The 103,344-nt window shown below is 41.9% G+C and overlaps 2 protein-coding genes and 1 long non-coding RNA gene across 5 annotated transcripts; all 3 read left to right on the top strand.

The window, feature by feature from the left end:
* The first annotated feature begins 24,732 nt into the window (after positions 1–24,732).
* Positions 24,733–26,930, top strand: LOC116376454 (uncharacterized). The gene is made up of 4 exons (XR_004211813.1): positions 24,733–24,789; positions 24,994–25,082; positions 25,263–25,317; positions 26,788–26,930. It is a non-coding gene; the product is annotated as an uncharacterized LOC116376454 (long non-coding RNA).
* Positions 26,931–30,491: 3,561 nt separating this feature from the next.
* On the top strand, positions 30,492–45,364 carry ankef1a (ankyrin repeat and EF-hand domain containing 1a). 2 transcript variants are annotated; one of them, XM_020495995.2, is made up of 10 exons: positions 30,492–31,031; positions 31,578–31,979; positions 34,254–34,453; positions 34,780–34,929; positions 35,844–35,967; positions 36,221–37,055; positions 37,303–37,529; positions 37,725–37,882; positions 42,281–42,421; positions 44,590–45,357. In XM_020495995.2, exons 2-10 carry the CDS (start codon positions 31,628–31,630, stop codon positions 44,743–44,745), a joined length of 2,343 nt encoding a protein of 780 aa, XP_020351584.1. In that variant the 5' UTR covers positions 30,492–31,031; positions 31,578–31,627; the 3' UTR covers positions 44,746–45,357. The 2 variants fall into 2 exon arrangements, with proteins under 2 accessions (XP_020351584.1, XP_031693334.1); XM_031837474.1 differs by lacking the exon at positions 30,492–31,031 and having other exon boundaries at positions 44,590–45,364.
* A 7,189-nt stretch (positions 45,365–52,553) lies between these two features.
* snap25a (synaptosome associated protein 25a) lies at positions 52,554–95,017 on the top strand. Of its 2 annotated transcripts, none has more exons than XM_031837473.1 (8): positions 52,554–52,962; positions 77,730–77,874; positions 79,776–79,817; positions 81,530–81,578; positions 83,616–83,733; positions 90,666–90,785; positions 91,741–91,885; positions 92,586–95,017. In XM_031837473.1, the coding sequence occupies exons 2-8, from the start codon at positions 77,803–77,805 to the stop codon at positions 92,652–92,654; spliced, it is 615 nt and encodes a 204-aa protein (XP_031693333.1). In that variant the 5' UTR covers positions 52,554–52,962; positions 77,730–77,802; the 3' UTR covers positions 92,655–95,017. The 2 variants fall into 2 exon arrangements, with proteins under 2 accessions (XP_031693333.1, XP_031693332.1); XM_031837472.1 differs by lacking the exon at positions 83,616–83,733 and adding an exon at positions 83,989–84,106 and having other exon boundaries at positions 52,807–52,962.
* The last annotated feature ends 8,327 nt before the right edge of the window (positions 95,018–103,344 follow it).

Here is a 103,344-nt window from a genome sequence, read left to right as displayed (position 1 = left end):
TATAAAGCTAGTGCATTACACTGTCATTGGATGTCCAGTTGGCCCTTGGTAGGTTTGGTTGATTTGAAAGATATTGGTTACATATGCAGAAACACACATGAAATGTGATGTCAGGCAAAAAACAGGTAAAATATATAATTCTGCCTAAATATATCATCAAAGGTGTATCATCAAAAGTTGTACACAACAAATAGGCAAAACACCAAATCAATAGATATGCATATCAATGCTTTAGTGATGGAGAATGTCATTTGCCTAGTTTTGAGAGCTATTTGCCCAATGCAATTATGCAGTCTAAAATATCCACAGTGTGATTTCAATTGTTTTCTGATTATTGTCAAATATATTAATTATTATATTTTAAATTATGTAACAACATTCCAACCTTGTATGACTTAATCTAGTACAAACATATGACATGATTCCACTTTTTGTATTCGTTTGCATCACCTTCAATAAGGGACTTAATTTGAAGGTGAATCTCAAATTCCAATGATTTTGACTAATCATTATTGTGGCTCATTCTCACACAGGTAAATGAACCTATCCGAAACTGTCTGTCTGTCGATGGGGATGGGAGAGCTGGCCTCAGTTTCATGCTAAGCATCGCGCTAGCACTTTCTACTCCCTCAACGTTCCGTGCTGCATTTTGTATCGGTATTCACACATTCGTCAGTTAGTAGTCAGTATAATTCTCGATTATCAGAAGGTATAACGGTAATTGTTTTTTGGAAGCTGCAAAAAGTGTCGACTTTTCATGGTCTGATAAAACATTTCGAAGTGGACAATTCGTGTAGTCAGATAAAAATATGTTTTTAAAAAATTAGGTCTCGATGTTTGCCAAGGCTGCACTGCAGCATCTACTCACAGGTATTATCCAAATACTGGACAGCACGGGGGATTGACCTGCTTCGTTTCCGACCTGGGCCGGGTCACCCCTCCTAGACAACCTGGTGGTCCCGGGCTCCCCTGGAAACCAATCGATACCGAACTTAGCATGGACACCCGTTCAACATAGTGTGCTGCAGCCCAGAGCTCCTCAGCTCACTTGATCCACCAACCTCAGCCTCCCAGTGACTTGGATTACAGGAACATGCCACCGCACCCAGCGAGATATTCAGCTGCAGGTAAAGTGATAGAGGTAGAGTCTGTGACGTAATTACGAAGGATGGTTGTAGGCTAAAGGCCTTTGCATGGGAAAAACTAAGAAGTGCTGCTTCTATAAAGCTATTGCATACACTGTCATTGGATGTCCAGTTGGGCCCTTGGTAGGTTTAGGTTGATTTGAAGATATTGGTACATATGCAGAAACACACATGAAATGTGATGTCATGCAAAAACAGGTAAAATATATATAATCTGCCTAAATATATCATCAAAGGTGTATCATCAAAAGTTGTACACAACAAATAGGCAAAACACCAAATCAATAGATATGCATATCAAATGCCTTTAGTGATGGAGAATGTCATTTGCCTAGTTTGAGAGCTATTTGCCCAATGCAATTATGCAGTCTAAAATATCCACAGTGTGATTTCAATTGTTTTCTGATTATTGTCAAATATATTAATTATTATATTTTAAATTATGTAACAACATTCCAACCTTGTATGACTTAATCTAGTACAAACATATGACATGATTCCACTTTTTGTATTCGTTTGCATCACCTTCAATAAGGGACTTAATTTGAAGGTGAATCTCAAATTCCAATGATTTGACTAATCATTATTGTGGCTCATTTCACACAGGTAAATGAACCTATCCGAACTGTCTGTCTGTCGATGGTGATGGGAGAGCTGGCCTCAGTTTCATGCTAAGCAACGCGCTAGCACTTTCTACTCCCTCAACGTTCCGTGCTGCATTTTGTTATCGGTATTCACACATTTCGTCAGTAGTAGTCAGTATAATTCTCGATTATCAGAAGTTATAACGGTAATTGTTTTTGGAAAGCTGCAAAAAAGTGTAGACTTTTCATGGTCTGATAAACATTTCGAAGTGACAATTCGTGTAGCAGATAAAAATACGTTTTAAAAAAATTAAAAGATTAGGTCTCGATGTTTTGCCAAGGGTGCACTGCAGCATCTACTCACAGGTATTATCCAACTACTGGACAGCACGGGGGATTTGACCTGCTTCGTTTCCGACCTGGGCCGGTTCACCCCTCCTTAGACAACATGGTGGTCCAGGGCTCCCCCTGGAACACCATATTAATACCGAACTTAGCGTGGACACCCGTTCAACATAGTGTGCTGCAGCCCAGAGCTCCTCAGCTCACTTGATCCACCAACCTCAGCCTACCAGTGACTTGGATTACAGGCACATGCCACCGCACCCGGCGAGATATTCAGCTGCAGGTAAAGGTGATAGAGGTAGGAGTCTGTGACGTAATTACGAAGGATGGTTGTAGGCTAAAGGCCTTTGCATGGGAAAAACTAAGAAGTGCTGCTTCTATAAAGCTAGTGCATACACTGTCATTGGATGTCCAGTAGGGCCCTTGGTAGGTTTAGGTTGATTTGAAGATATTGGTACATATGCAGAAACACACATGAAATGTGATGTCATGCAAAAACAGGTAAAAATATATAATCTGCCTAAATATATCATCAAAGGTGTATCATCAAAAGTTGTACACAACAAATAGGCAAAACACCAAATCAATAGATATGCATATCAAATGCCTTTAGTGATGGAGAATGTCATTTGCCTAGTTTGAGAGCTATTTGCCCAATGCAATTATGCAGTCTAAAATATCCACAGTGTGATTTCAATTGTTTTCTGATTATTGTCAAATATATTAATTATTATATTTTAAATTATGTAACAACATTCCAACCTTGTATGACTTAATCTAGTACAAACATATGACATGATTCCACTTTTTGTATTCGTTTGCATCACCTTCAATAAGGGACTTAATTTGAAGGTGAATCTCAAATTCCAATGATTTGACTAATCATTATTGTGGCTCATTTCACACAGGTAAATGAACCTATCCGAACTGTGTGTCTGTCGATGGTGATGGGAGAGCTGGCCTCAGTTTCATGCTAAGCATCGCGCTAGCACTTTCTACTCCCTCAACGTTCCGTGCTGCATTTTGTTATCGGTATTCACACATTTCGTCAGTAGTAGTCAGTATAATTCTCGATTATCAGAAGTTATAACGGTAATTGTTTTTGGAAAGCTGCAAAAAAGTGTCGACTTTTCATAGTCTGATAAACATTTCGAAGTGACAATTCGTGTAGCAGATAAAATACGTTTTAAAAAAATTAAAAGATTAGGTCTCGATGTTTTGCCAAGGGTGCACTGCAGCATCTACTCACAGGTATTATCCAACTACTGGACAGCACGGGGGATTTGACCTGCTTCGTTTCCGACCTGGGCCGGTTTACCCCTCCTTAGACAACCTGGTGGTCCCGGGCTCCCCCGGGAACACCATATCGATAGCGAACTTAGCGTGGACACCCGTTCAACATAGTGTGCTGCAGCCCAGAGCTCCTCAGCTCACTTGATCCACCAACCTCAGCCTCCCAGTGACTTGGATTACAGGCACATGCCACCGCACCCGGCGAGATATTCAGCTGCAGGTAAAGGTGATAGAGGTAGGAGTCTGTGACGTAAATACGAAGGATGGTTGTAGGCTAAAGGCCTTTGCATGGGAAAAACTAAGAAGTGCTGCTTCTATAAAGCTAGTGCATACACTGTCATTGGATGTCCAGTTGGGCCCTTGGTAGGTTTAGGTTGATTTGAAGATATTGGTACATATGCAGAAACACACATGAAATGTGATGTCATGCAAAAACAGGTAAAAATATATAATCTGCCTAAATATATCATCAAAGGTGTATCATCAAAAGTTGTACACAACAAATAGGCAAAACACCAAATCAATAGATATGCATATCAAATGCCTTTAGTGATGGAGAATGTAATTTGCCTAGTTTGAGAGCTATTTACCCAATGCAATTATGCAGTCTAAAATATCCACAGTGTGATTTCAATTGTTTTCTGATTATTGTCAAATATATTAATTATTATATTTTAAATTATGTAACAACATTCCAACCTTGTATGACTTAATCTAGTACAAACATATGACATGATTCCACTTTTTGTATTCGTTTGCATCACCTTCAATAAGGGACTTAATTTGAAGGTGAATCTCAAATTCCAATGATTTGACTAATCATTATTGTGGCTCATTTCACACAGGTAAATGAACCTATCCGAACTGTCTGTCTGTCGATGGTGATGGGAGAGCTGGCCTCAGTTTCATGCTAAGCAACGCGCTAGCACTTTCTACTCCCTCAACGTTCCGTGCTGCATTTTGTTATCGGTATTCACACATTTCGTCAGTAGTAGTCAGTATAATTCTCGATTATCAGAAGGTATAACGGTAATTGTTTTTGGAAAGCTGCAAAAAAGTGTCGACTTTTCATGGTCTGATAAACATTTCGAAGTGACAATTCGTGTAGCAGATAAAAATAAGTTTTTAAAAAATTAGGTCTCGATGTTTTGCCAAGGCTGCACTGCAGCATCTACTCACAGGTATTATCCAACTACTGGACAGCACAGGGGATTTGACCTGCTTCGTTTCCGACCTGGACCGGTTCACCCCTCGTTAGACAACCTGGTGGTAGCGGACTCCCCTGGAACACCATATCGATAACGAACTTAGCGTGGACACACGTTCAACATAGTGTGCTGCAGCCCAGAGCTCCTCAGCTCACTTGATCCACCAACCTCAGCCTCCCAGTGACTTGGATTACAGGCACATGCCACCGCACCCGGCGAGATATTCAGCTGCAGGTAAAGGTGATAGAGGTAGGAGTCTGTGACGTAAATACGAAGGATGGTTGTAGGCTAAAGGCCTTTGCATGGGAAAAACTAAGAAGTGCTGCTTCTATAAAGCTAGTGCATACACTGTCATTGGATGTCCAGTTGGGCCCTTGGTAGGTTTAGGTTGATTTGAAGATATTGGTACATATGCAGAAACACACATGAAATGTGATGTCATGCAAAAACAGGTAAAAATATATAATCTGCCTAAATATATCATCAAAAGTTGTACACAACAAATAGGCAAAACACCAAATCAATAGATATGCATATCAAATGCCTTTAGTGATGGAGAATGTCATTTGCCTAGTTTGAGAGCTATTTGCCCAATGCAATTATGCAGTCTAAAATATCCACAGTGTGATTTCAATTGTTTTCTGATTATTGTCAAATATATTAATTATTATATTTTAAATTATGTAACAACATTCCAACCTTGTATGACTTAATCTAGTACAAACATATGACATGATTCCACTTTTTGTATTCGTTTGCATCACCTTCAATAAGGGACTTAATTTGAAGGTGAATCTCAAATTCCAATGATTTGACTAATCATTATTGTGGCTCATTTCACACAGGTAAATGAACCTATCCGAACTGTCTGTCTGTCGATGGTGATGGGAGAGCTGGCCTCAGTTTCATGCTAAGCAACGCGCTAGCACTTTCTACTCCCTCAACGTTCCGTGCTGCATTTTGTTATCGGTATTCACACATTTCGTCAGTAGTAGTCAGTATAATTCTCGATTATCAGAAGGTATAACGGTAATTGTTTTTGGAAAGCTGCAAAAAAGTGTCGACTTTTCATGGTCTGATAAACATTTCGAAGTGACAATTCGTGTAGCAGATAAAAATAAGTTTTTAAAAAATTAGGTCTCGATGTTTTGCCAAGGCTGCACTGCAGCATCTACTCACAGGTATTATCCAACTACTGGACAGCACAGGGGATTTGACCTGCTTCGTTTCCGACCTGGACCGGTTCACCCCTCGTTAGACAACCTGGTGGTAGCGGACTCCCCTGGAACACCATATCGATAACGAACTTAGCGTGGACACACGTTCAACATAGTGTGCTGCAGCCCAGAGCTCCTCAGCTCACTTGATCCACCAACCTCAGCCTCCCAGTGACTTGGATTACAGGCACATGCCACCGCACCCGTCGAGATATTCAGCTGCAGGTAAAGGTGATAGAGGTAGGAGTCTGTGACGTAAATACGAAGGATGGTTGTAGGCTAAAGGCCTTTGCATGGGAAAAACTAAGAAGTGCTGCTTCTATAAAGCTAGTGCATACACTGTCATTGGATGTCCAGTTGGGCCCTTGGTAGGTTTAGGTTGATTTGAAGATATTGGTACATATGCAGAAACACACATGAAATGTGATGTCATGCAAAAACAGGTAAAAATATATAATCTGCCTAAATATATCATCAAAAGTTGTACACAACAAATAGGCAAAACACCAAATCAATAGATATGCATATCAAATGCCTTTAGTGATGGAGAATGTCATTTGCCTAGTTTGAGAGCTATTTGCCCAATGCAATTATGCAGTCTAAAATATCCACAGTGTGATTTCAATTGTTTTCTGATTATTGTCAAATATATTAATTATTATATTTTAAATTATGTAACAACATTCCAACCTTGTATGACTTAATCTAGTACAAACATATGACATGATTCCACTTTTTGTATTCGTTTGCATCACCTTCAATAAGGGACTTAATTTGAAGGTGAATCTCAAATTCCAATGATTTGACTAATCATTATTGTGGCTCATTTCACACAGGTAAATGAACCTATCCGAACTGTCTGTCTGTCGATGGTGATGGGAGAGCTGGCCTCAGTTTCATGCTAAGCAACGCGCTAGCACTTTCTACTCCCTCAACGTTCCGTGCTGCATTTTGTTATCGGTATTCACACATTTCGTCAGTAGTAGTCAGTATAATTCTCGATTATCAGAAGGTATAACGGTAATTGTTTTTGGAAAGCTGCAAAAAAGTGTCGACTTTTCATGGTCTGATAAACATTTCGAAGTGACAATTCGTGTAGCAGATAAAAATACGTTTTTAAAAAATTAGGTCTCGATGTTTTGCCAAGGCTGCACTGCAGCATCTACTCACAGGTATTATCCAACTACTGGACAGCACGGGGGATTTGACCTGCTTCGTTTCCGACCTGGGCCGGTTCACCCCTCCTTAGACAACCTGGTGGTCCCGGGGTCCCCCTGGAACACCATATCGATACAGAACTTAGCGTGGACACCCGTTCAACATAGTGTGCTGCAGCCCAGAGCTCCTCAGCTCACTTGATCCACCAACCTCAGCCTCCCAGTGACTTGGATTACAGGCACATGCCACCGTACCCGGCGAGATATTCAGCTGCAGGTAAAGGTGATAGAGGTAGGAGTCTGTGACGTAATTACGAAGGATGGTTGTAGGCTAAAGGCCTTTGCATGGGAAAAACTAAGAAGTGCTGCTTCTATAAAGCTAGTGCATACACTGTCATTGGATGTCCAGTTGGGCCCTTGGTAGGTTTAGGTTGATTTGAAGATATTGGTACATATGCAGAAACACACATGAAATGTGATGTCATGCAAAAACAGGTAAAAATATATAATCTGCCTAAATATATCATCAAAGGTGTATCATCAAAAGTTGTACACAACAAATAGGCAAAACACCAAATCAATAGATATGCATATCAAATGCCTTTAGTGATGGAGAATGTCATTTGCCTAGTTTGAGAGCTATTTGCCCAATGCAATTATGCAGTCTAAAATATCCACAGTGTGATTTCAATTGTTTTCTGATTATTGTCAAATATATTAATTATTATATTTTAAATTATGTAACAACATTCCAACCTTGTATGACTTAATCTAGTACAAACATATGACATGATTCCACTTTTTGTATTCGTTTGCATCACCTTCAATAAGGGACTTAATTTGAAGGTGAATCTCAAATTCCAATGATTTGACTAATCATTATTGTGGCTCATTTCACACAGGTAAATGAACCTATCCGAACTGTCTGTCTGTCGATGGTGATGGGAGAGCTGGCCTCAGTTTCATGCTAAGCATCGCGCTAGCACTTTCTACTCCCTCAACGTTCCGTGCTGCATTTTGTTATCGGTATTCACACATTTCGTCAGTAGTAGTCAGTATAATTCTCGATTATCAGAAGGTATAACGGTAATTGTTTTTGGAAAGCTGCAAAAAAGTGTCGACTTTTCATGGTCTGATAAACATTTCGAAGTGACAATTCGTGTAGCAGATAAAATATGTTTTTAAAAAATTAGGTCTCGATGTTTTGCCAAGGCTGCACTGCAGCATCTACTCACAGGTATTATCCAAATACTGGACAGCACGGGGGATTTGACCTGCTTCGTTTCCGACCTGGGCCGGGTCACCCCTCCCTAGACAACCTGGTGGTCCCGGGCTCCCCCTGGAACACCATATCGATACCGAACTTAGCATGGACACCCGTTCAACATAGTGTGCTGCAGCCCAGAGCTCCTCAGCTCACTTGATCCACCAACCTCAGCCTCCCAGTGACTTGGATTACAGGAACATGCCACCGCACCCAGCGAGATATTCAGCTGCAGGTAAAAGTGATAGAGGTAGGAGTCTGTGACGTAATTACGAAGGATGGTTGTAGGCTAAAGGCCTTTGCATGGGAAAAACTAAGAAGTGCTGCTTCTATAAAGCTATTGCATACACTGTCATTGGATGTCCAGTTGGGCCCTTGGTAGGTTTAGGTTGATTTGAAGATATTGGTACATATGCAGAAACACACATGAAATGTGATGTCATGCAAAAACAGGTAAAAATATATAATCTGCCTAAATATATCATCAAAGGTGTATCATCAAAAGTTGTACACAACAAATAGGCAAAACACCAAATCAATAGATATGCATATCAAATGCCTTTAGTGATGGAGAATGTCATTTGCCTAGTTTGAGAGCTATTTGCCCAATGCAATTATGCAGTCTAAAATATCCACAGTGTGATTTCAATTGTTTTCTGATTATTGTCAAATATATTAATTATTATATTTTAAATTATGTAACAACATTCCAACCTTGTATGACTTAATCTAGTACAAACATATGACATGATTCCACTTTTTGTATTCGTTTGCATCACCTTCAATAAGGGACTTAATTTGAAGGTGAATCTCAAATTCCAATGATTTGACTAATCATTATTGTGGCTCATTTCACACAGGTAAATGAACCTATCCGAACTGTCTGTCTGTCGATGGTGATGGGAGAGCTGGCCTCAGTTTCATGCTAAGCAACGCGCTAGCACTTTCTACTCCCTCAACGTTCCGTGCTGCATTTTGTTATCGGTATTCACACATTTCGTCAGTAGTAGTCAGTATAATTCTCGATTATCAGAAGGTATAACGGTAATTGTTTTTGGAAAGCTGCAAAAAAGTGTCGACTTTTCATGGTCTGATAAACATTTCGAAGTGACAATTCGTGTAGCAGATAAAAATACGTTTTTAAAAAATTAGGTCTCGATGTTTTGCCAAGGCTGCACTGCAGCATCTACTCACAGGTATTATCCAACTACTGGACAGCACGGGGGATTTGACCTGCTTCGTTTCCGACCTGGGCCGGTTCACCCCTCCTTAGACAACCTGGTGGTCCCGGGCTCCCCCTGGAACACCATATCGATACAGAACTTAGCGTGGACACCCGTTCAACATAGTGTGCTGCAGCCCAGAGCTCCTCAGCTCACTTGATCCACCAACCTCAGCCTCCCAGTGACTTGGATTACAGGCACATGCCACCGTACCCGGCGAGATATTCAGCTGCAGGTAAAGGTGATAGAGGTAGGAGTCTGTGACGTAATTACGAAGGATGGTTGTAGGCTAAAGGCCTTTGCATGGGAAAAACTAAGAAGTGCTGCTTCTATAAAGCTAGTGCATACACTGTCATTGGATGTCCAGTTGGGCCCTTGGTAGGTTTAGGTTGATTTGAAGATATTGGTACATATGCAGAAACACACATGAAATGTGATGTCATGCAAAAACAGGTAAAAATATATAATCTGCCTAAATATATCATCAAAGGTGTATCATCAAAAGTTGTACACAACAAATAGGCAAAACACCAAATCAATAGATATGCATATCAAATGCCTTTAGTGATGGAGAATGTCATTTGCCTAGTTTGAGAGCTATTTGCCCAATGCAATTATGCAGTCTAAAATATCCACAGTGTGATTTCAATTGTTTTCTGATTATTGTCAAATATATTAATTATTATATTTTAAATTATGTAACAACATTCCAACCTTGTATGACTTAATCTAGTACAAACATATGACATGATTCCACTTTTTGTATTCGTTTGCATCACCTTCAATAAGGGACTTAATTTGAAGGTGAATCTCAAATTCCAATGATTTGACTAATCATTATTGTGGCTCATTTCACACAGGTAAATGAACCTATCCGAACTGTCTGTCTGTCGATGGTGATGGGAGAGCTGGCCTCAGTTTCATGCTAAGCATCGCGCTAGCACTTTCTACTCCCTCAACGTTCCGTGCTGCATTTTGTTATCGGTATTCACACATTTCGTCAGTAGTAGTCAGTATAATTCTCGATTATCAGAAGGTATAACGGTAATTGTTTTTGGAAAGCTGCAAAAAAGTGTCGACTTTTCATGGTCTGATAAACATTTCGAAGTGACAATTCGTGTAGCAGATAAAAATATGTTTTTAAAAAATTAGGTCTCGATGTTTTGCCAAGGCTGCACTGCAGCATCTACTCACAGGTATTATCCAAATACTGGACAGCACGGGGGATTTGACCTGCTTCGTTTCCGACCTGGGCCGGGTCACCCCTCCCTAGACAACCTGGTGGTCCCGGGCTCCCCCTGGAACACCATATCGATACCGAACTTAGCATGGACACCCGTTCAACATAGTGTGCTGCAGCCCAGAGCTCCTCAGCTCACTTGATCCACCAAACTCAGCCTCCCAGTGACTTGGATTACAGGAACATGCCACCGCACCCAGCGAGATATTCAGCTGCAGGTAAAAGTGATAGAGGTAGGAGTCTGTGACGTAATTACGAAGGATGGTTGTAGGCTAAAGGCCTTTGCATGGGAAAAACTAAGAAGTGCTGCTTCTATAAAGCTATTGCATACACTGTCATTGGATGTCCAGTTGGGCCCTTGGTAGGTTTAGGTTGATTTGAAGATATTGGTACATATGCAGAAACACACATGAAATGTGATGTCATGCAAAAACAGGTAAAAATATATAATCTGCCTAAATATATCATCAAAGGTGTATCATCAAAAGTTGTACACAACAAATAGGCAAAACACCAAATCAATAGATATGCATATCAAATGCCTTTAGTGATGGAGAATGTCATTTGCCTAGTTTGAGAGCTATTTGCCCAATGCAATTATGCAGTCTAAAATATCCACAGTGTGATTTCAATTGTTTTCTGATTATTGTCAAATATATTAATTATTATATTTTAAATTATGTAACAACATTCCAACCTTGTATGACTTAATCTAGTACAAACATATGACATGATTCCACTTTTTGTATTCGTTTGCATCACCTTCAATAAGGGACTTAATTTGAAGGTGAATCTCAAATTCCAATGATTTGACTAATCATTATTGTGGCTCATTTCACACAGGTAAATGAACCTATCCGAACTGTCTGTCTGTCGATGGTGATGGGAGAGCTGGCCTCAGTTTCATGCTAAGCATCGCGCTAGCACTTTCTACTCCCTCAACGTTCCGTGCTGCATTTTGTTATCGGTATTCACACATTTCGTCAGTAGTAGTCAGTATAATTCTCGATTATCAGAAGGTATAACGGTAATTGTTTTTGGAAAGCTGCAAAAAAGTGTCGACTTTTCATGATCTGATAAACATTTCGAAGTGACAATTCGTGTAGCAGATAAAAAATCCGTTTTTAAAAAATTAAAAGATTAGGTCTCGATGTTTTGCCAAGGCTGCACTGCAGCATCTACTCACAGGTATCATCCAACTACTGGACAGCACGGGGGATTTGACCTGCTTAGTTTCCGACCTGGGCCGGTTCACCCCTCCTTAGACAACCTGGTGGTCCCGGGCTCCCCCTGGAACACCATATCGATACCGTACTTAGCGTGGACACCCGTTCAACATAGTGTGCTGCAGCCCAGAGCTCCTCAGCTCACTTGATCCACCAACCTCAGCCTCCCAGTGACTTGGATTACAGGCACATGCCACCGCACCCGGCGAGATATTCAGCTGCAGGTAAAGGTGATAGAGGTAGGAGTCTGTGACGTAATTACGAAGGATGGTTGTAGGCTAAAGGCCTTTGCATGGGAAAAACTAAGAAGTGCTGCTTCTATAAAGCTAGTGCATACACTGTCATTGGATGTTCAGTTGGGACCTTGGTAGGTTTAGGTTGATTTGAAGATATTGGTACATATGCAGAAACACACATGAAATGTGATGTCATGCAAAAACAGGTAAAAATATATAATCTGCCTAAATATATCATCAAAGGTGTATCATCAATAGTTGTACACAACAAATAGGCAAAACACCAAATCAATAGATATGCATATCAAATGCCTTTAGTGATGGAGAATGTCATTTGCCTAGTTTGAGAGCTATTTGCCCAATGCAATTATGCAGTCTAAAATATCCACAGTGTGATTTCAATTGTTTTCTGATTATTGTCAAATATATTAATTATTATATTTTAAATTATGTAACAACATTCCAACCTTGTATGACTTAATCTAGTACAAACATATGACATGATTCCACTTTTTGTATTCGTTTGCATCACCTTCAATAAGGGACTTAATTTGAAGGTGAATCTCAAATTCCAATGATTTGACTAATCATTATTGTGGCTCATTTCACACAGGTAAATGAACCTATCCGAACTGTCTGTCTGTCGATGGTGATGGGAGAGCTGGCCTCAGTTTCATGCTAATCATCGCGCTAGCACTTTCTACTCCCTCAACGTTCCGTGCTGCATTTTATTATCGGTATTCACACATTTCGTCAGTAGTAGTCAGTATAATTCTCGATTATCAGAAGGTATAACGGTAATTGTTTTTGGAAAGCTGCAAAAAAGTGTCGACTTTTCATGGTCTGATAAACATTTCGAAGTGACAATTCGTGTAGCAGATAAAAATAAGTTTTTAAAAAATTAAAAGATTAGGTCTCGATGTTTTGCCAAGGCTGCACTGCAGCATCTACTCACAGGTATTATCCCACTACTGGACAGCACGGGGGATTTGACCTGCTTCGTTTCCGACCTGGGCCGGTTCACCCCTCCTTAGACAACCTGGTGGTCCCGGGCTCCCCCAGGATCACCATATCGATACCGAACTTAGCGTGGACACCCGTTCGACATAGTGTGCTGCAGCCCAGAGCTACTCAGTTCACTTGATCCACCAACCTCAGCCTCCCAGTGACTTGGATTACAGGAACATGCAACCGCACCCAGCGAGAATCTCAGCTGGACATAAAGGTAATAAAGTGAGTAAGTAGCCCAGTCTGTAGCGTCATTTCGAAGAAGGGGTGTAGGCTACAGTCCTTTGTAATGTCAATGGAAATAACTAAAACCTTTAACTACATTTGATTCGTTTTTCAATGAAAGTCAGAGTAGATAACAGAAAATCTCTGACGGTCATCTGTTGATGTTTCTAGAAGACACAAGTAGTCTAGCCTGGGCCTATCAGTACTGCTGGCTAGGTTGTAAAAAAATACTTAGATTCTGGTAATTTAAATCTGCGAAGGCAAAAAAAACATGTATAAACAAAACCAATGGATATGTTGACTTCATGCACATCACAATGGATATAATAAATACCAAACGTGTCATTCACACGTCAACCATGCTTTGCTGATGTCTGCATCCATACTGGATGCATGCACAAAAAAAAAGGTGTGTAAAAAAAGATACTAAAAGATGAGATTGAAGTACTATGAAGTAATCTTCAAGCACACTGTGATTCACATCAGCTGTAAAAAAAAATTAAAATTAAAAAATGTATATCATGTATAATATCCTCTGTTACTCAATCAATAAGGTCCACAGACAGTTTGCAGGTGTATAGTCCAGCACAGGGAGAAGAGTAAGAAACAAGGGGTCATTCGTCCAGGACCAGGCTGAAGCTCAATACCAGATGCTTCTTCTATACAGACAACAAAACAACACACATGGTTCCTCCCGGTTGTGTAGACGATGACTGTGGCAACCATGATGGTCAGTGCCATAAAGAGCATGATGTGACTGATGGGCAACTCAACAACATTGCTGGTACCTGGACAATGAGACAGACAGTGATTAAACAAAACCATTTGGATTCGTTTATTAGAAAGTAAAGGTTGTATCACACAGCCGCCATTAGAGGTTAATGAAGATCAACATCCATTAACCATAAACCTACATATCTCTCTTTATATTGCTTCATCACAGAAGCTTTATTATTCAGTAAAGATTTTACCCGGTGGAAGTAGTTTTAATGAATAGAAAAGTATGTTTATTTTGAAAACAAATAACCATTCTCAATCTTGTCATTTTTGATCACTTCAAACCACAAGCCCAAATGTAACGCATGGTAAAATGTGTCACTTATATAAATTGATATATAGAGTGAATGGAATGGTATCAAACACATGGAAACCACGCCACCTGTGGTATCCTGCTATCAAAGTGTAATAGGTTGGAAGTGCCTCTATAGAGAGCCATAGTAATGGTGTCTTTTTGTAGGCACTAACCTCGCCATGGTTCGTTGGACAAAGCTATGTGTAAATGAATGGCGTTTTTGTAAGGTGTTTGGATAAACGCAGAAAATGTGGTTTGTGGTAAACACAGGCTTAGAATATTTTTGTTCTTTGAGATAATCTTCATCAGTCAACACCCTTTTTTGTGAATTTTGAAGCATTTATGTAATAAAAAAAGCACACAAAGGCTTCATAATTCATGAAGGTCATGTTAACTGACTGACCAAACATATAAGATCTCCTAAACCTGTGCTAATCTCATACTAAATTTTCGTCTTTTATCCCAAAACCCTATTCTTTACCCATTAATTTTACCCATAGGAATGGCTGAACGAACCAGAGGTAATTCTGTTTCTGGTTTTTAGGACAGTTTAAATTAATTGTTGGTGTGCTCTGATTGGTTGCGGGCATGAATGGAGAATAAATCTCCCCATTTCCTGGCTGTGCAATTGGCTGTGCAATTAATATGTGCATTTCATGCCAGAGGAAACACTAATACATGCACTGAGCACTTGTCTCTTCTTACTAGCACTGATTTATCAGATAGCTGCTGTAATGAGGATTTTTTAAACTTGCAATGACTGCAATATGTGGTTATTTTATCGACCTTAATTGAATGCACTGCCGCCATAACTGTAAATCGCGATGGATATTTGTATGCTCAATACTTTATAGTGAGAAACATGCTGTGCTGATACTCTGACAGAGGAGAGTCAGATTAAGAGGACAATGGCTGAAATAGCTGTTTTAGGGCTGCTTGGGTCCCTTTAGTATCTGCTAAATATTGTATACATTTTTTTGATAAGTAGACATTCTATGGATAAAGTTACTCCATTTATGTGAAAAGCATACTGGTGAAATCTGTAAAGTATAATCTATATGAAAAATAATGATCTGATATTGCTATTGTCAGGTGTCAGGTTCAAAGTTTAGGTTCAATGTTAGCTATCTAGCTAACATTAGGCTATAACTAGTGTTTACCTGCCTCAGTCTGTAGCGAGTATAAGACCGCAACATTCTGGCACTTTCTTTATTCTGAAGAATGGTGCGTGCGCTTGGCCAGAACTTGCTGTTTCTCCTACTACCACAGTACAACAGCGCCCCCTATTGACTTGATTGAATACTAACGCTAAAGCATGTATAATATACAATTTAGATGAATTAAGACAAATACATAAACAAATTTACTTAAAAAATAAATATATAATAAAGGGGTGTCTGTTTTTAATGACTTTGTTTTCAACCCATTACACTATCCCCTCCTCTTTTTGATGACTCCTGGCATCTATTTGTTTGTCTGTCTAAAGTCAATGTCTAGCATGTCCAGAAAAGGGGTGTTCCTTCGTGCCAGTAATCTCCCTGTAAAACTGGATAAGTCATCATGTTTCCATTCACCATGTAAGAATTGGCAACAACTGTGTTTGCTCCTTGTCTCCATGACTGGTATGACGGTTGTCCCAGACACTCAGAGCTAAATATGTATCTGGGCCTTCCAGTGTGCGCGTGGCCCTTCTCACAGGTAAGGCTTCCTTTCCATTGACCTCTTGCCGCTGTACTAGCACAACATCTTGGAGTTCCTCCTGCACTTCATCCTCCACTCCGTGCTGTTCAGGTCCTTCAGACTGTTGCTGGATCTGTTCTATTTCTTCTGCCACTGTAGGTCTGAACTCCTGAGCAGTAGCTTGCAGTCTGGTACGCCACTCTTGTTGTCTTGGTTGTGGTCTGACATCGCTCTGATAGAACCGAGGACTGTGCTGGTAAGTATAGTAGCTTTACTCTTCATCTGAACTGTCCGATTCTTGGTCAATCATTTTTACTGTTTGTTTTCTGTGTTTGTCTTAGTGTTGTATGTTTGGAGTGTCCTGGTGCACTGGCAAGTCATTTACAGGTAACAGGAGGTTCCGGTGTAGAGCTTTGTCTCCAGACTCTGACTAGATATTATACACGGGATCCTCTCTAATCCTCTCCACAACTCTGTGTACTGTCTTCTCCCAGTAAGGACAGAGTTTCCCGGGGCCACCTCTTTCCGATTGTTTCCGCACAAGGACTCGCTCACCTGGCTGTAGAGTTGCACCTTTGACCCCTTTGTCGTAGTACTTCTTCCCTTTCGCTGAGGACTTTTGACTGTTCTCAGAAGCAATTTTGTATGCATCTTTCATCTTTGTTGCCCACTTATCAGCAAATGTCTGTTGGGTTCTTGTCACTGTTTCGAGGTTGAAAAGTAGGTCGATAGGAAGGCTCTGCCATACAGGAGGTCTTGTACAGTTATAGGCATGGACGATGTTTGGTAGATGGTCTTTCCACTCTGTCACCTTCTCTTCTTGCATAGCACGGAGCTTCTGCAGGAGTGTTCTATTCATCCTTTCCAGACGGTTCCCTTGTGGATGGTATGGGGTAGTTAGAGAGTGTGAGATCCCTGCAAGCTGCTGGAGTCTCTGGAACAGGTTGTTCTCAAACTCTCGCCCTTGGTCGTGGTGAAGCTTACTAGGATAGCCAAACCGAGGATTGACGTCTTGGAATATCTTCTCGGCTGCAGTTTTCCTGACTTGTTCTTCGTTGGGTAGGCCTGTGCAACGCGTGTTAAATGATCGACCAGTACAATCATTTATTCATAGCCTCCTTTGCTTGGCTCAAGGTTCATGTAGTCGACGGAGAGAAGCTCAAAGGGTGGTGATATAACCCATAGGTGCTTTCCCTGGAACACAGGGACGTTTCTGCTTGATACATTGTCTGATCACATAGTCTTTTTCGTTATGCTGCATGAATGGCCAATAAAATCTTTCCCTGACTAGATGAATCACTTCGTCTGCTCCGACGTGGCCAATGTCGTCATGTAAGTTTTTCAGCACCACTGATTTCAGCTTGCTGGGTAGTACAACTTGCTTTCGTTGTCCAGCCTGTGTGTACAACATTTCTTTTTCCATGACCAGCTTGTCCCACTCATGGACTAGTCTCCTTATTTATGGTCTCATGAGCTTTTTCTCTTTCTCATTTGGATTCCATCTTTTGTTTTTCAGTGAGATGATTTCTCTGATTGCAGCATCCTCGTTCTGTGCAGCCTATCCTCTGGTGTGATGGCAGGCACGCCTTTAAGTGACACACCACCCTATCTAGAGTTGACTTGTAGCGCAGCCACCCATGGAACATCCACATTTTTCACTGCCCAGCTTTCTTTCCATACCGCTGAGATTACTTCTGGTGGCATATATTGTGTATTCACGCACGTGGTTGGGGAGAATGACAAGATAACGAGACAGTGTGTCAGCGTCTGCATTCACTTATCCATGCCTGTTTTTCAGGTTGAAGTGAAAGTTGATCCAACCGTGACCTACTGCGTTGAGTCTATTTGTGCTCAGAACATAGGTTAAAGGGTTGTTGTCTGTGTATACAGTAAAGGTGGATGCATAGTATAGATAGTCTCTAACTGTCAGAGATCACCAATTTAAGTGCTAAAAACTCAAGTTAGCCAGAGTGGACATGGTACTTTTTCTCTTCTGGAGTTAGCTTTCTAGACCCATTCTCGATTATACGTAGTCTCCCGTTCTGATGTTGGTAAAGGAAAGCCCCTAGACCGTCATTGGAAGCGTCAGTGTGTAGCACAAATGGTAAGTCACAGTCTGGGTATGCTAGTATGAGTGGATTGGTTAGCATGTGCACCAACTTGGCTACGATGGATCTCTGTACAGCCATCCACTGGGCTGGTGTCTTGGGATGTCTTTGTCCATTGCTAACCTTTTTGGCCTGGGTCAATTAACCTCAGGGACCCAAAATGTCACGTTCAATTTTTTCAGTTTATGACTTTCTTTCAATACTTTCTGTATCCTGCATCCAAAAGTAAATAGCTGCGTACTCAACTTCTGGGTTAGTGGAGGCCCTTTGCTGTAAACTGAAACTCTTTAGTTTATAGCCCTATATACAGCATTTTGGATTTTCAAGTCCCTCAGTCGAGCACCTGATCCACTTTTGTGTTTAAGCTGGGCTGAAGTGCATTTGGGTAGACTTTCTTGCCCTCTATATATTATTGATGTCTATCAGTGTACAATATGTGGGTTTGTTTTCCTTTTTAGATGTGTGCTCATAGACCACCACCACACACTTTAAAGATGAGTTAGCAGCAGCTAGCAGAGCAAAGGCTAGACGAAGTGGTCCATGGGCCAAGGCGCGCGCGCATGCACACGCACACGCACACACACACACACACACACACACACACACAATTCCATATTCTCAGCAACTCAAACAACCAACTTGTGCAATCCAAGTTATCTTTTTAGTCAACACGACAGGATCATGCCGCATTATCCTTGATGACTTCTTGAATCACATTTATTGTGATCATTCATCCACAAACAAACTGATGTAGCCAGCTATTTAAGATACAGCGGCGGCAGGTAGCCTAGTAGTTAGGGTGTTGGACTAGTAACCAAATGGTTGCTAGATCGAATCCCTGAGCTGACAAGGTACAAATCTGTTGTTCTGCCCCTGAACAAGGCAGTTAACCCACTGTTCCTAGACCGTCAATGTAAATAAGAATTTGTTCTTAACTGAGTAGTTAAATAAAAAATATATAATACAGGTGTAGGATATTAATTTGATCACTCTGTTACAGGTAATGTCCTGAGCAGCTGGAAATGCAAACTTGTTGTGTATTCGATTTTTAAAAAGGCTTTTAAAGTTTGTAATTTACACTTAAAAATGTCAGACTTCATTTGCCCTAACTAAAAATGTATCAACCCCTACAAACATGTCCTGTTGCTGCAGGGTTATATTCCTGCTGTGAGAAGCTGATCAAATTAAGATCCATATGCACCGTTTGCAGTTTTTGGTATGTCAACATCAGTGGCATAAACGATCGGTGCCGTTTATGATGAGGGAGTACGCTCTTTTAAAAAAAATTTTTTTTAATGAGCATGGCCTTATTTCTATAACAGCATATTGGATGACTGTCATTCATATTGCATTTATTCAGCTAAATTGAACATCGATAGGTTTAGGCTACTACATGATACTAAACACTTTCCCTATACCCATCATGAGGTTGCTACAACCTAGCCTATGACTGAAAGAGAAATAGGTCACGTAGGTCAAGAGAAATTTTAGTAATCAAGGCAACAAACATTGACACATTCAATACCGCCTTGCACACTCTTGCCTGCATCTAGCTGATCTAGGGTATAATCATTAGTTTAACAGTTGCAAGCAAGAGTTTCTATTGGACAAATTCCGGTATGTTTATTCTTGTTTCCTTCCATTTGCTTCCATTTAATAAACGTATTTCAACAGAATCGGTTTAATGAATACACCCCTGCTCACACGCAAATACAGTTCACTTTCATAGCTGCCACGTACAAACAGCATGATCATTGACTCATTGTATAATTCCTTCTAGCCTTCTTGTGCTCTCCTCCTCTCACTTTTTCCCTTTCGCTTGTGGACTTAAGTGCACAACACATCACATCCGCTACACACAGCCTACATCCTTGTCACCATATTAGCTAACATCGTAGTCAACATAGATACTAGAACTAACGCTTTAGTAAACCCACTACAATCAAGGAGGACAGTATAGAGTCAGCAAGCAGTTTAGCAGTTACACCTGGGGGCCCCGGTGACAATAAAGTACTAAAACCAAAAGCTTACCTTGACTTGGAAGAGTTCCAGTGTTGCATAGCCAGATAGCTAACATGGCATCCCTCTCTGTTTGAGCCGGGTGTTTGAGTAAGCTAAACTAGCTAGCTGCATTCGCTAAGTAAAAAGGAAAATAAATACAACAAAATATAGCTAACTCGCTCTTGCTTTTCCTTAATATTTGAAGGAATTTATTTGTTTAACACATCTTTCTCTCTCAACTACTCACCACATTATATGCACTGCCTTGTAGCTTGTGTTTTCAATGCTAGATTCATTCTCTGATCCTTTGATTGGGTGGACGACATGTCAGTTCATGCTGCAAGAGCTCTGATAGGTTGGAGGATATCCTCCGGAAATTGTCATAATTACTGTGTAAGTCTATGGACGAGGGCACCATGAGCCTCCTAGGTTTTGTATTGAAGTCAATGTATACAGAGGAGGGGAACTAGCTGTCCCTCGTGCAACCCTAGAGTTCTATTGAGGTTACTGTAGACCTTCATTGCAAAACAGTGTGTTTTTAATAAATTATTTTGTTACGTGAATATATTTTGTCATGTTTTACCTAAAAAAGGGTTTTAAAAATTGTTTCATTATTTTTATGAAATCCTCTGAAGAGCCTCCACTGGTCAAAATGTACAATTATATCCAAATGGCCTGGTGTGATAAAATTGCTGTTATCCTTGCGCATCAACATCAAATCAAAGAAGATGGTATTAGCCAATCTAAGAAGTGACGTCTCAGTAAGACTAAGTCAAATCCAAAACAACACTGAACAGAGGAAGAAATTGTCTTTCCATGACAGACTGACCAGGTGAATCCAGATGAAAGCTATGATCCCTTATTGATGTCATGTGCTAAATCCACTTCAATCAGTGTAGATGAAGGGGAGGAGACGGGTTAAAGAAGACAATTGAGACATGGATTATTTATGTGTGCCATTCAGAGGGTGAATGGGCAAGACAAATGATTTAAGTGCCTTTGAACAGAGTATGGTAGTAGGTGCTAGGCACACTGGTTTGTGTCAAGAACTGCAACACTGCTAGGTTTTTCGCACTCAACAGTTTCCCGTGTGTATCAAGAATCCTCCACCACCCAAAGGAAATCTAGCCAACTTGACAACTGTGTGACGCATTGGAGTCAACATGGACCAGTATCCCTGTAGAACGCTTCCGACACCTTGTAGAGTCCATGCCCTGACAAATTGAGTCTGTTCTTAGGGAAAAAGGTGAGGGTGCAACTAGGGCTGTTAAGGTGGCCCTATTACCAACACACCGGCAGTCACAAGTCATGACCGCAGTCAAATTCCATGTGACCGTTTAGTCATGGTAACTAGGCTTCTCCAAGCTCTGATGCTGCTGATAGTCATTAGTAGCCTACCAAACTTGCCTACCAAAGCCTACCAAACTGCCTGGTATTCACCACTCTATTGTCCCTCTAATCACTCTGACATTAATGCAAATGTAATCTAAACTAAAATCAAACACTTCATGAGTGCCCATGAGCTCATGTTGCGCAACATTTCTATAGGCTATGGAATTGTGTGAGATAACTTCTATGGAAATAATCCATTTATGTGTTGACCCTTTACCCAGTACTTTGTTGAATCATTTTTGGCAGCGATAACACCCTTGTCTTCTTGGGTATGACGCTTCAAGCTTGGCACACCTGTATTTGGGGAGTTTCTCTCAAGCGCTGTCAGGTTGGATGGGGAGTGTCGCTGCACCTTTTATAGGGCCTCCCAAGTGGCGGAGCGGTGTAAGGCACTGCATTGCAGTGCTAGAAGCGTTCTACAGATCCGTATGATCCCGTGCTGTGTTGCAGCCGGCTGCGACCGGGAGACCCATGAGGCGGCGCACAACCTTCACCTCTCCTGAGTCCGTACAGGAGTTGCAGTGATGGGACAAGACTGTAACTACTGTACCAATTGGGGAGAAAAAGGGGTAAAAAGTACCACACAAAAAATGACTCGCTTTTGTAATTCAGCATTACATGCATAATCACATTTGTGGTCACTTTTGAGGATTGTGTATTCAGTTTTTTTTATGCGAGTGGTTGTATTAATTGTATTATATATCGCATCCCACAACTGTCCCAGACTATGTACAGAATATTTATTTCTCGCACAGAAGGACAAGTTGACCAATAGAATATGAAAATGTTTGTACTATTGGGCATAGTAGATATAGGCTAGTGCTTTTTCTGTTTGTTTGGCATAGTCATCTTGTTGGCTGTAGAAAAGTAAATGTGGACAGTTCTGCTAACGTCTTCAATATGCGCCTCGGAATACGATAAAAAGGTTGCATGTGTCTGTCTTCACTTGTAGCCTACTTCGGAGCTTAGATAGATGACTATGAGAAAAACCTGATCACCTGACGGGCAGTGTCTACTAAGAATTGAAATATCTGAGTGTTGCTTTGGAATCTGCAGCTGGGTGAAGGGAATTCAAATTATTATATTCAGCCCAAGGGCAAAATGGTCACTGGCTGCAAAAGGCATGGAGTTTTTTAGGGGGCATTACGGCCACACTAGATTCGAGTGCTACTCAAATTGTGAATGAGAGACTGATGAAGTCTGTGCAGCCTGTGCAAGAAACAATGCAGAGCTCATGCCTTTCATGCAACTTTTTCCAAATCATCATGAGTTGCATCATGCAACCTTAGAATGTATTACAAAATCTAAACATATAGCCCAACGTATATGTCTCACAACTAAAGTTGCATAAATAACTCTAAATGAAGCATGTAGGAGGAAGTGTTTCTTTGTTAACCTCTCAACACAGAATAGCCGCATGTGCTCACTCTCAGAAATCAGCTGACTGACAAGGGAAAAGTTGAAGACCTCCATTGACTACATTGTTTTTCTACATTCTCAGGTACAGTATGTATTCTTCATAGGCGGCTGCTGAGGGAGGACTCATAATAATTGCTGGAACCAAGTGAATGAAATGGCATCGTATTTGATTCCATTCCACTAATTACGCTCCAACCATCACCATGAGCCCGTCCTCTAAAATTAAGGTGCCACCAACTCCTGTGTTATCCTTTTTATGCTACTATGATCTGCAAGAAATTAACAAGAAAGAAATATTAAGCCTGATAATGATGGTAGGAGGACAAAGGAGGAAAACTAAGTAAAATTCAAACCCTGTTTATCAAGGCAACACTTTCACTGCTGTACCTCATTGTGCTTCATCTACAGTGGCTTGCAAAAGTATTCATCACCCTTGGCATTTTTCCTATTTTGTTGCCTTACAACTTGTAATTAAAATAGATTTTTGGGGGGTTTGTATCATTTGATTTACACAACATACCTTCCAATTTGAAGCTACAAAATATATTTTTTTGTGAAATAAACAAGAAATCAGACAAAAAAACAGGAAACTTGAGTGTGCATAACTATTCACCCCCCCAAAGGAAATACTTTGTAAAGCCAACTTTTGCAACAATTACAGCTTAACGTCTCTTGGATAAGCTTGGCACATCTAGCCACTGGGATTTTTTTTCCCATTCTTCAAGGCAAAACTGCTCCAGCTCCTTCAAGTTGGATGGGTTCCGCTGGTGTACAGTAATCTTTAAGTCATACCACAGATTCACAATTGGATTGAGGTCTGGGCTTTGACTAGGTCATTCCAAGACATTTAAATGTTTCCCTTAAACCACTCGAGCTTTGCTTTAGCAGTATGCTTAAGCTCATTGTCCTGCTGGAAGGTGAACCTCCGTCCCAGTCTCAAATCTCTGGAAGACTGAAACAGTTTTTCCTCAAGAAATTCCCTGTATTTAGCACCATCCATCCTTCCTTCAATTCTGACCAGTTTCCCAGTCCCTGCCGATGGAAAAACATCCCCACAGCATGATGCTGCCACCACCATGCTTCACTGTGGAGATGGTGTTCTCGGAGTGATGAGAGATGCTGGGTTTGCGCCAGACATAGCATTTTCCTTGATGGTCAAAAAGCTAAATTTTAGTCTCATCTGACCAGAATACCTTCTTCTTCCAAATGTTTGGGGAGTCTCCCACATGCCTTTTGGCGAACATCAAACGTGTTTGCTTATTTTCTTCTTTCTTGCCTCTCTGATTAATGCCCTCCTTGCCTGGTCTGTGAGTTTTGGTGGGCGGCCCTCTCTTGGCAGGTTTGTTGTGGTGCCATATTCTTTCCATTTTTAAAATAATTGATTTAATGCTGCTCCATGGGATGTTCAAAGTTGCTGATTTGTTTTTATAACCTAACCCTGATCTGTACTTCTCCACAACTTTGTCCCTGACCTGTTTTGAGAGCTCCTTGTTCTTCATAGTTCCGCTTGCTTGGTGTTACCCCTTGCTTATTGGTGTTGCAGACTCTGGGGCCTTTCAGAACAGGTGTATATATACTGAGATCAAGTGACACTTAGATTGGACACAGGTGGACTTTAACTAATTATGTGACTTCTGAAGGTAATTGGTTGCACCAGATCTTATTTAAGGGCTTCATAGCAAAAGGGGTGAATACATATGCACGCACAACTTTTCTGTTTTTGTTTAAACAGATTTGGACTATTTTGTGAGTATCCAATACATGAAATCCAAATAAAAAACATTTTAAATTACAGGTTGTAATGAAACAAAATAGGAAAAATGGCAAGGGGGGTGAATACTTTTGCAAGGCACCATATGTACTTTGTAATTTGTGTGTCAGTCCCTCTTTCTGTTGTGAGCCAGGCTGATCTCAAGTGACACAGGTGTGCTCTGTGTCTTTCTCCATCAGTTCTTACCCAGTCGGAGGTGATTTGGGTGGCAGTGGTGCTTATGGCTGTGTGTGTGGCTGCAGCTTTGGTTGTCATCTTCAGGTGGAGGGTGCGTAAGTCATCTACAACTCTTAATTACCCTCTGAAATCAGCTTCTATTCTATCTGAACTGAACTAATTTCCTTCATACAGTTGGTAGATATTTATAAAAGTTGTATAGTAAAGAAAACCTTTCTTTTTGGTGTGAAATGTGTAATTTTATTAATGATTCACGATTGTACGATTTCAGATTATTTTTCAGGAATTCCGTCAACAAAGGAAATGTGGTGCAAGCAAATAGTGATGTAAGTAAATCGATTCATCACCATTATTCACTTTGATTATTGTGTGTGTGTGTGTGTGTACGTGTTTAACGATGTATGTGTAACCGATGTGGAATGGCTAGCTAGTTAGCGGGGTACGCGCTAATAGTGTTTCAATCGGTGACGTGGCACGTTCTTAGACATTGAAGTAGTTGTTCTCGCTTTTGTGGAGCGATGGGTAATGATGCATCGAGGGTGACTGTTGTCTGTGCGCAGAGGGTCCCTGGTTCGAGCCCAGGTAGGGGTGAGGAGAAGGACGGAAGCTATACTGTTACATATGTGCGTAGGGCCAGAGAGCAGACATTACCTATACTAAGGTCAACCTTCCCACTGGTAGACCAACAGACTGAATATACAACCGTTAGATCAAGACCCTGAAACAGACTATTCACTATTAAGACTATACGCTTATATTGATATATTAAAGAGATTAGCAGAATAATCCGATTCAATTCTCACCATTTCTGTTGCAAGATATATTTTTAAAGCAGTCGCAATGTGCCAATTTACTTCCCTGTGCTTGGTCATTGAGTAACAGATAATGATTTTGTTTGAGAGGTATGAGTGTGTAACGGCTGTTTAAAGAAGAGGACCAAGGTGCAGCGTGGTACGTGTTCAAGATTTTTTATAAAACTGAACACTAAAACAAATAACAATGCGGAACAAACAAAACAGTTCTGTCTGGTGCAGACACACAAAACTTAATAATTACCCACAAAACCCATGTGGACAAGAGCTATCTAAGGATGGTTCCCAATCAGAACAACGATAGACAGCTGTCCCTGATTGAGAACCATACCCGGCCAAAAACAAAGAAATACAAAAACATAGAAAAAAGAACAGAATGCCCACCCTAGTCACACCCTGGCCTAACCAAAATAGAGAATGAAAGCCTCTCTATGGCCAAAAATATTTGCTTTAGTTTTTTAAAATTACTTGTTTGTTTTTCATTTACTGGCTCTGAGTTTCAAGATTGTGAAGTTGAGATGAGGAGAAAGAGGTAAGAACTTGAAGGTTCATTTGAAATAAACGTTCTCAGTTAAGCTGTACCAAAAAAAGGGTACTTCTTCCATCACCACACCCTTTCAGGGGAATAGCTGACCTTGCATCAGTCTGCTCTGTGACATCTTCCTGTGTAGTCTCAACTTCACTTTTTTATTCTGCTCCAATGCATGATAACGCAATGAAAAGTGAGGCAGATGAAAATAGATATTACTGTTATTCTCAGAGGTCAAGAGGTCACAGGGGAATCTGAAAGAGGAATCCTCATTAAGTACTACTGTCACACTGATCGGTTTCACCTGTCTTGTGCTTGCCTCCACCCCCCACCAGGTGTCTCCCATTTGTTCCCATTATCCCCTCTGTATTTGTACCAGTGGTTTCTGTTTGTCTGTTGCTTAGTTCGTCTTGTCAAGCTTACCAGCGTGTTCTTCCGTACTCCTGTTTTTCTAGTCCACCCAGTTCCGAACTTTTCTGCCTGCCCTGACCTCAAGCCTGCCTGCCGTCCTATACTCATCTGACTCTGACCTGGTTTACGAACTTCTGCCTGTCCTCGACCTGCCCCCTTATCTATTAATAAATATCAGAGACTCTAACCATCTGCCTCTTGTGTCTGCATTTGGGTCTCGTCCTGTGTCGTTATAACTACTGAATTACTACTACACAAGATCTACACAGAACCTACTGGTTTTACTACTTGATTGCTATTGATGTGTAGCAAACCAGTAATTTACAGTGCCTTGCGAAAGTATTCGGCCCCCTTGAACTTTGCGACCTTTTGCCACATTTCAGGCTTCAAACATAAAGATATAAAACTGTATTTTTTTGTGAAGAATCAACAACAAGTGGGACACAATCATTAAGTGGAACGACATTTATTGGATATTTCAAACTTTTTTAACAAATCAAAAACGGAAAAATTGGGCGTGCAAAATTATTCAGCCCCTTTACTTTCAGTGCAGCAAACTCTCTCCAGAAGTTCAGTGAGGATCTCTGAATGATCCAATGTTGACCTAAATGACTAATGATGATAAATACAATCCACCTGTGCGTAATCAAGTCTCCGTATAAATGCACCTGCACTGTGATAGTCTCAGAGGTCCGTTAAAAGCGCAGAGAGCATCATGCAGAACAAGGAACACACCAGGCAGGTCCAAGATACTGTTGTGAAGAGGTTTAAAGCTGGATTTGGATACAAAAAGATTTAACAAGCTTTAAACATCCCAAGGAGCACTGTGCAAGCGATAATATTGAAATGGAAGGAGTATCAGACCACTGCAAATCTACCAAGACCTGGCCGTCCCTCTAAACGTTCAGCTCATACAAGGAGAAGACTGATCAGAGATGCAGCCAAGAGGCCCATGATCACTCTGGATGAACTGCAGAGATCTACAGCTGAGGTGGGAGACTCTGTCCATAGGACAACAATCAGTCGTATATTGCACAAATCTGGCCTTTATGGAAGAGTGGCAAGAAGAAAGCCATTTCTTAAAGATATCCATAAAAAGTGTTGTTTAAAGTTTGCCACAAGCCACCTGGGAGACACACCAAACATGTGGAAGAAGGTGCTCTGGTCAGATGAAACCAAAATTGAACTTTTTGGCAACAATGCAAAACTTTATGTTTGGCATAAAATGCAACACAGCTCATCACCCTGAACACACCATCCCCACTGTCAAACATGGTGGTGGCAGCATCATGGTTTGGGCCTGCTTTTCTTCAGCAGGGACAGGGAAGATGGTTAAAATTGATAGGAAGATGGATGGAGCCAAATACAGGACCATTCTGGAAGAAAACTTGATGGAGTCTGCAAAAGACCTGAGACTGGGACGGAGATTTGTCTTCCAACAAGACAATGATCCAAAACATAAAGCAAAATCTACAATGGAATGGTTAAAAAATAAACATATCCAGGTGTTAGAATGGCCAAGTCAAAGTCTAGACCTGAATCCAATCGAGAATCTGTGGAAAGAACTGAAAACTGCTGTTCACAAATGCTCTCCATCCAACCTCACTGAGCTCGAGCTGTTTTGCAAGGAGGAATGGGAAAAAATGTCAGTCTCTCGATGTGCAAAACTGATAGACATACCCCAAGCGACTTACAGCTGTAATCGCACCAAAAGGTGGCGCTACAAACTATTAACTTAAGGGGGCTGAATAATTTTGCACGCCCAGTTTTTCAGTTTTTGATTTGTTAAAAAAGTTTGAAATATCCAATAAATGTCATTCCACTTAATGATTGTGTCCCACTTGTTGTTGATTCTTCATAAAAAATACAGTTTTATATCTTTATGTTTGAAGCCTGAAATGTGGCAAAAGGTCGCAAAGTTCAAGGGGGCCGAATACTTTCGCAAGGCACTGTAAGTAGTAATGATACATTGGGACGTTTCACTACTGGTGAACACTACATATTTCCTACTCAAATCACTACATAATTCTCCCTTAATGACTACTGTGTAACTATTGAGCTTTTGGGTTCCTACTACTTAAATCCTACACATTCTGTCAAGCCTGCTCCCGCTCCCCTTCCCTGGTGCGAGGGCACCACCATCATTACGCGCAGCAGCTGTGCTCATTTGACTCACCTAGACTCCCTCACTAAGTTGATTGCCCCTGGATATATGTCTGTTCCTCTGTATTTTTCCTTTCAGTAGAATTGTTTGTTTTGTGTCCAGACGCTCTTCTTGTTCCGTTGCATGTCCGTCTATATTAAATGGGTCACTCCCTGTACCTACTCATCTCCTGTGTTGGGTGTTACAGAATGATACTACCATTACAAGAAGCATCATGGTGTTTTTTTTGTTTTGTTGGTGACGTTGGACTTGGATTCCGCCACCAATGGAACTGGGGCTGCCTAAACTGGCTCGTCGGGCTGTCATCGCTTGCTCGAGAGGTTTCGTTGACTCGGCAGGTTCCCATCCACGTCATGCTTCAGCTGGCCAATGGGGCTTCTACGCTGCAGCAAGATCGTCAGGCTTCTAGGCCTTAGCCGGTTTGTCCAGCGTCCATGCCTCGTCTGGCTCGCCCAGGTGGGATGCTGGGTGGCAGCCTGACGATCATGATATGCACCTGTTACCATCATTACCTGCAGCTGCGCTCATTGGACTCCCTCACTTTGTTGATTGTCCCTGCATATGTCTGCTCCTGTCTTCTCTTTAGTAGCATTGTGTGTCGGGTTTGTGTCCAGACGCTCTTGTTCCGCATGTCCGTCTATATTAAATGGTTCACTCCCTATACCTGCTTCTGATCTCCTGCGTTGGGCATTACACATTCACGATTGAATTACTACACAATGCCTACACATGAATTCTGTATGCCTACTCAATTCCTATTGAATTACTGCTACCAGTGCCATCTGTGTACGTAGTGTTGTGTCCCTACTGAATTGCTCCTGAGACTATTTAATTTCCTACATAAACCCTTTTGAATTACTATTGAAAACATTCTATTACTTTTTGCCTGCTCAATATCACTATTGACGTCTTGTTTCACTACTGTGTCACTACTAGAGTAGTGCACATGTTATTATATCACTTTTCTAAATATAGTTATATCAAACCAAGAAATAATAAGCTTATACTAACGTTTGACATTATTTTAAAATTAAATTATGACATTAAATGACATATTTGCATTTTTTTGTTAATCCCTTTGAGGCCTTGTCTTCATTCCGCTTTGACTAAAAGGGGAAGTTCACCCATTTTTACATGTGACCTTATTTTCACTATTTTTGTGCTTGTAGTTGTTTCCCCCAAACTTAAAAAATATATATATTTTGTTTGGTTACAGAGTCTTCGCTTGCGATAGACAATAATGCGTTATGAAAATGTGTCTAAGCATGTTATAAAACGCTCAAACACTCCAAACTAACTCATATATCAGAATCTTATTCTTTCCACTCAATTTAATTAATAAATCCGATGTCCCATAAATCCATATTTGCATATTTTTGTTGTAAGAAGCATTATTCAAATATGGATTTACAGCACAGTTGGGGGGTTAAAATTGAGTGCAGAGACTTTATCCAGAATGAGATTCTAAGTGGAGTGGTTTGTAGTGTTTTATAAAAACACAAACAGAGGCTACATTTCAATAGTGCTAGCAAACAGCTAGGCTAAACTCAATTCCTCTCTATGACAACTGTAAACTGTTGCACTAGTGAAAACGGATGTCCAGGATTATATGATAGCTCTACTTCACTGCGCTGCTGAACAACCCTAAATATTTGGAGATTACTTTTTGATTTTGAAGAGGGGAGGCAATATTCACCCTCTTTTACTCACGCAGTCTGATCTTATTCCTTGGCTTTTGGTTTTACTCTCTTTACGACTGTGCTTGAGTGACAGGACTGATAAACACGATGTAAACTGATATTTGCAACGCCAGTGAAGTGCAACGAACCCGTAATTCTACCCATTTAAGAGCATAGCCATTGAGTAAAATAGAATGCGCGTTGCCTGCCAGCATTCAAGATGCCGGCAGTTATTCCTTGAGGCCCATCCTCTAGTGATTTAACCGCACGTTCCGTTGCTATGGGAATTCTTTCCCACCCTGCTCTCCAACAAAAGTCACAGGTTGTGCTTTGAAACAACAAACTATTCGGTCGATTACGCGATAATTTCGCTCCAATGATGACTGGATTTGTCAACAAACTAACCACATAGAAATAGTTTCTGCATGAGAAAAATTTTTTAAAGGTAAGAAAGCACAATTTAAAAGCTGTCTTTCAAATTGTTTTGCAGTTTACGTTAGTTTGGTCTAGGCATATTCTACGTAGCTAGTCATATTTTACGTAGCTAGGCAGACACGTAAACTAAACAAGCCAGACCTACCCCACTTGTTTTTGATTTGATATCGTAAACGGAACGTAAACAGTTTACAACAGCAAGGCAGAATGGCCACAAGGAGATGTGAGAGTGAGTTGATAGTAACGTTATAGGGCCTACAGTTTTATTGTATTTTAATCTCAAGGAGAAAGGGTCAAAGAAATACATATAGTTGAAGGTCGGCTATTTTTTGAGTTGTGGTATCGGACTAAACTCCACTCCACGGTGAAGGAAGTTTATACACCATTATAAAGGAAGTTTCTAAACTTTCTTCACCATAGAGTGGAATTTAGTTCTGCGAGAGTTGTGCATGCTTTGGTTTAAAATGTGCATTTTGGGGACTATACCATTGGCTACATTGTACCAGACAAATGTAAATAAAGTGAAACTCAATTATTTAAAACTTTTGACATATAGTATTTGACCCTGGTCTGGAACGAGAGCCCCTACTTGCCCACTGACCCATAATGAAGACCAAGGTGGCTGAGGGTCGCCTGCAGGTGCTGCAGATCTACCGTCTCCTCCAGTATGTTCATGAGGGAGACCAGCCTCAGATAGAGAAGATGGTAGACATGGGTGTGGAGGACCTCATCAACCTGACAGAGCCACGGGAGGGCACCGGAGTTCTCCACCTGGCTGCTGTGGCCAACAACACAAACATGGTCAGCTTCCTGCTGGCCCAGGGTGCCCAGCCCAACGTCCAGGACAAAAGGGGGCGCACCCCGGTCATGTTAGCAGCTGAGATGGGGCACGACGGCATGGTGGCCCTGCTAGCTAAGAACTACGCTAAAATGAACCTGTTGGATGCTGAGGGGAAAGGTGAGAGGATCCAGTCAGCCCCCAGATTAGGTGATGCTGTGTTTGCTAGAGATGTAGAGTAGTGTAGAGTAGAATAGTCAGCCACTGAGAATATAATTTTATGCAATGGGATGGAATAAAATATAATGTTACTTTATTTACAGTGGCTTGCGAAAGTATTCGGCCCCCTTGAACTTTGCGAACTTTTGCCAAATTTCAGGCTTCAAACATAAAGATATAAAACTGTATTTTTTTGTGAAGAATCAACAACAAGTGGGACACAATCATGAAGTGGAACGATATTTATTGGATATTTCAAACTTTTTTAACAAATCAAAAACTGAAAAATTGGGCGTGCAAAATTATTCAGCCCCTTTACTTTCAGTGCAGCAAACTCTCTCCAGAAGTTCAGTGAGGATCTCTGAATGATCCAATGTTGACCTAAATGACTAATGATGATAAATACAATCCACCTGTGTGTAATCAAGTCTCCGTATAAATGCACCTGCACTGTGATAGTCTCAGAGTTCTGTTAAAAGCGCAGAGAGCATCATGAAGAACAAGAAACACACCAGGCAGGTCCGAGATACTGTTGTGAAGAAGTTTAAAGCCGGATTTGGATACAAAAAGATTTCCCAAGCTTTAAACATCCCAAGGAGCACTGTGCAAGCGATAATATTGAAATGGAAGGAGTATCAGACCACTGCAAATCTACCAAGACCTGGCCGTCCCTCTAAACTTTCAGCTCATACAAGGAGAAGACTGATCAGAGATGCAGCCAAGAGGCCCATGATCACTCTGGATGAACTGCAGAGATCTACAGCTGAGGTGGGATACTCTGTCCATAGGACAACAATCAGTCGTATATTGCACAAATCTGGCCTTTATGGAAGAGTGGCAAGAAGAAAGCCATTTCTTAAAGATATCCATAAAAAGTGTTGTTTAAAGTTTGCCACAAGCCACCTGGGAGACACCAAACATGTGGAAGAAGGTGCTCTGGTCAGATGAAACCAAAATTGAACTTTTTGGCAACAATGCAAAATGTTATGTTTGGCGTAAAAGCAACACAGCTCATCACCCTGAACACCATCCCCACTGTCAAACATGGTGGTGGCAGCATCATGGTTTGGGCCTGCTTTTCTTCAGCAGGGACAGGGAAGATGGTTAAAATTGATGGGAAGATGGATGGAGCCAAATACAGGACCATTCTGGAAGAAAACCTGATGGAGTCTGCAAAAGACCTGAGACTGGGACGGAGATTTGTCTTCCAACAAGACAATGATCCAAAACATAAAGCAAAATCTACAATGGAATGGTTAAAAAATAAACATATCCAGGTGTTAGAATGGCCAAGTCAAAGTCTAGACCTGAATCCAATCGAGAATCTGTGGAAGGAACTGAAAACTGCTGTTCACAAATGCTCTCCATCCAAACTCACTGAGCTCGAGCTGTTTTGCAAGGAGGAATGGGAAAAAATGTCAGTCTCTCGATGTGCAAAACTGATAGAGACATACCCCAAGCGACTTACAGCTGTAATCGCAGCAAAAGCTGGCGCTACAAAGTATTAACTTAAGGGGGCTGAATAATTTTGCACGCCCAATTTTTCAGTTTTTGATTGTTAAAAAAGTTTGAAATATCCAATAAATGTCGTTCCACTTCATGATTGTGTCCCACTTGTTGTTGATTCTTCACAAAAAAATACAGTTTTATATCTTTATGTTTGAAGCCTGAAATGTGGCAAAAGGTCGCAAAGTTCAAGGGGGCCGAATACTTTCGCAAGGCACTGTATTACCCGTAGATGGAAATGTGCTCTTTGTATCAATTCAAACCATAGTATTCACTGTATTCAAATTTCCACTCCACAGTTTGCTTACTTACTGTATTACTGTGTGTGTAGCTCTGATACCAAGAGATGAGTTCTGTTTCAAGTTCAGTCTGGTAGCCTCCTGTTGAATGGCGTGACTGTTTGACTCATGAAAATGCATGCTTTCTCTGTTTACATATTGATGAGATCAGTGTCTCAGGCAGCTCGAATTGACTCACTCCCTCCAAAGGAGCCAACCCAACGGTGCTCATACAAAAACTCCTTAAAGCCCAATTATGACAATAGCCTCAATTGCAGTGTGGTCCAGTCTTCATTTACAGTCAATGAGTCTTTGCTATTTTGCGGGGATGATTGTGGACACATCTAATTACAGATCAGAAGGGATCCTCTCCCTTGTCTGTAAAGCCTGCTGGGTAATCCGATCACTTCAGCTCAATGGCTCACTTGGTGGCTCTTGGCTCTTTTCCCAGGTGTGCTCTTCTACTGCATCTTCCCCACCAAGCGCCACATGCGCTGCCTGCAGGTGGCCCTACACAGCATGGCTGATGTCAACAACGTCTCGCTCGCCGGGACACCCGTGTTCCTGCTGGCGTGTCAACGTGCTGCCGACTGCTCCGCCATGTGCCTCAGCATCCTGGAGCAAGGCGCCGACCCCAACTCAGCCAATCAGGTCTCATAACACATGACATGGGGGTTTCTGGGAGATCAATGGGAAAATCTGAAATTACACCCTATTCTCTATTTAGTGCAATACTTTAGTCTTATTAGGTACAGTTTGCTGAAAAATTATAAGTGTGCCATTTTGGATTCAACTAATTTTATATTTTCTAAAATGTAACTTATTGTGACTTGTGAATTATGGGAGAGGAAATTACCTGAATTGTTGTCTCTGAGTAATGTAGATATATAATAAGGTAACTAAGACTTTGATGTGTGTGAATTTGGTCTTCATATTCACACTCATCACATAGAGGTGACATCCTCCTGTCTCTTCAGATGACAGGCCGCACTGCGTTGATGGAGGCAGCCAGGGCTGGGGCTGTGGAGCTGGTCAGAGCCATCCTACTGAGGGGCGCAAACCCCAACACCCTCGACAAGAACCACCTCCACGCCACACACTTCGCTGCCATGGGGGGATTCTTTGAGGTGGGTCATTTTTTTATTTGACCTTTATATAACTAGGCAAGTTAGTTAAGAACAAATTCTTATTTACAATGGCAGCCTAGGAACAGTGCCCTGTTCAAGGGCAGAACAACAGATTTAAGAACAAATTCTTATTTACAATGACAGCCTAGGAACAGTGCCCTGTTCAGGGGCAGAACAACAGATTTTTACCTTGTCAGCTCAGGGATTCAGTCTAACAACCTTTTGGTTATTAGTGTCTAATTATTTTGGGCCCTCTGTGTGGCCTTATCACATATAAAATATATGAAATAACTAAATAAGATGTTATTAAAATAGAAAAACAGAATGACAAAAATGTCAAACATTATCCTAAATGTAAACCATCAATTTAGTGAATACTATTGGTGTATAATATGAGGGTTTCAGCATGAAATATCCTTTTCTATATATTTTTACACACTTCTATTTTATTTTACTATGTCAATATGTATTTGTTGTCAATGTTTTGGCGTCAAAGTAGTGGCAGTTGTGAAAATAGTCAACAGTTGGTTGAGTTGCAGAGTTAATGCCGTGGTTGATTAGATGCTTTTTTTATTAACTAGGCTATTTTCTCTTGAATCATCATTTTTTAAAAGTTGTGACCAAAGTCACGATAGATTGCCATATATTTTCTGTTAATTAATAAATGACTGAAGATTCTGGTAACTTTGGTAAATTACCGGTATTTTTGCAACCCTAGTCTGAACTTCATGCGCCAATTTCCTGGACCCAGATTAAGCTTAGTCCTGAACTGAAAAACACTTCCTATAGACATTTTCCATTGAGCAGGACAAGGCTTATTTTGGGTCCGGGAAACAGGCCCTATACGTCATCTGTTTTGTGTACAAGCATCATCAGTTAATATAATTTAATATAATTGTATTGACTTCCTGCAGGTGATCCAGGTGCTGTCTGCTTACTCAGCTGACATGGGGGTGATGACATCAGAGGGGGACACTCCTCTGCACTATGCTGCCCGAGGGGGCTTCACTGATTGCTGCAGGTTCCTAGCACAGAGAGGTATGTGCCCTAACTAACATGCTTTTTTAAAACTAATACTGTAACTAATATACACAGAATGAATCAGTCCTTCTTAAACTCATACAAACACATTGACGGTAAGCTCAGTGAACATGTGTTTGAAACATTTTTAAGCATTTTATACATTTTATTCCCAGCATTTGGAATGTTTTCAGCTGGCTATTGATTTGTCCGATTTTTATTCCACTTCAGTCTTGAAAGGGTTTCCATCTTTATTGTGTGATAACTTCAGGTTGTAACCCCAAACAAAAAAACCAGGAGGGCCTTCTTCCCCGTCATATTGCCAAAGACAACAGCTACAAGGCAGTGGTAAAGGAACTCAAGAAAGCAGAGAGGATACACGGGAAGTACTCCAAAACCGGGGTGTCCAATCCCAACACTCCCTGGGCCCTGACCCTCCACGATTGGTCCCACGAGCACGAGGCCGCCCTCCGGAACGCCTTTTTGGACGAATCAGAAGCCAAGGGCACAGAGACAGTCTCTAGGGAAATGTTCATATCTGTGCTGCAGAAGCTCCAGGCCCCAGTGGAACTGGACCAGCTCCATAAGGTGGTAGTGGCCCACGACAAAAGGAGAGAAGGACTAGTCAACGTCAGTGACTTCTTCAAGGGCCTCAAGTACCTCCAGAAATCATTTACCATCGCCTCTTATGGTCCAAAGAAGAAGAAAGGAGGAAAGAGAGGTAAAAAGGGCAAGAAAAAGGCTAAATTCACTCTCCCCATGCCTATTTGTACCATCCCACCTGAGCTTATATACAGACGGGACGACGGCGGGCCGCCTCACTACATGATCGAGACGTACCAGCATTGTACTGACGTCACTCGTTTCGACCGCGACCACCCGCCAGTCCACCCGATAGAGGATGATTCCGCCTGGTACCTAGACAAGCCGGAGAGGGTCTATATCGACATCAACTACTGTGTGAAGACGGGGGACCTGGAGTCTCTGAACCTGGCCTTCAGTCAGGGGGTCCCGGTGGACGTGAAGGACCGCTTCTATAAGACCCCTCTCATGACCGCCTGCTCCAGTGGAAACTACGAGGTGGCCCAATTCCTCCTCAACTTGGGGTGAGATAGAATTCTCTCCTGGACAAGTTTATTTAGTTTTAGTTTATGGAACACCTTAGTCAACATATGTAAAGGGGTTGTAACACAACTCATCCTTATCACTTCTCCTTTTTGTAGACTGTATACATTTCTCGATGTTTGCTTTATAATGCAGTGTGATTATGCCGGTAAAGTTATAGTGGTTTAGTCAGTCATAGCATTAGGCCTATTTCAGTACTGTACCATGTGTGTTTCTTATATACCACAGGGCTGACGTGAATGTGTGTGACCAGTTCCGTTGGACGCCCCTCCACCACGCTTGTCACGCAGGACAACTGGACATAATGGAGCTGCTGGTGGAGAGAGGAGCCAAGGTGGACACGCCTGCTCTCAACGGTGCTACACCCCTCATGAGGGCCATCGAGAGCTGCAGGCCCTGCTGTGTGGACTACCTCATCAAGGCCGGGGCAAAGGTCGCTGCAGAAAACAAGAAAGGTACTGTAATACCATCATGAATAGCATGATGCAGTAGGATATTAAATAGCAAACAATGAATGAATACTCACTCTGTAGGCTACCCAAACTACACATAAGGTCAGCACTCAGAACACCCGAGTTGGTTGACTGTTTTGGTTGATAGATTGCCTCAGAGACTTTTTCTGTCATTTGAATAAGTGCATTTTGTTTCAGAGCAAAATTGCTTGGACATCGCCCGTGCCTATGCAGACTTCAGGATTGTGGACTTGGTCCAGGCTAAGATTGATTCTCTGCCCAAACTCAAGGAGAACAAGAAAGGAAAAGGGGGTAAACCTCAACCTAAACCCAGACCTGCCACTGCCCAAGAAAAGGTACAAGAACCTTTCATGCTACTGGTTTGTCCTAACAACGTTGACCGTTTCTTTCTATTTTTGATCCGATCGATGGTAAGACTGTTAACCAATCATCATATTCCTGTATGTCAAAGATATGGTCACACACACCCATTCTTTTTTGATCACATTGAGATTTTCCCATCTCTCAATGTGACCGAAAACCAAAAGGTGTAAAAGGATAGTCCCTGTTACCCTACCCCAGAGACTTGTAAGCAAATTAGTCCAGACGTGTAGAATTACTTGCTGACAAGGCCGTGGTGTAGTTCTCAATAACCAGAGGCATCGTAGCCGGCAGAGACACCATGCAAGTCCCTATTCAAACTCAAATAAAATAAAATAGCTATATACAGGGGGTACTGCTACAGAGCCCATGTGCGGTGGTACAGTGTAGTCGAGGTCATTTGTATACAGTGCCTTGCGAAAGTATTCGGCCCCCTTGAACTTCGCGACCTTTTGCCACATTTCAGGCTTCAAACATAAAGATATAAAACTGTATTTTTTGTGAAGAATCAACAACAAGTGGGACACAATCATGAAGTGGAACGACATTTATTGGATATTTCAAACTTTTTTAACAAATCAAAAACTGAAAAATTGGGCGTGCAAAATTATTCAGCCCCTTTACTTTCAGTGCAGCAAACTCTCTCCAGAAGTTCAGTGAGGATCTCTGAATGATCCAATGTTGACCTAAATGACTAATGATGATAAATACAATCCACCTGTGTGTAATCAAGTCTCCGTATAAATGCACCTGCACTGTGATAGTTTCAGAGGTCCGTTAAAAGCGCAGAGAGCATCATGAAGAACAAGGAACACACCAGGCAGGTCCGAGATACTGTTGTGAAGAAGTTTAAAGCCGGATTTGGATACAAAAAGATTTCCCAAGCTTTAAACATCCCAAGGAGCACTGTGCAAGCGATAATATTGAAATGGAAGGAGTATCAGACCACTGCAAATCTACCAAGACCTGGCCGTCCCTCTAAACTTTCAGCTCATACAAGGAGAAGACTGATCAGAGATGCAGCCAAGAGGCCCATGATCACTCTGGATGAACTGCAGAGATCTACAGCTGAGGTGGGAGACTCTGTCCATAGGACAACAATCAGTCGTATATTGCACAAATCTGGCCTTTATGGAAGAGTGGCAAGAAGAAAGCCATTTCTTAAAGATATCCATAAAAAGTGTTGTTTAAAGTTTGCCACAAGCCACCTGGGAGACACACCAAACATGTGGAAGAAGGTGCTCTGGTCAGATGAAACCAAAATTGAACTTTTTGGCAACAATGCAAAACATTATGTTTGGCGTAAAAGCAACACAGCCCATCACCCTGAACACACCATCCCCACTGTCAAACATGGTGGTGGCAGCATCATGGTTTGGGCCTGCTTTTCTTCAGCAGGGACAGGGAAGATGGTTAAAATTGATGGGAAGATGGATGGAGCCAAATACAGGACCATTCTGGAAGAAAACCTGATGGAGTCTGCAAAAGACCTGAGACTGGGACGGAGATTTGTCTTCCAACAAGACAATGATCCAAAACATAAAGCAAAATCTACAATGGAATGGTTCAAAAATAAACATATCCAGGTGTTAGAATGGCCAAGTCAAAGTCCAGACCTGAATCCAATCGAGAATCTGTGGAAAGAACTGAAAACTGCTGTTTACAAATGCTCTCCATCCAACCTCACTGAGCTCGAGCTGTTTTGCAAGGAGGAATGGGAAAAAAATTCAGTCTCTCGATGTGCAAAACTGATAGAGACATACCCCAAGCGACTTACAGCTGTAATCGCAGCAAAAGGTGGCGCTACAAAGTATTAACTTAAGGGGGCTGAATAATTTTGCACGCCCAATATTTCCGTTTTTGATTTGTTAAAAAGGTTTGAAATATCCAATAAATGTCGTTCCACTTCATGATTGTGTGCCACTTGTTGTTGATTCTTCACAAAAAAATACAGTTTTATATCTTTATGTTTGAAGCCTGAAATGTGGCAAAAGGTCGCAAAGTTCAAGGGGGCCGAATACTTTCGCAAGGCACTGTATGTAGGTAGGGGTAAAGTGACTATGCATAGATAATAAACAGCGAGTATCTGAGGGGAGGGTGTCAATGTAAATAGTCTGGGTGGCCATTCAATCAATTGTTCAGCAGTCTTGTGGCTTTGGGGTAGAAGCTGCTAATGAGTATGTTGGTCCTAGACTTTGCTCTCCGGTACCTATTGCCGTGCGGTAGCAGAGAGAAGTCTATGACTTGGGTGACTGTAGTCTTTGACAATTTCTTGGGCCTTCGGGCCATCCTCTGACACTGCCCCGGTGATGTATTGGGCCGCACGCACTACCCTCTGTAGTGCCTTACAGTTGAATGCCGAGCAGTTGGCATACCAGGTGGTGATGCAACCATGCTCTCAATGGTGGAGCTTTATAACCTTTTGAGGATCTGAAGACCCATGCCAAATCTTTTCAGTCTCCTGCGGAGGAAAATGTGTTGTCGTGCCCTCTTCACGACTGTCTTGGTGTGTTTGGACCATGATAGTTTTTGGGGGATGTTGACACCAAGGAATTTGAAGCTCTTGACCTGCTCTACTACAGCCCCGTCGAAGTTAATTGGGGCGTGCTCGGTCCTCCTTTTCCTGTAGTCCACAATAATCTCCTTTGTCTTGCTCACATTGAGGGAGAGGTTGCTGTCCTATAGGCTGTCTCATCGTTGTCCGTGATCAGGCCTATCACTGTTGTGTCGTCAGCAAACTTAATGATGGTGTTAGAGTCGTGCTTGGCCACACAGTCGTGGGTGAACAGGGAGTACAGGCGTGTGAATAAGCACGCACACCAGAGGGGCCCCGGGGTTGATGATCAGGGTGGCAGATGTGTTGTTGCCTACCCTTACCATCTGGGGGCGGCCCATCAGAAAGTCCAAGATCCAGTTGCAGAGGGAGGTGTTTAGTCTCAGGGTCCTTAGTTTAGTGATGAGCTTTGTGGGTACTATGATGTTGAATGCTGAGCTGTAGTCTCACATAGGTGTTCCCTTTGTCCAGGTTGGAAAGGGCAGTGTGAAGTGAGATTGAGATTGCGTCATCTGTGGATCTGTTTGGCTCGGTATGCGAATTGAAGTGGGTCTAGAGTTTCCGGGATGATGGTGTTGATGTGAACCATGACCCGCCTTTCAATGCTCTTCATGTCTACTGGCGTGAGTGCTACGGGGCGGTAGTCATTCAGGCAGGTTACCTTCGCATTCTTTTACACAGGGACTATGGTGGTCCGCTTGAAACATGTAGGTTTTACAGACTCGGTCAGGGAGAGTTTGAAAATGTCAATGAAGACACTTGCCAGTTGGTCCCCGCATGCTCAGTACATGCTCTTGAGTTTGATGGTTCGTCTGAGGGCATGGTGGTGTGGATGTTGCCTGTAACTGAGGTGGTATACACCTCAATTCCATTGGATGAATCTCGGAACATATTCTAGTCTGTGCTAGCAAAACAGAGTGGATGCTACGCTACAGGACTGTCTGACCACTTCCGTATTGAGCGAGTCACTGATACTTCCTGTTGTGGTTTATGCTTGTAAACAGGATTAAGGAAGACAGAATTATGGTCAGATTTGCCAAATGGAGGGTGAGGGAGAGTTTTGTGTTCATCTCTGTGTGTGGAGTAATGGTGGTCTAGATTTTTTTCCCTCTGGTTGCACATGTGACATTCTGGTAGGAGTTTTCCTGCATTAAAGTCCCTGGCCACTAGGAGCACCACTTCTGGATGAGCATTTTCTTGTTTGCTTATGGCCTTAAACAGCTTGTTGAGTGCAGTCTTAGTGCCAGCATCGGTTTGTGTTGGTAAATAGACGGCTACGAGTAATACACATGAGAACTCTCTTGGTAGATAGTGTGGTCTACAGCTTGTCATGAGGTACTCTACCTCAGGCGAACAATACCTTGAGACTTTTTTAAATATTAGACATCATGCACCAGCTGTTATTGACAAATACACATACCCCCACCCCTCGTCTTACCAGACGTAGCTGCTCTGTAATGCCGGTGCATGGAAATCCCAGCCAGCTCTATATTATCCATTTTGTTGTTCAGCCAAGACTCGGTGAAACATAAGATATTCCAGTTTTTACTGTATTGCTGTGCCACTGTGGTTACTTCAATGTTGCTCCAGGGTTGGGCTCAATTCTATTTAAATTCAGTCAAGATCTGAATTGAAATTCCTAAGTATTGATAAATCCTCATTGAAAGTCAATGAGTCAACATTTCAGTTGATGTAGAATTGAAATGCTGATACAATCTCCAGAAATTGACTGAATTGAAATGGAACTGACCCTAAACCTTGATTGCTGTTTTCTCTGCCTCCTTGATGACTGTGTTGCCATGGTCCCCCCCCCCCCCAGGGTCGTGGTCCGGTGACCCCTGCCCCATCTGAGATGGTAGTGAATAAAGCGATGTCCCTGAAGGAGAGCATCATTCTGCACAGCACTCAGATCATCAGCGGACAAGTCAACAAAGTGGACATCAGCTATGTGCCAAAAACGGTAGGACTGCTATGCCATTGCAGTGCTGATGTAGCAGGGGTAATCAGATTAAAATGACAACGAATCTCTCTCAAATGAGTTTGGTAACAATGTTTATTTTTTTCTGCAAGACATGTACAGTGGGGCAAAAAAGTATTTAGTCAGCCACCAATTGTGCAAGTTCTCGAACTTAAAAAGATGAGAGAGGCCTGTAATTTTCATCATAGGTACACTTCAACTATGTCAGACAAAAAAAAGGAGGGAAAAAAATCCTGAAAATCATATTGAAGGATTTTTAATGAATCTATTTGCAAATGATGGTGGAAAATACGTATTTAGTCAATAACAAAATTTTATCTCAATACTTTGTTATATACCCTTTGTTGGCAATGACAGAGGTCACACGTTTTCTGTAAGTCTTCACAAGGTTTTCACACACTGTTGCTGGTATTTTGCCCATTCCTCCATGCAGATCTCCTATAGAGCAGTGATGTTTTGGGGCTGTTGCTGGGCAACAAGGACTTTCAACTCCCTCCAAAGATTTTCTATGGGGTTGAGATCTGGAGACTGGCTAGGCCACTCCAGGACCTTGAAATGCTTCTTACGAAGCCACTCCTTCATTGCCCGGGCGGTGTGTTTGGGATCAATGTCATGCTGAAAGACCCAGCCACGTTTCATCTTCAATGAAACTCAAAATCTCACGCTACTTGGCCCCATTCATTCTTTCCTTTACACGGATCAGTCGTCCTGGTCCCTTTGCAGAAAAACAGCCACAAAAAATGATGTTTCCACCCCCATGCTTCACTGTAGGTATGGTGTTCTTTGGATGCAACTCAGCATTCTTTGTCCTCCAAACACGACGAGTTGAGTTTTTACCAAAAAGTTATATTTTGGTTTCATCTGACTATATGACATTCTCCCAATCTTCTTCTGGATCATCCAAATGCTCTATAGCAAACTTCAGACGGGCCTGGACATGTACTGGCTTAAGCAGGGGGACACGTCTGGCACTGCAGGACTTGAGTCCCTGGTGGCGTAGTGTGTTACTGATGGTAGGCTTTGTTACTTTGGTCCCACCCTCTCTGCAGGTCATTCACTAGGTCCCCCCCGTGTGGTTCTGGGATTTTTTGCTCAACGATCTTGTGATCATTTTGACCCCACGGGGTGAGATCTTGCATGGAGCCCCAGATCGAGGGAGATTATCAGTGGTCTTGTATGTCTTCCATTTCCTAATAATTGCTCCCATAGTTGATTTCTTCAAACCTAGCTGCTTACCTATTGCAGATTCAGTCTTCCCAGCCTGGTGCAGGTCTACAATTTTGTTTCTGGTGTCCTTGGACAGCTCTTTGGTCTTGGCCATAGTGGAGTTTGGAGTGTGACTTTTTGAGGTTGTGGACAGGTGTCTTTTATACTGATAACAAGTTCAAACAGGTGCCATTAATACAGGTAACGAGTGGAGGACAGAGGAGCCTCTTAAAGAAGAAGTTAGAGGTCTGTGAGAGCCAGAAATCTTGCTTGTTTATTTTTCCACCATAATTTGCAAATAAATTCATAAAAAATCTACAATGTGATTTTCTGGATTTTTTTCCCTCATTTTGTCTGTCATAGTTGAAGTATACCTATGATGAAAATTACAGGCCTCTCTCATCTTTTTAAGTGGGAGAACTTGCACAATTGGTGGCTGACTAAATACTTTTTTGCCCCACTATACATGGAGGTCCAGGAGGGGAATTGAACCTGTATATTAAAATAAAGTTGAACTACGTTGGTTGTGTTCAGTTTAGTTGTTTCTCCCTCATAGAGTTGTATAGAGATCGCAGCATTGTATCTGTCCCATTATTGCGTTTTTGAGGGCACGGGCAGAGCCATTGAGGCCTCCATTTTGAAGTAGTCCATTTTATTCTACTACTATTCTACTACTTCAAAGAACAAACTGAAAGGTTGCACACTGCCACCTGGAGTGTGTTCTTTGAACAGGTATAAATAAACTCAAGGTTGGAGGTTTAATGCCACCTGCAGTTATGGAATGTTTGCTCACCAGTATAATTAATTGGCTGATCCCTCCTGATGACCTGGATGGAATTATGTGATCTTTCCTTACCTCATAGGAAGTCCCACCCAGTTGATTACTTCAAAATGGTGAAAGTCTTCTATACAACTCTATGTTCTCCCCCTACTTTATGTTCCAGGTATGGGGCAAGCAGACCACCACCAGCCAGCTGGTAGAGAAGATGCAGAAGAAGAGGGAGAGGTTTTCCTATGAGGTGGACTTTGAGGACTTTATGATGCCCTTCAGTAAGAACATCCAGCAGAAATCTCTGAAGCTGACTCAAGCTACTAACTAGTGGGAACAAGACATGGTTGTAATGAGTCAGCAGTTATGTTTGTATAATTTGCCTCACATAGTTGGGTTCAAATCAGTTTTCAATTCAGGAAGGGAATTGGAATTCATTTAGTCATATTTTCAATTTATGTATTGAATTTCAATTTACTCTCTGAATTGAAATCATAATTTGCCTTAGCACACTGATGGCTGAGAGGATTGTTTCCTCACTGTCATAGAAAGCCAGTAAATGTATTGACTAAAACAAGAGACACCAAGTAGTAGATGTAAAGATGTAAGAATAATGTATAGATGTTGTTCACTGTATCTATTGATATAAATCCACTTGAATTTAGTACAAAATTGTCTTCTTCTGACATGCCTACGGAGTACTCATTGTATCACTAGACACAAAGCACATGGCAAAGAGTCTGTCCTGTATACCAGACAGCTTCCACTCATCCAGACAGCTTTACAGTCCTACGGATTTGATATAGAAGTCCTAGTAATGATTTGAAATATGTTGGGGAGGATCCACACCCCCCCAACTGTTGGTTAGAGCCTGTAAGTAAGCAGGTCTTCACACAACTGTTGTATTCGGCGCACGTGACAAATAAACTTTGATTTGATTTGGCATCTGGGCTGGTGGTTGGTGTGTCAACATCTCTCGGTCTCTCACTTTCTCTCACCGCCGTCTGCCAGGCACGCTGGGTAGCATGCCTCACTATGCAGGTACACACACACACCTCTCCACAACACCACACAATTCAACACACCACAAATCACACGCACATTAAGACACACCTCCCTAAGCCTGTGAATTCCAGTGACATCACACATGGTTGATACTGTGCTATTTGATTTCACTGCCTGACTTTTTTTTATGTGCCTGTTTTATCCTTTTGTTAGTCATCTATGTGTCTGTAATGGACTTGGATTTGGACACTTTTTCTTCTGGTGAGTAGAGAGGGTATGGTTTTCGATGTAATACACATTTCCTCCTCTGAACCTGCAGGAGGCACTGTTTGGCTAACTTTATTCTGGAAAGGCTGGTTGTTTATCTTTTTAATTTAACCTTTATTTAACTAGGCAAGTCAGTTAAGAACAAATTCTTATTTACGATGATGGCTTTGATAAGGCGGGTGAATAGAAATAGGGAGCTCTTTGTCTTTACAGCCCAGAGTGAGTAAAAGTGGCAGCCATGTGTACTGTTATTAGCTTGCTATACCATTATATACTTTACCTGAGAATAAATAACAAGAAAAGCCACGGTATTAGCAGTGGTATTTTGGGGGTTATTTTTACTTTACAATTTATATGTTTGACAACTTTTACTTCACTACATTCCTAAATAAAATACTCCTTACATTTTGCCTGACACTCAAGACTATCTCAAGACTGCAGACTGCATGGAGAGTTGATGATCACATTTGGGAGACAAAGATTACAATCACACTCTGTGGCTCTATCTATCTCTCTGTGTTAAATGTGTTCGTACTTGTTGATGCTGATCCATGCTCTCTCACCACAATATCAAATTAGACTACGGTGTCCTCAAGGTCCATTGGACATTATTACAAATAAAAGGAAAAAAGACCAAGATCAAGGTCAGTAACACAGGCCCGTGTTGAATTTGTATTAACATAGCTAAAGGGATACCTACTTCCCTAGAGTCAGATGAACTTGTGGATACAATTTCTATGGCTCTGTGTTCAGTATGAAGGAAGTTAGAGGTAGTTTCGCGAGCCAATGCTAACTAGCCGTAGCGCAGTGACTGGAAGTCTATGGGTCTCTGCTAGCATGCGAGAGAAAAGGAGAGGATGAGATAGGGATGTCGGTTACAGAGAGGGGGAGCAAGAAGGATAAGCTGAATGAATGAATGCAATAGAGGGAGAGAAAGCCCAGTGGTGATTTTCATGTCTGTTGATCAGTGTAATGGGACGGAGAGAAGGGGAGGGGAGAGGACGGCAGGTTGACTCTGGGAGGAGGAAGAGGGGGGAGAGTGTTCTACCAATAGAAATCTATTGGCTATGGTTATAGGGCTAATACTAGAGGATAGTCCCCTGTCCTCCGCTCTGTGCTGTGATAAAACCTCTAAAGGATCAGCTCCTTTTTAAAAAATTTCGCCTTTAGCTTTCTGCCAATATCAGATATGTCTATGTCATGGGAAATGTTCTTGTTACTTACCACCTCATGCTAATCACATTAGCCTACGTTAGCTCAACTGTCCCGTGGACGGGACACCGATACCGAAGGAGTTTTAGTTTTTATAGAGTGACAGAGACTGAGCGAGTGTGTGAGAGATTTAAAGAGAGGGTTAGGGAGAGACAGAGAGAGGCGGAGTTAGAGAGACAAGAAAGAGAGAAATGCAGTGAGAAATATAAGAAATTACAGATATAAACACGGTCTCTGTATGAAGGGTTGACAAAACCAAATCAATTAGATGTTTACCGACATTGAATCTCGTCTATTCACATTTGCTATTACCTATTTGGGTGATCTTTACTTGTCAGTACGATATAATGCATTATAATAATAATAGGCCCGGCCTTAGCAAGCTATTCAACAGGGCCCAGTAGGGTTACAAGGTTCACTGATGCCAGTCTTGTGCGTGGACAGCTGTGCAGTGCAGGATGGCAGAGTGGAGCTGAATGCTCTTATACCTCGGAGTACTGGACCATAACAGAAGGTCCCTCCTCCTGGCTAACTCACAGGAAGTGGCACATTATTGCCAACTGAACACAAATGTGTATATTCTTAGTCTCTGAGCATCTGTGTGTATACTGTGTGTCTGTGCATATTTGTGTGTGTGTGTGTTTGTGTGTGTGTGTTTGCTTGAGCATTTGCATCACGGGATAAAACATTGCAGCAGCTGAGATCCTCTTGCAGCATGTATGATGAGTATTAGGATGTTTACAGAGAATGCTTGTGAAAGGGTGGTGGGGAGAGGGCAGTCAGTGTGCCAGTGGATCCCCGCGTGTGTGTGTGTGCGTGCGCTTTTACAGTGCAGTGCTCCTCGAAGGATGCTTCATAATCTGTGTCCAGGTTGCTGGGTTATGGAGGTCAGTGTTCTGGTCAGCCAATCAACTCTGTCATTACTGATGGTGTAATAGTCTCTGCAGGTCCAGTGTGTATGTGGGAGGCTGTACTGTGTATGTGTTTGTGCATGCACGTGCTTGTTTATGTGTGTGTGCATGTGCACCTACTTGTGTGCGTGCCTGTGTGTTATACTATTAACACCACTACATGCATGAACATGTTTTATCTCCATAGAATGAACATGAAATTAGCTGGCACGTAGCTATGGCAACAGGGTATCCTCTCTGCTGTCACCTGCAACCATATTTGGTTTGGTTTCCTTTTCCTTTTTTCCCCCAGAAACAGTTCATATGAGAAAGAAGAAACACACGACTCTGCCTATTGTCTCCTGTTGTAAACCACTATGTACATACACCATGTCATAGAGAAGAAGCACACACCTCTGACCATATCGTCTATTGTTGTACACAATCATTAGCCTATACCATTATTGTCATAGAGAATAGAGGGACTGCGTACATCTGCCCCTTGTATCCTTTTGATGCGCTCATATTAGTTGAGTTCCTGTGTCTTTTATCCTAATGGATGATAAATATGGTAAACAAATGATAATGCTTCATGAAATAGTGAACGAAAGAACGTCCAATACCAATACAATAAGCTGCAACAGACATGACATAGCACCATTCACAGAAGTCAGCTAGCTACAGGTTAGTTGTTTCTTGCCCAAAATTTACTGAAAGAAACAAAATGGTTGGGACAGAAGGGCGCCTAGATTAGAGAATTGGAGACAGAGAGAGAGAGAGAAAGAAAGAAAAACAGTTTCCGTGCAGCAGAGGGGTAGGCGGCACTGGCTGGCACAGCCACACTGCAGGCTCTGCAGTGCTACCCAGTTTGAGGAAAACACCCCTCTCTCCCTCACTCACCAGAAAGAAACCTACATTCTCTCTCCTCACCTCAGCTACCCTTTCAGAGATTCTCTCTGTCATCAGGTCAATCTCTGTGTGTTGTCCCCTACAGTCACTAAAACATCACTCAGGATACATACTAAATGGCACCCTATTCTACTTATTTTTTTGTACTTTTACCCATTTCTCTCCCCAATTGGTAGTTACAGTCTTGTCCCATCACTGCAACTCCCGTACGGACTCAGGAGAGACGAAGGTCGAGAGCCATGCGTCATTAGACACGACCCTGCCAAGCCACACTGCTTCTTGACACGCTGCTCGCTTAACCCAGAAGCCAGCCGCACCAATGTGTCAACTGGCTACCGAGCCGCAGCCACTGTACAACTGGTCAGGTTGCAGGTGCCCAGCCCGCCACAAGGAGTCACTAGAGCACGATGGGACAAGGACATCCCGGTCGGCCAAACCCTCCCCTATCCCAGATGACGCTGGGCCAATTGTACAGCGCCTCATGGGTCTCCCGTTCTCAGCCTGCGATCGAACCAGGGTCTGTAGTGACACCTCAAGCTCTGCGTTGCAGTGCCTTAGACCGCTGCGCCCCTAGGGAGGCCATTGGGCACTTTGGGATGCATCCATAGTTCTCTTATCTCTCCTTTGGGGTGATGTGCTGTCTGTCGGACCATTCCAAACAGCAGGTCTCCCCTTCACTTCACCTTTACATAACAGCCCATTGCATTATTCTTTGAGTTATCAGATGTAAGAGTCGGTAACCGTTAAGGAGCTCAGTTAGCTTGTTAGTTGATAAAGCCCAAGTGTGGCAAACCTGGGCCAACTGCAGTCTCCAATGAGACCAGCCAAGGGGAATGTGTCTACAATAAATCCATTAGAAAGGACAAAGGGAGGCAGCAGACCATAGAATGTCATGCAAATTAGAATAAAGCATGCAAAATATGTTAAATAAAGGATCACTGCCAACTCAAAATGAAATAATAAATACACACAAAAAGGGCTGGTCTCCAATATATGAAAAACTAAAGAGGGCAACATGTGACACATAACTACTCTGTACTGTATTACAAATACAGAGCATTGAATGTCTATTTAAATACATGCAGTTACTATCTGTTGGTTTTATGAATGAAATGTCCAGCAAGAGACTCCTTTCTCAATCTCTCTCTCATCTCTCTCTTTCTCTATCCCACATCTACAGTATCTATCTATATCTCTCCCATTCTCTCTTCCCATATCACTCTCTTTCATTCTCTCTCTCTCTCTCTCTCTCTCCCCCCATTTATCTCCTTCTCTCTCTTGCTTTCGGCCTCTGGCTCTCCTCTCCAAATGGATTTTAAATGCGGAGTTATCATTATCATTAATTTAGGAGACAGGTTTGCTTCAGAGCAATAGAAGATACATTTGTTAGACTGCCAAGCAGAGGTAGAGAGAAAAGGAGAACATTCCCACGCTGCCTGAGAAGTCCACACTCCTCATTAGGAAATATGAATTATTAATTTCCTAAAATGAATTTATTTGAATTGATCTGAAATTAAAAGCTGTAATTATCATCCATTATTCTATGAGCATATTCATAACACCCTCATACATGACTGTGATTATCTTTGTCTTGGGTACATGTACTACAGTACAAGGGTGAGTCTGAGAAAAAAAGACTAAAATGTAAATAGATTGAAAAGAAATGCTGTTGGAGAAAGTATTGGGGCAGTTCGAAAATTACTGGAGGGGAAGGGGGCTGGGGTCCAATATAGGGAAGGGGGGGCGTAACTTTTTTTCTGTTGCTTTGGGGAGGGTTGTGTGGATTTTTATTGGGCACAGGGGAGTTTAGTGAGTTTTTTCCCTGGTTTAAATTTGCAATTTTCCTATATAATTTATTACATCCTAGCCAACTTTCCCCATCTGCTTGCATGCGCCTTGGTATTGGCACTTTCTTTATACACAAGGCAATCCCACAGTACCCACATGGGTTGCCGCTGTCGGCTCTGGGCTCGTATTGGTCACACTCATACCTTTGATATTTGCCACTCCAAAGGCCACAAAACAACATGTTTTGTTACCCATGATGTTTGTGAGGTGATCATTTATTGACTTGAAAATAATCAAGATTACAGTAACTTCCGTTACTTTGTGGTGTTGAAACGTGAAGCTGCCCCCACGGCACAATCAATCGAAAGGTGGACAGCACATGGTGCTGAAATAAAGCTAATTTGAGTAATTAATTTCAACAGACTTCATTTGAACTCAAATTAACTAACAACAAGAGGGATTTTTGCTGGAGGCCTTTTATTTCTTAGACGGGAAGAAATAGGCTCCAGCAGATGAAATGATAAGCTTTCCATAGATTTTTTTTCGGCCAATTCCTCTTAAAGCATCACCACTCCTTAAATACCTCTATGTCCATGAAAGTATTGGTGTGTTAAGTTAAAACCAGTGCTTGAATTTGGGGGTAGGCCTATGTGAGGGTTTGCCATAGCTTACTTTTATTTTGTTTTTGTTTTTATGGCAAAAAACCATACACACCTTGTTAGCTTAAGATTTTGAAGAACCTTAAACAGATTCTGATTATTTAAAGCCATCCATAACGACGCTTTCCTCTGCGATGCTTTATGCTAGAAACTAGTTGCAAATTGCACAATGTGACGTGACTCTAATGCATATGGGGATATATTTGGTTCGTCTCTATGACATTCACAGGCTGAATTACGAAGTTCTTTAGCCGAAAAGTAAAATGTTTTACTTTGCTTGGGAAGTAATCCAATAGGCCTACAATGTGTATCTCTGTCGCTATCAATTGAGCTATTCACTTCTGTAAAAGAGATGTTTAAACCCAGGCAGCTTTTAGGGAAGAACTTTTGACCTTCTCTTGATGGGTTAAGCCATGGAAGAGTAGCCAGCAGTTAAAACGTACATGTTTCTGCGTTGGGCCTCTGTCTGGGGTGGGGGAATGTCACTTGTAAAAGTAGCTTGCGTTGCTTAGAATCATATGACGTCTCAGATTACTTTTTTTTTTACAAACAGCAACGGTTTCGTTGCAAACAAGACACACTGGCATTGGCATCAGAGACATTTTGAGAAATGTGGTAAGATTAATGATAATCTATCTATCCATTTTTCCCTGAAACTCCTATTTTCTAAATCTGCCTTTCTTTTGGGACTTATCGAAAGCTACATTTTCTTTAAGGTAGGCTAACTGTTTTTAACCAGTCAATGCACAGAGAAAAAGACAAAGACTACAACACTCAGAGACATTGGTTATTTTATCTACATTTAAAAAAATGTGTCATTGAATTGATTATTTATTAAACGGATGAGATCAAAAATATTGTTTGAAATAGTGAAGGTGAATGAATTGGGCTGCATTTATATTATGTTCTGGCCTGCTGACTATTAGCTCAGAAAAACTGGTATAAAAAAAGACATTCTGCTAATGTCTTTAGTCATGTAAATTACTAGAATTTCATTAAATGCATTTATACTTTGTCACTGTTTCTGTGGTCATAATCAATTATTTTGAGTTAATTCAATGAAGGGGGAGGGTATTGTCTTTTTTTTAAATACAAGGGGAGGGTCATGTGAATATATTTTTATAACATTGGGGTGGGGGGTGCCTTTAAAAAAATGAACTCTCCAGTTGGACTCCCCCACTTTCCAGTAATTTTCGAATGGTCCCTAACGACTTTCCATTAACGTAAAGCTGGTTGTATTCACTAGTCTATGATATTTCAGAGCATCCGAAAGATGGTGCTGTTATTGTGTGACTGCAGTTTGTTTCAATAGGACTAAATCTCATGTTTAGTGGATGCTCAAGAACATCATCCTGCCAAGCATCTATTATGTTATCTATTTCTCACGATAAAGCCACAAAAGTAATACTAAACAATACTGGTTTTGATGGAGAAAATGTCTAGACTCCACGGCTGAGATGTGACACCACGATTCGACACTGTGAACACATTCACAAGCTTTTGTTTGTCTAAAAATACATGGAGATTTCCATTGAGCCGTTACCGGTGCACGTGCAGCTTCCCATTTCCAACCCTGCAGAAGTGTGGATCTTTTTGACAGATATCGATTCAAAGCTGCTGACGTCAAAAGCATCCTCCATCTTTTACGATTGCAGAGATGCTGCTTTTCATTGAAGAAGAACTGAGGAGGTGTCAACCACGCGCACTGCCTTTGTGACAATCCAGTCCATACAGAACGGGGGTTGATATCTGTTAGTTGTTGAAATTTGCGGACATCTGCTCCTCCTGCTGACTGCAAGCCACCGACCACGGGCACAGGTAGGAGAAAAGTATACAATTCTCTATTCTGTTATATCGCAAAGGCTTTATTTTAGTTTTCATCCCCATAAAACACTTTTACTACAGAATGAAGCATTAGGTTTTGAATTGTGAAGCCGTGTTCGACTGAGTACAACGAATGATGGGTTTTTAGTTAAATCCGGTATGATAACAGCACTTGATTAACAAACTTTTTTTCGTTGCCTTTGTGTTTAATATTGCCTATTTATCCGTTCTAGGCTGTGTGTATAGTTATTAGAAAGAGGCAAACGCGGCACGCCTTTCAAATTACATGACCACTGTGCTGTGCGTGTAAAATCTACGCGCGTAGTCAATTGTTGAAAATGAAGGATGTTGTGTGCTAATGTGTAAGGTGTGGGCGTTCTGTGTTTCAGAACCTTGGACAACGACATCTTCGCTGTTCTCGCTCTCTCTCTCTCAATTTCAATTTAAGGGCTTTATTGGCATGGGAAATATATTTAACTTTGCCAAAGCAAGTGAAGTAGAAAATAAACAACAGTGAAATAAACAATCAAATTAACAGTAATCTCTCCCTCTCTCGGAAAATAAACAGACGAACACGTACTAGAAAGTTAACAGAGTTGGGGAGAAACACATCCTAGGGGGTGAAAGACGGGGTCCTTGATTGATTTAGGCATTGTCATTAGGCTATAGTGAATTGCGCCATGCATAAGTGTCTTGATGGAAGGTGGAGACTGTCGAACTTCATGAATGTGCCTGTAACGGTTTTCTTTAGGTGATGTAGAGGCAGACCAAAACGCAGCGTGGTTATATTGATTAATGTTTAATAAAAACAGATTAACACGAACACTACAAAACAATAAACGTGGAAAACCAAAAACAGCCCTGTCTGGTGCAAAACACAGAGACAGGAACAATCACCCACAAAACCCAACACAAAACAGGCTACCTAAATATGGTTCCCAATCAGAGACAATGACTAACACCTGCCTCTGATTGAGAACCATATCAGGCCAAACATAGAAATAGACAAACCAGACACACAACATAGAATGCCCACCCAGCTCACGTCCTGACCAACACTAAAACAAGGAAAACACATACGAACGATGGTCAGAACGTGACTGTGCCACTATTGTGCACATCTGTCCATAGTTTATTGTGTCAAAATGGCCATATCCCTACCATGCCATGCTGCAGACTGGTCTCAGAGCATTTCATATTATTCTGTATGTAAATCCGAGACACTCCATTTCGTATGATATGTTATGAATTACAATTCGTATATTTGTTACTAATTTGCAGTGGTGTAAAGTACTTAAGTAAAAATACTTGAAAGTACTACATATATTGTTTTTTGGGGTATCTGTACTTTACTTTACTAGTTATATATGTTTGACTACTTTAACTTTAACTTCACTACATTCCTAATGAAAATAATGTAATTTTTTTTCACCATACATTTCCCTGAAACCCAAAAGTACTCATTACATTTTGAATGCTTAGCAGGACAGGAAAATGGTCCAATTCAGGCACTTATCAAGAGAACATCCCTGGTCATCCCTACTGTCTCTGATCTGGTGGACTTACTAAACACAAATGCTTTTTTTTGTAAATTATGTTTGCGTGTTGGAGTGTGCCCCTGGATATCCGTAAATAACAAAAACAAAAAGTTCTGTTTAATGTAAGCAATTTGAAATTATTTTTACTTTTACTTTTGATACTTAAGTATATTTAAAACCAAATACTTTTAGACTTTTACTCAAGTAGTATTTTAGTGGGGGACTTTCACTTTTACTTGAGTCATTTTCTATTAAGGGATCTTTACTTTTACTCAACTATGACAATTAGGTACTTTTTCCACCACTGTTAATTAGTAAAATGTACAATATGTTATGAATTTCGCAAATGTGCTATAACTTACAAATTTGCAAAACGTATGATATTGTAACGGTTTTCTAGGTGTGAAGGAGAGTCGGACCAAAATGCAGCGTGTAGATTGCGATCCATGTTTAATGAACAAAAAACGAAAAACACGAATCAATATTAAACACTACAAAAACAAAGAACGTAACGAAAACCGAAACAGCCTATACTAGTGTAAACTAACAGAGACAGGGCCAGGGCGTGACAGAACCCCCCCCCCCCTAAGGTGCGGACTCCCGAACGCACCTCAAAATAATAGGGAGGGTCCGGGTGGGCGCCTGTCCATGGTGGCGGCTCCGGCGCGGGACGTGGACCCCACTCAGTCAATGTCTTTGTCCCCTCTCCTCGCGTCCATGGATAGTCCACCCTCGCCGCCAACCATGGCCTAGTAGTCCTCACCCAGAACCCCACTGGACTGAGGAGCAGATCGGGACTGAAGGACAGCTCGGGACTGAGGCAGCTCGGGACTGAGGGGAAGCTCGGGAGTGAGAGAAAGCTCGGGAGTGAGAGAAAGCTCGGGAGTGAGAGAAAGCTCGGGAGTGAGAGAAAGCTCGGGAGTGAGAGAAAGCTCAGGCAGGTTGATGGATCTACCAGATTCTGGCTGGCTGGCAGATCCTGGCTGACGGATCTGGAAGAGTCTGGTTGACTAGCAGATCTGGAAGAGTCTGGTTGACTAGCAGATCTGGAAGAGTCTGGTTGACTAGCAGATCTGGAAGAGTCTGGTTGACTGGCAGATCTGGAAGAGTCTGGCTGACTGGCAGATCTGGAAAGTCTGGTTGACTGGCAGATCTGGAAGAGTCTGGTTGACTGGCAGATCTGGAAGAGTCTGGTTGACTGGCAGATCTGGAAGAGTCTGGTTGACTAGCAGATCTGGAAGAGTCTGGTTGACTAGCAGATCTGGAAGAGTCTGGTTGACTGGCAGATCTGGACGAGTCTGGTTGACTGGCAGATCTGGACGAGTCTGGTTGACTGGCAGATCTGGACGAGTCTGGCTGACTGGCGGATCTGGAAGAGTCTGGCTGACTGGTGGATCCTGGCAGACTGAAAGATCTGGCTGCTCCATACTGACTGGCGGCTCTGGCTGCTCCACGCTGACTGGCGGCTCTGGCTGCTCCATGTAGGCTGACAGCTCTGGCGGCTTCTTACAGACTGGCAGCTCTGGCGGCTCCGTGCAGACTGGCAGCTCCTTGCAGACTGGCAGCTCCTTGCAGACTGACAGCTCCGTGCAGACTGGCAGCTCCTTGCAGACTGGCAGCTCCTTGCAGACTGGCAACTCCTTGCAGACTGACAGCTCCTTGCAGACTGGCAGCTCTGGCTGCTTTATGCAGCGCTCCACTGCATAACACGGTGCCTGCCCGGTCTCTCTAGCCCCCCGGTAAGCACAGGGAGTTTGCGCAGGTCTCCTACCTGGCGTAGCCATACTCCCTTTGAGCCCCCCCAAAACATTTTTTTGGGGCTGACTCTCGGGCTTCCGTCCGCGCCGCCGTGCTTGCTTCGCCAACTCCATTCTCCGATAACCTTCCGCGCACTGCTCCATCGAATCCCAGGCGGGCACCGGCACTCTCCCTGGGTCGACCGCCCACCTGTCTATCTCCTCCCAAGAAGTATAGTCCATACTGTCCTCCTCTTTGGGCTGCTCCTGTTGCCTCTTCTCCTGCTGCACCTTTGGGCGGCTACACTCCCCTGGTTTAGCCCAGGGTCCTCTCCCGTCGAGGATTTCCTCCCATGTCCAGAAATCCTTATTGCGCATCTCCTCTTTGGGCTGCTCCTGCCTGTTGACACGCTGCTTGGTCCGTTTGTGGTGGGTGATTCTGTAACGGTTTTCTAGGTGTGAAGGAGAGTCGGACCAAAATGCAGCGTGTAGATTGCGATCCATGTTTAATGAACAAAAAACGAAAAACACGAATCAATATTAAACACTACAAAAACAAAGAACGTAACGAAAACCGAAACAGCCTATACTAGTGTAAACTAACAGAGCCAGGAACAAGGACACTAAGGACAATCACCCATGACAAACTCAAAGAATATGGCTGCCTAAATATGGTTCCCAATCAGAGACAACGTTAAACCCCTGTCTCTGATTGAGAACCACTCCAGACAGCCATAGACTTTGCTAGATCACCCCACTAGCTACAATCCCAATATATACACACCACATACAAAAACCCATGCCACACCCTGGCCTGACCCAATACATGAAGATAAACACAAAATACTTCGACCAGGGCGTGACAGATATGTTACGAATCCTATCTAGGTGGCTAACATTAGCTAGCTGGCTAATGTTAGCTAGGCTAGGGGTTTGGGCTAGGGGTTAGTTTAGGGTTAAAGGGTTAAGGATAGGGTTGGAGAAGGGTTAGCTAAAGGGGTTAGGGCTAGGGCTAGGGTCAGAGTTAGATAAAATGGTTAAGGTTAGGGCTTGGGGAAGGGTTAGCTAACATGCTAAGTAGTTGCAAAGTAGCAAAAAAGTTGTAAGTAGTTGAAACGTTGCTATACGAAATTTGCATTATATGCCAACCCATCCACCCCGACCAACAACCTTACTTTCGTTTTTTTGCCTTAAGTAACCATCTGTCTTACGTAACCATACCAAATGTAACATATCATACTAATTTGAGTGTCCTGGATCTACATTTACTATGTTACGTCTAGCCTATGAGACCAGGCTGCATATTGTGGTGGTGAGGCATAATGTGTCTAGATGGGCGGAGGCTAGAGGCGAGAAGAGCATGGGAGGATGGTGGTGAAACCTGCACTATGACATCCTATAGCACCCATTCATCCACGCCATATCATACATCTATGCTGGTCTATCAATGCACTTCCCCGACAACAAACCACAGATGAGCATGAGATCCTTAGATTGTCGACAGCACGAAGCATGGGGTGGAATTGGCAAAAATGCAGTTATTGCTCACTGGCTTTTCTTCATCATGGTTCAATGGAAAGTTGTTGCTTGTTGACCAGACATTTTTTTGGGAAAATGAATTATGTAGGTCAGGTGATCGTCTTCACACGTCGGACCTGGTAATACTGTCTCATAAATGTCTGATAATGCTTTTAGATTTCCGTGCTGGACCACTGTCGCATCTCCCCTGTCGCTCTGCTCGAGCGTGTTCAGTCTCTTGTTATAACATCAGAGAGAAAGCGATAGAGAGACAGAGAGCATCAACATTGAGAAGCTAGTAGCAGGCCTATAGTTATGCTAGAAATCCGTCATCGAAAGGGTTGTTGAGAGGGCCTTAAACTGACAAACAAAAGGACATGCTCTTGGTTGGCACGGCTGCTACGCTATACCATATTGCATCATGCTGCTTCCATCGCTCTGCGTGGGCGGCGCTATAGGGGTTGTTCCCCGAGTAAAAACAGACTCATATATCATCACCAGTGGTTGATTGTTTCCCGGCACAGCCTATTGCTAATCTATAAAGCTGCACTCTGTCTGTGTCTGGTCTACTGAGCTGACATTTCTCGAATCAAACCAATGCCTCGGAGATCAATGTTTTTTAATGATCCGTTGAACTGTGTGTCGTGTGCGTCGTGTGCGTGTTTGACTTGTAGCTATCACTGTTTTTTTTTCTGAGTATATACCCTCCAGATATAAGTAGTTGACTGCAGACAGGATTTAATTTCCCCCTGAACAACTATAGGCCTACTGAAATTGATATTTGGCCAAGAAGTGACTTGGGAGTAAATCGATTTCAGAACATTCTACTTATATCACAATCTATATGATTACAACCTTGGATTCATTAATTAAAGCTACAATCAGCAGTTGAAACAATAACACAACCCGACCCCGACCCTGTTTCGGTAAAAAAAAACTGAGGGATGGGCTAGAGAAATGTAACCACTCTCAAATTCATAGACAGAGCTATAGATGCAATGACTGACGATCCATCAAATCAGAATTATAGTTTTAACCATTTGTCTATATTTACTTTGTTTACATATTGGGGAATTAAAACAAGCTGGTGTTTTGGGTTCTGGTGGGGCATGACAGTTGAACCAAGCTCATGAGGCATTTATAAGTTATATTCTTCAAGAATCAGTACAGATCATTAATATCCAGTACAAAAAATGGATGTAGCAACCGCAGATTGTCCGTTTAAGCTTTTTGCCAAACATACCCACAAAACGTGCCCCACTGACACTGATTGCCAATGGTGCTTGTCAATTGAAAGAGCCATGGCACCATAACATGCAGAATATGACATGCATTTGAGAGCCTGGAGGAAGCTCGAAAGCATGAGAAAAAAAGCCTTGAATAATCGTGAATGTTACTCTGCTTTTTAATTGGATATAAGAATAAAGTTATCACACTTAAGTTTAATCTCTCTGACAAAGAAAATAGTCATCATGGCCTCCAGGTGTACAGCAGCACTTTTTCTGTCTCTGTCGTGGTAGAACGATGTCAGAGGGACTGTGTGTGATGGTATCTCCATAATGAAATCTCTATTGGTGCTGTTCTGACCAGCAGAGACCAGTGGACCGGAGGTTATTCTAAGTTCATGGCCCTGGCAAAGGGCCGCAGATTTGTGTTTGTATTTATTAGGGATCCTCATTAGCTGCAGCCAAGGCAGCAGCTACTCTACCTGGGGTCCAAACACACCAACGTACCCACATTACATATAAAACAAAAGATAAAAGAGTCAACTATGTTTGTACTGAATGAGCTAAAGATAAAATAGTACATCATATAACATCCTGGTGTGGAAATTCTTACACAGGGACACTCTACGTCAATCTTAAATAAATCATTGTTTATTTGTCAGCGTGCTGGAGAGGTTCCAACCAGCTCAATGCACCATAGTACACATGTCATTCAGGAGCTTACTGGGCAGTCCTTGCAGTTGTCGTATATTCGGCTATACACAGACAAGTTATATTTGCATGATTTAGCATCATTCATTAATCATTACGGTTTTGTTTCATTCATGTGACCGACCGACCAATACTGGTTCATAGCATGTGACTGACCAGTACCTCACGAGGCTTCTCCTCTCTAAGCTGAGACCTTGAAACTGAGATATCTTTTTTTCGTTCTCAAAACAAGGTCTGGGTGTACTGCCAAATTTCAGATACCGAGAAGGGAGGATTCGTTAAATCAGTCACTGGTATGAACACAGAAATTGGTGATTAGAACAGCACATGAATAGAACACAGAAATTATTTACAAGAAAAGCACAAACATAAAAATTCCATTACACATAATCACCACAAATCCACCACACAACATTTTCAATACCACCATACAAGAATATCACAATGTGTGCGTATACATGTGTCTGTACCTTTGTGTGTGTCTCTTTACAATCCCTGTTGTTCCATAAGGTGTATTTTACATGCTTTTTAAATCTGATTCTACTGCTTGCATCAGTTACCTGATGTGAAATAGAGTTCCATGTAGTCATGGCTCTATGTAGTACAGTGTGCCACCCATAGTCAGTTCTGGACTTGGGGACTATGAAGAGACCTCTTGTGGCATGTCTTGTGGGGTATGAACAAGCTCAGTGCATTCAGCTTGTCAATACCTCTTACAAAAACAAGTAATGATGAAGTCAATCTTTCTTCCACTTTGAGCCATGAGAGATTGACATTCATGTCATTAATGTTAGCTCTCTGTATACTTTTAAGGGCCAGCCCTGCCCTGTTCTGAACCAACTGCAATTTTCCCAAGTCCTTCTTTGTGGCACCTCGCCACACTACTGAACAGTAGACTAGGTGTGACAAAACTAGGGCCTGTAGGACCTGCATTGTTGATAGTGTTGTTAAGAAGGCAGAGCAGCGCTTTATTATGGACAGACTTCACTCCATCTTTGCTACTGTAGATTAGTTTTTTTGGAAGTACTATCTATCTGCTCGATGTTGGACCTTCTCCAAATCATAGAGCACCTCCATCATAAAAGCTTATGTAGCAGCTCTCTAATAAAAGCGTTGTTATAAAGAATGCTTGCTATTATAGACTTCAAGGGCTATCTCTGTTTTGCAACCATCCAGTGGTCAGTGATGACAAGACACGTTGTTTGAACAGGCCTGCCAGTAAGAAGGTAGGCCGGAGACTGCAACAGTAATTAGTAAGTGTCGCGCTGCGAGCTGTTACCACGCCGATAGCATCTTCCAAGTCAGTTGTATGATGGAAGGATTCCTCTGTGTTGAGTTACGAGGCATACTGTAGGACTGGCTGAAATCTCCCTGGTCTGGATTGAAGCACCGGCCATCTAATTACCATCTAATCCCTTCTCAAATGAACTACGTTAACCTAATCATCTGCTCTAGTCAACATGAACGTGCTTGATCCGTTCACCGTTACATGTCCTACAGTGAGCTCAGGTGCCTGACAATAGACTGGATAGACATTAGTATTCTGTTGACTCTGGGCTGCATTCGACACGATTGCAGTATCTTAATCAGGAGCCAATGGAGCGTGATTAGGTTCTGTGGTGATATTTTTGCTCTACCTTTGTCAATCTACCCCCCGTCCCCTTTTCTCTCCCTCTGTCCCCACAGCCCCTTCCCCTCTCTCCTCCTGCCCACTGCCACCCCCTGCGGCTGCCGCTCCTTGTCGTGTTTGGCTTGTCACTTGTCATATTTCCCAGGCCCTCTGGGTCCAGCGTGTCTGCTTTAATGGCCTCTGTGTTAATAAATGTGTCCTGGGGCTCCCCCAGGAGGAAGGGAGAGAGCCAGCCCAGCCGTTGCCTCCCTATGCAAGGAGACCGCAGAGGTGACTGTCTGACACTGTCAGAGGGGAGCTAGGGCTTCTGCTCAGCTCCCCTATGCTCTGTATTGATGGGGTAGGGATGCGCTGATGCCAGACCTGGGTTCAAATGGTCATTGTTTTCTTTCAAATGCTTAAAGCATTTAATTGAGTCTGTCTGATGGGAGCCTGTCATTTTGGGACTATTCCATTGGTTGTATTGCTTCCGGCACCGCAGGTTCAATCAAGCACGTCTAAAGTGAAAGAAAACAAATACTGTTTGAACCCAGATGTGATCACCAGTGAAGGGGCCTGTATGCACTGCTGATCCTGGATCTTTCTCCTGTTCCTAAGCAGCAGACCCTAGTACACTTGTAACAGGTGTGAGGGACAATTAGGGGTGATGTCCGTTAGAAGCTACTGTAAAGCCAACTTACAAGCTCTACGCAGACGCAAGATTCGGAGTTTTGCAATGTCGTTTTTCATCACAAAAGGGGCGGCCCCTTGTAAACATGCTCTGACATACTCTGACATACTTTTTGACTATGTGAAAATGTAGACATCCAATATCATTCCTTCCGCAGCCATAGAGGCAGTGTTGTCACTTGGTTCCTTGATCTGATCTATAGGCTATTCATCGAAGTATAATATTTTGCATTGATACCCAAATATAATCTCAGCCACTGTTCAAACAGTAAACCAAACAACAAGAATCCACCCAAAAATGTATTTTGTTTAGAAATAATAACTAGTGATTAGAGGCTATTGTGAAATGGTAGAACCTGCTGTAGCCAACTAGCTAACCATGTACTTTTTTCTCAGTGACCAAAACATGATGACGTTCTATTTTTAGCTGAAATTAAACCAGATTGTTGTGCGGAATGACACTATGGAGGGCACATTGATGTGTAAATGGTGTTGTTATGGTGGATACTGTGTGTGGTAAAAGATTGAGCAAAGACAGACTAACTGGAGGAATAAGACAAAATGGCAGCCGTTGCAGACAAACGGTTATTGTGAGCATGCAAACATCCACACGCGTATGCACGCACGCACACACACACACACACACACGCACACACACACACACACACACACACACAAACACACACACACACAAACACACACACACACACACACACACACACACACACACACACACACACACACACACACACACACACACACACACACACACACACACACACACACACACACACACACACACACACACACACACACACACACACACACAGAGACAAAGAGCTATTCTCTCTTTAACTGTTGAAGCAGAACAATGATTTGGTCTATTATCAGAACAGACCATGAGCCAGTTTGTCTGCAGGTTAGGGAATGCCAGTTTAAACTGAACATTTGTCTGGTCTGAGTGCTTGAGTCTGCCACATAGCTGCTGCCTACTGAATGAATGACATGGATCAGGGAATGGCACGGAATGCATCCCTGAGGAATGTTAAGCACCTCCATGGTATTCTCATCCCTTCGTCCATTTGGATGTGTTTGTGACTGGGTAGCAGCATGCAGGGGTTTTATTTGATGAATACAGGTACAGTCGTTTTAGGTTTTCCAGGCCAGATCATTTGCAGGCACATGAGCAAAAGACAGCCGACGGGGTTAGAGGTGATGGTGTGAAGAGCGTTCTATAAGCACTCTGTGATTGGACAAGGCATGAAAAATTACAACCTCAAAATGGAACGTGTGGGTAATGTGAATGAAGGCATCTCCATATTTTTCATTACCGGACCTGCAGTGATTATAGCCCACTGACTGTAGCTCAGCTGTATATTCTTTGAAGGGAGCCTTTTATATCAAATCTAAATCAAATCAAATGTTATTTGTCACATGCGTCAAATACAACAGGTGTAGACCTTACAGTGAAAGGGTTACTTACAAGCCCTTAACCAACAATGCAATTTTTAGAAAAATAAGAAATAAAGTAACAAATCATTAAAGAGCAGCAGTAAAATAACAATAGCGAGAGCATATACGTGGGGTACCGGTACAGAGTCAATGTGCGGGGGCACAGGTTCGTTGAGGTAATTGAGGTAATATGTACATGCAGGTAGAGTTAATAAAGTGACTATGCATAGATAATAAACAGAGAGTTGCAGCAGCGTAAAAGAGAGGGGGTGGGGGGGGGCAATGCAAATAGTCTGGGTAGCCATTTAATTAGATGTTCAGGAGTCTTATGGCTTGGGGGAAGAAGCAGTTTAGAAGCCTCTTGGACCTCTTGGACCTTCCTCTGACACCACCTGGTATAGAGGTCCTGGATAGCAGGAAGCTTGGCCCCAGTGATGGTACTGGGCCGTACTCACTAACCTTTGTAGTGCCTTGTGGTCAGAAGGCCGAGCAGTTGCTATACCAGGCAGTGATGCAACCAATCAGGATGCTCTAGATTGTGCAGCTGTAGAACCTTTTGAGGATCTGAGGACCCATGCCAAATCTTTTCAGTCTCCTGATGGGGAATAGGTTTTGTCGTGTCCTCTTCACGACTGTCTTGGTGTGCCATGTTAGTTTGTTGGGGATGTGGACACCAAGGAACTTGAAACTCTCAACCTGCTCCACTACAGTCCCGTCGATGAGAATGGGGGCGTGCTCGGTCCTCCTTTTCCTGTAGTCCACAATCATCTCATTTGTCTTGATCATGTTGAGGGAGAGGTTGTTGTCTTGGCACCACATGGCCAGTCCTCTGACCTCCTCCCTATAGGCTGTCTCGTCGTTATCAGTGATCAGGCCTACCACTGTTGTGTCATCGGAAAACTTAATGATGGTGTTGGAGTCGTGCCTGGCCATGCAGTCATGAGTGAACAGGGAGTACAGGAGGAGACTGAGCACGGACCCCCGAGGGTCCCCCAGTGTTGAGGATCAGCGTGGCGCATGTTTGGTTACCTACCCTTACCACCTGGGGGCGGCCCATCAGGAAGTCCAGGATCCAGTTGCAGAGGGAGGTGTTTAGTCCCAGGGTCCTTAGCTTAGTGATGAGCTTTGAGGGCACTATAGTGTGGAACACTGAGCAGTAGTCAATGAATAGCATTCTCACATAGGTGTTCCTTTTGACCAGTTGTGAAAGGGCATGGTGGAGTGCAATAGATATTGCATCATCTGTGGATCTGTTGGGGCGGTATGCAAATTGGAGTGGGTCTAGGGTTTCTGGGATAATGGTGTTGATGTGAGCCATGAACAGCCTTTCAAAGCACTTCATTGCTACAGACGTGAGTGCTACGGGTCAGTAGTTATTTAGGCAGGTTACCACCTTAGTGTTCTTGGGCACGGGGACTGTAGTGGTCTGCTTGAAACATGTTGGTATTACTGACTCAGACAGGGAGAGGTTGAAAATGTCAGTGAAGACACTTGGTCAGCGCATGCACGGAGTACACATCCTGGTAATCTGTCTGGCCCTGCGGCCTTGTGAATGTTGACCTATTGAAAGGTCTTACTCACATCGGCTACGGAGAGCGTGATTACACAGTCATCCGGAACAGCTGATGCTCTCATGCATGTTTAAAAATATATATATATAAAAATAAACATGGGGCCGACAGAGATGGTCACTTCGCTTTGAGTCCTTAGGAAACGATGCAGTATTTTTTTAAATGTATTATTTCTTACGTTGTTACCCCAGGGAATCTCAAGTGTTATTACATACATACAGCCGGGAAGAACTATTGGATATAAGAGCGATGTCAACTTACCAACATTACGACCAAGAATACGACTTTCCCAAAGTGGATCATCTGTTTGGACCACCACCCAGGACAATGGATTTAATCCCAGAAGCCGACCCAAAACAACGGCGTTGCAGAAGGGGCAGACGGAGCGGCTTCCTGGTCAGGCTCTGTAAACGTGCACATCGCCCACCGCTCCCAAGTATACTAGTCGCCAATGTCCAGCCTCTTGACAACAAGGTAGATGAAATTTGAGCAAGGGTTGCCTTCCAGAGAGACATCGGAGATAGTAACATTCTCTGTTTCACGGAAACATGGTTCTCTCGGGAAATGGTGCCAGAATCAGTTCACCCACTGGGCTTCTCCATGAATCGCGCCAACAGAGATAAACACCTCTCTGTGAAGAAGAAGGGCGGGGGTGTATGCTTCATTAATGACTCATGGTGTAATCATAACAACATACAGGAACTCAAGTCCTTCTGCTCACCCGACCTTCTTTACAATCAAATGTCGGCCATTCTACCTACCAAGAGAATTCTCATCAGTTATCGTCACAGCTGTGTACATTCCCCATCAAGCAGACACCAAGACGGCCCTCAAGGAACTTCACTGGACTCTATGTAAACAGGAAACCATATATCCTAAGACTGCATTTATTGTAGCTGGGGATTTTAACAAAGCAAATTTGAGAACAAGGCTACCTAAATTCTATCAGCATATTGATTGCACTGCGCGCGGAGGTAATACACACGATCACTGCTACTCTAACTCCCGCGATGCATACAAAGCTCTCCCTCGCCCTCCCTTCGGCAAATCCGACCACGAAGCCATCGTACTCCTTCTGTCTTATAGGCAGAAACTCAAACTGGATGTACCAGTGACTAGAACCATTCAAAGCTGGTCTGACCAATCGGAATCCACACTTCAAGATTATTTTGATCACACGGACTGGGATATGTTCCAGTCAGCCTCAGAGAACAACATCGATCTATACGCTGACTCAGTGAGTGAGTATATAAGGAAGTGCATTGGAGATGTTGTACCCAATGTGACTATTAAAACCTACCCTAACCAGAAACCGTGGATGGATGGCGGCATTAGCTCAAAACTGAAAGCGCGAACCACCGCATTTAACCATGGAAAGAGGTCTGGGAATATGGCTGAATATAAACAGTGTAGTTATTCCCTCCGCAAGGCATTCAAACAAGTGAAATGCCAGTACAGGGACAAAATGGAGTCGCAATTCAACGGCTCAGACACGAGACGTATGTGGCAGGATCTTCAGGAAATCACGGGCTACAAAAGAAAACCAGCCACGTCATGGATACCGACGTCACACTTCCAGACAAATTAAACACCTTCTTTGCCCGCTTTGAGGAAAGTACAGTGCCACCCTCACAACCTGCTGACAAGGACTGCCCCCCCTTCTCTGTGGCCGACATGAGTAAAACATTTAAACATGTTAACCCTCACAGGGCTGCTGGCCCAGACTGCATCCCAAGCCGCGTCCTCAGAGCATGCTCAGACCAATGAATATGTTTACGGACATATTCAATCGCTCCCTATCCCAGTCTGCTGTCCCAAACATGCTTAAAGATGGCAACCATTGTTCCTGTGACCAAGAAGGTAAAGATAACTGAACTAAACGACTACCGACCCATAGCACTCACTTCTGTCATCATGAAGTGCTTTGAGAGACTAGTCAAGGATAATATCACCTCCACCTTACTGGCCACCCTAGACCCACTTCAGTTTGCATACCGCCCGAACAGGTCTACATACGATGCAATCGCCATCACACTGCACACTGCCCTATCCCATCTGGACAAGTAGAATACCTATGTAAGAATGCTGTTCATTAACTACAGCTCAGCATTCAACACCATAGTACCCTCCCTCCAAGCTCATCATCAAGCTGGAGGCCCTGGGTCTCAACCCCTCCCTGTGCAATTGGGTCTTGGACTTTCTGACGGGCCGCCCCCAGGTGGTGAAGGAAGGAAACAGCGCCTCTTCAACTTCAGGAGGCTGAAGAAATGTGGCTTGTCAACCAAAACCATGACTAACTTTTACAGATGCACAGTCGAGAGCATCCTGTCGGGCTGTATCACAGCCTGGTACGGCAACTGCAACGCCCTCAACCACAAGGCTCTCCAGAGTGTTGTGCGGTCTGCACAGTGCAAACTACCTGCCCTCCATGACACCTATAGCACCCAATGTCACAGGAAGGCCAAAGAGATCATCAAGGACAACAACCAACCAAGCCACTGCCTGTTCACACCGCTACCATCCAGAAGGTCAGTACAGGTGCATGAAGCTGGGACCAAGAGACTGAAGAACAGCTTCTATCTCAAGGCCTTCAGACTGCTAAACAGCAATCACTAACTCAGAGAGGCCACTGCCTACATTGAGACCCAATCACTGGACACTTGAATTAATGGATCACTAGTCACTTTAAACAATGCCACTTTAAATAATCACACTTTAATAATGTTTACATATCTTACATTACTCATATCATATGTACATACTGTATTTTATACCATCTATTGCACCTTGCCTATGCCGCTTGGCCACCGCTCATCCATATATTTATATGTACATATTCTCATTCACTTCTTTTAGATTTGTGTGTGTTAGGTAGTTGTTGGGGAATTGTTAAATTACTTGTTAGATATTACTGCGCTGTCAGAACTAGAAGCACAAGCATTTCCCTACACTCGCATTAACATCTGCTAATCATGTGTATATGACCAATACAATTTGATTTGACTTGCTACTTGCCTCAAAGCGAGCATATAAGTAATTTAGCTCGTCTGGTAGGCTTGTGTCACTGGGAAGCTTGCGGCTGTGCTGCCCTTTGTAGTCTGTAATAGTTTGCAAGCCCTGACACATCCAACGAGTGTTGGAGCCAGTGTAGTACGAATCGATCTTAGGCCTGTATTGATGCTTTGCCTGTTAGATGGTTCATCGGAGGGCGTAGCGGGATTTCTTATAAGCTTCCGTGTTAGAGTCCCACTCCTTGAAAGCTGCAGCTCTACCCTTTAGCTCAGTACAGATGTTGCCTGTAATCCATGGCTTCTGGTTGGGGTATGTACGTACAGTCACTGTGGGGATGACGTCATCAATGCATTTATTGTGTCATGCCCTGACCGTAGATTGCTTTGTATGTTTCTATTTTTATTTGGTCAGGGTGTGATTTGGGTGGGCATTCTATATTTGTATGTCTAGCGTTGTTTATTTCTATGTTTCGGCCGGGTATGGTTCTCAATCAGGGACAGCTGTCTATCGTTGTCTCTGATTGGGAATCATACTTAAGTAGCCTGTTTTTCCACTTTTAGTTATGGGTAGGTGTATTTCTGTTTAGTGTTTGTTACACCTTGCAGAACTGTTTCGGGTTTTCCTTTTGTTATTTTTGTATTCAGTTCCTTATATTAAAGATGAACATGTATCCCACTGCATTTGGTCTGATGATTGCTCTTCTTCCGATGAAAGCCGTTACATATTGATTATGCCAGTGACTGATTTGGTGAACTCCTCAATGCCATCGGAAGAATCCCGGAACATACAGTATTCCGGTCTGTGCTAGCAAAACAGTCCTGTAGCTTAGCATCTGCTTCATCTGCTCAGGTCACTGGTTCTTCCTGCTTCAGTTTTTGCTTGTAAGCAGGAATCAGGAGGATATAATTATGGTCAGATTTGCCAGGTAGAGGTAGCGTGAGGTAGAGCTTTGCACGCGTCTCTGTGTGGAGTAAAGGTGGTCTAGAGTTTTTTTCGCCTCTGGTTGCACATTTAACATGCTGGTAGAAATTAGGTAAAATGGATATGAGTTTCCCTGCATTAAAGTCCCCGGCCATAGTGCCACCTCTGGATGAGCATTTTCCTGTTTACTTCTGGCCGTATACAGCTCATTGAGTGTGGCCTTAGTGCTAGCATCGGTTTGTGGTGGTAAATAGACGGCTACGAAGAATATAGATAGTGTGGTCTACAGCTTATCATGAGATACTCTACCTCAGGTGAGCAAAACCTTGAGACGTCCTTAGATATCATGCACCAGCTGTTGTTTACAAATATACATTGTCCGCCACCCCTTGTCTTACCAGAGGCTGCTGTTTTAGCCTGCCGATACAGTGTGCAACCCACCAGCTGTATGTTATTCATGTCGTCGTTCAACCACGACTCAGTGAAAGATAAGATATTATAGTTTTTAATGTCCCGTTGGTTAGATATACGTGCTTGTAGTTTGTCCACTTTATTATCCGATTGTATGTTGGCCAATAGTACCGATGGCAAAGGCAGATTAGCCACTCGTCGCCGGATCCTTACAAGGCACCCCGATCTCCTTTCGCGATATCTCCGTCTTTTTCTCCTGCAAATGACAGGGATGAGGGCCTTGTCGGGTGTCTGGAGTAATCCCTCTCGTCCGGCTCATTAAAGAAAAATGATTTGTCCTGTTCAAGGTGAGTAATCTCTGTTCTAATGTCCAGAAGCTCTTTTCGGTCATAAGAGACTGTAGCAGCAACACTGTGTACAAAATAAGTTACAAACAATGCAAAAAAATATAAAATAGCACGGTTGGTTAAGAGCCCATAAAACGGCAGCCATCCCCTCTGGCGCCATTAGCAGTATCTTTGGCAATTAAGTTTAGAAATGTGGAAACGTTCAAGTTAATGCAGGCATTAACTGATGAACTGCTTTTGAAAATCGTAATAATTCCTCAAAAGTCTCTACTCAACTAGAGGCGTACAAAGTGTTATTTACCTTGGGTAATGTAATAGCTGTCATATAAAATGTTTAACAACATTTTCTGCTGACATAAAGAAAATGATTCAATTATGATAGTCAGCAAAGCTCACTCAAGATTGTGTGTGTGTCTGCATGTGTGCATGTGTGTTTGTGGGAGAGAGTGTGTTAACTGGTATCAGGACAAATAGTAAGATAGACCTAGCAGTGGCTTGCATGCAGAAGTGGTGGAGAATTGAACATGTGTTAGTAATGAATGAAATGATGAAAGTCGAAAGCATCACAACAGACATTGTCACGGTGTATTTGTTGTTGTTGTTACATTTTCTCTGCAGGTAGTTGGACTTTGCTACCAATCCCAAATGAAACAATCAACAGTATTTTGCCGATGACACAACAGTGATCACCGACAACGCCGAGACAGCCTATAGGGAGGAGGAGTCGCCTGGCAGTGTGGTGCCAGGACAAGAACCACTCCCTCAATGTGATCAAGACAAAGGACATTATTGTGGACTACAGGAAAAGGAGGACCGAGCACGCCCCCATCCTCATCGATGGGGCTGTAGTGTAGCAGGTTGAGAGATTCAAGTTCGTTGGTGTCCACATCATCAACAAATTAACATTGTCCAAGCACATCAAGACAGTATAGAAGAGGGCACAACAAAACCTATTCCTCCTCAGGAGATTGAAAAGATTTGGCTCGCTATGTTGCCTTGTATTATTGTATTTTTTGAGTAAAGTACGTTGATTACTCATATCTGCTGTCCTGCGCCTGACTCTCTACACCAGCTACCTTTACACTACCCAGATTATTTGCATTGCCCCCCCCCTCTCTTTTACAGTTCTGCTTCTCTCTGTTATTATCTATGCAGAGGCACTTTAATAACTCTACCTACATGTACATGTTACCTCAATTACCTCGACTAACCGGTGCCCTCACACATTGACTCTGTACCGGTACCCCCTGTATATGGTCTCGCTATTGTTATTTTACTGCTGCTCTTTAATGACTTGTTCTTTTTATTTCTTATTCTTATTTTTTAAACTGCATTGGTGGTTAGGAGCTTTTAGGTAAGCATTTCACTGTTGTATTCGGTGCATGTGACTAATACAATTTGATTTATTTTGGATTTGGAGAGATATTGTGAGGTAGATGGGTTTGAGGAGGGAGGTAGAGGAGGTTTGGAGAGGGGAGGGAGGTAATGAGGCGGTATAGTCTGGGTTTGAAGAGAAGATAGTGGATGAATTTGGAAAGGGGACGGAGGTAGAGGATGAGGCAGATGTCTGTCAGCTGTCAGAGTGCAGCAGAAGTGAGTAAATCACAGTAAATTAGCTAGGCCACTCAATAAATGTGTCTTATCTGGTTAACATGACAGAAACACATTCTCTCTCCGCTGGATCTGAGAGTAATATAAACCAACCTGTTTATCTGTCAGCGTAGATGTATGTGGACCATTCCCCCTCACACATTGATTGTGTTGATTTTGTAGTACAGATTTTGATTTTGTAGAAACATAACTTGTGTTACTTGTCTTAACTTGTGTTATCTAAAATGTCCTGGTTGATTCCTGCTTAGATTATACTTCCATCTATTTATGATAGGACAAAGTTGAGATTTTCGCCTAAATAGACATGCCCAAACGTAATTTCTTTCCATGAGATTGCCATAAACAATAACTGGTAATGTTGCATAGTCTTAGAAAGGTCTAGAACTCACCTTTCCGGTCATTTTTAAAAATAAATTGCTTAGGACACAAACTCAAGTACATAGCGCAAATATTATTGAAATAGGAAAAATCATATTTGATTTTTTCCCTATTCAACAACAGTGAGGCAATAGGGCTCGAAATGACTGAAATGGTTTCTGAATATAGTAGCAATCCAATTATAAATGACCTACTATAAGATTTCACCATTCTTATAACTGTAAAATAAATATGATCATACTTACAGTACAATATTGGCATTATTTCATATAATTGACAACAGAGACTTTTATTCTCAACGTCCACTGAGCAGCACAGCGACACCATTCAAATGTGTGCAGACTCATTACAACTTCAACTTAAAACACAAAGTGATTTCATCCATCTGTGACCAAGGGAAATTAGTCTTGTTTAAATTCTATGAAATGATTTTGTATTTTTTCCTGTTGAGAGCTAAAAAAATCAATGTGAGAACATCACAGCAAGATGAAACTACTATTGTGCATCCGCAAGACCAGGGATGGGCAACCGGCGGCCTGCATTCAAGAGGGGGGCTGCTAACATGTTTTGCTCGCAATGTGGTGGGGGGGAATGCACATGTGGGTACGCAGACCATGATGAGTTGAGATTTTTTGTGGCCCCCGCCCCCAGCAAAGTTTTATATACAGTACCTGTCAAAAGTTTGGACACACCTATTCATTCAAGGGTTTTTCTTTATTTGTACTATTTTCTACATCAAAACTAAGAAATAACACACGGAATCATATAGTAACCAAAAGAGTGTTAAACAATCAAAATATATTTTATATTTTATATTCTTCAAAGTAGCCAACCTTTGCCTTGATGACAGCTTTGCACACTCTTGGCAGTCTCTCAACCAGCTTCATGAGGAATGCTTTTTCAACAGTCTTGAAAGAGTTCCCACATATCCTGAGCAGTTGTTGGCTGCTTTTCCTTCACTCGACAGTCCCACTCATCCCAAACCATCTCAATTGGGTTGAAGTTGGATGATTGTGGAGGCCGGGGCATTTGATGCAGCACTCCATCACTCTCCTTCATGGCCAAATAGCCTTTACACAGCCTGGAGGTGTGTTGGGTCATTGTCCTATTGAAAAATAAATTATAGTCCCACTAAGAGGAAACCAGATGGGATGGGGAATCGCTGCAGAATGCAATGGTAGCTATGCTGGTTAAGTGTGCTTTGAATTCTAAATAAATCACTGACAGTGTCACTAGCAAAGCACCCCCACACCATCATACCACCTCCTCCATGCTTCATGGTGGGAACCACACATGCTGAGATGATCTGTTCACCTACTCTGCGTCTCACAAAGACACGGCAGTTGGAACCAAAAATCTCAAATTTGGACTCGTCAGACCAAAGGACAGATTTCACCGGTCTAATGTCCATTGCAAGTCTCTTCTTATTATTGGTGTCCTTTAGTAGTGGTTTCTTTGCAGCAATTTGACCATGAAGGCCTGAGTCATGCACTCCTTTGAACGGGCTGCAATCTGAGGTGCAGTTAACTCTAATGAACGTATCCACTGCAGAGGTAACTCTGGGTCTTCCTTTCCTGTGGCAGTCCTCATGAGAGCCAGTTTCATCATTGCGCCTGATGTTTTTTTCGACTGCACTTGAAAAAACTTGACAATTTCTTGAAATTTTGACTGACCTTCATGTCTTAAAGTAATGATGGTCTGTTGTTTCTCTTTGCTTATTTGAACTGTTATTGACATAATATGGACTTGGTATTTTACCAAATAGGGATATCTTGTATATCAACCCTACCTTGTCACAACAGAACTGATTGGCTCAAACGCATTAAGGAAAGAAATTCCACAAATTAACTTTCAACAAGGCACAACTGTTAATTGAAATGCATTCCAGGTGACTACCTCATGAAGCTGGTTGAGAGAATGCCAAGAGTGTGCAAAGCTGTCATCAAGGCAAAGGGTGGCTACTTTGAAGAATCTGATTAACAATTTGTTTAACACTTTTTTTGGTTACTACATAATTCCATATGTGTTTTTTCAGAGTTTTGATGTCTTCACTATTATTTTACAAAGTAGAAAATAGTAAAAGTAAATAAAATCCTTTGAATGAGTCAGTATGTCCAAACTTTTGACTGGCACTGTATGTTATGTAGGAAAATGTAAAGTTGTCATCCAGTTGGCTTTGATCAAATTTCTAATATCCTCGCCTACGTGAAAATTCCGTAAGAGTGTATGGCAACTATATGATAGTTCGACGCATTCTGTCAACACTTTTTTAAACTGTAGGTGCCAGTGAGATTGACATAAGAAAGTAGTCCTGTACAGCAGTGTATTTGAATTTTAAAAAGGCTTCTAAAGATTGTCATTTCCACTTCAAAATGAAAGACTTGATTTTCCTTCATGGAAAATGTATCAACTCCTACAAAATGTCAATTAATTATAATCCACATAATAATTCACATTTCCTGTTGCTGTAGAATGATTTTCCTGCTGTAGCAAACTGTCTCAAATTAAGATCCTACATCTGTAGATGTCGTTCTCACTCCTTAGTCACAAACAATGATACACTCTCTGGCACACAATATTGCACAGTAATACACATAACTTTAACATTGAATATTTTAATGTTGTTAGGTTACCCTTGAGGAGATTATATATTATAGAAATCAACGGAACCTGTGAAGGGTACAGACGTAGGATCTTAATTTGATCACCCTGTTGCAGGATAACTTTTCTACAATTCATGAAATGTAAAACTTGTGTGTGACAGTGATGTCAAAAACCTGAGTTTTATATATATATTTCCACCCTATGAGTTTGGAATAATACTGTTAAATAGTACAAATTATAGTAATGCCCATTTAGTGTAAGAGCTGTTTAAAAAAAAGAGTGCTGGAAATGTTAGCCCGTTTTGATCAGATGAAATTTTGGACTGCCTGGTGACATCACCAGGGTGTGAATTAGCTAATAGACCAAGAGAGTTCGAAGCCTCTCTGCCAATGCCAGCTAGTTTTCCGTTTTCCCGTCCACACTCAGACCACTCCCAGACAGTCCTAGTAACATCTTTCCTTGAGAAATTGCTTTTTGCTAAGAATGTGTTTTTTAAAATGATTTTTGACCAACAATCACAGTAAGGTATTTAATTGCTACCCATAAATTATTTGATATTGAGATCAAAATTGCTTCATTAGACCTTTAAAAAGGTTTCTGAATTTTGTGAATTTCCCTTTGAAATTTCAGACTTGATTTTCCCTTATGAAAAATGTCCTGTTACTGCAGGATTATTTTCCTGCTGGAGCAAACTGTTTCAAATTAAGTACCTATATGTTGTGGCATAATTGATTGGATTTAGAGTATATAGTGCTTTACAAAGTAGGGGGAAACTCACATCATCCACCGCCAATGTCTGGCACCCACCTGCGTGATGCACGCCGACCATTTTGTGCCAGAAAGCTCACCACACATCAGCTACAGATGTATGATCTTAATTTGATCACCGTGTAGCGGGAGAGCTTTCCTGCAATGCAGGACATTTTAAAATTGTAGTGTATTTGAGGTTTACAAAGATTTTGGCACGCGTCGCAGGGCAATGTCCCCTTCAATGCCCTGGGATTGCCAACTGAGTGCCCCCAGTTGGCCCTCCAACACCATCTGGTCCCTCATCCAGGGACCACCCTGCATCCCACAGAGGCAAGCCAGCAGTGGGATGCAGGGTGGTATGCTGCATGCATACCATTATGATTGCACTTCTTTTGTATTATTATGATAGTAATATTTTTAACCTATGGGTGGTCCCGGGAATCAAACCCACAATTCTGGCGTTGCAGGAGCCATGCTCTACCAACTGAGCTACAGTAAGTTAATCAATTAATGTCATCATTCCCTTAGTGAGTGTGGGTCGTTGCTGCTGAGGAAGGATCAAACCCCTGTCTGGTGTGTGATTGAAACTCTCATGACGCTTGTCTACAGGAGAACATGGCACGGGCTTGCAGCAGAATGTTTACGTCTGGTGTGCTAGCTAGCTAATCCACACTATTCCATCGACACGACTCTCTAAGACTGCCATGCTTCTACAAACATCAATGGCTCTGCTTCCCTTTCATTGAGTGGAACAAATGCTGTTGTAGTCACTCATCCTCTATTATACTGGGTTCTAACTGCAGCTGGAAAAGAGACTGCCGTTCATTCACTTGAGATCCAAGAAAATAATGCTTATGAGATCAAACAAAAATATTTGTTTTGGGGGGGAAAAACTGGGGAGATTCTGTCAAAAGAATTGAACAATTCCTATATGTGTTCATTAACCAATTCAATGCCAGGTGCACAGTGTTTCCTCCGACACATTGGCACAGTGTTTCCTCCGACACATTGGTGCGGCTGGCTTCCGGGTTGGATGCGTGCTGTGTTAAGAAGCTTGGTTGGGTTGTGTATCGGAGGACGATTGACTTTCAACCTTCGTCTCTCCCGAGCCCGTACGGGAGTTGTAGCGATGAGACAAGATAGTAGCTACTAAAAAAAATAAAAAAATTGGATACCATGAAATTGGGGAGAAAATGGGATAAAATGGGATAAAATAAAAAAATAAAAAATAAATCGCTGTCTGTTTCTAAGAATCTGTAAGATCCTTATTTGCATAAAATAGACAGAGACCAGTTTACCAAAATTAGCCAATAGCATTTATTCTCTATACTGGCGCTGCAGTACAGCTTATATATCACATATAATGTCATAGGTTTTAAAATGTCTCTCCTCCTCTCGACCAAGCAGGTTCAAAAATAAATTCCAACTCACTAGCGCACATACCTGACACACTATACCTGGATTAACTCCTGAAGTCTCACCATAGTCTATTACCACTTAGCAGACAGTTCCAGATAAGGAAAACCTGAAGGGGCTCGCGCTGTCTTATTTTATCGCCACAGAGTTATATCTGAGTTGGTTCAAACATAGGTTAATGATTCTCTTTGCTTACTTTAGACACACACATACATTCCTTCTTCCACAATGGTTTTCATTTCCAATTACCCCTTATCCATGCTACATAACCTCTAATCCCTAGTGGTTAAGTTTCTGAGTAGAATTATTTAATCATTCATGTTAAACCTTGATAAAATCTCTTAACATATTCAAAATAAATTAAATTACTGTGACATTGGGCAAAACACATCTCATAAAAATCCATGATGTAGCACCCTTCCCCAAAAGACTGATATATTCACACTAGCAGTGCACTGAATCACAAAACTGAATGAACAAAAAATTAGGTTTTTCCATGACATAGACTGACCAGATGAATCCAGGTGAAAGCTATGATCCCTTATTAAATCCACTTCAATCAGTGTAGATGAAGGGGAAGAGACAGGTTAAAGAAGGATTTTTAAGCCTTGAGACAATTGAGACATGGACTGTGTATGTGTGACATTCAGTGGGTGAATGGGCAAGTCAAAATATTTAAGTGCCTTTGAACGGGGTATGGTAGTAAGTACCAGGTGCACTGGGTTGAGTGTGTCAAGAACTGCAACGCAGCTGTGTTTTTTTTTAAAGCTCAACAGTTTCTCATGTGTATTATCAAGAATGGTCCACCACCCAAAGGACATCCAGTCAACTTGACACAACTGTGGGGAGCATTGGAGTCAACACGGGCCAGCATACCTGTGGAACGCTTTCAACACCTTGTAGAGTCCATGCCCAAATTAATTGAGGCTGTTCTAAGGGCAAAAGGGGGTGCAACTCATATTAGGAAGGTGTTCCTTATGTTTTGTACACTCAAGTGTTTTAAACATGTATTCTGTGGTATTCTAGTATGGACGTTGAAACGTAGCCTTAGCTTTGGGAACATACTTATTTGGCTTAGCTTAGCATGCTAAAGGTAGTTGCTTAGCTTAGCATGCTACGTTATGTCGGTTAGCTTAGCGGGATATAGACTATTGTTTAGCTTACAGTGCTAAAGACTGTTGCTAAGCTTATTGTGCTAAAGGATATTATTTAGCTTAGCATGCTAATGGTTGTTGTTTTGTATCTCCCTTCCTCCTCTAGCCTATCCCCGGCCTCCCATTACAACCTACTCTTCCCCGTTGGAGACCAGCTCCACCACGCACAGCCAGCAGCCATGGCTGAAGACTTGGACATGCGCAACGAGCTGTCGGACATGCAGCAACGCGCCGACCAGCTTGGAGATGAGGTGAGCAGCACAGCCCCAACCCATGCTACTGTATACCACATTTCCAACAGATTTTTAGACACCTGAGAGACACTCAAGCCTACACAGAAAATCATCCAAATGTAGGCATATGCAACTACACTTCAAAACCATCTGTATGCTTTAGCTATAGAATTAAAACATCTGTATGTTTTAGCTGTAGAATTGAGGAAATGTGAATTTCTCACTCTCCTCTTGACATAAAATCAACTTAAACAGATCCAGTCAAATCCTTCTTGGTTTTTTCCCCGAATACATTTGACAGTATCACACATTGTATCACAATCTAGCCCCACTAGATGACTTCCTCCTGTCAGCAGCAGCCAGCTCCTGTAGAGGACAAGCAGGGCAGATGCACAGGGAGAGTACTGTAACATGCTGATGGCCCCAGCCTCGGGCTTACAGCTTCTGGCTCTGACTGTGCAATGCCAGGGTCTGTGTGTCAGGTGGAGGGAGAGTCCACCTGGTTCCGTTCTTTCATAATAGTGGTGTGTGTGATGTGTATGTGTGTGCGTGCGTGCGTGTGGATAAGTGTTAGTTTATGTGTGTGCCAGACCTAGGATAATTATAGTTGTAACTATGATTTGTTAATTATTTTGAAGCTGTAAAAGTGGTCTACTCCAATGTTGAATTGATTCCATGTCCCTCATGTAATTAATTCTAGGCTATAGGCTATATTATTATTCATATCTAAGAGCCCTCCAAACCATGTGCTTATGATCATATATTTAGACTAATTCAACTAACTGTTGTAGTTTTAGGCTCTTCATCAAGTATTTGGCATCCATCAAATAAATATATATATATATATATATGATTTATAACTTGCATATATTCAATTACCTTCAAATATTTGGTTTTCTGAGAAGTATTCAAAATAGTTTGTTCGCTAGCTGGCCATCAATTGTAGAGGTTGAGAAGGGGTCTGGGATCCTATGCTATCAAAGCAGACTTTATGCAGTTATTTAAAAACAGGGTTTATATCGCTTTGAATGATACAAAAAATTAGAAGCACTGTTTAAAAAAAATCTTATTTGAATTCAAATACATTTACAGTACAAGTTCTTTAATACTTCCACATCTTGAAATGTATTGATTCCACAGTATAGTTGTGATGGTTTCTGTGCCTCTAAAGAAAACATATATTATAACTGACTGACTGTAGTTACATCAGAGTTCTATTTTCGCCATTCAACCTACTGATGCACATTATATTGATATTTTCTTATCAATTGTAGCGGCGTTCTTCGTTTGTTGAAAGAGAGTCGGACCGAAATGCAGCGTGGTGGTTACTCATGTCTTTAATGAAAAAAGTGACGATACATGAAAATAACTTATAAATACGAAAACAACAACCGGAACGTGAAACCTAATTACAGCCTATCTGGTGAAACTACACAGAGACAGGAACAATCACCCACGAAATACAAAGTGAAACTCAGGCTACCTAAATACGGTTCCCAATCAGAGGCAACGAGAATCACCTGACTCCAGATTGAGAACCGCCTCAGGCAGCCACACCCCTAAACATAGCAATCCCAAATCCTATAAAACCCCAATACGAAACCAAACACATAAACCCATGTCACACCCTGGCCTGACCAAAATGTATAACGAAAACACAAAACACTATGACCAAGGCGTGACATCAATGGAATATGTATGAAATGACAGATAATTCATTAGCTTTCCAAATGATCATCATGTTGATTGTATTGGTTATCGATTCCAGTGTCTACGTCCCAATTCCAGGCAATTCCATTTCACAAACATAGGGAGTGATGTCTATGGAGCTTCGTCAACCTACATCTCTGTCTCCACTCATATCTGTCATGTCTTCTCATGCTTTCCAATTCTAACTTTCTTCTCCTTTCTGTCCACAGTCGCTGGAGAGCACTCGTCGTATGCTACAGCTGGTGGAAGAGGTTAGAGAAAGACACCATTCATACTTACAGTGTTCACCACGCCAAGCCAGAATACAATGCAAGCTGTGTCACAGCTCTTAGTGTACTGTACAGTATCTGCCTCAGAACAGTGCATGGTATTGACAGGGGTAAGATACCAGCACCTCTCTGTCAATACTGGCGGAAGAGAGGGGGAGAAAGATACCAGCACCTCCCTGTCAATACTGGAGGAAGAGAGGGAGAGAAAGATACCAGCACCTCCCTGTCAATACTGGAGGGAGAGAGGGAGAGAAAGATACCAGCACCTCCCTGTCAATACTGGAGGAAGAGAGGGAGAGAAAGATACCAGCACCTCCCTGTCAATACTGGAGGAAGAGAGGGAGAGAAAGATACCAGCACCTCCCTGTCAATACTGGAGGAAGAGAGGGAGAGAAAGATACCAGCACCTCCCTGTCAATACTGGAGGGAGAGAGGGAGAGAAAGATACCAGCACCTCCCTGTCAATACTGGAGGGAGAGAGGGAGAGAACGATACCAGCACCTCCCTGTCAATACTGGAGGGAGAGAGGGAGAGAAAGATACCAGCACCTCCCTGTCAATACTGGGGGAAGAGAGGGAGAGAAAGATACCAGCACCTCCCTGTCAATACTGGAGGGAGAGAGGGAGAGAAAGATACCAGCACCTCGGACGTGACAAACAGACGAGCATCTGTGAAGATAGAGGGAGGGGCTGTCTGGCGAAAGGGAAGACTTAAGAGGAGAAAAAGAAGGAGAGAGGGAGCTATAAAGGATGAGAGAGGGAGCTATAAAGGATGAGAGAGGGAGCTATAAAGGATGAGAGAGAGAGAGGAATAGAGGGACACATTAGTCAGACTGCTATGAATAATCAGATGATTATGTGTGATAATTGTTCAGCGATAAGAGTGTGTCACCACACAGGTTTGGAGCGCAGATTCTGATTTTAGTTGTTGTCTCTCTCTCTCTATCATCATAACAAATAAGTGAGAACATTTTATTTTTCATGCAAACAAACAAGCAACTGCATTTCCAAATACTTAATGACGGGATCAAGGTGTATCCATCTCCATCTATATGGTTTGCATAATGTGGTAGTGTTGAGCAGAGCTGAAGGGATCAGTGCAGTGCAGTATGGGGATTGTGTTTGATTAGGACCCCCTGGGAGTCATTCTTTACTACTTTGGGATTTCTCTGGGAACCCGAATGCTAATTTACAGCATAAATTATAGGGTGGCAGGTAGCCTAGTGGTTAAGCTTGCTGGCCCAATAACCAAAAGGTTGCTGGTTCAAATCCCCTAATTGCTCTGGATAAGAGCATCTACTAAATGACAAAAAAAAATGTAACAAATATTTATACACTGCAGTGGCTGTGTATTGCTCACCTCAAATGTTGATATTCTCCTCCTATACGAATATGCTAATGTTATCAGGCTGTTGCGATTCGGACAATGTTACCCCTATTGTGAGATTTTTTGTTGTTGAGCAAATCGCAAGACCTTGATCTAACTTTGTCTAAAGCGTGAGGTGTCTCTGACGGTGTCATCCTGTTTTCCTATCACGTTGCCTTGCCCTCTAATCTCCATTCTACATGGCTTCTGTATACTCCCTTACTGATCCTACCTCTCTCTTTCTCCTTGTTTCCTTCCTTTTCATCCCTTCCTTCCTTCCTTCCTCCCCTTCACCCCTTCCTTCTTCTCCACGGTTATTCGGGGAGTAGAGTAAAGATGCTGGTATCAGGACTTTGGTTATGTTGGACGAGCAAGGAGGTAAGTGTTGGATGTCTTCTGGGAGGGAAAACCAATAGGACTTTGTGCCCCGTCTTGCATCTGACTTTTTGCTATGAATAACTTAACAGTGCCTGCTTTGAAGTGGCTAGCTAGAATGACAGATTCTGCTTTATATTTCAACTTGAGTTATTTTCAAGGGCTTTGTGCATTGAAAAAGACAGATATATGGGTGAAGGTACAAAAACACTCAAATAGCAATATTTTAGATTCCCATGTAAACGAATAGAGATTTTCTTGACGGTTGAATTGTTTCCTGTGCACTTGCTCGTAATCCATTAAGTGGCAAATTCCCCCCAAAAAACAAACAAAGAATATAGACATGATTTACACCTGATCATTTTTAATAAAAAATGTAAAACATTATTTCACCTTTATTTAACCAGGTAGGCTAGTTGAGAACAAGTTCTCATTTGCAACTGCGACCTGGCCAAGATAAAGCATAGCAGTGTGAACAGACAACACAGAGTTACACATGGAGTAAACAATTCACAAGTCAGTAACACAGTAGAAAAAAAAGAGAGTCTATATACATTGTGTGCAAAAGGCATGAGGAGGTAGGGGATGACCAATAACAAATGTGATTTAGAGAAAATAATTGCAGGGCCTAAACCCTGGCATTACTACTGGTTTGTTGTGCTTGGAGGAATTGATTAGAGGGCATAATTGTCTTGCCAGAAGGCATTAGCCTCAACCCAGTCTTCTGATTGGCTGGTGAGACTGCAGTAATCAGTTCCTTTTTGGGGAAACCCCACTGACCGTGGACCTTAAGGACACTCTCAAAGTAATCTGCTCATTCCTCTATCATCATCCCTCTATCCACTACTCATCCCTTCCTTCTGCAGTCCATCCGTCCAGCACTCCCTCCACGAAGCCAATTTAGACTGCTGTCTGGTCGCTGACGTGACTGTAAACTGCTCTCTGACTTCCGCTTATTGACCGTGCCGTAGTGGAGAAGCCTGGACTGATGCCGTACACAAGGCAGGATTAAATCAATTAAAAAGGGAATGAAAAATATAGGGTTTGTGAACAAATGTTCTACTAGCAAAGAAATTGATTATGTTGATACTGAGCGGAAGAAAAATACCCGTTCAACATCACCTTATTTCCATTTGACGTTCCTCTTAGTCGCCGCTGTTCAAGTAAAGGTCACATGACTTAGTTGTTTCTACAGTACGTGTGTATAAAAGCATGCCGGGGATTTTTACAACGGTGGACATTATCAATTGGCTTAAGCCTCGACTGCATTCCTGACCTACTCTACTCTACTTTCCAACCTCATTTTACTATAACACGTGCTGCACGTAATTCATACGCAACCTCCGAAACCCGAACATCAGAGTTGTCCATCCACCCACCTACCCGGTATCATTAATCCCCTCCCACACATTTTGTTTTCAATTCATTCCCTGCATTCCCTGAATTGAAATGCAATTTATAAGTTGAAGAATCCTCATATAAAAGATGGTCCATTTTAATTCATGATACACTTTCTGATGAATTGCCTGTATTGATAACTGAATTGACCCCAACCCTGCACGACATCATACCAATAACATCCATCCAGCTACCATATTCATGCCTTGACCCAATGTCCACACTGCCCACAAACAGCTCATCTCCTAGGGGAATGACACTGTAGTATAGGATCGGTAGGATTTCAGATTTGCCGTGATGCTACAGCCATGGCAAACCGTTGATGATGGTATCTTTAGATTTAAAAAACAATAAATCCCCTCGCCAATGAGTAATAAAAGGCTTCTTTCTGTAAAATGAAAATCTAAAGAATAACTGAGACTGCAACTGACAGTCTCAGTTTTAACTTTATTCAGTACCCAGTACTCTCTGGCGTGAAGATCCATCATCACATATTATACCAGTTTACTGATGCATGCACACAATAGAAACTCTTATAGATTATATCATTGTATACAGCTCAATACTGCTCATGACTCATATCTTTCTGTCAAATAGTCAATAAAATTCATTCCACTGCTGTCATCCCTTTGTCCTGACCAGAACAACTCGATCGTGTTGAAGATGGCATGAACCATATCAACCAAGACATGAAGGAGGCCGAGAAAAGTTTAAAAGATTTAGGGAAATGCTGTGGTCTTATCATATGTCCCTGTAACAAGTAGGTACTGACCCAACGAGCCCAAAGGTTCTTCACTTGTGGTGGCGTCCATTTTTTCCCCCTTTCGTCACAGTGAGTGTCTGAATCTGTTGTCTTCTCTTCTTTGTCTTCTCTCTTCCTTCCTTCCTTCCTTCCTTCATTCCTTCCTTCCTTCCTTCCTTCCTTCCTTCCTTCCTTCCTTCCTTCCGTTCTTTCCTTTCCTTTTCTTCTCACGTGCTTCGTTCTGTGGGGGATGAATTACTTGTGTTTAATCAGAGCAACTGGAGCGCATCGAAGAGGGAATGGACCAAATCAATAAGGACATGAAGGATGCAGAAAAGAATTTGAACGATCTAGGAAAATTCTGTGGTATTTGCTCCTGCCCATGTAACAAGTAGGTGATGCTTGCCTGCCTGCCTGCCTGCCATTATTAACCAAGGTGGAAGTGACGTCATAGTGGCCAGCAGTGCGTTAGTCTGCTCAAGCTCTAACCAGACTGACTCCTCCCCTCAATCCTCTGATCCTCTCGTAAGACCTCTTGACACACACTCACACATACACATATAGTACCAGTCAAAAGTTTGGACACCTACTCATTCCAGGGTTTTTCTTTATTGATACTATTTTCGACATTGTAGAATAATAGTGAAGACATCAAAACTATGAAATAACACATGGAATTATGTTGTAACCAAAAAAGTGTTACATTTTATTTTATTTTTGAGATTTTTCAAAGTAGCCACCATTTGCCTTAATGACAGCTTTGCACACTCTTGGCATTCTCTCAACCAGCTTCATAAGGTACCTGGAATGCATTCAATTAACAGGTGTGCCTTGTTAAAAGTTAATTTGTGGAATTTCTTTCCTTCTTAATGTGTTTGAGCCAATCAGTTGAATATATCCCTATTTGGTAAAAGACCAATTCCATATTTTGGCAAGAGCAGCTCAAATAAGCAAAGAGAAACGACAGTCCATCATTACCTTAACAAATGAAGGTCATTCAATCCGGAAAATTTCAAGAACTTTGAAAGTTTCTTGAAGTGCAGTCGCAAAACCATCAGGCGATATGATGAAACTGGCTCTCATGAAGACCGCCACAGGAAAGGAAGAACCAGAGTTACCTTTGCTGCAGAGGATACGTTCATTAGAGTTACCAGCCTCAGAAATGGGCAATTAACTGCACCTCAGATTGCAGCCCAAATGAATGCTTTGCAGAGTTCAAGTAACAGACACATCTCAATATCATCTATTCAGAGGAGACTGCGTGAATCAGGCCTTTGTGGTCAAATTGCTGCAAAGAAACCACTACTAAAGGACACCAATAAGAATAAGAGACTTGTTTGGACCAATAAACATGAGCAATGGACATTAGAATGGTGGAAATCTGTCCTTTGGTCTGATGAGTCCAATTATGAGATTTTTGTGAGATGCAGAGTGAGACGCAGACTACATCTTTGTGAGATGTAGAGTAGGTGAATGGATTAAATCCGCACATGTGGTTCCCACCGTGAAGCATGGAGGAGGAGGTGTGATGGTGTGGGGGTGCTTAGCTGGTGACACCGTCTGGGATTTATTTAGAATTTAAGTGTTAAAAAAGTATTTAGTCAGCCACCAATTGTGCAAGTTCTCCCACTTAAAAAGATGAGAGAGGCCTGTACATTTTCATCATAGGTACACTTCAACTATGACAGACAAAATCTGAAAAAGAAATCCAGAAAATCACATTGTAGGATTTTTTATGAATTTATTTGCAAAATTATCTTTTTAAGTGGGAGAACTTGCACAATTGGTGGCTGACTAAATACTTTTTTGCCCCACTGTAACACAGCATTCTGTAGCGAAACGCCATCCCATCTGGTTTGCGCTTAGTGGGACTATCACTTGATTTTCAACAGGACAATGACCCAACACACCTCCAAGCTGAGTAAGGCCTATTTGACCAAGGAGGAGAGTGTAGGAGTGCTGCATCAAATGACCTGGCCTCCACAATCACCTGACCTCAACACAATTGAGATGGTTTGGGATGAGTTGGACCACAGAGTGGAGGAAAAGCAGCCAACAAGTGCTCAGCATATGTGGGAACTCTTTCAAGACTGTTGGGAAAGCATTCCAGGTGACTACCTCATGAAGCTGGTTGAGAGAATGCCAACAGTGTGCAAAGCTGTCATCAAGACAAAGTGTGGCTACTTTGAAGATCTAAAATCTAAAATATATTTTGATTTGTTTAACACTTTTTTGTTACTACATGATTCCATATGTGTTATTTCATAGTTATGATGTCTTCACTATTATTCTACAATGTAGAAAATAGTACAAATAAAGAAAAACCCTTGAATGAGTAGGTGTGTCAAAACCTTTGACTGGTAATATATGTGCACACACACACACACGACATGATGTCACACACACACACACACACACACACACACACACACACACACACACACACACACACACACACACACACACACACACACACACACACACACACACACACACACACACACACACACACACACACACACACACACACACACACAGTGGTGACTGACAGGAGCCTCAGGTCCTCATGGGTCTCACTCTGGTAATAATCCAGGCAGGCCTCTAGACATATCCCAGAATATCTTGTGGAATCCCCAGACTCGGCTCGGGAGCTCCCCACAGTCCCATCTGTCACAGCCAACAATCAACAAAGGTGTGAGAACAGTGTATGGAGGTTTTCAACCCCTTAACAATGCAGTGTTAGCTTATACAGCATGTAGACTATATTGGAGTTCTCCTCAACAGCATAATAGCCAAACTGAATACTGCCCACAAATGTCCAAACACTTGCTGTCCCTAACTATTAATGCTAGACAGACAGGAGAGGCTTTCTATGGCCCCTGAACACACCAACCTACCAAAAGTCTTGACTCCTATCCTTCTATAGATCAGGCCAAATCTCATCAGCAGGGGCTTCTCCAGGCACCTTCCTCCAAGCACCCTTCTCCAAGCACCCTTCTCCATGCACCATATTCTAAGTGCCATTCTCCAAGATCCCTTCTCGTCCAAGCAAACGTATCGTCACGTAACAGCACCATTCTCCTCCCTCCTCTTGCCGGACTATCAAAGCCACTGTAGCCACTATTACTTTCATAGCCACTTGTGTTACTATTACTTTCATAGCCACTATAGTTACTATTACTTTCATAGCCACTATAGTTTCGATCTAAGCCACTATAAGATTCCAGGACTGCTTGTCAGTTTTCTTCATCTGCATGTAAATACCACAATGGTCAGACACCCAAATAACCTGAGATCTGCAGAACAGATCAGTAATTGCACGTCATGCAGACAGATCTCTGTCTCTCTCCCTGTAACTGTGAACTCTGCACACCCAACACACAAATGACTACTGACTGGAATGACTGGAGAGCATGACCATTGAATGCCATGCATGCTGATGATGCAGCTCATATTAATGGTACACATGTTGAGAAAATGATGCTGATGATGTTCATGATGAACTCCTGTTACTTGTCATATAATTGAGTGCTAAATTGGGTCCCATTAATTTGCCACCATTATGGTAGTGGCTGGAAAAAATTAGAATAAGGGATAATCAGTAATTGTGATAATAATAAACATAAAATAACATTAACTTTTAATCAAATCAAATGTTATTGGTCACATACATGTGTTTAGCACATGTTATTGTGGGTGTAGCAAAATGAATGTGTTTCTAGCTCCGACAGTGCAGTAATATCTAACAACTAATATCTAACAACAGTGCAGTAATATCTAACCAGTAATATCTAACAACAGTGCAGTAATATCTAACAACTAATATCAAACAACAGTGCAATAATATCTAACGAGTAATGTCTAACAGTTTCACAACATATACCCAATGCACACAAATCTAAGTAAAGGAATGGAATTAAGAATATATAAATATATTGACGAGCAATGCCAGAGCTGCATAGACTAAGGTAAAGTAGAATAGAATGCAATTATATATACATATGAGATGAATAGTGCAAAATATATCAACATTATTAAAGTGACTAGTGTTCCATTTATTAAACTGTCCAGTTATTTCAAGTTTATGTATATAGGCAGGAGCCTCTAATGTGCTATTTAACATTCTGATGGCCTTGAGATAGAAGCTGTTATTCAGTCTCTTGGTTCCAGACGCAAACAGGTTATAATAGGCTACTAAAACCAAATGATTATTCTAAAAACAAGTGGATACCACGCTGCATTGCCTATGCAGTAGCCTACCGCCACTCCCACATAGCACTGTGGTAACTGTGTGCCCTCTTCTTCCCATGCAGCCCCAGGGAAGCAGCGCAGATCTAGGTCAGCCAGATCATACATACTGTAGGCAAGATACCCTGTTGACTGAAACCCAGGGCTTCGTTCTAGATATCTAGATCTATACTGGAGACAAGAACTCGATCCACTGGATTTAACCTGTATTGTAGATCTCTTTTCTTATTCCTCATCCAACCATATCAACTTAATCTTCTTCACTGGTAGGATTATTGGGACTATGAGCCTGTGGGTCAAAGGGTTAGTTAACCCTGATGAGGTGTCTCTCTTGTTGTCTGATTGACATCATATCCAAGTACAGTAGGTAGAGCTCTAAGTCCATGGAGGGTATACGGTATGTTACTAAAACAGATTCGGTCTGATCAGGGGACTTGGGAGTTTCTCACTTAAAAAAAATAAATAAAACATACAAATAAAAACATACAAATAAAAACATACAAATAAAAACATACAAATAAAAACATACAAATAAAAACATACAAATAAAAACATACAAATAAAAACATACAAATAAAAACATACAAATAAAAACATACAAATAAAAACATACAAATAAAAACATACAAATAAAAACATACAAATAAAAACATACAAATAAAAACATACAAATAAAAACATACAAAGAAAAAAACCATAAAAAAAAATAAAATACATAAAACGAGAGAGTGATAGAGAACGTTGCAAATGGCACGTCGAAGGAATTGGATAACCTAACTGTTGCATGTAAAACAAATTGTATTACATAACTGAGTCAAGTGAATGTAGGGAGAGAGGAGCGTCGCCAGTGTGCCTGACGGTGTGTGTTTTGCCACCAGTGGTCTGTGTAATCATCGCCTCAGTCCATTTCTATAAATACTAGCTCAGTGGGAGGGGTCAGAATCAGCCATCTTCTCCATCGTCTGATAAAACAAGAAATATCTACCCTCCTCGAGCTTCGAGGTTACAGAAAGGCTTATTCCAACCATGCCATTTGGTTACTTAGAGGAAAGACAGACATGGTTTTAGGGAGAGGAAAGAAAGAGAAGTCAAGATGGACATTATAACTCAGGGTCCTCTTATGTTGAATGTTATTAAAATTAATAATTGCATACAAAACACAGTATGACATACATTTCACACAGACAGACAGTTTGTGATGGTGGTTAATATCTTGACTACTGCAGTGTACTTATAGACTCATTAAAAGGAGCCTGAAGCATAGACTCGCCCAGGGCCTCCTAAGCCACCATAGAAGCTACCTGTCATATTAAGATCTCTGTCAGACAGAGTACATAGCAAATCTAGATACAGCTACATACAGTAATTTGTTTTAAATTCATCTTGGTTAACCTGCTAATAATTAACCTACTACTAATAATATTACATTTTATTTAAAAAGGACATTTCTTGCACTCAAGGCACTACAGGTACTACATAAATATTACTTACCCCCTGAAATAGAGGAAGCCAACATTTTGTCAAAGACCTCATCATCTGACCAAGAATGCCTTAATAAGGCACTGTTCACTGATTGACCTTAAAGGGATACTTCCTGGTTTGATCATCTACTTCCCCAGAGTCATATCCAACTCGTGGATACCATTTGTATGCCTCTGTGTGCAGTTTGAATGAAGTCACTAATGAACATTAGGGCAAATGCTAACTAGCATTAGCACAATGGCTGGAAGTCTATGGTAACTGCTAGCATGCTAGTAGAGACCATAGACATCCAGTCATTGCCAACATCCCAAAGTATCCCTTTAACACTACCTGATATTATTATGTTTTATTTTACTAGGCAGTCAGTTAAGAACAAATTCTTATTTACAATGATGGCCTACCGGGGAAAAGTGGGTTAACTGCCTTGTTCAGGAGCAGAACGACAGATTTATACCTTGTCAGCTTGGGGATTCGACCCAGCAACCTTTCAGTTACTGGCGCAACGTTCTAACCACTAGGTTAACCACCTTCCACCCCAAAATAACACATCCTAGATAGATTCACGGCGTGAACAAAATACTTGACATTAAAAAAAGAAGTGTACTCTTGTTATGTCCCTCTGCTTCGTTTTCTTTTCCAGTTCTTCCCCAAACTATGTGGCAGTCCAGTCCTGTTATTCTATGTTGTCTTGTCTGCCAAACCCTTGTCTCTCTGTTCTGTGTCACATGTAGCCACCCTATTCCCAAAAGTAGTGGATGTGTGTTGGGAATAGGGTGGCATTTCATATGCAACCTGGGAGATACCATTGTGAGGGGGGAGAAGGGGTGGGGCATTTCAATGTGAAGGAATGCTTTGGGGAGGGTGGAAAAAAATGAGTTATCCCAACTGTTGTTGACAAAATGCATGTAAATACTTAAGAGGTCAAATTTTTCAGCTGGGAAAAGGTATGTGTCTCAGCATACTGAACTTGCCTGAGTACAGTGTGTTATATACCATTGAGATATGACATCGCATCACACTAACAATGTTAAGACTGGAGAATGAAGGAATGACCAAACCCATGCCTGCTTCCTCTGCTTTGCTTGGTTAGTCTGCTGTCTTTGACTTGTTTCTCATATTTCTATGTGGTGGATTAATTCATGATGATACAACTACACCTGATAGATAAAATATCTAGTAGTGATTAAGCTTCACCCTCCTCTTCCTCGATTCCCTCCCAGGATGAAGAGTGGCGGCAGCAAGGCTTGGGGGAACAACCAGGATGGGGTGGTGGCCAGCCAGCCTGCCCGTGTGGTGGACGACCGCGAACAGATGGCCATCAGTGGAGGATTCGTTCGCAGGTGAGGGAGGGGGCCGTGGAGGGACCGGGTGGGTTGGTGGTTAATGTAGGGGGCAGGTTAGGGAGGGGTTCGTTTAGGGACCGGGTGGGTTGGTGGTTAATGTAGGGGGCAGGTGAGGGAGGGGGCCGTGGAGGGACCAGGTGGGTTGGTGGTTAATGTAGGGGGCAGGTTAGGGAGGGGTTCGTGGAGGAACCGGGTGGGTTGGTGGTTAATGTAGGGGGCAGGTGAGGGAGGGGGCCGTGGAGGGACCAGGTGGGTTGGTGGTTAATGTAGGGGGCAGGTGAGGGTGGGGGCCGTGGAGGGACCAGGTGGGTTGGTGGTTAATGTAGGGGGCAGGTTAGGGAGGGGTTCGTGGAGGAACCGGGTGGGTTGGTGGTTAATGTAGGGGGCAGGTGAGGGAGGGGGCCGTGGAGGGACCAGGTGGGTTGGTGGTTAATGTAGGGGGCAGGGATATTCAGTTGTTTTCGGTTTGGGGGAGCTGTATGGAACGGAGAGTTTGATGGGAGGCGAAGGTCCCCAAAGGAGGAGAAATTAAAGGTGAAATATGTATGGCTACCTTTATGAATTATATTATTTCATATGTAGTGTGTGGTCTTGTTCTTCTGTCCTTGTGGGTACCTGAAATCCCCAAAAGTCCCCACAAGGATAGTAAAAGATGGAAAATTCTCCCTCGTGAGGACATTTCCCAAGTCCCAGCGAGGACAAAGGCTATTTAAGGCTTAGGGGTTAGGTTTGTGGTTAGAGTTACAATTAGGGTTAGGCATTAGCGAAAATTGGATTTTGAATGCAAAATAATTTTATGTCTCGAAAAGGATAGAAAAAAAGTGTACGTGTGTGTGTGTGTGTGTGTGTGTGTGTGTGTGTGTGTGCGTGCGTGTGTGCGTGTGCGAGCGAGCATGTATGACTGCGTGTTTGTTTGAATGCATGCAAGCCTAATTCAGTTCCTATACCACAGGGTAACAGATGATGCCCGGGAAAATGAGATGGATGAGAACCTGGAACAAGTGGGAGGCATCATCGGTAACCTGCGTCACATGGCCCTGGATATGGGCAATGAGATCGACACCCAGAATCGACAGATCGACAGGATCATGGAGAAGGTACTGCCCTTAGTCCTCTATTGGTCGTCCTTTATTTGTCCTGTATCGGCCTTGTGTTGGTCCTCCATTGGTCCTCTATTTGTCCTCTGTTGGGAAAAGGAAGGGAAAGGGGGATACCTAGTCAGTTGCACAACTGAATGAATTCAACTGAAATGTGTCTTCCGCATTTAACCCAACTCCTCCGAATCAGAGAAATACGGGGCCTGCCTTAATCGATGTCCACGTCTGTATTAGTCCTCTATTGGTCCTCTATTGGTCTTTTATTGTCTATATGCTATTATTAGGAGTTGTTGTTCAAATATTTGTTGACATCACATGACAACCGAGACTCAATAGCCTCACATCTCAAAGTGCCATTATCTACGTATATTATCTGCAAAATGTTCCAAGAGAAAACAAACATGTTTTTTATCTTTCCTTTCCTTTCCTTTCCTTTCCTTTCCTTTCCTTTCCTTTCCTTTCCTTTCCTTTCCTTTCCTTTCCTTTCCTTTCCTTTCCTTTCCTTTCCTTCCTTTCCTTTCCTTTCCTTTCCTTTCCTTTCCTTTCCTTCCTTTCCTTTCCTTTCCTTTCCTTTCCTTTCCTTTCCTTTCCTTTCCTTTCCTTTCCTTTCCTTTCCTTTCCTTTCCTTTCCTTTCCTTTCCTTTCCTTTCCTTTCCTTTCCTTTCCTTTCCTTCCTTCTTCCTTTCCTTTCCTTTTCCAGGCTGATTCTAACAAGACCAGGATTGACGAAGCCAACCAACGGGCCACTAAGATGCTGGGCAGTGGCTAAGCTCCCAGAGCATGTTGCTTTTCCCGCAATCGCAATTTATCGCAATTTATTGTCATGGTATTTACCTTCTAGGTTTGCACATGTGCACATATCACCTCCCCACATTGTAAATGTTGTTCTGTGTATCCTTTGTCTGGCTTTTTCAATGATTGTCCTCGTAAAATGAAATATCTCTTATCCTCTGTATCATTCTTTCCAAAGATTGTATACAGTGCTGACTCGATGGCTCTAGTTCACTTGTGAAGTTTTTATTCTCTTTATCAAATATAGTAAATACAGGTAACTGCCAAAATAAAGGAAACACTTGAGTAGATTAGGGTTCTGGCGGCTCTGTTTTGCTGTGAGTGCATTTTCCTGGCATGATTTAGGTCCATTCAACCTTTTCGAGGGCAAGGTAAACAACAATAAATACACAGCCATTCTGAGAGATCACCTTCAACCTGTGCTGAAGCATTTCTATTGTGATAGGAGTGGTCTCTTTCAGGATGACAATGCCCCCATCCACAGGGCACGGGTGGTCACTGAATGTTTTGATGAGCATGAAAATGAAATAAACCATATTCCATGTCCATCTCAGTCACCAGTTCTCAACCCAATTGAACACTGATGGGAGATTCTGGAGTGGCGCCTTGGACAGTGTTTTCCACCACCGTCAACAAATGATGGAATTTCTTGCAGAAGAATGGTGTCGCATCCCTCCAATAGAGTTCCGGACACTTGTAGAATCTATGCCAAGGCACACTGAAAATGTTCTGGTGGCTTGTGGTGGCCCAATGCCCTACTATGATACTTTATGATGGTGTTTCCTTTATTCTGACAGATACCTGTATATACTGTATAATGGTACACTGCCGAATGACAAATATAATAGGAATGCTATACAAGCTGTTTTCCTTGTCAGTATCTCAGTATTGTCTTAGTAAAACTGTATCATTCCATCAGCTACTGTCATGCTCCTTGTTTTGATGTTGTCATGACAAATGAAGAAGAGGGAAAAAAATACGATGATTACAAATTATAGTAAATTCAAAAAGCACTTAAGCACTTCATTACTGTTGAGACAATGTGCAACTAGATTCGCTGTAATAGACTGCAATCCAAGTGATGCTAATTGTGCGTTCTGCATGACAAATGGTACATTCTTTTGCCTTATACATAAAAGCGGTCTTAAAAATATATACACTGAGTGTACAAAAACATTAAGGACACCTTCTTAATGTTGAGTTGCACCCCACTTTGCCCACAGAACAGCCTCAATTCACCAGGGCATGGACTCTGCAAGGTGTTGAAAGCATTCCTCAAGGATGCTGATCAATGTTGACAATGCTTTCCACAGCTGTGTCAAGTTGGCTGGATGTCCTTTGGGTGGTGGACCATTCTTGATACACCCGGGAAACTGTTGATGGTGAAAAACCCAGCAGCGCTGCCGTTCTCAACACACTCAAACCGGTGCGCCTGGCAACTACTACCATACCCCGTTCAATTTTATTGTCTTACCCATTCATCCTCTGAATGGCACACACACAATCCATGTCTCAATTGTCTCAAGGTTTAAAAATCCTTCTTTAACCTGTCTCCTCCCCTTCACCTACACTGATTGAAGTGGATTTAACAAGTGACATCAATAAGGGATCATAGCTTTCACCTGGATTCACCTGGTCAGTCTATGTCATGGAAAGAGCAGGTGTTCCTAATGTTTCGTTCACTCATAATCAGCATTATGACACAGTTAAACGATCCCTACTCTCCTGCAAGTTTGCAATAGTTCCACTATTTATATCAACATATATTTACAGACTATGACCATTGTACAATAATGCAAAATGATCTTCACGTGAAGAGATTATCGTGAAAAAATGAGGACCTGTTTTTTTTCAAAATTCATATGCAGTTCAGTGAAGATATTGAATATGTGCTGAAAGGTGGGGGACTAGTTGGGCACTGTATCATAGGTATTGGATGCTCTGGGGGAAAAAAAAAGCAAAACAAAGACTCGTATTTCTGAGAGACCTTACTTTTATAAGAGGACTACATTGTGTTTGTTTAATCACCCCATGTGGTTTATTAACGGTAAAATAATAATGATACAAATAAATGAATATGACAGTAAAAACACTCTGAAACAAAAAAACGACAGACAAATGATTTTTAGTTTGCTTCTGTATTTGTATAGCGACGCACACCAAATCGCTGAGATGAACGAATAAACACCTTCTCTGAACGACACCATAGATTCAATTGTGAGATTTGACGTCCTCAAACGCATGTAGTATCACGACGTACCCTTAGTATTCTGTCAGGTTCTGAAGTGATGGAACATTTTGTAGCTAGCTGAATTGAGAAATAAAACCTATTCTCTGTGATTGGTCATGATGGATCTTTATTGCTCTTGTCGGCCAATGGCTTTGTCTATATAGACACACACCTGCTCATACATTATATGTGTGTCTCCATCTGTCAGTCAGATTCACCACACTGACATATGACAACAACACAATATACAACCAAATGATGTATGAACATGAAATAAATACTGTATGTAAATTGAACAGTATATGTAATGACAACATTAACAATACCCAGTATATGTATACTGTGAGTGACATTATACATGTAAATAAGACACATATTTGATGATACCATCCATCTTTACAGTTATGTGTCTTTTCCATACACATGATAGTTACAGAGAAATTTGTTGCTTTACAGGGTCAGCCAGAGTAGTACGGTGCCCCTGGAGCAAATTTGGGTTAAGTGCCTTGCTCAAGGGCACACCAGAATTTTTTTCACGCCTACTGGCTATATAGATAATAGTGTGCCATTTGGAAATGGATCAGGATTCAGTATCTGGTGGGCCATTGGAAGGTCTCACTAGTAAGATGAATGTGATGGGGGCGTTTCATAATTATGATACATAATTGTATATTGTGAGACGCAGAGTAGGGGAATGGATGATCTCTGCATGTCTGGTCCCCACCGTGATGCATGGAGGAGGTGTGATGGTGCTTTGCTGGTGACACTATCTGTGATTTATTTAGAGTTCAAGGCACAATTAACCAGCATGGCTACCACAGCATTCTGAAGTGATATGCCATCCCATCTGGTTTGCACTTAGTGGGACTATCATTTGATTTTCAACAGGACAATGACCCAAAACACTCCGGGCTGTGTAAGGCCTATTTGACCAAGAAGGAGAGTGATGGAGTGCTGCATCAAATGACCTGGCCTCCACAATCACCTGACCTCAACCCAATTGAGATGGTTTGGGATGATTTGGACTGCAGAGTGAAGGAAAAGCTGCCAATAAGTGCTCAGCATATGTGGGAACTCTTTCAAGATGGTAATGCCTGGTGACTACCTCATGAAGCTGGTTGAGAGAATGCCAAGAATGTGCAAAGCTGTCATCGAGGCAAAGTATGGCTACTTTGAAGAATCTAAAATATATTTTGTTTTGTTCAACACTTTTTTGGTTACTACAAATAAAGAAAAACCCTTGAATGAGTAGACATGTCCAAACTGTATGTAAACTTCCGACTTCAACTGTACATATATCTGTATATATATATATGAACTCAGCAACAAACAAAAAACGTCCCTTTTTCAGGACCCTGTCTTTCAAAGATAATTAGTTAAAATCCAAATAACTTCACAGATCTTCATTGTAAAGGGTTTAAACACTGCTTCTCATGCTTGTTCAATGAACCATAAACAATTAATGAACATGCACCTGTGGAATGGTCGTTAAGACACTAAAAGCTTACAGACGGTAGGCAATTAAGGTCACAGTTTTGACAACTTAGGACACTAAAGAGGCCTTTCTACACATCCCAATTTACTCCTGAGGTGCTGACCTGTTGCACCCTCGACAACTACTGTGATTATTATTATTTGACCATGCTGGTAATTTATGAACATTTGAACATCGTGGCCATGTTCTGTTATAATCTCCACCCAGCACAGCCAGAAGAGGACTGGCCATTTGATTTCTAAAATCTATGAATAAATACTGTAAAATAAAGTGCTACCCACCAGGCCCCTTATCCCCTCACTGTGGTTGCATCCCAAATGGGACCTTATTCACTATATAGTGCACTTCTATTGACCAAAAAAAAAGTCAAAAGTAGTGCAGGAAATGGGGAATAGGGTGCTGTTTGGGATGCAGAGGGTGTAATTTACATCTTGGATGCTCCCTGCATCGTGACTGTGGGTGGTGATCACTTAAACACAGCAAATTATAGGGTAATGTAGTTGTGATGTCTGGCTCTCATCCCACAATACAGTAAGTCTGTCTGTTCAGAGGACATACAGCGAATAAGAGGGTTGAATGGCTGAAGTATACCATATGTGTGACTGTGTGTAATGGGGCTGTGTGGTTGTAAAATGGCTGTAATAAAATTGTATGTATGGGGTGGGGTGTGTCTCGTCCCAGACAGGACTGAGAACAGGCCTCTTCCCTGGAATCATATCTCCTTCACTGTTTGGCATCCCTCATATACTGTCTTTAACATAATCCCTCATCTCATGCATCCCTAGCTGGCTTCCGCTCTGATTTTTAATTTCACACACTCACACAATCCACTCTCACAACACATAACCTCTTCCCTCCCTCATGTCCTGTACCCTCGTGCCCTCTCTTTTTATTTTGATTAATCTCCATTCCCTGTCTCTTTCTTACTCTTCCCCCCCCCACCCCCTCTCTCAGCTGTGGCGAATGCTGCAGCCTCTTTTTCTCTCTTCTTCGCTCTCTCTTTCTCTTTTTCTATCTTCCTCCCCTTCCCCCCTCTCTCTCTCCCTCCTTCCCCCCTCTCTCTCTCCTCTCCCCACCATCTCTCTTGCTTCTAGTATTCACCCATCCCCACTGACACATTCTGGGCCCCATTTGGTAGTCAGCAGACCAGACCAAAACATCACAAAAGCATGCCTTCCTGCCTAGCCTTCTAGCACTCATTGTCATTTACAGTGGCTATATCGGTTCCCCTAAATGTACTGACTGTCCATAGCTAACAGGCCACAGCAAAGGTCGTATCTGAGCAGCCCTTGTAGAAATATACTGAACAAAAATATAAACGCAACATGTGAAGTGTTGGTCCGTGCACGTGTATGTGCGTGCGCCTGTGCACGGGCATGTACTGTATGTGTGTGATGAATGACAAGTGCACTCCCTTTCAGCAGCTCCTATCTGGTACTTGTCGTGGAAATTCAGTACTGAGAGAGACTTGGTAATTTCTTCAAACAATCATCTTTATTTAATATCAATGAATTATTGTAATAATGAGGCTGGTCGACCGCCTACGCTTGAGTGTTGGATCGAGTAACCTAATCTGTACACAAATGCAGATATATAGCTGACACTAACAGTGCTAAGTCATGGTTGGTTCAACCCCCCACGCGCAGGCCAAGGAGCATCATAACCCACTCTGGGTTCATCCTGTCGTTATCTGCACGTGGGTTGTTGTCTTAACCCCACCCTGGCTTAGTTTCCCAGATGCAAGGATGATTTAGAGACAATGAGGAATTGTTCTAAACTCCTCCTGGCTATCTCTCTATCTCATTTGTCAGCTCAAGCCATCTCTGGTGACCATACGCCCAGATTAGCTGCAGGGAACTAGAGTGGAGACCATAAAAACATAAACACTAACAGGACAGAAATATCCTCCCATTTGTTAAGTATTAATTGATAACTATTAATATCAAGTAAATCAGGATGTGTAATTTTTCTATCTCTCGCCTACATCCAGAGTGTGAGCGGAAAACATACATTCTGCTCCCCCTCCCTGTCTGTCTCTGTGTCTGATAGATAGTTGACCCAGTGCCTTCCCAGTTTGTGCTGATGGCTACGAGCTAGTAATTAAAACTTGTGGTGATTTATAACAGAGATAACTGGCCTGCTTAGCACTCATCGACTCCCATATAAATGTAATCCATAGCTAGCAGGCCACAGCGAAGACACAGAGACAGCTAGAGCCTAATGGCGCCAGGGGGATGGCTGCTGTTTTACGGGCTCCTAACCAACTATGCTATTTTGTTCGTTTTTTCACATTGTTTGTAACTTTTAAAAAAAATGTATTTTGTACATAATGTTGCTGCTTCCCTCTCTTATGACCGAAAATATCTCCTGGACATCAGAACAGTGATTACTCACCTCGAACAAAAAAATAATATTTTCTTTAACGAGTCCAAAGCGAAGGATATGCTGCTTTCTCAGGAACGGGCCCAAATCCGGTAATTTGCTTGAAGACTGAGAAAAAGGGGTCGGTGGTTGGGCTGCCTTCTGAGAATTCGTAGGCGAGTGAGTAAACCTCCACTACCATCCGTTCTATTGGCCAACGTGCAATCATTGGAAAACAAAATGGATGATAAACGACCAAGACTGTCCTACCAACAGGACATTAAAAACATTAATATCTTATGTTTCACCGAGTCGTGGCTGAACGACGACACGGATAATATAGAGCTGGTGGGATTTTCTATGCACCAGCAGAACAGAGAAGCTACGTCTGGTAAGACAAGTGGTGGGGGTGTGTGTCTATTTGTCAATAACAGCTGGCATGCGATGTCTAATATAAAGAAGTCTTGAGGTATTGTGCAAACTGTGCAAACAGATCCACAAGGAAGATGGATTATTTTAAACACACTATTGGACCAAAAACAGATCTGTCTATTTAATCTATATGTGTCAAAAGAATGATGATCCACACTTCTTTGAAAATATATTTAATAATGTATTGAGCTCACAAGCAACGAAATAATCTATTTTTAGGGTGGGAGATTCTAATACGGTTTTAAGTACTCAATGGATCGTAAAGGAAATCACTCTACAAACTATCACCCTCAAGCACGAAGATCATGGATACATCAGAACTAGTGGATATTTCGAGGTTGAAAAACCCTGACCTAGTGAGATAAACATGGAGGATGCTTAATTGAGTTAGCCGTCAGTGCTAACAGTGCAGGTAGATGGTAATGGGAACTGCATTATATAGAGGTACAAAATAGGTTAGAGGAAAAACTAAAAGAAATGGAGGTACTTATTCAAGAACGATCAAGTGTAATATATTACAAAAATAAAGCGAATTGGATGGATTTTTTTTAAATGCACCAATTAAAAAAAACATATTTAACATAGAAATTCCACCCAAAATAATTTACAGAAACTATCCATGATTCACCAAATAATATTTTGAAAGAAGAAGCAAAATATTTTATGCATATGTTTTAAATATGTCTCCTCCATTTTCACTGAATGATGTTAACTGTAAGGATGTCTTTCCTAATAATAATAATAATAATAACAATGTAAAATTAACACATTTTACCTTTATTTAACTAGGCAAGTCAGTTAAAGAACAACTGCTTATTTTCAATGACGGCCTAGGAACAGTGGGTTAACTGCCTGTCGAGGGGCAGAACGACAGATTTGTACCTTGTCAGCTCGGGGATTTAAACTTGCAACCTTCCGGTTACTAGTCCAATGCTCTAACCACTAGGCTACCCTGCCACCACATTTACAGAAAGACCTGTGTGAAGGTCAATTTACAGAAGAGGAACAAGAAAATATTTGGAAAAACACCAGGGCTTGACAGTATAGGTATGTCAAACCTTTTTTGGTGTACTCAAAGATCCATTATTAGCGTGTCTTAATTACTCTTCTACAAATGGTAGACTTTCAGGTACTCAACAAGGTCTGATTTCATTACTAGTAAAACAGGACCCAGGTGGTATAAAGATCCAGTCCATTTAAAAAACGGGAGGCCTCTTACACTTCAATGCTGTGATGTGAAAATCTTGGCGAAATGCATAGCACATAGAATAAAAAAGGTTTTACCAGATATTGTTCATCCTGATCAGACAGTTTTTTTACATGGACGATATACTGGAGATAATATATGACAATTACTTGAAACAATTGAACATTATGAAACATCGAAGATACCAGGCCTGGCAGATTTTGTCATAGCAGATTTTGAAAAGGCGTTTGATAAAGTACGACTATAATTTAAATATTAATGCCTGGATTACTTTAATTTTAGTGAATCTCTTATAGAATAGGTTAAAGATATGTACAGCAACCTCAGATGTAAAATAGTAAATAATGGTTACTTCTCAGAAAGTATCGAGTTTTAAAGAGTGTCGTGTCTTTGGCTATGCCGGATTAAGTGATATGACATGCTATTCTATAAAATAATCTCTCAGTAATTAATATTACCTGATTGAACTAACCATGTAAATGTAATTAACTAGAAAGTCGGGGCACCAGGAAATAATGTTTATAGAGCTGTTATCTTCCGAATAAACTCTTAAAGACCTGGTAATCTTTTACCTCAATAGCAGTCAATATTTAATCATCACCTTACTCAGTCTTATCTGAAAGTTGTAAATTCTTGGTTATCTTCACGAACCCTGGCTAGCAAGTTGAATCAGCAATACAACATTTGGTTAAATTATTTATTTACTAAATACCTAAACAATCACACAGAATTACACATACACAGAATGGATCATACATTGATTACAAATGATGTCATACAAGAAAACGTCCCTGGTGGACGGAACCGATATGATGGCTGGTTACACAAAGAGAGGGGGTTGGGTTTGAATGAGAGCGCGGGAAGATTGCGTAACAAAGGGAGAAGCTATGCTATCGTAAATGCAGAATCTTAGGCAATCTAAAAACTGCCCATTTGGAAAATGAAAATGCAATAAATATTTACTCTGAGCTGCGCTTCGGTAGATTGGTCGTAGATAGGAGGCCGGGTTGTCCTTTGAATGTCTCGTGGTAGAGCGGATACATGGTAATACTGTTGTCGTGTGGTAGAATAGATACTTTTGTCCATCCTTTCCTAGCCCACGTTTACCGCTGCTGTTGCTAACGCAACTGCTAGGATGTATCACTTCTTTAGTGAATAAGAGTTCAAAGTTCATACCAAGTTGCCATGCTATATGCTCATACTATATTCTGGCTGGTATAGTCGAAATTCATCCTTCCGGCGTGTAGATCGTCACCTTCACATTGAGATTCAATGCTAATTTCGTTAGGTTCTTGTCATTCAACCAGAGCTCATGAAGAGGTTGGCTTAGTTCTGTCCTTTTAATGCAGGGACCGCAAGTCCTCGCGTCCTTGGAACAGAAAGTAGAATTTTCGTCAATGGGTTTATATAGTGGTGAAGAGAAGGGCATGTTTCACAGTTTACAACCAATGTCTGTTCACTTGGGCGGGGCCTCTGAGTGAGCAGAATTTACTCTATGACAACCAATTCTCTCCTTTAGAAGCTAAAATTACATTTAATCTTTTCACAAATAGTTTCACATTTAAACATTTAAATTGCACAAAAATTCCATGGGAATCTGATAACTAGAATGTGTAGACTTTCCAAGATAAAGTTTATGTTGTCCTATCATCAGTAATAATGTCTCAGACGCCAACTGATCTGAAATCATATTCTCTACGTACCAACGCATATTTTCAGCTAGTTGGATTACCGAAATATGGTTCCTTTTCCCCACTTTTTGATGTTCCCAGACTCTCTATGTTAACAACGGGATTTTCAAGAGTCAACTCTGTAGAGTAGACAGAGAGAAACAGGGGGGAAGGTATTTATGGGGGTCATAAACCTCCCCCAACAGGCCAACGTCATGACAAGAGGAGTAAAATATAGCTATCCCTTGTCTCCAAATCTATTTATTATGGCCATTGAAATGCTAGCTATTAAAATTAGATCCAACAAGAACATCAATGGGTTCAATCCTCAATCCTATGGATAAAGTGTCAAAGTTTCAATGCATGCCGATGACTCTAGTTGTTTCTTAAATCCACAATCTGGATCCCTGCACAGTCTCATTGAACATCTTGATCAGTTTTCTATCCCCTCTGGATTAAAACCTAACTATGACAAGTGTACCATATTATGTATTGGATCGTTAAAAAATACTGTGTTAACACTACCTTGTAGTTTACCAATAAAATGGGTGGATGGGTGAAGCAGACATACTTGCTATTCACATTCAAAAAAATATATGATCTTACAACAATTATTTTCAATAGAAAGTTAGCAAAACTAGATAAGATTCTGCAACCATGGAAAGGTACAGTTGAAGTCGGAAGTTAACATACACTTAGGTTGGAGTCCTTTAAACTCGTTTTTCAACCACTCCACAAATTTCTTGTTAACAAACCATAGTTTTGGCAAATCATCTACTTTGTGCATGACACACATAATTCTTCCAACAATTGTTTACAGACAGATTATTTCACGTATATTTCACTGTATCACAATTCCAGTGGGTTAGAAGTTTACATACACTAAGTTGACTGTGCCTTTAAACAGCCTGGAAAATCCCAGAAAATTATGTCATGGCTTTAGACGCTTCTGATAGGCTAACTGACATAATTTGAGTCAATTTAAGTATACATATCTCCCTGTCATATTACATAATTTATGCAGCAGCATACAAGACATTTTTGGACTCACCATTGCGCTGTGCTCACTCGAACAAGAAGGTGGCGAGGCGGTCCTTCATGTATTTTATTTTTTTACTTTTACGCCTTTTCCTCCCCAATTTCGTGCTATCTAATTGGTAGTTACAGTCTCGTCTCATCGCTGCAACTCTCGTACGGACAGGGGAGGTTGAGAGCCATGCGTCCTCCGAAACACGACCCAACCAAGCTTCACTGCTTCTTGACACAATGCCA

This window comes from Oncorhynchus kisutch, linkage group LG12, assembly GCF_002021735.2.
Source record: "Oncorhynchus kisutch isolate 150728-3 linkage group LG12, Okis_V2, whole genome shotgun sequence".
Taxonomy (NCBI): Eukaryota; Metazoa; Chordata; class Actinopteri; order Salmoniformes; family Salmonidae; genus Oncorhynchus; species Oncorhynchus kisutch.
Note: the sequence above shows the minus strand (reverse complement) of the source record. Positions and strands in the feature narration are given on the sequence as shown.

Coding starts and splice junctions, on each gene's coding strand:
- ankef1a (XM_031837474.1), top strand. CDS start 31,628: ATGAAGACCAAGGTGGCTGAGGGTCGCCTGCAGGTGCTGCAGATCTAC. Junction 37,056..37,302: donor CAATTCCTCCTCAACTTGGG/GTGAGATAGAAT, acceptor TATATACCACAG/GGCTGACGTGAATGTGTGTG. Junction 42,422..44,589: donor TCAGCTATGTGCCAAAAACG/GTAGGACTGCTA, acceptor TTTATGTTCCAG/GTATGGGGCAAGCAGACCAC.
- snap25a (XM_031837473.1), top strand. CDS start 77,803: ATGGCTGAAGACTTGGACATGCGCAACGAGCTGTCGGACATGCAGCAA. Junction 77,875..79,775: donor CCGACCAGCTTGGAGATGAG/GTGAGCAGCACA, acceptor TTCTGTCCACAG/TCGCTGGAGAGCACTCGTCG. Junction 79,818..81,529: donor TGCTACAGCTGGTGGAAGAG/GTTAGAGAAAGA, acceptor TTCGGGGAGTAG/AGTAAAGATGCTGGTATCAG.